This window comes from Talpa europaea (assembly GCF_964194135.1).
Source record: "Talpa europaea genome assembly, chromosome: 11".
Classification (NCBI taxonomy): domain Eukaryota; kingdom Metazoa; phylum Chordata; class Mammalia; order Eulipotyphla; family Talpidae; genus Talpa; species Talpa europaea.
In genome coordinates this window covers 59,476,541-59,612,654 of record NC_140078.1, presented here as the reverse complement: position 1 = coordinate 59,612,654, position 136,114 = coordinate 59,476,541, and the positions used below count along the sequence as shown (strand labels likewise).

The 136,114-nt window shown below is 40.1% G+C and overlaps 2 protein-coding genes across 3 annotated transcripts; one reads left to right on the top strand and one right to left on the bottom strand.

Annotated features, from left to right (window-relative positions):
- Positions 1 to 27,554: 27,554 nt before the first annotated feature.
- On the top strand, positions 27,555 to 113,023 carry ATXN7 (ataxin 7; the record flags this gene model as incomplete). The annotated part of the gene is given in 13 exon segments (XM_084247899.1): positions 27,555 to 27,849; positions 28,070 to 28,138; positions 68,784 to 68,888; positions 95,455 to 95,707; positions 97,698 to 97,957; positions 98,417 to 98,499; positions 102,585 to 102,850; positions 104,243 to 104,441; positions 104,792 to 104,913; positions 109,130 to 110,126; positions 110,903 to 110,967; positions 112,913 to 112,965; positions 112,968 to 113,023. Coding segments are annotated over 13 exon segments (2,823 nt in total).
- Positions 113,024 to 123,952: 10,929 nt separating this feature from the next.
- Positions 123,953 to 133,148, bottom strand: PSMD6 (proteasome 26S subunit, non-ATPase 6). 2 transcript variants are annotated; one of them, XM_084247673.1, is made up of 8 exons: positions 132,478 to 133,148; positions 131,129 to 131,334; positions 128,311 to 128,456; positions 127,838 to 128,057; positions 127,627 to 127,735; positions 125,498 to 125,666; positions 124,573 to 124,650; positions 123,953 to 124,198 (listed from the first exon to the last, which is right to left on the bottom strand). In XM_084247673.1, exons 1-8 carry the CDS (start codon positions 132,620 to 132,622, stop codon positions 124,102 to 124,104), a joined length of 1,170 nt encoding a protein of 389 aa, XP_084103799.1. In that variant the 5' UTR covers positions 132,623 to 133,148; the 3' UTR covers positions 123,953 to 124,101. The 2 variants fall into 2 exon arrangements, with proteins under 2 accessions (XP_084103799.1, XP_084103800.1); XM_084247674.1 differs by having other exon boundaries at positions 132,595 to 133,148.
- Positions 133,149 to 136,114: the final 2,966 nt, after the last annotated feature.

Sequence of the window (136,114 nt, the reverse complement as noted above, 5' to 3'; positions counted from 1 at the left end):
TACCCGATCCGCCGATCAGGAATCCCAAAATGACACTCTCAGAGTTGGCCGCCAGCCAGGAGCGGTAAAGCCAGGAGGCGAGCGATCGCGAGCCAGAGAGAGCAAGGCCCACGTGTTTGGTTTTTATATCCAACCTGGCTGCCCAACTCCACCCTCAGGTCCCAGCCACCCTCCCCTTGGTGGTGATGGGATTTGTCTTCCCCAATGTCCTGATGGCTTTAGTCTGGAGTGGGGGTGGAGTCCACAAAGCCTGTATGAGATTATCTCAGGACATCCTTTCCCCCTAACAATTTGACCTCTTGGTTCCTCAGAGTCTTTGCTCTTCAGATTCCCTTTGCCTGGAGTGCCAGCTGCCATCCTCTCCTCTGAACACCTCTGCCTTTGGAACCCAGTTTAAATGTATGTCTTCACAGGAGCTTTTCCTGCTCTTCCAGTGATCTTGTTACAGGGCAGGGAAGGGGGCAGCTACAATCTTATGACTTGCTCTAAGGCACCCTACTCTTTTTCATGCTCCTTTCCATTCATTTGTGTAACTGTTTAGTGATCATCTTCCCTACCAGAATGAAAACACCATGAGAAAAGGGCGCTGTTTGTTTCACAGCTGTGTTCTTAGTGCAAGCATTTTTGTTCAATAAAGAATTGTAGAAGAAAGGAAAAGAATTGGTTCCAAGCCCAGACCCCTACACCAGTTCTGTGAGCTTTGGTATTTCACTACGTGGAGCCTGAATTTCTTATAAATACAGTGGGGGTAATGGCGATAATGGACACTAAGCATGTACCAGACATTGTAGTTCACATATGTTATGTCCTTGCTTCATCCTTAGCATTGGTGAAATGACTTGCTTGAGGTCTCACAGTTTGTAAAAAGAAAATAGGGATTAAATCCTGGTGTGCTTAATTCTAAAACTCCCTTGATTGTGTCCTGGAGGTAAATCCTGCAGGGATGAAAGCCTGTGGTACAGATTGATATAGATACCTGTGCTGGGAATGATGACATTCACTAACAAGCAGATTAGAGATCTCTTAAACCAGTTTTAGGGAGTCCATGTGGCATTCACTCCAAGTAGATTCAGGACTCTAAATTGAGTCCTGAAAAAGCTGAATCAGAAGCAGCAGTGACACAAATGTCCTGAGGCAATAACTCAGGCCATTAAAGCCTGGGCCAGGAGTTGCTACTTTCAGTTAAACTCTGTGTGGAGACCTTGATGGGTTCTAATTATTGAAAGTATTTTGGAAACAGGAAGTTACAATTTGTAATCCCTTTTGGGTGTGTCCAAAGCCCTTCTCCCACATTGCATCTCTATAGGAAAGGATGCATTTTAACTGATACTTTCCTTACACTATAGCACCCAACACGACAGTGTTTGAAAGAGTCAGCAGTGTCAGGTAAGGAATTAATTTTTATATTCAGTTGTGTGGCATAACCCTGTTATTGTTTGGTATTGTTGTTCCATAAGGGTAAATTGCTTAGCCCAGATGGGTGACAAAGCTTACTTCGCTTCTTTAGCCTTGTTATAGGGCAGCCCCGATATTGAACACAAAGCCTGTATGGAATTAGCTTTAGGACATCCTTTTCCCCCTAATAGCCTCAGTTTCTAATTTGGAAATTAGGAATTAAAATAACTACCTCATAAACTTGTTTTGCAATATCCACACAGTGTCTGGCACAAAATATGCTTTTAGGTAATGTTACCTATTTTTGTTAATATATCCTCTCCATTCTCTCCCCTCTTGAATGAATGTCTTATTTATTTATCAAAAAGTAGTTGGGACATGGGAACTGGCTTTTATTTTAAAAGATCATGATTTTAAGGTTTGTGAAGATGGTAAGCTTGGCCAGGAAAAAATAGGCTATGTAACTAACACCTTGGTGGGCAGTCCTAGTGTTTCCTAGACAAGTTTATGGTGAAATGAATATTTATAGAACCCATTGTGCGCGATTTTCCATGAATTCTCTGTCTTTGCATTTTCTGAGTAGTAGGTTCCATTATATCTGTTTTACAGATAAGGAAGTTATAATCTTTTCTTTCTAAGATGTTATCAAATAACTGTAGAACTAGATATTAAACTATGTGCTTATCCAAAACATTTTGTGCCTTTAGTATAGCAAAGGCTTGACTTACCTTCCATCAGCCACAGCAACTCTGCTGGGAGGGAAAAAATGGGAATAGTGCTCTTATTTTCTGATCTATTGTATTAATTGGAAGCACCAGACATAGTGTCCTGCCTAGTGAATATTAAAAGCTCAAGAAGTATTTATTGAATATAGTGTAATCAGATTGAGTAAGGAAAAAGATGACAGAAAAAAGCAGTATTAGGTGCAGGCCCAGTTTTTTTCCTATGAAAAAAAAAAGTCTGAATTCACTAAAGATTAGTAAAGCTTGTTTGCATGGAACAAGTGTTGGAATCTGAGGTGAAGAATTTTTCTGTGTGTGTTGCATGGGAATAGTAACTCTGGTCTGTGTTAGTGCGTTTTCTACAAAAATCTGTTTGCTTCCCACTAGGTGACTCCACTGCTCAGGAGATCTGGCTCTATTTGTTGGGCTGGTTTAGTGTCAAAGAAAACTGTGTAACCTTAAAATAGACAAATCATAAACAAGAAGCTGTAGTTGCTGCTATAAACTATCACTAATATATTTTATTTATTTATTTATTTTTTAAAAAAAGATTTATTTATTTATTTATACAAGCACTGGGTACAGTCAGAAGCTCGGGAGGGTGAGAGAATTCACCAGAGCCAGAGTGGGGAGCAGAGCAGGCAGAAGGACCCAAGTACACTGCTGAGGGGAGCAGCAGGTGGCAGGAGAGGTCTGTGTGCCATGTGGGACCCTCCATGTGGGACCCTCCTCCAGTGGCCAGGGAGCAGCCGGGGATCGAACCAGCACTGCAGAGGCTATGGGCAGCTTCGCAACCCAGTGCTCAACCACTGCGCCACCAGGGAGGCCCTAATATATTTTAAAGCCAGATCTGATTGGTATTTGTGTTTTCCTTTGGCTCAGGTAACTAAGAGTTGACATAAAGGGAGTAACTTAATGGTGTCAGGGGGTGAGGGGAAAGGGCAGAGAAAGGAGCCCTTATTGCAAGCATGTTGCATTTAATTCCTCTCCCTCTTCCAACAACAGAAAAAAACAAACAAACAAACTTCATTCTCTTTTTTCTGGAAGAACTTCAGCATAATAAGATATTTAGTGGTGGCCTCCCCGGTGGTGCAGCTGTTGAGCGCTTGGTTGCGAAGCTGCCCGCAGCCTCTGCAGCGCCAGTTCGATCCCCGGCTGCTCCCTGGCCACCGGAGGAGGGTCCCACATGGCACCGGAGGAGGGTCCCACATGGCACGCAGATCTCTCCTGCCGCCCGCTGCTCCCCTCAGCAGTGTACTTTGGTCCTTCTGCCTGCTCTGCTCCCTGCTCTGGCTCTGGTGAATTCTCTCACCCACCCGCGCTTCTTACTGTACCCAGTGCTTGTATAAATGAATAAATAAATAAATAAATCTTAAAAAAAAAGATATTTAGTGGCCATATCAAACCTGAAAGATGGGCATTTAGATGATAGTTAGATTACCGTAGCATTCTCTTCATGATTTAGCATGTTATAGTTACCATGCCACAGAGTGAAGATAATGAAGGAGAAGATTATATTGATTTACTATAGAAGTAGTTGTTAGAAAAGAAAGGAGGCCAAGAGTATCAGACCGAAGCGGCTTTATTGAAAATCTGTATAGTGACAAGAGTCTCGCCCCCAAATGGGAGTGCTGGTCTTTATAGGGTTAGGTTGCTGCCAGTTTTTTGGCTCACGAGGGCTGTGGGGTCTCGGCACCAGTAGTTATGTCCCTTTTTTTTTTTTTTTTTATTAGTATCAAACATTAAAACAGTATTAGACCAAGTGCCCAGATCTTGGTTTCTAATACCAATGTATTCTCTAATAAAAGTAACCAGACATAACTTAATTCTATGGCTGGGGCAGGGATGCAAAAAAGTGCTTCACGCACACACTATAGTGATAGGGATTGTCACAGAGACACAGCTAAAATAGCTCCCAATGGTCAATGCAGGACAATTTCAGCAACTTAATAATATAGTATTAGATTAAACTCAAGATATGAAATAAATATAAATATACAATGTACACAGGGTAAGATAAATACTAATATAATTAGATATTTATAAAAATATATAATGTAAATATAATAATGTAAAACAAATATCCATAAGTCTATACCCGTATGGTTGAATAGGTAAGCAAATGGGAAAGAATAGACCAATCTGCCAAGTGGAATTCCAAATGATTTATGTCAGTAATCTCCTGAAAGAAGGCAAAATAACTACCTCTACCATAAATGTAGGCTGTGCATAGTGACTTCCAAAGAGTACAGCATAGAAAGGATAAAAAAATAGTAACTCTGGTGGAGAAACCTGACAAACACAACTTCAGCCAGATGCTCAAGTTAACACAGTGATAAATCTACCCTTGATAAGATAAGAGTGGCTCTTCACTTCAGTGGTCTCCATCCCCAAGTTTCATAATCCCATTATAATCACAAGAAATACACAAATGACCAACAGGGAAGGCTTTTATAGTATACTCAAACTGTTGTCAAGGTCACCAAAAAAGGAGTCTTGGGAAACTTTCACGGTGTAAAAGATTAAGAAGACATGAGATCCAAACACAATGGGATATCCTGGATGGGGTCCTGGATCAGAAAAAAGACATAGGGCAAAAACTAGGGAAATCTGAGTAAAATGTGGACTTCACATTTTAATATACTAATATACTGTATATTAGTTCATTTGTTGTGATAGATACCAGTATATTAGTTCATTTGTTGTGACAAATACAGCATACTAATGTAAAGAAGTTCATGGGCAGGGGAAACTGAGGGTAAAATATGTGGGAACTCTATAGTCTTCACAGCTTCTCTGTCAACTTAAACTCATTCTAAAATTTAAAGTTTGTTTAAAAAAAAAAAAAAGACTGGTAAGGGCAGGAATCTATAGTTCAAGTTTAATTTTTATTGAGATGGGAGCCTGAAGTAAATAAAACGGTTCTTGGTGTTCTGTTTTATTGTGTAAAGTGGTCTGACTCTTTCCCTGTTGTTGACTTAGAAAGCCATGACTGTTTGCAAAATCAGAAAATGCAGTATTTCTAAAATGTTCTCCTGTGGAATTTCCTCACTGGCATGGCTTTTCCCTTCTTTGCTTCTGCCCAGTAGCAATCCCTTGAGTGGCATTTGCTGTCCTAGTTAATCAGAGGGTAGAAGAAATGAAAAACTCTCCTCTTAACCCCCTCCTACGAAGTTTCAATGGGCACTGGAAATGTAGGTCAAATTGCATCACCTTAGAAAGGAGCGAACAGGAAGGTATTTATGAAGTGCTGCCAACCTCTCTTTAGATTCCGAGTCATGATGAGCCAGTGTTGAACCAGCTTAGGTGTGAGATACAGCAAATCAGGGAGTCATGTTTTTGATGTAGTCCCAGGATGTTACATTTTAATCAATGATAGGAAAGATCTCAGTCTGAAAACCTAGTGAAAATTATTTATACTGGTTTTGTTTGATTTGCATTTACTTCCCAGCTTCTGGAATTCCCTCATTTATTAATTTATAACAAGGCTGTTTTTTAAACATTTATTTATTTAGTAGAGGAAATGGGGTGTAGGCCAGAGGTGCGGGAGGTCAGAATATTCACCAGAGACAGAATGGGGAGCAGAATAGGTGGATTTTACTGAAATACACTGCTAAGGGGAGCTGCAGGTGAGACAGGAAAGGACTGCTGTGCCATATGTGGGTTATTTTCCTGGCCAGTGATCAAACTCAGGCTAGAGTGGTGATAGCGCTGAGACTTAACCCCTAGGCCACCAGGGAGGTCCCCTCTTTCTGTCCCATTCATCATTGGTGTGTGGCAGTAGTTAATATAACTTAGCCAGATAGTTTGAGTTATTGCTGTGTATTAATTTTTAAAAATCTCTTGTTGGATAATCACATAAGCCTAGTAATGAATTTCATGAGTTACATATAATCATATGTTCAGTTGAATCTTGAGCATTAGAATCACAAAAATGTTTTTATCTTTAAATTGCCTGTATTTAAAGCAAAATCTTATAGATTTTAAGATATAAGAAGTCTTTAAATGCATGTTATTTTTTATATATCATGTGCCATCTTGTCTTTGTAAGACATCCAACTATTGACTGCTAAAGTGGTTCATGTTACTGACTTTGTCTTGAACAATGAGCATTCCGACAGCAAAACCACCTCTACAAGCTCCATTTCCACTCTCTCTCAGCTTCTATTAAGATAATCCATAGGCCCATTTGTATACAAAATGGGAAGCTAGATGATAAAATATATTTGCATAGCCTTGGCTAGAATTTAATCTTTCAACAAGTAGGTTGAAAAAAATACCCTGTGAAATATATTTATAATCCAATGTACTTTAGCTATTTTTTAACTTTGTATTTTGAAATACCTACAGATTCACAGGAAGTTGTGAAGGTACAATGAGAGGTCCTGATTACACTTCACTCAGTTTCTTCCATTGGCCTACATCTTACCTAACAATAGTACATCATCAAAACCAGAAAATTGGATTGTTATAGAGTGTGTATGTGTTCTATGTCATTTTATCTTATGTGTAGATTCATGTAATGACTGCCATAATCAAGACACACTGCAAAAATCTTCCCTTTGCTGTTCCTTTATCCTGACATCCTAATTCCTGACAACCACTATTTTCAAACTGCAATTTTGTCATTTTGGGAATGTTACATGTATGTGTGATCTTTTGAGATTGACTTTTTTCACTCAGCAGTTTCAAAAGAATTTTATTTTCAAAAGAATATTTGTTTAACATTTTAAAAGAATATTTGTTTTTAAAACAAGTTGTTAACCAGAGTTTGATTCACTAATTTTCAAACACACATATTTTTTTTTTAATCTTGAGTGTTCTATACTCTGTGTTGCTATATTTCAACAGCAGCTGCAGTCCTATGTACCCAACATACTAGCTGATGGTAACATTAAGTTCATTACCTACTGTTAAGGACGATACCTTGAAGTTACAGGGAAAGTTACGCCAGGGAAAGCCCACCCCATCAACAAAGTAGATATTACAATTGACATACTGAGCAAGATTAAGATGTCCAAATTTATAATTTAATGATGCCAGATAAGATAACTGACCCAGATTCATGTTCCATTTCATCTTTAAAAGAAATCTTCAAAGCATATTTTTAAAAACAAAATTTAAATGATCCACAATTAAAATATTTAAACTAGTTAGCTAATGTAAAGATCATGTAACAGAATGATTGTATGTGATTAGTGTGAATTGTCACCATATGAAAGCCAGTATCTGCATCATGTTAGTAGGAGTCTTTGAATGTCTTGGGTAGGAAAATGTGGACTGGGAACAAGCAGCATCTGAAGAAAAGTAGTTCTCTAAGAAAATATAAAAGTTATTACAGTTGCTATAGGAGCACACATTAATGTGTGACTGCAATTAATGATACCAAGGCTCTTGGGAATCCTGTGTGGCCAGACCTGAGCCAATAGAAGGCGAGCCCCAAGGCACACTGCCGCAGCTCACCAGCAGTGAAGCTGAAGGGTATGAAGCCCTGGCTCTGACTTGCCCAGAATTCCTGTTCCCGAAGGTTATGTCAGGACAGGTTTTTATGAATGACTTAATCTTAAAACTGACAATTGATCTTTATTGGTCTCTGACCCCTAACATTTTAGATGGTCTTCCTCCCAGATAGGAAAATATTCTTTGTAATTAAAATCAGCTTCTACTTACTGGCCTACCATTTTTCTTCTGATCATCTTTGATGATCTTCAAGCACCATATGATTTACTTAAAGTTACTATTGGGATGGGGAAGAAGGAAAATAATCATTTATTGATCAGCAAATATATGGCAAGCACTGTACTAAAGTGTTCATGTACATTTATACATGTAATTACAATATTGAAAAATTACTTTCCTGATACACATGAAGTGATACATCTGAAATAAACAAACATTAGATTAAGTAGCTCTTCAGAGCAAATAAGTCAATTTTCTTGGTCAGGTGTACTTGAGGGCTATTGCCCAAAACACAATATATATATTTTATATACATATACAGTAAATTTATATGATGATTTCAATAATATACAAACTTGTATAGTTGTGAGACCATGTGTGAAGTGATATGGACTAGAGGGTTTTGAGACTTACCCCCTTGTCTTAGCAACTTTCTGTTCAGATAAGGAAAACAAATTATAATTCTAAAAAAATCAGCTAACTACAGGAGTGAAAACTGTTTAACCTATCAACCTATCAATGCAGTTTGTATAGTAAGGCAATCCATAATTAATTATCAAGTCTTTCAGATTGTGAATGCTATAGATGTTCAGAGGAATATTATTTTTTTTAAAGATTTATTTATACAAGAACCGGGGTACAGGCCAGAGATGCGGGGGGTGAGAGGATTCACCAGAGACAGAGTGGGGAGCAGAACAGGCAGATTGATGAAATACACTGCTGAGGGGAGCAGTGGGCAAGACAGGAGAGGTCTACTGAGTTATGTGGGTAGCTCCCTGGCCAGGGATCAAACTGCTGTAGTGGCTGCAGACAGCTTCATAGGTTGTGTCTTAACCACTGGCGCCACCAGGGAGTCCCTTCAGAGAAATATTATTTATCTCGGGTCTTTGGTTTTTGTCACCTGTAAAATGCAGATAAATGAGTAAAAGAAGTATTTCCTTTTACTTATTACACCGTCAATAAATTATGGCTGAACTGTCGATGAAAATTGTGATGATAGTGACAACAATAATACTATATTAGGGTAGGCTAGCTGCTGTAGCTTACCCAAATACCCAATATCTTAGCACAGTATGTATTTACTTCTCACTCAAGGCACAACTCAGTATTGGTTGGCAAGCAGTCTCTTGCTTCACCTAGTCGTTCAAGGGGTGACATTTCCTAGCTTTCACCAACCTCTAGGTGCTTGGAGCCCTTTCCACTTGGCCAATATGAAAGACTGAGAATCAAGTCAAGGAGGTTTGTATGGATTAAGCTTACACATGGCAATCAATATAGCTGCTCATATTTTAGGATTCAATCATGTAGCTACACCTTCCTGTAATGAACATTGGGAAATTTAGCCTAATTCTGTGCTCAGGAAGAACAGGTAAGCTATAGCCTATCACAAATAATAGTGTCTATCACAAATAATATCTTGAAAGGCTTAATAAAAGAGAGGAAATTTTTCCCTGGATCTTTTAGAGAAGAAAGTGAAAATTATAGTAGGCTGCCTAGTCTGTCTTCTTCAGGTGGCATTATTTGAAGAGGAAGAGTAAAGGGGGAAAAAAAAAAACCTAAAAGCACTTATCAAAATTATACAATTATTCACTGGTTGCTGCCTTTACTGTGAATGATTTATTTAGTAGTGCCCCTGGGCATGCCATACTTTTGGCCTACATTTGCACACTTTTAAATACTCTTCATAGGTTTGTGGAGAAGATGAAGCAGGACACTACATATAAGTACATAGCATGGGATATGGCCCAGAGTAAGCAGCAAAAGTTTCTTTTTTCTTATTGGTAGTGTTAGTAATTATGATTCAGATCTAACTTTCTAGCTATTCATTTATTGAACATCTTTTCTAAAGGACCATTAGATTAGCAAAGAATGATTTGATTTTGCATATTTATATGAATTTTAGAATTCTATAAACTCAGGCCAGTAATATAGATCATTGTTCCCCTGGTAGAATATTAGGGGAGAAACATTCCATTTTCCCCAGGCTTCCCTCCTCCCAGTCAACTCTATATTGACGTGCTATTTCCACATTAAGAGGAGTATAGGAGTGCTCTCCATCTGTCCTCCTTCCCCTTTCCTCAGTGTTGGGGTCAGTAGGTGAGTTTGACAGGGATGAGTAAGAGTAAATGCTGGAATAGCTACTAAATGTTTAGGCCTAATTGTAAGTCCTTAGTAAGGCAAGGACATCCTACACCAGCCACACATTAACTCTGAGTGAGTAGATAGATGTCAAATCTGTGGTTCTATTTAATCCAGTTGTATTTAGCAGACATTTATTCATACTTACAATGTTGGACCGGTTTTGAAGGCTGAATGTCAATTAGAAGGTAGAAAGAAAGGAGTTCAAGGTGGCAGGAACAGTGGGTGTGGGAGAACAGCAATAGGGATTGCTGTGGTGTGACCAGTCAGTTCTACCCCTTACTTGCAGAAAACTGAGAAACCCTCAGTTTTCACTGAATGAAATGAATATAGTAAAAGTTGCTGCATCATAGATCTGGGAGAATTAAGTGAGGTAATGCATGGAAAGAGCTCATGTGTTAATTAATACTGGCCACATAGTAAGTGGTTAGTAATTGTCAGCTGCTACCACTATTATTGTTTTTATCTTGTGCTTTTGTAAATCAATCGCAAGAAGTCTATTGACTTGACAGAGTCAAATTGGAGAAACTACTGGGAATTTTACTATATTTTGTTTCTTTCTTAATCTAATGTGAAACAGTATACAGTAGTCACAAAGGTCCCTCAGCTAAAAAGAAAGGGAGGCCAGTGAACCTTAGTGAAATCTGGGAGAAACAGCTTGAGGGGGGAGAGCCATACCACCATTTTGAAATGTCAAAAGGAGTGAAGGATGGCTTTGGAGAGAGAGGACCTGAATGTGTACAAATATGTAGAAGCTGTCAGAAATGGAAGCTTTTTAAAGAATGTTAAGACTTCATGTGATGAATTCCATGGAAAGTTGGGAAACCCTAGTCCAACTACAAGGATGAAAATGTATCCCTAAAGCATAGACCAGAGTTGTTGTAGCCTTTCCTGATAAGTGATCTCATCTCCCTCCTTGCTGGTTACATTTTCAGACTCTCATTTGGTGGTCAATGGAGTGATCCTGAACTGAGAGCAGTCCCACAGCTCCGTAGGTGCAAAAACTCCAGTTGACCTTTGACGAGGGGATACCCAGCAGCACAGTTAGAAAGACAGGTTGTGTCAAGTATAGAGTTTCATTCTTAAATTTACTTTGCCAGGGAGAAAGCCTGTCAGGGTGAAAGCAAGGTGGAAGTCAAGCAGAAGAGTGTAAAGTGGGGACCACATATTATTTCTGGAGTATATGCCTACATATGACTTATGCTTTTAGATTTTTCGATTGGTTTTTTGTTTTTGTTTTTGTTTTTCATTTAAGAGAAGAGACATAGGAAAACAACACAGGCTTGGGGTCCCAAGCATGGCTTCTACAGGAGATAGACCTACGAGGAAATAAGTGACGCAGCCAGCCGGTGGGTGCTTTGAAAGTATGTGTCCAATGACAAGAGACAGCTATGGCACAGCATCAGCTAGTTTTCCCCATGTAACAGTGTGCACTTCTCTTTGTTTAAGGTTAGTGAGTGGGTGTTTCTGAACCCCTGGGCATTCTGCAGGGTTTTGTATTCTAACAAATTTTGGTAATATCTGCCTCCTTTTAAAATACCAGTGTTTTTACTGTCTTGAATAAGATTATTTTTGTTGTAGGTATCAGAAATCAATTCAAGAAACTTTAAGCTCAGAAAAGGGGGAACCTTTAACCTTTATCCTATAGCTCCAGCTAGTCTTAATACTGTAGGGAAGGAAGAACTTTGGGCCTCTTTGAGATATACCTGGGCAAGAAAAGCCCTAGAACCCCCAGGAAGAAACTGTTTCCTTTCCCTCTCCTCTGGGGCTACCTGGCCTCTTGGGTCGAATTAATTCTGAGCAGAACAGTTTGTTCTGTCCTTGTTGACTGTTTTGTTCCTAGCCTGAGAGCACTTGGGGGCAGCTTGCAGCCTAGACCAAAGTAGACCCTTCCATCCCAGTTTCTATTTCCAAGGAGAACAAATCAAATATCTTAGTTTTGGTCATATATTCAGCTTTAGTCAAAACAGGAGAGGAGTTTGGAGTCCCTTAGTACAAATATGACCTGGCATGGGGTTGAGAATTACATAGTGCTTATGAGCACTTATAAGAAATGGGCTTTGTAGCTCCAAAAAGAAAGGTATCTTCTACAATCCCCCCTCCCCCTCCCCCACTGCCACCCCACCAAAAAAGAGTAAGTAAATTAAATTTATGCTTTTGGGACTTTGAAGAATTTTCAAATAACGTCTCTTCTTGTTGTTTCTTTTTCCCCTCTCATCTTCAGCTGGCTGTCATTTAAAAGAAATCTTTAAAAATCATATTTTTTGAATGCTTATTATATAGTAGGTGGGAAATGAATAAAAGCTATCAAGTTTTATGTTTCTATTCTTAGAAAATATTCTCCTGTCTAGCCTTTGAATGATTTTCTTCTTGCAAAATAAAATTAAGTTGCTGTTTAGACAGTTTGGTGTAACTAGAAAGGAAACTAAAGAACACCAAAGGCCTTTCTATTCAGTTCCAATTTCAAGCCATTTTTTGCTGGGTTATCTTTAGCAAATTACGACCTCTCTCAGTCTGTTTTCTCACTGGTAATAAAGCTCCTTTGAAGCCAGAAGTGTTATTGTGAAGATCAAAATGAGAGACTTTCTACAAACATGATCGTTTTTTTTCCCACTTAAGAGATTTCTGACCCCTTATCTAAGCAGAGAAGTTACTATCTTTAAATACTTATTTTTAGTAACTACCACTACCATTTTTCTATAGGAATGGGGTTTCCCTTAAAAAAAGCACGTGGAGTAGTTAATGAAGAATTCTTTTAAAGGGAAACATTGTCTTAGGGTCTCCCCTAAGATTTCATGGTACCTAAAATCTGATGACTTCCTTGGATACTATGGAGATAGAGCTGGAGCATCCTGATGGAAAAACTGAAAAATAGCTTGACCTAGTGAAATACAATAAGATCAAGCATTGACTCTAATCTGATGCTGGTGTTGTTTTGCCTCCACCTCCAGTCTGCTGTGAAGGAATCCCCACCAGTGACGTGAATGATTATCTTATCTCTAAGAGAACATCTTTATTGGCTATCTCTATCCTAATAATTTGTTGGTTCCTTTGAGTGATTGTGCATAGTTGTAAAATGTTTAGAATATAAAGAAATTAATTTTGGCTTAGGACAGACATGGTAAGCAAGATAATAGCTTTTATTGGAAACAAGGCAGAGTGGGAACACTAAATGGAAATGAGAGAGAAATATTTAAAAGGGCACTGGGAAGGAGTTAGAAATCTGCACAAGAAATATCTGGCTTTTAAAGATTGTAGGAATGATTACTTTATAGAATGATTACATTACTGAATAACATTGTGCGTGTAAATAAAAATAGAACTAAAAAGGGGGAGGGTAAAGATAGAATTCAGAAATAATTTAAAAGCCAGTAAAAATCATTGTGAATTAATGTTCAAAACCTAGGATGAATTTCAACCACTCACTTTCAGAGTTACTTTTTAGTATCTTGAACCATAGAAATATTTGGCTTGCCATCTTAGAGTATATGAAAATAAAGAAAGTTGAGTGAAGTAATACTACCACTTCCTGGCCTTGCTGAGGATTATATATGGAGAGACATGTGTTATTAGTGAATTTTTCATATAAAATCAGCCTCTCTTGTGCTATATACATGTATAGAATGTGTTCCATAGCTATGTCATTGTCCATACTTGCTGTTTTTTTTCTTTTGCTGCAATGTCAGTCTTAAAAATCAGCTCAGTTTCTAACTCTGGTTTGTTAATCTCTGGGCCCTTGACTACTTAACCCATTGACTGCTTCTCCCCAAATTAATTCAAATGGTAGCCGCATTCTATTTGAAATATATATGTACAAATGCATATGTACAAAACTATGAAATGGGAGGCATAATTTCCTTCACTTTTAGGAAAATGGTTTAATGGAGTTTTTTTTGTCTTTTGTTTGTAGTTGTTGTGTAAATTGCTTTTTTAAACTGCTAAATGATAAAGGATAGAGTAAGCTCTCCAAATAATTCATTCTCTGTGTGTGTGTATGTGTGTTGTGTGTATGTTCAATTCTGTGTTTCTGACAGGTTTCATAGGGGTAGGCTTTTTGAATGGCAATTTAAAAAATTAAGTGAAAAATCATTAGTGGCAAATTACACACAGTGATCTTAAGCCCTAGGAGACTGACACTTTGTGCATAGTGAACAGTCATTTGTTCTTAGTTTATTGAAAATATAGCCAATTCAGTACATTTCAAAAAAACAGTTGCATTTATGGTAAAATTGATAAAAGTATCGCAGATTTCAACACTTTGACATTTCAAAGCACATATAATAATTTTGGAACATATGGCAAATAGTAAGATTGTAAGTTTTCTTTTAGCTTTATCCATTGTTTCAGAAACCTTTGCCCTTTTTCCTTTTGTAGATCTGAACAAAATTAAGAAGAGATTCCATAATCACAGCAGATGAAGATTCACTGGTAAAACAATCAAGATTTTTGGCTTACCCTCCAAAGAAAAGGTAACTGGTTGTTCCTAAATGCTGAATAAATGCAGCCCTTCTGATTATATTAGAATTTGAGTTTTATCAAAGGATGATAGTTTCAAAATTTAAGGTATCAGAGTAAGAGCTCAAATTTTACATATAACCTTAAATATGATCTTACTAATATCAAATGCCAGTAAATTTAAGAGTACAATATTATTAGTTTTTTGTCAAAACAAAAACTGCTAACTAACCACTGCTTCCCACCCCAAATTTATTAAAGCTACAGGAAGACTTAGGAGATAGAAACACCTCACAGTCACAGCCCCGATCCATATCCACCTTTTCCTTGGAAGTTTTCCAAAGATGTTCTCTTGTGTTTCTTTCCTGTTCTGCTTTCCCCAGCACCTGTTTTCTTCTTCACATAAGCAATGTAGACCCAGTTGCTCAGGGCAGGGAAGTTCCTAAAGCAAATTGTAAAACAGGCAGGAGTTCTTCAGGCACATTCTGAGGGCACAGTGCCTCTGCCCAGCCTGCCAGAGCTCTCTGTGCTCATGAGCAGTCTCAGATTGTTACAGAAATAGCAGCCACCATTAGTTGAATTTCTCACTACGTGTTCGCCATTGTGCATTTACTATTCGAGGAGGGGGGTGGTTAAGTTTCACCTAATTTGCAAAAGAGGAAAATTGAGGAATGTTGATTTGAAAGAAAAAAAGATCCATCCTTCCAGCTACTTCTGAAAGCAGTGAGGGAGCTTAAAATTAAGTTACTGTTTTAAGATAGGTCCTTGAAGGCTAAAACTAAACAGTATGCAAACAAGAAAGAGTAAAGGAATATCAGCCTCTAAAAATGGTCATCGTACTGCAGCAACAAACACGATACCTGAGACAGGTAGCAGTCTGTGAAGATAACATTTTGACTGTTAACAAAGGGAAATGGGAGCTTCAGGACAGATGTGGCTATTCTGGTTAGGTGTTTGGAGACGGGACTGGGCAACTATAAAATCTCTACCTTCAAAATAGGGCCTTATATTTGCTGACCTGAAGCCAAAAGGTCAGCATTGCAGAGGTTTCTTTCAGTGATCATCAAAACCATCCATAGTGAAATGTCTGGAAAGTGCCAGAGAAGAGAGAAACAGGGCTTTCCTAGATGGTGGAGTCACATTAATACACAGTGGCGGGATCTGGGGGGAAGGTAGAGCAGAAACATATTTGACAGAAATGTCAGAGGCGTTCTCTAGTCCATAACATTATTGAACATCTGCTATGTGCACTGGGATTATCCTTGGGGAGGAAAAGAGAAGAATAGGTGATTTTCAAACACTGCACTTACGACTTATGCGCATTTGAATGCTATTCTGGTGAAAAATATTTTGAAAGTCAGAATGCTATTCTGGAAGTCAGTGACAAGAGGCAGAGGAAGAAGTTTCACAAACTGAAGTCTGCAGAGACCAGACAGGTAGGAGAATGAAGTAGAAATGGTGGAACTTTGAGAAACTGGGACATATGTGACCAAGCTAGAAGGGTAATCCCTTGTCACTGCTAGCTGATTGTAGACCCAGTATCAATGCAACATATGTTTATTGTATGCCCACCTACATGCTAGGCTCTCTTCTGGATACTGGAGATTAACTAGTAAATCAAAGGAACAAAAGACCTGCCAATGTAAAACCTAACCTTTTAATGGAAAGGAACAGATAGCAGTAAGTGTAGTAAATAAATATATTATTATACATTATATTAGATGATGTTAGTGGGTAGAAAGAACAGGATAAGGAGAATCAGAAGTGCTGATTAATGAGTGGTGTTCTATTTTTAAATAAGGTGGTCAGGGTGGGACTTTTTGAGAAGTAAGATCTGAGCATTAAGAGTGAAAGAGTGGAACACTGAGCTCCATCTCATCAGGGGATGGAGTGAACCCAGGACCCTAAATGGTTGTCCAAACAACAGAAAGGAGGAGTCCAGAGCTGAGTGAGCAAGCAGGAGAGTGGTAGGCTAGCCTCATAGGACATCCAGCAGGCCTTGGCTTTTACTCTGAAAGAAGTAAGAGGCCACTGGAAGTTTCTGAGTAGAGGGGTGACTTGGTCTGACTTTTTTTTTTTAAGGTTGTAGTGCAGTGTAGAGCTTGGGTGCAGGCCAGAGATGCGGGGGGTGAGAGGACTCACCAGAGACAGAGCGGGGAGCAGAACAGGCAGATGTACTGAAATACACTGCTGAGAGGGGGAGCAGCGGGTGAGACACAGCAGGCAAGATAGAGAGGTTTGCTGCGCCAGGTGGGTCACTTCCTTGGCCAGCCTGGGAATCAAACTTGTGCTGCAGTGGCTGTGGATAGCTTCATAGTGCTGCATCTTAACCCCTTGCGCCACCAGGGAGACCCCTGAATTTTTTTTAAAAGATTCACTATTTATGCATACAAGAGGTGGGGTACAGGCCAGAGGTGTGGGGGGAGGGTGAGAGGATTCACCAAAGACAGAGGGGGGGGAATAGAACAGGCAGACTGAGGAAATACACTGCTGAGGGGAGCAGCGGGCGAGACAGGAGAGGTCTGCTGCGCCATGTGGGTTGCTTCCTGATCGGCCAAGGATCGAACTCGTGCTGCAAAGGCTGCAGACAGCCTCATAGGTTGTGTGCCTCATAGGTTGTGTGCCTCATAGGTTGTGTCCCAGGGAGCCTCTCCACCCCTGACTTCTTTTTAAGTAAAACTATTTTCACCACTATATTGAGATAGTTGGTAGGGAGCAAGGGTGAAACAGTGAGCTCAGTTAAACTGTGCTGTTGTAATAATGCAGCATGAGATGATGATGTTGACAGATACCCAAATTTTTAACGGAAATGAGATCTTTAATGATTTTTCTGGAGTTTTTTAATGTTAGCAACTAATTTACAAAAAACACTTTGAGTCAACTTAAACAGGGATTAGGTTGGGATTCTGCCTTGTGCTGGCAGTTACCTCGAATATAGAAGTAGTGAAGGAACTCAAAAGGAAAGTAAGGACTTTGGGCAGGCCAAGTTGCGGAGGTAAGAAATGATCTGAAACTCAAATGAAGGCCGGACTTCAAGTAGTACATGATGCTGAAGAAAGATAAAAGATAATAATGGCGTGGGCCTTCCCTGGTGGTGCAGGTGGGTGAGCACAGCGCTGTAAAGCTGTCCGCAGCCTCTGCAGCATGGATTTGACCCCAGCCGGCCGGTGAGAATCCCACATGGCGTGGCAGACCTCTCCTGTCGCGCCCCCTGCTCCCCTCAGCAGTGTATTTCATCACTCTGCCTGTTCTATTCCCCGCTCTGTCTCTGGTGAATCCTCTCACCCTCCCATGCATCTGGCCTGTGCTTGTATAAATAAATAAATAAATCTTTGGTGGGGGAAAAAAAGATAATGACGTGTAATAGTTCACATTGGCCAAAAGGTGGCAGCAACCCAGATGTCCATAAACTATACTAAACTGTGGTGTAGCCACACAATTATTCATCCATAAAGGGGAATAAATTACTGACATGCTCCAACATTGATGAATCTCTTAAAGAAGCCATATAGGAAAAGCCACACATTGTATCTTATCAATTATATAAATTAGCCAAACGAGACAATTTTGTAGAGACAGAAAGAGTTGGGGGGAGGGATGGGAGATGACTGAGTAGATACTGGGTTTCTTCTGGGGTGATAGAAATATACTGGGAAAAAAAAAAAAAAAAAAAAAAAAAAAAGAAATATACTGGAGCCAAATAGTGGTGATGGTGACATCACAATGTGAATGGACTAGCTGCCACTAAATTGTACTTTTTAAAGTGATAATTTTATGTGAATTTTAGCTCAATTTAAATAACTAGAATGAAATATTATTTGGAGAATATGTATTTCATGGGTTACTTAGGTAGAGTGCTGTTTTATAAGAAGTAGTGATGGGTGATAAAGCTAGGAAAAGAATTATTTGACCAGACAGTGAAAGGTCTTGACTGCCATGCCTAAGAGTTTAGAATCTATTCTGTTAGTAGATAAAAAATATAGCACGTCATACTGCATGATGAAGGACACTGAAGTGAAGAAGTGTGGTGCTTTGGGAATTCCCGCTAAAGGCTGAGTTTCAAAGCAACAAAATGGCCTCTGATTTTATCAGTTTGGAAAATTGCTACTCGTCTGACAAAACTTTGTTATATTCTCAAGAAGATGTCAAACAAAATGTATTGAGTTTCTTCTCCTTAAAAAAAAAAAATACTATTAATTCCTGTTTATAAGGTTTGTTGCCTAAAAATATTTAGTTAACTGGGCCTCCCCGGTGGCGCAGCGGTTGAGCACTGGATTGCGAAGCTGCTCGCGGCCTCTGTGGCGCCGGTTCGATCCCCGGCTGCTCCCCGGCCACCAGAGGAGGGTCCCGCATGGCGCGCAGACCTCTCCTGCCGCCCGCTGCTCCCCTCAGCAGTGTACTTCGGTCCTTCTGCCTGTTCTGCTCCCCGCTCTGGCTCTGGTGAATTCTCTCACCCTCCCGCGCTTCTGACTGTACCCAGTGCATGTATAAACAAAACAAACAAACAAATAAATAAATAAATAAAACATGCCTCTATTTAAAAAAAAAAAAAATATTTAGTTAACTATGTGAGGTGATGGATGTGTCAGCCTACCTTATTGTGGTGATCATTTCACAATATATGTATGTATCTAATCATGTTCTACATTTTAAACTGATACAATGTTATATGTCAATTATATCTCAGTAAAGCCGGAAAAAATTTAAACATTATATAAATATGTATGTCAGTAAAAAGCCCCTTTAATTACAGTCTTTCACTCACTGCTCCCCGTGAATGCAGAATTATCTAGACCATTTCCTATGCACAGACTCTCATCATCATTATTACTTTGCACAAAAATAGGCACATATTATGCATAGTATTTGGCATATTGCTTTTAAAAATTTATGTCATGACTGTCTTTTTACTTCTTTCTTTTAGACTGCTACATTATATGCGATATTTTCATTTGTAAAAATAGAAAAGTTGAAATGCTAATGCCATTTATTTCTATTACAAATTGGATTAGGTATCATGAAATATAAAAGTAACTACTACTTAATGAACTCTTACTATTGCCACATGCTGTTCTTAGCATATTATTTCATTGACCCTCCTAACAGTTCATTGGCTCCTCATAAAAACCCAATGAGCCAGAGACTGTTAGGATCCTTCTTTTACAGAGAAACTAAAGCAGAGACAGAAAGTTTCCCATTAAGGTTCAGAATTAGGTGGTTCATGGCCAGCTTTAGCTCCAACTGAAGTTTGTCATGAGGAACCCTGTGGACAGCTGGTATAAGATCACAAGGATTTTTCAAGAGAAGCTAAGAATTTTGTATGAAAATTGTCCAACATTTAATGTTAGCTGTTTTTATTTAAAAACAATAACTTTATTGAGATATAATGGAAACACTATAATTTTATCCATTTAAAGTGTATAATTTGGTAGTTTTGTTGTATAATCATCACCTTTATTTAGGTGCCAAACATTTTCATCACTCCTAAAGGAGACCCCATTTCCATGAAACAATCACTCCATATACTTCCCTCTCCCCAGTCCCTAGAAGACCCTCATCAATTTTTTGTCTCTATAAATGTGTCTATATGGACATTTCACGTAAAATTGTATCTTGTAATACGTGGCATTTTGTGTCTGGCTTCTTTTACTTAGCATGTTTCTGAGGTACATTCATGTAGCATGTTTATATATTTATATCTATATATCAGTACTTTACTCCTTTTAATGACTGAATAACAGTCCACTGTATAGAGAGACCACATTTTATTTACCCATTTGCCAGTTGATGGACACTTAGGTTGCTTCCACCTGGCTATTAAAAATAATGTTGTTGTGAACGTTGGTGCATAAGCATCTGTTTGAGTTCCTGCCTTCAAAACTTTAGAATACCTACCTAGAAGTGAAATTACTGGATCATACTATAATTATGTGTTAAACCTTTGAAGGAACTGCCAAACTGTTTTCCACAGAGGTCACACCAATTTTATATTCCCACCGGCAATGAATAAGAATCCCAATTTCATTACACCCTTGCCAATACGTGTCATTTTCCGTTTTTGTTTGTTTTTACTTAATAGCCACCTGGTTAGTATGTTTTGATTTATGTGTCTCTAATAACAAATGATGGGAGCACCTTTGCATTTGCTTCTTGGTCATTTGTATTATCATCCTTGGAGAAATGTCTATTGAGATCCTTTGCATTTTAAAATTTGAGTTATTTACCTTTTTTTAAAGTAAGAGTTCTTTGTATTCATGTCCTTTATCAGATATGATTTGCAATTTCTTTTCCTCCATTCTATAGGTTGCTTTTCACTTTTTTGAAGGACTTTGGAGCACAAAACTTGAATAATTTTGATGAAGTCCAGTTTATCTATTTGATTCTGATATGTAAGAAATACCTCACTAACCACCCACTTGTGATTGCTGCTCTGCTACCACTGCCCCCAGAAACCATTTGGAAAAATCCTTATATTCTGGAAAACAGCAAAGGTAGATTCCTTACCAACAGCAATTTCGTTTCAGTTCGCCTTTTCAACTCCTGACTTTCCTTCATTTAGAGCAGGTCGGTGTGGAGGAGGTTGCCATAGAAAGTGGAGAAGGGGATCAATGTCTTCAGGGTCCTGTAGATTTTATGTTGATAAGAGTATTTTGGAGCTGGAAGGGGAATACAGGCCTTTGTGGAACAGTCTGTTCTTCCAGGAAACAGTAAGAACAAACCCAAACGGGCTATGAATCAGGGTGCACACAAGATTGTAGAAGTCCCAGTGGTTTGTTGGATCTGTGACTTTGCATAGAGCTGGTACTTTGTTAAGGAAAGGGAAAAAATGTGTTGTTCCTTCTCCCTTGTACTAACACACCTGCACTGTAGTCCTAGTGTTCAGCCCTTTAGCATGTTACTAACCAGTGTGGAAACATGGCTATCACACATCTTACAGTTTGTGTGTTCCTAGTTCCAAATGATACACTTATATTGGGAAGGCAAACAGTTGATCCCTGGAAGACTTAAGCAAATAAGTCTCATTGTCATATTGATTTTTTCATATATACTCTTAACTCCAATCCATGAAATCCTGTGATTTAAGGATGGAGTTGAGTTTGCATGTGATGGATCAAGAAAGACTTTGTTGAAGAATCAAATTTTCAGAGGGACCTGATTGAATGGTAGGATTTCAGCTAATAGAGGGAAAATACTACAAATGGAATGGCCTGTGTGAACAGACTTGGTTTCTGGGCGAGGGGAGGGAGAATATGTTTGAAGCTATGACTTGCTCATTTTGGCTGAGCTGTGGTGTACTTGCAGGAGGAAATGCTGTAGAAGTGCTGGGGCTGCTGTTGGCACCAGCTACAGAGGACCTGAAGTGATAGGAGAGAAGTTTTTATTGATTTTATTGGTTAGGAGGGACCCCCTAGAAGTGTTAGAGCAAGGACTGACATAATTAAAGCCATGATTTATTCGGCAAGATTGATTTGGTAGTATAACATGGATAGATTAGAATTGGGGCTTATGTGACAGGCATAGTGCTAATAATAATAGCTGATACACGTAGGGCACTTTTGCACTATTAACTTTCTTAATATTCCTCATAAAGTAGATACTCCTGTTTTACTTATTTCATAGATGAGGAAACAGGAAGAGTGAGGCTAAGTGATTTCCCTATAGTTACAAAAGTAGTAAGTAAGTAGTAGTAGAACTGGGATTCAACCTGGGCAGATTGACTCTAGAACCTATGCTCTTAACTACTGGGTCCATAAAATATTGATGCTTACAGTCACTTCAGTGAAAGCTGTTATCAGTACAAAAGTGACACTGGGAATTATTTTTATCGGTGTATTTAATGCACTAGAGTGTTAGCTCTATAGTCACCCTCTTTTTATAGCTGAATGTTGGTCTAATGTTTCTATTTATTTTCTATAATTTAAACTTTTCTATTTTTTAAAACAACTTAACCTAAAAGTTTTAAATCTAGATTTAAAATCCGTTTTGTCGGCAAAAAAAAAAAATAAATAAATAAATAAAATCACTTTTGTCAGAGATCATTTAAAACTGGAGATCATTTATTAACCCTCTGGAGACATTTCGGGAATATTCAGTTTAAAGTTAGAATTTATTACCTTTTTGTGTATATTTTTACATTTTTCTTTATTTTTAAACACTTTGCTATTACTGATGAATGTGTTGCAACAATTTGTGTATAGCTGCACATATATGATTAGGACAATAACCCAAAAGTTAGCAAGTAATACAGCTCATAGAATGAGTATATATGCAGGTTAAATCTTTAAAAATTTCCTATCTCTTAAGTCTCCACTTTTGTAACTATCTTTATTATCCTGTTTTGCAGTCGATTGACAGCTGTTTCAGCCACTGAGCTAGAGGAATTCAATTTCCTCCTTCCGCGTGTTCTCTCCCTGTTGGAATATTGATGTATTCACAACAGGCTCCAAGGTAGTTCCATAAAGGGAGTATAGTTAAGGAGAGACTTGCCAGCACCCCATATGCAGAAGAGAACTCTAGATCTATATAAAGAAAAAAGGGGAAAACGTGTGACCAGAGAGGGAGAGAAGATGAGAACAAAGGCTCAGGCAGTCTGAGGAGGAGAAACCAGAGTCTACACACTCCCAGTTCAGTGGATCTAAGATTTCTATTACTCAAATGCTTGCACTCTTTGGGTGTTGATAATGAAGCATCTCTTTTACCCACTCCAAATTTGCACAGATAATACGTGGTCATTGTTGGTTTTCAAGTTGATTACAAGTCTGCATTGGACCAGTGTTTTTCCCAAATAAAAAGCTGGTTTTGTGAGGTCTTTCATCTTAGTAAAGCTTTAGATCGTTTCAACCTTTTATATTTGTTTTAAAGATCTCATTGGCTGTATTAAACAGTTCATGAATTGGGCAAAAGCTATGTTACATTAAGCCTGATAACTGGATTTAAAATCCGGAAACATCAACTTTGCTTTCTTTTTTTTTTTTACATTTAGTGATGCTTTTGCTCTTTGAACAAAGCATTTTGCAAGTGAATCTGCTGTGCAAAGAATCCTTTTTGTAAAGAGAGACCTTGTTACCCTTGGCACCTACTGGGAACATCCCTAAATTTGGATAGTGAAGTAAGGCTATATTTTAAATACATCCCTGAAAGGGATGAAATGCTCAGAATTTGGCAGCATTTCACTTCTAATGGCCTACTTCTTAAGCCACATACAAGCTAATTGGTGGTAATGGCTTTATCCATAGGAACATTTTTTAATGAATTTAATTTACCCCCTACTTCCTACTCTTCTTATATCTTCATGATAAACACTGTTTGTTCATTCTGGTACCTACCAGAGTGCCTAATATATGGTAAGGAACTGTTTGATAATCTGAGTCCTCATCACTCAAACCTTATGTAAAATGTGTAATTGATCTCTGCAGACAGATACTGAAGAGGCTCATAGCTATTAGACATCATCAAAAGCACACTGACAAGAGGACTGATTGGTAGCCTGTAATGTGTACTACTATATTAAAACAATTATTAAATGAACATAATGTTGGTCATTTTCTTTTTGGAGTTTTTTGGGTATCAAGGAGGAGTATTAAATAAGAGGTTGGGTTTTAAACTATGGCTTTGTAGTAAAATCAAGTAATTGTATTTCTGTTATACTTTTGCTTCTAGACAGTGCCCTTTGTATAAGAAGCACATTTAAAATGTTGCCCAAATTTAAGTATCGAAGCACTGCACTTTCTAAGCTAGCAGTTTTGACTCTTGTGGATGACTTATTCGAATTATTAGGAAATCCCAACCAACTGTGGATATCAGAAGCTGCCAGTTCTAGAAGGTGTTAGGACTTTCTTATGGGTAAAGAGAGTGTGGTAAACTGTGTTAGCTGCAGTAGAAGAGCATTAGTGAGTAGATGCCAGAAATTGCCTATTATTCTCTTGGTCCCCATATCCTTGGTAATAAATTCTGAAGATAAAAATGGCTTTAATTGCTCATTTGACATAGATACTTTATTAATGGTGTTTATTTTAAGCTTTGTGCCTAGTGATTTCCATGAATCTTTTCAAGTTATCCTCAGAAGAAGCCTGACTTTATCTGCTTTATGGATTAGGAAACTGAGGTACAGATAAGTCAGGTAACTTTCTTTAGATTGCACAACTAGTCAGTGGGACAGCTACAGTATGAAGCCAGACAGAATTCATAGGCTCAGAGCCTTCCCTCATTTTCCTTGTTTGTAACTTATAAATAATACAATTTGTACCTTACACAATAAATAAATTAGTTGAAATAATGAAATAAGGTACTTGGGGCAAGGCTTGGCACCTAGTAAGTACTCAATAATTGATCGTTGCTATTAGTAATAACTTCTCTTAATAGCTAGCGTTAATACTTAGAGGATACTTACTGTTTTTCACTTTAAGCCGCATTGTGTTTTCTTCATTAAACCAGTCAAATAAAGGTACCTGGCAGGCTTAGGGACAAAAGTTGAAGTATAAATTGCTGAGCATATTGACTCCCATTGGCGAGAAGTCATATTTATGAATCTTGAAGTTTTTTCACATGTACAAAAGGGGGGAATCAAGCAGTGTTTTGAGGAAGTACTTCATATTGCATTCTTCCTCTCACATTCTTTCTTACCTCTGTGCAGGAATCAGAAGGGCTATACACAATAGGCAAACAAACTCCCTTTGGTATCTTTATAGTTGGGTGACCCTAAACTTTTCATTTTAGTGGCAGCTCCAAATGCCATTAAAATTCAAATATCCATTTATTTTTTTTTTAAAGATTTATTTATTTATGCATACAAGAACCAGGGTACAGGCCAGAGGTGTGGGAGGTGAGAGGATTCACCAGAAACAGAGCTGGGAACAGAACAGGCAGATAGAACAAAGCACACTGCTGAGGGGAGCAGCTTGTGGGTCAGGAAAGGTCTGCTGGGCCATGTGGGTAACTCCCTGGCCTGGGATCGAACTCGTGCTGCAGAAGCTGTGGACAGCTTCACAGCGCTGCCCTCAACCCCTTGCGCCAGCAGGGCAGCCTTGTCCATTTCTTTTAAATGTAGAATTATAAAATTCAGAGTAATTAATTCATAAATTATGTGCTTTAGGAAAACAAGTTATATGTTTTCATGGGATTTTATAGATTTGTCAGTGATTCAGGATGAATGAAAAATTGAAAGTCTGCATTGGGGATATTCAAGACTGAGGACCTGTGTTACAAATTAGGAACCTTGTTGTTATCAAAGCAGTTGTTTTATCCGTGTGTGTGTTGTTGTTGTTCTTTTTTTTTTATCCATAAGAATATCATTGCTACTCTTATGTAGTAAAACTTTATAATGACTTTTTTTTCTTTCCATCATTTCTACTATTTTCGGTTATTTTTACTGCTCCGATAAGAAAGGAAAGCCCTCATAATTTCACTTTTTGGTACTTATGTTTCTGTGCAATCCAGGAATAATTCTACACATTTATTTCTATTTTTTTAAAAAATAACAATAACAATATTGTTATTTCACTCTTTACAAATTTACTCTTTTTGAACATCTTTTTATGCCTGCAATTTGGACTTTGTTTCTGTCGCAGAGAAATTGGCCCCCTCTGTCACACCAGATATTCCAGATTAAAACAAATCGATAACCACTTCTCCCCCATCTAGAGAAATCACCAGTAAGCAAGCAGCTATGGCATACCTGTTACGGGAGAGCTGATATTACTGCCTTGTGAAACATGATCAGAATCCTTGTTTGTGTCTCATGCTTCAGATTTTACATCAGCTTCAAACAGTGAAAATGCGAACACTTAAAAGTTCTTGGTGTGGTCTGCTACTGTGTCAATTACTTCCCATGCTTTAATTCATTAAGTAATCTTTTATTTTACCATTTTGACCAGAACAGTTAAGCAAAAGCTTTTGCGGACGAGCCTATATTTTTGGGGGGAGGGGAGCTAAGTTTTGTGGGTCAGTGCTTAATTTAGTGAACAAAATGTGACAGAAAGCAATGCTTTCTAACACATTTTCTGGGAATGCTGCACATTGCCCTAAGCCCTGGGTTATCGCCCTGCCCGAGAAAAGACTATAACCATAAAGAGGGGAAGACTAACAGTTCAACTTAAATGAATTCGATTTTTAAATGGCAAGACTGATTTTTATTGCTCGGGGTGAACGAATCACTTTCAGGAGAAATGGAAGGGGAAATGGAGAAATTTGGGTTACTGTCTTCAAAACATCTCTCCTCCACTCCATCTTATCCTCACGTCTCCTATTTATTGAACAAGTTCAAGTCCTCTGGGAGCGCTCTGACTTTTCAGTCGTGGGCACGGGGCGAACCCTGAGCTTCGGACTGACACCCGGGCCGCATTTCCTCGGCTGCCAGGGATTTCTACTAGCTGGGCGTCCGCTCAGTGGCTTCTACCCATTCATGCTTTTGACAGCTGCGCGGCCTCCAGAGAGCAAGGTGCTCCCTTCATCAGCCCCTGGCCCCGTCCGGACCCCAGCGCGGAGTGCCCGGCCGCGACCGCCGTCGGTGGTGCTTCGGGCGGGCGGGCAGGCCGGCGGCCCGGCTCCTCCATAGGTGGCTGCGTTTCCGACTTCGCTCTGGCTCCACTCCGGGGGCTTGACGTGCAAACTTCGCCCGAGCGAGCTGAGAGGGAGGGACCGGCGAGGGGGAGGAGGCGGCGGGAGGCGCCTCCGCTTAAGGGAGCCGGCCCGGCGCCGCGGCTGGGACGGACGCGCGGACGGAAGGAAGGAGCGGGGCCGCCGGGCCCGGCCTGGGGATGCGAGCGGCGTCAGGGTGGGCAGCCCGCGAACCGGGGGTGCGTCTCGGGCCTCCCCGCCGCGGCCCGCGGCGGCGGGGCGCGCGGCCGGGCCGGGGGCATCTCCGGGCGCCGCCTGCGCGCCGGGTCTCGGGGGCGAGGCGCGCGGGGGCCGCGGCGGCGGGCTCCCTCCCCCGGGCGCCTCCGGAGTCGAAAGCGAAAGCGAGCCCGCCGCGGACTTTGCGCCCCGCGCGGGGGGCGGCCGGGAGGAGGCGGGCTGGGGAGGGGGCTGGGCGGCCGGGGGCGCTGTCAACGCGCCCCACCCGGGCCGCGGGCCGCGCACGCCGCCGGAACTCCCCGGCGCCTCCTTAAAAGCGGCCCCCGCGCGACTCTTTTCCCCCTTTTTTGTTACATTGTAGGAGCGGAAAGAATGTCGGAGCGGGCCGCGGATGACGTCAGGGGGGAGCCGCGCCGAGCGGCGGCGGCGGCGGGCGGAGCAGCGGCCGCGGCCGCCCGGCAGCAGCAGCAACAGCAGCCTCCGCAGCCCCAGCGGCCGGCGCCGCGGCGCCTCCGGCCCGAGGACGGCGGCCCCGGCGCCGCTTCCACCTCGGCCGCCGCCGCAATGGCGACCGTCGGGGAGCGCAGGCCCCTGCCCAGTCCCGAAGCGATGCTGGGACAGTCGTGGAATCTGTGGGTCGAGGCTTCCAAACTTCCTGGAAAGGACGGTGAGTGTCCACGCCCTCCGCTTCCCCACGCCCCCCGCGCCCCCCGCCCCCCGCCGCTTCCCCTCCCCCTCCCGCGACCCGCCCCCTCGGGGGTCAGAGATGCTATCGCTTGGCTGGGGAGCACAGGGGTGCCCGCACCTACTCCGTGCGTGCGCGAGCTTGCGTCACGCTCCCGGCCACTGACCTGCCTCTCCCCTCCTCGTGTGTGTGTGTCTCCTAGGGACGGAATTGGACGAAAGTTTCAAGGAGTTTGGGAAAAACCGCGAAGTCATGGGACTCTGTCGTGAAGGTGAGTCCAGTCCCCCCCCCCCCCCCATGAAGTTTCTGCAAGACCCAGGGAAGTTTCCCTGCCACCTTCACAGGATGCAGAAACTTTAGCACACCATATCCACTGCTCTCTCATCCCCTCACACCTTCCAGAGAGGATGCTGCCTGAGGAGGAGGAAGGGCAATGATCTGGCATTTGGAAACCCTAGCTTTCTGGGGCTTTCCGCAATTGGGAGAAGCCGGGAACCCTTCAGTGGAGGCCCGGTGTGGTGAGGTGTGAGTGACATTGCTCAGTGATGAGCCCTGGGCACCTGCAGAGAGTTTATCCCTCTTAGGGAGAAACTTGAGTTGAGGAAGGATGATTTTGAAAGCATATTCACAAATGCTTTAGGGGGCTCTGCCAAGGAAACCTAACCACCAGAAATTATTTGCTGGCCATCAGAATGAATTTTGAACCTTTATAAAAATGACACTTAACATTTTTCTAAGATATAAACTACAAAGTTGATGATGTTACAAAAGGGTCATCACAGATGAGGAGCCAGTCAGATTTATGCTCAGATATATATATATATATATATATATATATATATATATATATATATATATATATATAGAGTGAACTGCCAAGATTGGGAGGGGTAGTGGGAGGGAGAGAAAGGCCAGAATTTTATATGGTGAAACAAATCTTTAGTGCCTTTAATGAAATCAGCGTCTAATTATTGGTCAGTTTTTCATAAAACTATGTGGTAGAAGGACACTCTAGGGAAATTCTGTTGCTTAAGGTGTGCTTCCAAATAAAAGTGAGATCAGGTATCTAGAAACTGTCAGACTTTTCCTTCAGATTTTCAGTCATCAGCCTTTGTTATCTGATACTTTCCAGGCCTGGGCACACCATGGTCAGAAAGAACTGCTGGAGTCCAGTAACCTTTAGGATCAGTTCAACTTATTCTTTCAGTGGTAACAAGGATAAGACCTGGAGTGAGGTTTTGGTATCCAGAATGTTTAATTTATGCTCCTCTGTTCAGTTTTATTTCTCAGGTGTAGCTGTTTATGTTGGCATAGTTATTGTCCAGGGCCCAAGCTTAAGTAGAACTTTGGTGAATGAAACATTTTAAAATCTAGAGTTGGCCCATAGTTGATCTTTCTTCACATTTAGTTCTTGTTTCTAGTGCCTGTCTTTTTTTTTTTTTTTTTTTTTTTTTAACATTTGCTATTTTGGTTCTTTGAATTGACCACTTGTTGGCCTTTTAACACTGGGAGGAAGAGTAATACCAGTGGCAACTTTATGAGAGCTTCCAATTGGAACCGATTAGAGCAAATTTGTTGATTTTGAAAATGAGAATTGCTGTTAGAGAGCAAAAGAAAGAGAGGGAAAAGCACAGGACTTGCTGGCGATGTTGCAATAGGAAAAATCAGTTGTTAGTCCGGTTTTAGTGTTGAGTTGGCAGCCCGCCTGGGCTTAAAAAATTAAAATCACTAGGTGGTAACTCTCATAGGAAGCATTTGGAGTAGAGCTTTAGAGGACCTGACCTGCTCTTGTTCTTAGTTTTCTTTCTCTGGGTGTAGATATATTTCCCATAAAGGGTTTCTAAATCTGTGTGAAGCAGGGAGCTACTTATTGGTAATTCCCCTATAGAGGGGATAGAAAGTTTATTAGGGTTTTACGAGGCAACATGGTTTGAAATTTAGTGACCCGGACACAGTTGCTAATGTATTTTTTATTTTCTGCTGGGATATATTCATCAGCATGTCTTACCATGAAGATCTGAGACCTCTTAACTATGTCCTTTTGGCACAAAGGAGCCATAGACTTGGTTATGTGTACATCTGACGTAACAAATTATTAGTGATTATTAGAAGTACCATTTTTCAAAAACTGCTTTTAGCCATTTAGAAGTTACTGAAGCTACCAGGATGGCTGAAACTCTGCCTGTCTGTTTGGAGTAGTGACTGAAGTATTTAATTCAGTCTGTTCTTGATTCATTTTTAATTTAGAATTTTCTGGGATCATTTAAACATCTAAACATGAGAACTTGCAACACTCATGAAGTGGACCTTTATGTTTTCTAGCAAACTGCTTGTAATGGGATGCTTAAGGAAAGAAAATGAAAATAAATTATTAAACACTTGTCTGTTGCCCTTGATTAAGGTTATCTCCTATCAAGAAAAGGTATTTTGGAGCTAAAATTCATACTAAGTGAGGGTAAATTGAGAAGAAACATGGAGGTGAATTGATGAGATGAAGTACTAAAATCAGAAGCTCCCCATATCTGAAGATGTCTAGTGATATGAACCCGTCTTCTTGCATTCTCCAGTTCATGATTGTGGAGCTGGGTTAGAAACCTGCGTGTGAGAGAAGGTTGCTTAACTTTGCATTAGTTATTTTACCTCTTGGAAGTTAGTTTTCCCTCTGTGAAAGTACGTGTTTACTAGTAGTTTACAAGTAAAACTTTTTCCCAAGGTGTTACAGCGGTTGAAGTTAAATTAGATAACAAATGGTAAATGATTCAGTACATACTGGTTTCTTTCAACCTTTTCAACTGTTAATAATCTGAGACCTGATTTCCTAATTTTCTATTTATGAGGTCAAGGGTTTTTGACCCTTGAGTGGGCCTTAGGGCATCATAGTTCCCCTGAAATTTTATGCACACGATATAAAGGTTCACTTTTTTAGGGCAAGTATCCACATCTTTTCTTGGATGCTACAGACTCCTTCACACAGCTCCACTTCCAAAAATTCAGAACTGCTGTACTAAGGTCTTTCTTTTTTATCTTTTCTAATTTTCCTCCTGTAGCTTATTTTGGTTATTTGCCTACTGGCAAACTTCCTAAGGGTTGGTTAATGCTGGGAGAATGTTTGGAACTATTAATTTAATATGGAAGTAAAACTATTTGTGGTTTTGTTACTATATCATCCATCTTCTTCCCATTGTTACAGTTAGGTCAATATTAGGATAAAATTTTGTTTATCAAGGTCAGCCTATTTTTTTGTCTGCCCCCTCATGTTTGTATTACCTCGTTTTATTACTAATAGTTGTAATACTAGTGGAGAGTAGAGTTGACTTTGATAGAGAATGATTAATACATTTTGACTTCAGTGACTATACTGAGAAGATAAATTACCTTTCCTATTTTTTTGTCTGCCCCCTCATGTTTGTATTACCTCGTTTTATTACTAATAGTTGTAATACTAGTGGAGAGTAGAGTTGACTTTGATAGAGAATGATTAATACATTTTGACTTCAGTGACTATACTGAGAAGATAAATTACCTTTTCCCCCACAGGTGATTTGTGAAATTCTAGAGTTAACAAAATTATGCGTAGATGACATTAAATGGTGTGAATAATTAAGGTTTCCATATTAGTACCTGAATCTATAGGGAAGTTTTAAATATTCTGTTGTCACAGCAAATCAAAAAATATTTTTATGTCATTGTGGTAGTCAATGGTGGACTTGGACAACTGACCTTTTCTTTGGGAAGCTATCCCTAACTAAAGCTATCCCTAAACTTTTCTTTCCTCTAAGCACTCTACCTGTCATCAGTTGAAAATATGTATCAGGGCCTCCCTGGTGGCGCAAGGGGTTAAGACCCAACCTATGGGGCTGTCTGCAGCCACTGTAGCACGGGTTCGATCCCTGGCCGGCTAGCTACCCACGTGGCATAGCAGACTTCTCCTGGCTCCCCCACTGCTCCCCTCAGCAGTGGATTTCAATCTGCCTGTTCTGCTCCCCACTCTATCTCTGGTGAATCCTCTCACCCCCCATACCTCTGGCCTATACCTCAGTTCTTATGTGCATAAATAAATAAATCTTTGGGGTAAAAAAGAAAATATGTATTATGGGATGGTAGCTTCCAGAGGACAGGATCTTTATGGAGAGAGCTTCAACTCCTGCTGAGTACCACTTGTGCTCTGTAAATATCTGCACCCAAAATGAATGAGCCAGGCAGGCTATTGGGAAGATAGAACTGAATCATTCAAGGATGAAGGGTTCAAATGACCAATTTTCCGTTGTGTTGTGACTCTTTATAAAAGATACCTATTCTGTAGGGAGGTGTCTTTTCTGGCTCTAGTGGAGGCTGTCTTTCAGCACTTCCCTACTGCTCTGCCCTGAGTTTAGCACTCCATTTACACTTTTCAGAAAGGGTGCAGACAGGACACCACCTCTTTTATCTCTGATATTTAGGCAAGGGAATAGAATGGCAGCCCAGGGTGATAGCCACACTCGATGACAGGTGACTTCCCTGTCGTTTTAAAGACATAATTAAAATTAGGGTGAATTGGAAAAGAGGTTGTTTGACACCTACAGGCAGCTAGGTTAACCAAACCCCAAACAACTGATTGAGGAGATGGGAGCATCAGTTATTACAGAATGACTCAATGTAGCAATGTAAAACCTTTTTCTTGGAGGAAAAGTTGTTCATAGGTAAGTGAAAACAAACAGGAGCTTGTTTGAAGTATTGTTAAAGTAACCACATTGTAAGCATAAAACTCCCTCAAGGAGACATTTCTGTTTCGGTAGGGTTTCCCTTATATTCCCCGCGCGCCCACACCCCCCCCCCCAACCCTTTCTTATGAACAATTTGAAAATATGCAAAAGTAAAGAAACTATTTTTGCATAGTTGAAATGAAAACTCAAATGATGATGATTATTTCATAATGTGAAAAGTAAGTGAAATTCAAATGTTGGTGTCCTTAGGTAAAGTTTCACTAGAACATGGTCACAGGTATTCATTTGCTAATTGTCTTTGGCTGCTTCAGTCCATATAACCAATAACAGAGTTATGCCTGTACCAGACACCTTCCCAAGGCCAAAATATTTACTGTCTGGTTCATTGCAGAAAAATTTTACTCACTCCTTTTCAAATGGGTTCCTTGATTAGGAAAGGGAAAACTCATCCTACAGAATGGGATTCTAGTATTCTCTGAACTCTTTGTTTTGAGGAGGAGAATCTCCAAAATATTACAATCCACTATTCTTTTTTTTTTTTTTTTTAAAGATTTATTTATTTATTTATTTATAGAAGCACTGGATAAAGTCAGAAGCACGGGAGGGTGAGAGAATTCACCAGAGCCAGAGTGGGGAGCAGAGCAGGCAGAAGGACCGAAGTACACTGCTGAGGGGAGCAGTGGGAGGCAGGAGAGGTCTGCGCGCCATGTGGGACCCTCCTCCGGTGGCCGGGGAGCAGCCGGGGATCGAACCGGCGCTGCAGAGGCTGCAGGCAGCTTCGCAACCCAGCGCTCAACTGCTGTGCCACCAGGGAGGCCCTCCACTATTCTTTTTTTTTAAAGATTTATTTATTTATGCATACAAGAGCTGGAGTACAGGCCAGAGATGCAGGGAGGGGGGGTGTGTGTGAGGATTCACCAGAGACAGAGTGGGGAACAGAACAGGCAGACTGACTGAAATACACTGCTGAAGGGAGCAGCAGGTGAGACAGGAGAGGTCTGCCTCGCCATGTGGGTTGCTCCCTGGCGGGCTGGGGATAGAACTCATGCTGGAGAGCCTGCGGATTGCTTTATAGTGTGGTGCTTAACCACTTGCGCCACCAGGGAGGCCCCAATCCATTATTCTTACATCAAGAGTGTCTCAATACTAAAGAACTGTGTTGGCCTTAAAGAAATGTATGCAGGAATATAGGTAACATTCTGTGTGAGAAGGCTCCGGTCCGTGTGTACTTTTTAATTAATGCCACTTTTCTAGGATATATACCTATGTCAGGGCAATTTAAGTACAGAGCATCAACAGACTGTTAACTGTCCCAGCTTCCTAGAGCTTTGGACTTTGAGGATAGTGCATGCCTCTATTGAAACATTGTGTGGTATGTAAATAATCTGGAGAAAGAATCTAAAACTTTTATGAGATTTTCAGAATGTCTGCCTTTGAGCTGGTTTAGAGAAGCTGAAACACTGCTGGAGCTATTATGGATTATAAGGTAGATTCACCAGGAAACAAATCTGCATTTTGATTGATGAAAAGAGGCTCCTTAGATCCCATATCTTTGATTTTATAGTTACTGAAAAGAGCAGCACCTGGCACACTCCATGCTGAACTCCTCCACCCTCCACCCAAGGCTTTGCAGTTAAGGGAAACCATGGAGTATTATCTACAGTAGGATGGGGTTCCTAAGTTATTCCCATTTATCAATACTTTTGATTGACTCTTGTGAACTCTAATCTCAGGAGGCAAGGTTAAGAAATTTGTGCATCATTGCTGAGTATGACCCTCAGTTATGTTTGGTCTCATTTCTTTCTTCCTTAGGAGTACATCCTACTCTGCATGGCCACATCTTACAATGTTCCTCTATATGTGTGAGCAGCTCCAGTAAATTTACCTTAGATAATCTTTTTTTTTTTTAAGATTTATTTATTTATACAAGAACCAGGGTACACAGAGACAGAGCAGGGAGCAGAACAGGCAGACTGACAAAATACACTGCTGAGGGGAGCAGCGGGTGAGACAGGAGAGGTCTGCTTGCCATGTGGGTTGCTCAGAGGCCGGTGGGGATCGAACCTGCGCTGCAGAGGCTGCGGACAGCTTCACAGTGCGGCGCTCAACCACCTGCGCCACCAGGGAGGCCCACTTTAGGTATTCTTTAGAGCGATCCTATGATCTAGGTGTTTACCGTTATCCCCCATTTCATAGATGAGAAAAGTGAGCCTTGGAGAAAGGAGATAGCATGCCAGAATCACAAAGTATGTAAGAGGCTTTGTAACCCAGATCTGCCTAACTCCATAGCCCATGTGTTTAACCCTCATTTGTGTCAAGTTCCATCCAGAGTGTGCACTCACTTTTTATGAACCTGAGCAGGTTGCTGTGACCTTTGTCATATACTGACTTTTATTCCCCATCCCCTACCCCCAGATTTTTTTAAGCAAGATGTTATACTTCTCCTTGCTGTGCTTTACTGCAGTCTATATGATGTCTTTAGCAGTTCTTTTATAAAATCTTTTCTTTGAGGGGGAAGGGAAGTATGTGTGGTTTGAATTTGAAGTAATTGCCTTTAAAAAAGATTAAATGAAAGCTAAGGTGTAGGAGATAGCAAACATAGTCATCTGGGATTTGTGCCATTAAAAAAAAATCTTTTAAAAAAGGAGAAGTGAAATTTCACTATTTAAATAGCATTTCAGTGCAAGATTGCTTTTAATCACATTGATATTCAAAGTTTATGGCAGTATTTCTAATAAATGTGCCCCTCTGATTATTAAAGTATTTTTTGATTGAAGTTCTAAGGAGGAAAAAAAGCCTGTTAGTAGACTTAACAGTTGGAGTTACTATACTTTTGAGAGAAAGGCAGAGGATTACATTTATATTCATCTTGTACAGCAGGGATTATTATAAATGAGCAAAAGAAGAATGATTTTTGCATTTCAGGCACTCATAACATGAAACTAGATTTAAGTGTTCTTGTTCTTCTTTGTAATAAAGACCTTAATAACATGAAATGATTTTTCTCTTATATGTAGTTTATGGCAAGTAAAAAATAATAGTTCATTATCAATTAGATTTACAATTTTAAAACAGAAACTATCCCCCTCCCACATTATGTGAGGCTTTCCACTATCCTGAATTCCAGTAATACTGTAGGGAAAAAAAAATGCATTTAATCAGTGTCCCAGGCCTTTATATTTCAAACTGGAAAGTTTCTGAAGTAAGCAGCAGGCCAAACATAGAATTGCTTGAATTTTGTAATATTTGTAAGTAGACATACCTTACAACATTCTTATTGTTGTAAAAGTATGAGGGCCATTGTTTTGAGGTAAAGCATAATCCTTTAAATTTGAGGAAAGTTTAGATTTAGAAAGGACTAGTTGTATTGACCTCGCTTTTCTCATTTGTGGACTTTATGGACATCGTGTTTTGACGTTTGAGAACTATTGCTTTATTTATTTATTTTTTTTAAAGATTTATTTACTTATTTATACAAGCACTGGGTACAGTCAGAAGCGCGGGAGGGTGAGAGAATTCACCAGAGCCGGGAGCAGAGCAGACAGAAGGACCGAGGTACACTGCTGAGGGGAGCAGCGGGCGGCAGGAGAGGTCTGCACGCCATGTGGGACTCTCCTCCGGTAGCCGGGGAGCAGCTGGGGATCGAACCGGCGCTGCAGAGGCAGCGGGCAGCTTCGCAACCCAGCGCTCAACCGCTGAGCCACTGGGGAGGCCGGAGAACTATTGCTTTAAATCAGCTTGTCACAGTGTCTTCCATGTGACCCTGCTTCCGTGTGCTATTAACATGGGCTGTGTGAATAAGTGGGTGCATGTCATGGGTTTGCAAAAGAACTTTTCGCAGAGGCAGGACTCAGCCTTCATTTCTGGAATTAAAAACGAATTTGGGCTCGTATCTTAGCTCTAGTAGCAAGTAACTTACGGAAAATTATGTAGCTTGGCTAAGTCTCAGTTGAATTATCTGTAAAATGGGAATAGTGGTGGTACCTCATACTGGTTTGGAGGATGAAATAGTATAATGCGGGTTTGGTGCTTGATGGGGTGTCTAGCAGAGTTACTATTCACTGTTAGTTGCTAATTTTATTATGTTTATCAGTAGCGGAAGTGCAGTCTTGTGAGCATGTCTCTCATCAGGTGGGTAGCCCAGACTCTTAGAAGAGCAAGGGGAAGTGAAATGCCAGTTTTCCTTGGCAGACAGTATATAGGCAGTGAGAGGAAACTCCAGCATGCTCAGGATAAGTGTGTGTAGCAAACAAACCTGAGTTTCACACTTTCTTGGACTCTTAATAAAAATGAGAAGTGGGAGTTGACATTTCTTATTTCCTCCTGTAGTCATCTTTTGACTTGCAGAGAGAAGCCTGGTGTGGCTGTTTACTTTCTCCGGGTTGCGCCTCTTCTGGAAGGCTATAGTTTGTGTTTCTCTAGGTAGCATCTTGTGATGTTTTACAAACTTATTTTTTTAGGCAAGACAGGTAAATTACAGCCAGCAGAATGAAGTCATCTGCCCTAAGTTGGGAAATGGATCAGAGAGAGACCATTTACTTGATTTTATGTATGTGTGGTGTTGATATGGGGTTTTCTGCTCAATGAGGGAATTTAGAAAATTGCCTTTTCAATTCTTGGAAATTTCTATTGTAACTTGATGTAGTTCTCCATTTAGGTTACATTCTTCTCTTTGGAAACTGCATAGATAGATGTTATAGAAGTTATATACACTATTGTAAATATTTTGCTGCAAATGGGAGTATGGAATACAAAAGACATCGTTCTCTATATAATCTAACTCTTGGCCACTTTAATATCTTAAGTTACAAAATTTGGACTTTGGGCAATTTATACTCAAAGACTCCTGTGTAACTACTTTGAGCATTTATTTATAGGCAGGACTCAAACTTGCCAAACTGGCTATTTCACTTTTTGATAAGTTCCAGACTTCCAAAATAGCCAGCCTAAGATAATTTCTCAGTGTGAATCCTGCCCTGAGAATCCTTTGGCTGTTTTAGCTATTCAGTTACCCTTTATCCACAAACACTTGATAGATACTTTTTTTTTTTTTTTTTTTTTTTTTGGTGCTTCTTGCTGGGATGGAGTACAGGGGCATTATTGCAAGCAAGATAAGGAGACTTAGCCCTTACCTAAAAGTCAGGCAATTGGTCGGCAGAGATTTATGGAGCTACCCACTAAGTGCCAGGTTCTCTGGTAGGTATTAAGGATACGATAGAGTGACACCCCTCTCCCCCTCCTGCCTTTCTAGTAAAGCAAGAAGCATTAAATATTGCAAATATTTTTCAAGGATGTTGAGTGCTGTAAAGTCAAGAAAGTAGTAGGGAGTGGAGGGGGTATTCTAGCTAACATGATTAAGGACATATCTTAGAATTTTGCATTTGACCTAAGATCTGAATGGTGAGAAAGAAGTAACTACTGGGTCACTGGGAGGAGAGAAAAGAGTGTTCCAAGCAAAAGGGAAAAAAGCAAGTATGTAGATCCTGAGACAGGGATGGAGAAGAGTGGAGGGAAATGAGACTCAGGAAGGTCAGATCACAGAGCTCATGGTCAGGAATCTGGGTTTATCCTAAGTCCACTGGGGGGAGTGGGGATATCTTAGGCAGAAGAGTGGCCTGATACAATTTGTGTTATATAAAAATCACTGGTTGTTGGATAATGACTCGACTGGGGAGAAGGTATTAGGTAATAGATGATATATGCTTAGATCCTACTGATGGCAGTGGTGATCCTGATAAGGAAGTTTTAGAGACGGCATTGCCAACATTTAGTAGCAAATTTAAGGTGGATGAGAAAGTAAAGATTGGAATTTGAGGGTTGAGCCACCAAGTGGTGACTTTGATGAGCTGAAGAATGGTAGAGAATGTGGAAATTCAGGGCCTAGAACTGTGTTTTGGCCACTCTGTTAGATGTACTTACTGGACATTCACGTGTAGCTGTGAACATAGCCTCGAGCTTAGTGGAACATCCTTGGTGAATCTACATCATTAATGTACAGAGGCATGGAAAGCTGTGGTTGAGTTCTTCTAAGTTCCAAATGTCCATAAAGAATAAAAGAGGACCAGGTGCTGAACTCTCATTAAGGGGCATGGTAGGTGAGGAGGAATCTGTTGTGAGACTGGAGAGAAACCAGGTGGATATGGTGATGTAGAATTTGAGAGGAGAAAAAGACTTTAAGTGAGGTGACTGTGTCAGATGCTGCTATGAAGCAGAGTAAAACCTGGCCATGGAATTGATCTCTGGCCTTGGCAGTGTAGAGTTCATTAATGACCCTAATGAGGACAGTTAGAAAGGTAGATGTCTGTTTAGAGTAGGCTATAAGAATCAAAGTTAAAGCAGGGTGCTCGTGCTGGACAGGTCCTTAAAGGGTTTTTACTTCTAAAGAGAATGGATAAATGAAGCAATAGCAAGATGAGGGCTAGGATAAAGGGAATAAAGATAGGATTTGTTTTATTTTGAATTTTTATTTAGTTATTTTATTTATGATAAAATACAAAGGATCGGGATTGAGGGATAATTGATCACATGTGAAAAAATGGGTCATCACACGGACAATATCTTGAGTTGGAAAAAGGAGATGGAGTCAAAGCTTAAATGAATGGGTCAGTTTTGGATACCATCAGAGACTTAATGTAATCAAAGGAAAAGTAGGTGAATTCGGTTGTGGGTGGGGACATGGTATTGTGGGAAGGTAAGGTCATTAGTTCTTTCCTGTCATTTCTGTGAAGAAGGAATTTGAGAGTGGGTAAATGGAATAATTTTGCCTTTTTTCTCCAAGTATCTAGAGAGGGGGAATAGTTAAATGGACAATTATGCATCCTGTAGAAGCTTCAGGGTATACTTAGAAGAAAGCCCAAATTTCCTAGAAAGGCCTGGGAGGTCTGAGATGTTGACAGTGTGATCTCAGAAAATCAGCAATTACGACAACTTGAGGTGAAGCCATCAGAGCTAAAGAAGTTAGGAAGGCTCCATGGAGGAGGCAGAGAGGAAAATTGGAGCCTTGGTTAAGCCTTGAAGGATGGGCTAATGAATCTGGTGTGGCAACACCTTCCAAAATGGAGTCATCTTGAGAGTGTCAGAGAGCTTGGAACATCCAGCTGTGGGAAGTGAGAAGTAGAGGGCAGGAAATGGAACTGGGTAGAGCAGGAGGAGTTATTCCTGAAAGAGGTTTGCGCTTTGTCCAGAAAGTGGGCTTTGAAATATCACCATGGTAGCAATGTGGAAAATGAATCGATGCTGGGTGGCGAAAGTAGAATTAGAGGTCATGTATGTAGCCTAACTCCTTAATGTGCTAGTTAAGTGAGGTTTTAAATCTAAGGTACATGTTTTTCCCTGGAAAAGCCTTTTAACAGATTCTGTTTGTTTGCATTCATTTATTGAGCACCTATTTTGTACAAGCTGCTATTCTAACTTTGAGAAAAATAACACCAAAACATTTTAGAACTCTCATAGTGCTTCTGTTTTAGTGAGTGACAGGCAATAACAACAAAAGTAAACTCTGTGTATGTGTATGTTAATGTTTCTGAACAAAGATATACTATGGTGGGGTACAATTTGAAATAGAGTAGGAAGGAGTTTCCTGCATTAATAAGCCTTGTAGAGTATGAGGACATGTACCATGTTGATGTGGTTGATGAACCTTTGGGTAGAAGAAACAGCTGATATGAAGGCTCTGGCAGGAGAGGATCCTGGGGTGTTCAGAGAACTCCAAGGGGCCAGGATGGCTGGAGACATGTGAGTAGTAGAAGGAGTGTAGTGGAAGTCAAGTGAGAAGCCAAGGTGTTGAGAGTGAGTTGGGGAGGTACATCACATAAGACCTCGTAGCTTATTGAAAATCCAAATATTTTGCTGTGACCCATAGACCCAGGGCTGGTCTCTACCAGACTGTCTGAACTTGTCACCTTCCATTTTCCACTTTGCCTGCTCTGCTTCAGGGATATTTGTAGTTCTTCTCCCACACTTGGCTCTTTCCCACTTCTAAACCCTTGCATACCTGTTCCCCCCTCTGGGCTCTTGCTCCTCTTTCTGCCCCTATCCCTTCCTTAGGTTAGGAGTCACCTTCTTAAAGGAGTCCTCCACATAATGATGTATCACTTTGTAGCTCTTATCAGTTAACTGTTCAGTGGTATCTGGTGTCAATATAAAGTAAGTTATCTTGCTAAAATGTGGCAGTTTAAATTTGGGGTTTAAATGCCAGATAGAAGAAATTACCTAAATGTGTAAAATTGGCCTGGAGAGGGACAGCGGTATAGACCACCCACTAATAATATTCTTTGACATCTTGTTGGGGGAGGCGTGGTAGTGTTCAGTGCAATAACACTTCATTCCCTCTTGGCTTTAATAGTTTGATAGCACTTGTGTTCTAGCACCGTCTTTTTGGTTGAGTAACAATATGCCATGAAGAATGAAATGGTTTTGGTTTTGGAATAACTGTTTGTGTATGAACAAATGACAATATGCCTCAATCCCCTTGGCTGGAGCTTTTTTCCCCAGTGTAAACGTGATGCTTTTTTTCCAACCTCTGAGTTGAAGAGGGAATGTATTTTCTCTCTTCCCTTTTTCCTGTCTCTTTAGTGCCTGCCTTATTCTGTCTACTCTGCTGAGCTGTAGTGAAGACAGGCTCAGACTTTACTACAGATTTTATGTACTATAATTTCTGTTCTTTAGCTAATATCTGGTAGTGAGTAATAACAGTAATAAGAATAGCACTCATTATTTGAGTATTTCTATGTGTCACTGTACTGAGTTTTACTTAACTGCTTTATTTAATTACTTAAGTGAAGGATTGCTTCACTTAATCCTTACAATAGTATTGCAAAGCAAGGCCTTAATATTACCCCCCATTTTAAAGATGAGACAACTGAGGCTCAGGGAGGTTGATTTGTCCCATACCACACAGTTTGTAAGTGGCAAAGATGGGGTTTCTGGTCTGATTCACCCCAAAGCCAGACTGTTTTCCTGATTTGTCATTTCAGCAGTGGTTAATTTCTGCTTGTTGTGTTGCCATTTGTGGGATACTTGGAACAGACTTTAATTCATTGGTAAATGAATAAAGTATCAATGTATACACTCCAGGGAACAGTTAAATCTAGGAAATTGCTTGGTTGGCATTTTAGGGAATGGCAGTAGTGAAGTTCTGGTGGGAAGAGTGGGCAGCTGGATTGTCTGAGAACTTTGAATTTAAAACTGTCAGTGTACATTTGTGTAAGGTATGTTTTAGGCCATGCAGGAATTCACTGAAGATCCATGGGTGTGTATAATTCGTAGAAGGCCTGATGGAGAGAGGGTTAACTCTTGAAAACAAATCCAAGTAGTTTGTTAGATGAAACTGGTAAAAACAATTTAGAAATTCTTAAACATAACAGCGAACTGGCATATATACCTAACCTCTTATGAAAAGAATCTTCAGCTGGGAAGATACATAGACACAGATAATACAACTTTTTATAATAATGTACAAAGGTTCTTATATCCAAAGGTTATCCAGGAATCTTTCTTTTGAAAATTCAAATAACTAATTTTTACTGTCTCTTGCACCAAGTCATGTTCTTGTTGATATTAGATAGCAAATTGATTGATTTAACCTCTCATTCTTTTCTCCCCCTTCTCTGTTTGTCTTTGTGGTAGTATATTTCCCAAGAGGGAAATGGATTGCAGCAGCAAAGGTTTTCATCAAGTATTTTTCTTTGCCTTCATTCTCTTGCATCATGGTGGGCTTGCCTACATGTGATGGAACTGCACAAAGCAAATGGAGTTTGCTTGAAGGCCGGCCTGCCTTTCCTGGCCACAAGCCGGTCCTGCCTTTGATTCTGCATACAGTGGGTTTGCACTCCCTATCATCAGTGAAGTGCCTGACAAGCAGTGGAAAGATGATTGAGAGGCTCCCCCATCTGTGCACAGGAACTGGGAATTACCTCTCAATAGCCATTGGCAGGAATCTAGGGTTTTGAAATGGTTATGACTAAATTGGACTTAATTTGTATTTTTTTCCCCAGGAAAAGTAGGTCCTAATGTATATCTTAATGGTTTTCAAATAGTACTGATTATTTTGAGAGGTCAGACTTCAATGCCTGATTTCAGTAAAATTTAGCTGTCCCTGTTCAGAGACAGCTTTTCCTTCCACTTTAAAAGATAACAAGTTTTTATTTTTATTCCCAAATCTCCAGGAAATTTTAAGTGCTGTCAGCTTTATGAAAAGGTAATTGGGGAGTGAGTAGGGAATATGTCTTGCAAGCCATTGGTTTGGTTGGCATCAACACTCAGGTTCTTATTTGCCTGATGAAAATACCACGTAATAAGATCCCCGAGTGTGCAGGCCCTCCACGACTATCCCTGGAAGGCCGGGCCGTAATTACGTCTGTATCTGGGCACCGTCAAATGAACAGAGGAGCCAGAATGGAGGAACAGCTACCTGATCTTTCTCATCTCCCACCCTTTAAAATTTGGTGAGAGTCCTAACGTAGTCCTGTTGCTTAAGGATTTTGATAGCAGATTTCCAGACGCTGACCAGAGGGCGCTCTCAATGGAGACAGAGTAAGAGCTTGTGTGTTGATTTTGTTAAATATGGTTATTAATGTAGCATGGGCTAGTGGAATAATGTTTTTTGAAAAACCTGCTAAGGAATTAAAGTGAAACACACAGAGGTCTAGAAGTGGCCCTTAAAGCTGGAATCAATGGAATGTGTAGCGTGAAAGTTCTAACTGCTTGTTTCTACTCCTCATCTTCATGTATTATTTGTAAGCACCTCCCAAAAAAGTGGAAGGCAAAGCATGACATTTAATAACCCAGAATTGTAATTTACTTCTGAGAAAGATTTTATGAGCTATCACTGTGTATGCTCAGGTGTAAGATCAGTTCTTCCCATGTGTCTGGCCTTAACTAGGAGCCCCTGAAGACCTGAGGGTGCTCATGGACTTTCTCTTGCTGCAGAGAACAAGCCAAATGCCCCTGGCCTGTGTGCCCCTGGGGAGTTGGTACAGTGTCCCCTTTTCCTTGTAGCCTTTGCCTTCTCTTCAGAAGGAAGGTATACCATTGCTATCTCTATTCCTTTAGGTTTCAGTGCTCATGTCTGCTTTTCTTCTGGTTTTAGTGATCTCCTTTTGTTATGCTCACACCCTCTTTAAATTGCCTGGCTTCCCTCCTTTCTAACTTTTACTTCAGAAAAGAGTTGACATTAAATTCTGTTCTCTTTTAATGTGTCCCATCTCGTGCATGACATGATGGCAGAGGTAAACTATAACTGACAAACCTGTGTCAAAGGAAAGTCTTATGTGTGGTAGTGAAAGTAGGCGCATGCAGAAATGTCACATACACTTTGAAATCAGGGTTTTTCAAGTGGGATTATTTGAGTCATGGGAGGTCCTTGATTCTCTTATATATGCAAATCTTGTCTGTTTTGGCTTAACTGATTTTCTAGGAAGAGGGAATATACTTTTCAACAGATGCTTAAAGACCTTGACCCAGCAGTGTTCAGCACCACCAATGAAGTTACTAGTCTTTTTATAAGATTACTGGTAGTCTTAATATTATGTTATTTGTACTAATAGTTAAAGCATTTTTTAGTTTAGGTTCCCATATTCAAAAGAAAAAAATTAAATGTCCTATTTAGTATTTCTGTGGTTTTTGTTTTAATTACTAGTAATTAGTTTTAATTAATTACTTTCACAGCAATATTGTTTTCTGTAATTTTCATTAGAAACATATATGGTAGGTTCTTGAATAACATCATTTTGTTACTTACATTGATGTTAAAAAAAAAAAACGATTCCCAGCTAGGGCAACTGCATATATTTCCCAGGTCTGTGTGGGTTTTCTCTTGACACTCAGGTGTCCTCCCACATCCCAGGGATATGCACGTGAGGTTCATTGACATGTCTCAGTTGTCTCTGACTAGGTGAGTGTGGGGCTGTGAGTACCATGAATGGGTGTGTCCTGTCCAAGGTTGATGGCATCTTGTGCCCTGATCTGGGAAAGGATCTGGCTGTCTGTGCCCTTAAACTGTAGTAAGTCATGTTGGAGAGTGAATGAATGAATGAATGAATGAATGAATGCAAATGATTGGTTAATTCTAGATGTATTCTGGGTCTTTATTTAGTAGTTCGGTAATTTTTTTTGTCATCCAAAATATACTATAAGAACTTACCACCTGTGTACATTAGTGAATCTGTGATAAAGATGGTTTCATTATGCATCTTTTCATTTAAAGGTGCTGTTTCCAAGAACATTACCAAGAAATGTTAAGTAAGCATTTACTCTACAGTATTCTGGCTGCATTAAAGATTAAGAGTCACACATAAGTGGGCTACCTGAGAACATTTTTTTGTCATTGTGTTATCTCGTGGACCTGCACCATTTTAGACATACAGGCAGATAAAAAGTTCAGTTCTACCTGAAGTTTAAGGGCAAATGAGATGCAGACTTAAGGATATGCGGTGGCAGCCAGAGTGAGCTTTCTGAGACACGCATCTAATAGTGTTTAATATTGTTAAGACTACTTGTTCTTGCTTAACTGACTGCTGATTCCAGTTGCCTTTAGGGTAAAACTAAAACTACTTAATGTTGCTGATGGAAAAAGTTCTCTTTTCCCAAAGTCTTCTCAGTCTCTCAACTCCATAGCAATTCTACCCTCCAGGTTGTGAGCTGTTCCTGTGCTGGGATACTGCACCTTTTCCCAGTTTCCCTATTCCCTTCTTTCCCCTAACATCCTTCCCTAAAGGAAAGAAAATTAACTCCCCCCATCTCTTAGATCTAAGCTTCGGCATTAATTCTTACCACAGCTTTTCTGGGCCTCTGGTCCAGCTCTATATCTGCAGCTTACTTTTTGTGTTCCACCATAAGGAAGTCTTCCATGTCGTTGCCTACAACTCTGCCTATGTTTTTTGCTTGTCTTTTATCTGCTAAATAGTATTTTGTATTGTGTCTATACAGTGGTTGTTTAAACTCAGCCTCTCTGAGTGGTCAGGCTATTGGCAGTTTTGCTGCTCTGAAGTACTTTTACAAGCTTCTTTGCACCAGTGAAATTTTTATTTGTTTGCTTGTTTCTTCATAAGTAAGCAGATAGTTCAGGGCACATTTAAATAGTTAATGCCACAGTACCCTCCAAAAATAATTTTTTCAAGTGTCAGAGGTCCATCCAAGTGACAGAGAAGTATGTGATGACTGGGTGCACAATTCTTCCCTCCTGAAGTCTGTCTTCTTAGGATCTTGCAGTATCCTACTTTTTTACTTTGTCTTCCTAACTCCCCAAGTTTTGGGCTATTGAAATTGCAGTCTTCTGTCCTATAGAAACTTAGTACCCTGTGATTTTAAAATGTAGTCAGACTTTCGATGTGTTGTTAAAGGAGGAATTAATTGCAGGCTTTGTGGTTATGATAATTTCCTTCAGCTGAGAATCCCAAAATACCTGGATATTTGCTCTTTTTATTTTTTAAATGATTTTCTTCTTTTTTTTTTAAATTTAACTTTTTTTTAAGTTTATTTATACAAGAACTGGGGTATAGGCCAGATGCACGGGAGGGCGAGAGGATTCACCAGAGACAGAGCAGGGAAAAAGAACAGGTAGACTGAAGAAATACACTGCTGAGGGGAGCAGCGGGCAAGACAGGAGAGGTCTACCACACATGTGGGACCCTCGCTAGCTGGCCAGGATCAAACCCTCTGCGGAGGCCGCGCGGACAGTTTCACAGCACTGTGTTCAACCACCTGTGCCACCAGGGGAGACCCTGGATATTTGCTCTTTAATCCATACAAAATCAGGGGTTTAATTTTTGCCCTCTTATTATTGACTTTCTTCATCTGTCCTGTATACCATGGCTCCCACATTCTCGAACAAAGGCCAAAGCTGTTATCTACTCTCAAAAAGTATATGGTGAGTTAACTGTGTCATGGCAGGATTTGGGTTGAAAAAGAAACTTGTTAAGTGACTGTAGTCACAGCTACAGTTCTTTTTTTGGTTTGTTTTTTTAAAAAGAGGAAATATAATTTCCCTGTGACTATGGTAATCTTCCTCATCCTCTCTCTTGATGAAATGATCATCTTTACTGGCTACTGAAGTAAACCTGTACAAGGTAGTTGTTAGATAGCCTTGTAGGAGAGGTGTAATGGATTTTGCTGAAGGGGAAATAAAGTTGAGGCCACTAAGGGTAGGGAGTGGCTATCTGGTGTTTTTTTTTTTTTAATGTTAGTTTATATAGTATTTATTTTAAGATAGGACCCTTGGTTTTCAAAATATTAAGGCAACTGAAAGTTGGGTGCTTGATTATTCACACATTTTATACTTGGGAAGCTACTGATGTTTATCCTTGTAGTCAGAATCATTAGTTGCCCTAACTCCTTTGCAGAAATGGCTGGCGCTGTGTTTGTACCAAGAGGCCAAAGACTTAATTTCTCCAGGAACTAGAGAAGTCTGAAAATCTCTCCTATATCCCATCCTTTCATATTTACCTGCCAATTGAAAGCCTTCCACAACCTTTTCATTCCTGCCTGCTCAGAGACTATGATTGAGTCTGGACTCATTGCTTTACGGTGTGCTGAAATTTGACCACATCTGGGAAGAAAATTCACAGAAAGGAAGAATTGTCTGTATTTTTGGGTTCTTAGGGAAAGGTTTTTGCATATACTTATGGGAACCACTGTTTGAACAATGGATGGAGAAATCAGAAATCAGTCATCCTGTTTATTCTTCTTGTTCCAGAGGTCAAGATGGGATGGAGGAATAATGGGCAAGAGGTGGCCTTTGTGAAAGGCAGAAAGGGAATACTTCTGGATGGAAGCTGAGGAAAGAGGGTGAAATGAGGAGTGTTCTGTCCTGGTGACTCAGATTTTTAAGTACATCCTCTCTGGGTTCCTGTAATCACACCCAGAGTTTTTAAGATGTTAAGAACTTGTTTCACAGCCGCATAGCACTGCATATGCATATAATCCCAGCTCCATGCCTTCCCTACTGACCTTGGGCAGGTTATTTCACATCTCTTAGCCTCACTTTCCTCACAAGTGGGTGTGGATTAGAATAGTGTTTCCCCCATAGGTTTTTGAGGGTTCTTTAATTAATGTAGGGTTTCTTAACCTCAGTGTCATTGACATTTGGGGCAAGGTAATTCTTTGTTGTGGGAGAATATAGACTGCTTAGCAGCATTTGTAACCTCTGCCACTGGGTAGCACCAGTGATTCACCACTCCCTCCTGTTGTGCCAATGAAAAATATCTCCCAGCACAGCCACTGTCCCTTGGGGGCAAAATTGTCCCTGGGTAGGGGCATAATTTTATTGTATATAAAGTCACTCAGTGCCTGCATATAGAACCTTTCTTCAGTGTTTAATGCATGCTAGCTGCTTGATAAATGTATACGTAAATGAATGACGTTAGAGTTGCTGTTGTTATGATGTTGAAAGAATGCTAGTTCATTCTTTAAAAATCACATTATGCGCCGCACTGTGAAGCTGTCCGCAGCCTCTGCAGTGCAGGTTCGATCCCTGCTGGCCTCAGAGCAACCCACATAGCGAGCAGACCTCTCCTGTCTCGCACGCTGCTCCCCTCAGCAGTGTATTTCGGTCCTTCTGCCTGTTCTGTTCCCCACTCTGTCTCCGGTGAATCATTTCACCCTCCCACACATCTGGCCTGTACCCCGGTTCTTGTGTAAATAAAATAAATCTTTTTAAAAAAAATCACATTATGGAGGAGACCCCTTGCTGAGATTCTTGTGGCATGGCAATAATCAAGTGTAGCACTCCCTTCCCATTCTTCTTTTCATTGATAGCGCACAACAGCACCCACAAGGTGTCTTTGTAGCTGTTACCATATACCTAGATTCCAAGATGCCTGTTGTTCTCTTGTTTCAGTATTTTTTAAATCAAAATAAAATATAAAGTGGGAAGTCACATGACTTTATTCTTCCCCAAAGGCTGATATTAACATATACTTAATGGCAATTTTGAAATTAAGGAATATGGTATTTCTGTGTCTATCTGGCTTTGCAGTGAGAAGCTCTTTATGCAAAGAGTGCCTCACTCTGCCTCTCCCCCAAATATTTCATATAACCAATGTCTCAAGCATACACTCGCAGACATTTGAATAGCCTGCATCTTCCAGTGTTCTGTGAGCACTTACAGGGCCCTGACATGAGTCTTTGGGCTTCCATACTGCTGGGAAACTGTAGAATTTCACATCTTTTTTTTTTTTTTTTTAATTTTTTATTTATTTATACAAGAACCAGGGTACATCAGAGGCGTGGGAGGGTGAGAGAATTCACCAGAGACAGAGCAGGGAGCAGAACAGGCAGACAGACTGAAGACACTGCTGAGGGGCGCAGCGGGCAAGACAGAAGAGGTCTGCTGCACCATGTGGGAATCTCCCTGGCCGGCCAAGAATTGAACCCGTGCTGCAGAGGCTGCGGACAGCTTCACAGCACAGTGCTCAACCCGCTGCGCCACTGGGGATGCCCTAGAATTTCACATCTCATCAGTACCAACGTTTTTGTTCAGTAGTCCCCATTTTGCCCTTTGTACAGTGTGTTTGAATGGTTATTTGGCTGTGTTAAGATGAGTATATAGTATGAACTAATGTTCTGACACTGTTGATAAGAAATATGTGCCTCCAGTTTTTATAAAAGGGTTGCATCATAAATGCTTGTAACTTATACTGATTGTACCAAATAATGGTACAAAAGAGAAAAATGGTGTGGCTCATTCACCAGTTATTCACTGAGTGTTGCCCTGAAATGTGCTTGAATGGGAGGTATGAATCAACTAAGAATTACGTTCCATGAGAGAGCAATCTTTCGCTTACTGTTGTTATTTCTAGCATTTTAAAGATTGCTTCAAACATAGTAAGCACACAAATAATCGTGGAATATTAATTGCTTTTTCCTTATTTGGTCTCACTTCCTACAGATGTCTCAAAGTGTAAGAATCTCATTGTCCTGTGATTCTGTTGTTTAATTACACAGATTTTTTTTTCATACAGTAAAGCCTCTAAACAACACAGCTGCTTCATCTGGTAGAAACAGACATATATTTTAACATCTGCGACACAACTGGCTGTGCAGGACTTACTGGTTGGACTCCATGTGGTGTCTGAGAACTTTTTAAGGATTTCAGCTGAGGTTAGACACCAATCAGCTGAATCCTGTCTTAAAGTGGAACGCCACTGTCAGAGTCAAGATAGAGGAGAATCCTTAGTCGTGCAGAGAACTGTGACATCAGTTGTATGTGAGGTGGCTTAAGCTGATCAAAGGATTGTTTTGTTTACCTCTGAAATGGTAAAAATATATGCTGGACTGAATTTCAAAGATGATACCTAATTAGAAAGTTTGCTTTTTGTGGTGCCAAGCACAGGCACCCAGCAATTGCCTGTTTGATTTTCTCACATACAGTTTTGTGTAGGGAAGTAGGAAACTGCCTGTGGTAGGTGCTAGGTAAATATTTGTTGATAGATTAACCTCAGATTCTTTCATAATGAAAGAGATGGGGCTCTGTCTTAGGACAGAATTGGGTTTTTCTCTATCCAGTCTACTCAGCCCAGATTTTATGCTACTAACAGAATGGTCAGTTTTCCAGTCTGCTCCTTTCCTTCCTGGTTGAATATTCATGCTGTAATAAAGATCGGAAATATTATCATTTTCTAGTGAACATAATCTTGTTTAAGGTATTTGATCCATTTAAAGAAAGACAACAGGCCTCATGATAAGAAATCCCAAAACAAGAGTGAAAATGTCCATGCTTTAGCCTAGTATAATTATTTTTGCTGTTCAGTTGCATAGGCAGGCTGCCAGGAGATAGGGGTACAAATTAATTAACCAACTGTTTGCAGAGATATGGCCAGGTCATTACTGATAACTATAGGCATAAATAAGGCAGTGTGTGGGTTGTTTTTCAGAACCAAGGGAGGACACAAATATGTTAAATAAAATAAAACAGACCAAAGGCTTAAGGGAGGGGTAGGGGAAGAATAATTTCTGTTCCTGTGTCAATTCTGTAAGAGCTGAATCTTTTTTCTTATTAATCTTTCCTAGAGATGACATGTAGTAAATACTTGGTAAATACGTGTTGGAGGAAGGAAGGAAGCTGTGACTAGTGCCATATTATTGCATGCTGGTTAGGGACTAGAACCTAGAGTCAACTAGATTTAACCTTTAACCCTGGCCCCACCTCTTGTCACTCTTATGATCCTGCGCCAGTTACTTAATCTTTCCATGCCTGTTTCTTCATCTGTAAACTTTGGCTAATAATAGTACCTATACCCGCAGGATTGTTGTGAGGATTACATAATTTGAAACATATACTTAGCATACTGGATAGCCTTGTAAGTGCTCAATAAATGTTTGACACAGTGGATGTTGTTGTTGTATTGTATTTAAACCTTTTCTTGACCTGTTACTTTAGAAACGCTCAGAAACACCAGGGGAGAAATGGGTGTTCAACTTGCGGTATCACTGAGCTGTGGCTATGCAGGTGTTATCTGCCAACCACATCTGTTTGCATATGGTTGTGGTAATTGAGCTTTGAGTACCTTATTCAGGTATGTTGACCAGTTTCTCCTAGAAGGATAAGGAATGAAACTGCAGAGTCTGAAGAAGTAAAACTGAGATAAGAGAATGCACAAAACTTTCTTGAAAGTATCACCTATTACATCTTCCAGTGATTGAAACAAAAGTGAGCAAATGAGCTGACAGTCAAAACAAAGGAGGAATACTTAAATGTTTCCCAGTGGTGGTAATCTGCACTTAATCTGTGTAAACAGGAAAAAGAGCTTTGCAACATTGAGATTAGGAGTAGAAGTAATTAACCAGTGATCAACGCCCCCTCCCCCCAGTTTTCCCTTACAAATCTCTCTCCCTAAGACCAACCTGAGAAAGCAGCTGTACAAGTAACTCTTGTGTATGAATTGAGACCAAACATTAGAAATGATTATAAAACTCAAGTACACAATTCTCAGAAGTTGGCATTAAGAACAAAAGAACAATTAGCACTTCAGGGACCTAGTCAACTATTCCCTGCTGTCTTCTAGCTCTGACCAAATGCTATCAACTGGAAGGCATTGGAGTATGTGTGGAATGAGTGAAGGTGTGAACAAATTGGACTGATTTGAGTTGTTTTCATAGGCATCGATGAGAATGTTAAATTGACATGTGATTGAGTACACCAGAATCTTTTTTTTTAAAGATTCATTCATTCATTCATTCATTCATTCATTCATTCATTCATTCATTCGTTTATGCAAGCACTGGTACAGTCAGAAGCGCGGGAGGGTGAGAGAATTCACCAGAACCAGAGCGGAGAGTAGAACAGGCAGACTGACGAAGTACACTGCTGAGGGGAGCAGCGGGTGGCAGGAGAGGTCTGCGCGCCATGTGGGACCCTTGCCTGGCGGCCGGGATCAAACCGGTGCTGCAGAGGCTGCGGGCAGCTTTGCAACCCAGCGCTCAACCACTGCGCCACCGGGGAGGCCCCACCAGAATCTTTTTAGACACAGGGAAGCTTTATCTTTATTTTTATAGTAACTTCTTCATAAATCAAGCTTATTTTGGAGAAAGCTTTAATTCACTTGTGTGTGTAAACAATGAGTAGTTCCAGATATTTGTATGTGGTTCTGAAACCATATTTTTAATTCATGTATGACTTTGAGTTATAGTGACACTAGATATATATGCCTTGCTTTCCACCCCACTCCCCATCTCCATTTGAAGAAATGATGTTTTGGACTTGGCTTATAAAGTGTTCCTGTAAAATTAGGAGTCCTCAGTATGATGACTTATTTGATATCTTCTTGGAACTTTCAGAGGCACCTAGATTTCACATGTTCCAAATGTTTGTTCCTCCCACTTACACTTGGCATTCTTCCAGGAATCCTTCTCAGAGACTGGTACCACCCATCTATCCTGTTCTGCAGGACAGGAAATTTGGCATCATTCTCTGAACCACCAGTGTATCCAGGTCATTACCAAGTCATGTCAACAATTTCTTCTGAATACCTCTGAATCCTTTCATCTTGCTCCCCCAAATCCAGGCTCCCCTGTCTCTGACCTGCCCTGTGACAAACAGCTCCTGACTGGCCTCACTCTACTTTTGAACCACAAACCTCCCTTCTCCACACTTCAGTTGAAAATAATAACAATCTGTTAATATTATCCTTCATTAAGGGACTTTCAGTAAGCACTTCTAAATGGGGGTAGTAAGGACCTTCAAAAATTGGCTTTTCGTAAAAGTAATGAGGACAAGATTTGTTAAAATGAACATTTTCAGAATGGCTGAATCTCTAAATACAGCAAGTTGTGTGGTGTTTCAATTCTCTCTATTTCATCCTCTTCCTTACTCCCACCCCTAACTCCACAGTGACTTTGAAAAACAACAGCTTCATAACTATGCTACCTGTGAAAACCAGAAGCCTAGCAGTCACCAAAGGGATCAGAACGGGTTTGGAGGTCCCCCAGAAAATTGTGGGTGTTGAAACTCTCTCATAATTCCCTAAAAAATTTCAAAGTAATAATAACAATAAGAAGCAGCAATCATTGAACATGGCAATTGTATCAGTTGAGCTATAAAGAGACTGACCAAAAAGCTGAATAGGAAACACTGGGGAATGAGCTGTCAATTGGGGTTTTAAAGAGCTCCAACATTTTCTTGAAATTCACAGAAATCACATACGTATGTAAGGCTATATAATGCTAAGAAATAAACCTGAGAATGTCCTAATCTCTCACCTCTGACTAACCTTGAGGCTCTCTGCAAGCAGGTATTGAAGACTAAGGAAGAATTATAAACTTCTTGCTCTAGAGCATTTGCAACATCCCTAGCCATATACGCAGCCCCTTAACACAGCCTGGGAGTTTCACTGATTCAAGTTATTTAAGAAGATGTCCAATAATTAGCTAACCAGGCAGAGACTTAACCACACATAACAGAATACAAACTTTACACAAGTAGACAAAATAAAACAAGGGCAAGTGGGTCTGATTTCCGGAATTGCCACATTATATTATTTGCATTGTCCAGTTTTCAGAACAGCAAAATACAAGTAAAGAAAGTCCTAATCTCTCACCTCTGACTAACCTTGAGGCTCTATGCAGGAATTGGAGACTAAGGAAAAATTATAAACTCCTTGCTGTAGAGCATTTACAGTAAATATGGCCCACATGGCGTGGTAAAAATATGAAATGGAACCATATTAAAGCAAAATTTTTCTATACTGTTTAAGTTAGTTAGAATCAAACTAGATTGTTTGAATTTAAGATGTTGACATAGTCCCCCAGGACAACCACAAAGGAAGTAACTAAGGGGGAGATAAAGTAGAATTGATAGAATTTAAAAAAAGATATACTAGACTATAACAATATCACAAAAGGAGGATGTAATAGATTAGAAAAACAAAAAGACTTAACACATATAGAAAACAAATAGCGAAATCACAGGCATAAATCCTACCTTATTATTAGTTACATTCAATGTAAATTAACAGTAGTCAGCAAGTAGAAAATGGCAGAATGAATTTTTTTATAAAAGCATGATCCTACCAAATGTTACCACCAAAGAGAGGCTCTCCAGATTTAAAGTCAGAAATATGTTGAAACTAAAAGATGGAAAAAATAAACATGTAAATAGTAGTCAAAAGAGCTAGACAGATTATATAACATCAGACAAAACAGACTTTAAAAAACGTCATTAAAGACAGAAGACATTTTATAGCTGTGAATTAAGAAGAAATAATTGCAAAGATATATGCAGTCTAACAGCAGAACCTTACCTTAAAATACATTAAGCAAGAAACTGACTCTGAAAGGAGAAAAAGACAATGCCACATTAAAAGTAACTCACTTTCAATAATGGCTATAACAGCTAGAGGATCAGCAAGAAAGTAGATGATATGAAAAATATAAAACAACTAAACATAACCACCAACAGCAGAATACCTCTGAAATGCATTGACATTTTCTTACGGATCATATATTGGACTATAATAAAAAAAGACCTCAATAAATGTAAAAGGACTGAAGTTATAAAAATACAAAGAACATTCTCTGACTACAGTGGAGTAAAATTAAAAATTAACAGCAGAAGGAAATTTGGGAAATTCACAAACAAATTAACATAATCCTGAAAAAGCAGTGGTCAGAGAAGAAATTACAAGTGAAATTAGAAAACACGTTGAGAATAATGAAAATGAAATACAATTTACACACCACAGTTAAAGTAGTGGTTAAGGGAAAATTTACAGTTTTAAACAGCTAATTAAAAGTAAAATTGATCTCAAATCACTAACCTAATCTTCTACCTTAAGAAATTAGAAAAAGGGGCCTCCCTGATGGCCCAAGGGGTTAAGATGCAGCACTATGAAACTCTCCATAGCCACTGCACCAAGATCCCCCCGCCCCCTCCTGGTTGGCCAGGGAGCAACCCAGATGGCACAGCAGACCTCTGCTATTTCTCTGCTGCTCCCCTCAATGGTGTATTTCAGTCAGTCTGCCTGTTTTGTTCCCCACTCTGTCCCTGGTGAGGCCTTTCATTCCCTTCATCTCTGGCCTGTACCCCAGTTCTTGTATGTATAAATAAATAAATCTTTAAAAAAAAAGAAATTATAAAAAGAAGAGCAAACTAAACCCAAAGCAAGCATGAGAACAAAACTAATAAAGGTTAGCGTAGAAATAGATAAACCTAGAATACAGGAAGACAATAGAAAAAAATCAACAAAACCAAAAGTTGATACTTTGATTTTGAAAAAAAAAATAGACAATTCTTTATCTAGAGTTTTAATTTTCATTGCTATGACTCATATTACTAAAATCAGTTAAATAGGTGACATCATTACTAATCTTAAGAAACAAAGGATTAAAAGGCAATACTGTGAACCAATTTGTTAATTATCCTAGATGTTATGGACAGATTTCTACCAAATATGACTCAAGAAGAATTTAAAAAAATCCAAACAGATCAAGTATAAGAATGAATTAATACCTTTAAAATTTCTCACAAAGAAATTTTAGGCCAGGGTTAGATGACCTCATGATATATTTTGATACCAAATCTGCAAAGAATTGGCACCCATTATAATCAAACTTATCTTAAAAAAGGGAAAATGGGGCCTCCCCTGGTGGTGTAGGTGGTTGAACGCTGCACTGTGAAGCAGTCCGCAGCCTCTCCAGCGCAGGTACGATCCTGGCCAGTTGGCGAGGGTCCCACATGGTGCGGCAGACCTCTCCTGTCTCACCCGCTGCTCCCCTCAGCAGTGTATTTCATCAGTCTGCCTGTTCTATTCCCCGCTCTGTCTCTGGTGAATCCTATCACCCTCCTGCACATCTGGCCTGTACCCCGGTTCTTGTATATATAAATAAATCAATCTTTTTTAAAAAAAAAAGGAAAATGAAGGAACACTTGTTAATTTATTCTATGAAGCCATTACTCTGATACCCAAACCAAAGACATCATAAGAACTGAAAAGTACTGACTGATATACTCATTATACATTATGAAATATGTATTAAATTCTACAGTGTACAGTATGCTCAATATACATTTGGTGGATAGATGGATTGGGAAAAGTCTGAGATATTATGATATGAATAATTTCTCTAATATTGCAACATTAGTCAAGCTTCAGTCCAGGTTATACTTTAATTTCAGCACTTCTCAAACACATGGGAATCTTAGTTACAGTGCAGATTTTGATTGAGAATATCTGGGTTGGAGTCTGAAATTCTGTAATTCTAACTAGATTCTCAGTGATATGTTACTGATCCATGATCATACTTCATGAAGTATTTTATTTTACAGATTTATTTATGCATAGAAGAGCTGGGGTATAGGCCAGAGGTGTGTGTGGGGGAGGAGAGAGGGAGGTGAAAGGATTCACCAGATACAGTGGTGGGGAGCAGAACAGGCAGATGTAGTGAAATACACTGCTGAGGGGAGCAGTGGGCACCACAGAAGAGGTTTGCTGTGCCATGTGGGATAGCTCCCTGGCTGGGGCTCTAACTCTGTGATGCAGTGGCTGCCAGTAGCTTTATAATGCTGAGATTTAACCCCTTGTACCACCAGGGAGTCCCCAGTAAGTCTGTATTTTGAAGATGAACATAGAGTGGGATATATAGAAGAGTATTCTCTCTGTGACTTGAGGAATCCGTATCAAACTCAATTATCTTTTAAAAGTTCTGAATCTTCTGGAGCATGTTTTAGTTAAGATATTTAAAGATTTTACAAATAAAAACTAATTATATCTTACAGCATTCCCTTAAGGTACTTGCAAATGATACAAATAGCAGTTTGTTATATTCACTACAGCTACACAGTTGGTGAATAATCAACTATACCATAAAGCAAGTAATATGCTTAACATAGTGTACCAACTGAAGGCTGGCCATCATAATTTCAGTTTTTACATGTTCATTACTAGTATATGGAAGTTTTATTTTTGTATATTGATCACGTGCGTAGGCTGAACATTTGTGTCCCCAACCCCCAAATTCTCATGTCAAAACCTAATCCCCAATGATATGATTTTAGGAGGTGAGACTTTTGGGTTGCCGTTAAAACATGAGGTGGAGTCCTCATGAATGGGATTAGTGCTCTTATGAAGGAGGTTGCAGAGAACTCCCTTTCCCCTTCTGCCATGTGAAGACATAGCGAAGGAATGAATATGAAAAAGGGAGCAGCTCTCAGCAAATTTGCTGGTACCTTAATCTCAAATTTCCAAGCTTCCAGAACTGTGAGAAGTAAATGTTTATTATGTATATGTCACCCAATCTATAGCAGTCTGAACAGATTAAGGCAATCTTGTATCCTGTTAGCTTGATAAACTGGTAAATTCTAGGAAGTTTTTGTCATTCCTTGTGATTTTCTATGTAGTTAATCAGTCATCTGTAAATAGGGACAGTTTTATTTCTTCTTTTCCAAAGTGTGAATCTTTTGTTTCCCTTTTTTGGCATATTTCCAGCTAGAACCTCTAGTACTCTGTTGAATATGATGAGTGGATATCCTTGCTTTGTTCCTGATCTTAGGAGGAGGAAAACATTCAGTCGTCATTATGTATGGTATGTTAGTTCTAGGCATTTGGTAAATGTTCTATATCAGGTTAAGGGGGTTCCCTTTATTCCTAGTTTTTTTTTAAGGTTTATTTATTTATGATTACAGGAACTGGGGTACAGGCCAGAGGTGTGGGAGGTGAGAGGATCCACTAGAGACAGAGCAGGGAACAGAACAGAATAAGCAGACCAAAGTACACTGCTGAGGGGAGCAGCGGGCGAGGCAGGAGAGGCCTGCTGCTCCATGTGGGTAGCTCCCTGGCTGGGGATTGAACTTGCACCGCTGCGAACCTGCGGACAGGTTCACAGCCCTGCACTCAACCCCTTGTGCCACCAGGGAGGCCCTGGTGTTTTTTTTTCTATTGTGAATTTTCTATTGTGAATGGTTATTGCATTTCTTCAAATATTTTTTCTGTATCTGTTGTTACAATTATACATTTTTTTTCTTCCTCAGCCTGTTAATATAGTGGATTACTTTGGTTATGAATTATTTGAAGTATCTTGCTTAGTTTCCAAGTGTATGGAAATTTTTTGTCTTTCTGATACTGAATTCTGGTTTATTCCACTGTGACCAGAAAACATACTTAGTATGATTCAATTCTTTTAAACTTGTCAAGGTGTTGTTTTTGTTTTGTTTTGTTTTGTTTTTAATGCCCCAGGATATGGTCTATGTAAGATGTATCACTTAAAAACATAAAGTTAGGGTAGTAGGCCATGCCACTCGATAGTCATGCTTTTCTTATTTGTATGAGAACTACGGGTCTTCTGGGTACAAGACACTTGGAGGATGCGGTGATGAGGTATTGCTGTATTGAGTGCCTTTTTTTTTTTAAAGATTTATTTATTTATACAAGCACTGGGGTACAGGCCAGATGCATGGGAGGGTGAAAGGAGTCACTAGAGACAGAGCGGGGAACAGAACAGGCAGACTGACTGAAATATACACTGTTGAGGGGAGCAGTGGGCGAGGCAGGAGAAGTCTACCTCGCCATGTGGGATTCTCGCTGGCCGGCTGGGATCGAACCCGCACTGCAGAGGCTGCGGACAGCTTCACAGTGTGGAGCTCAACCACCTGCGCCACCAGGGAGGCCCTGTATTGAGTGCCTTTTGAACAGAATAAGGAGTGGTATTCTGAACAGTCATGAGATTATAGTAATCCCATGAAAATAGTAATGAAAATAAGCGCTACTTTTCCTGAGCCCATATACAGACATAGAGCTGAGACAGACATAGAGCTGAGTATTTTACATAAAGTATCTCATTCAATCCAACAATCTATTGAGATTGCTATCATTGTTTTCACCATTTTTCAAAGTGTAGAAACTGTCTAGAGGTTAACTTTGTTTGAGGTTACAATACCAATTAAGTGGTAGACTCTTAATGTAGTCTATAACCTACCATAGACTACAAGTTTAATTGAAAGGTAGTGGTGCAGGTAAGCTTCAGTGAGGATTGGAGAGATAGCACTTCTAGATTTAGAATTCATGGCATTACAACTTGGTTTCTGACTTGAGAGGTCAGAATTTACTGATACCATTTTAAGTACCTTAAGGCATATACAGAATAACCTGTCATGTGCGCTGTCATGTTGGTCACCACCTTTGTAGCCCTACCTTTTCTAACCCAGGCCCTAGGATTTTGATATTTGCCTTCTCGATTTTATCCCAGGTGCCGTATCTCAGTTTCATAATAAGTGATGACAATAATGATACTTGTGACTTTTGTAATTCCCTGTGGGAGGGTTACTTTAGCAGTGCCATATGTAGTTAGTTAGTGATTAATAAGGATTAGATAAAACTGTTTATGTCTGTCTAACCCTTTAGTCCTCTGAGGTTTTTGCTGGTTACATATTCTTGAAACATCTCATTTTTATTTCTTTTTAAGATTTATTTATTTACACAAGAACCAGGGTACAGGCCAGATGTATGGGAGGGTGAGAAGATTCACCAGAGACAGAGCGGGGAACAGAACAGGCAAACTGACTGAAATACACTGCTGAGGGGAGCAGTGGGAGAGCCAGGAGAGGTCTGCTACACCATGTGGGATACTCGCCAGCCGGCCCAGATCGAACCTGTGCTGCAGAGGCTGCAGACAGCTTCACAGTGCGGTGCTCAACCACTTGCGCCACCAAGGAGGCCCTCATTTTTCTTTCTTTTAAATCCAATTTTTATTGACTGCTCTATTTCAGACAGGACCCCAAATCACATATATTTTTGCAGAGTATTTATTAGCCTGTTTTGTCTTGGTTGGTTCTATCATTTAACATCCTGTGTTCAAATGAAAGTTCCATTTCTTTTAATTATTAAAGCATAGGGTATTACTTTAGGAGGTGTGTGTGTTTGTGGACAGTGGAAATAAAATTCTTTTTTATTCTTTTCACTTTAAGATTTTTTTTTTTAAACTCAATGAATGAGTTCTTTTTTTTTCTTCTTCTTTTTTTGAGATTTATTTATACAAGAACCAGGGTACAGGCCAGAGGCGTGGGAGGGTGAGCGGATTTGCCAGAGACAGAGCGGAGAGCAAAATAGGCAGGAAGACACTGCTGAGGGGAGCAGTGGGTGAGACAGGAGAGGTCTGTCGTGCCATGTGGGGCTCTCCCTGGCTAGCCGGGAATCGAACCCGCACTGCAGAGGCTGCAGACAGCCCCACAGCGCTGTGCTCAAACTGCTGCACCACCCGGGAGGCCCCTTTAATACATTGTTATAAGAGGTGGTGACTATAGACTAGCAGAGATTAGAAGCAATGACCTATGTACCACTGACAGTAAAAATAAAAATGATTAAAATCATAATAGTAAGACAGACTTACCTCATTCTCTGTGCCCAACAGTTCTAAAAGTTTTATATATAATGACTTGTTTCATCTTCATAACTACTCACTAAGGTAGTTACTGTTACCTTCCCTATAGATGAGGATACTTGAAGCAGAAGAACTTGCCCAAGTGATGTTGTTGAGATTTGAACTCAGGCAATCTGATCTGGAGACCTTTCTCAAATTATTTTGTTGAGAACCTCCTGTACCAGGCACTGTGCTGTGCCGATATAATCCCTGTCATTACAGAGCTTACATCTTTGTAAAGTGAGGGACGTAGCCAAACACAAATAACTAATGTATGGAGTAGAAGCTGAGGTCTGGAGCCAGATGGGTAACATATAGAGGAAAAAAATTAACTAAGGCCGTGAAATGAGAAAGTGATTAGTTTGTTGGCATAATTGCCAAGGAGATTAAAATTCTGGAGTTGAAAGTTCAAGGAAAATGCTGTGTCTTGAGGTTGCAGACATAGGCAGGACCTTCAAAGCATTGGTTTTCATTTTTACTACTAGGGGTTTAATCACACCAGGTGACATTTATGATTTAAAAACATCATTCACTACTGGGTGATCAGAAGGGGGGTTGTTGGAAGAGCCGGAGAGGAGCACAGCCATTGTTTAGCTCAAAGACCAAATAAAGGACAAATGATAGAAAAGATAGTAAAAATGACTAGCACACAGTACTTACCGTCTACCTGTTATAACCATTTTACATATATCTATTAGTCTTCCCAACAATTTTGCATAGTATGTACTATTATTTACCCCCTTATCAATGAGGAAACTGAGAAAAGGCTAGTAAGTGTCAGGGCTGGGGCTTGAATGCAGTCAGTCTGGCACCACAGGCTGTGCCGTAACATCTAGGTCTTCCTTCTATGTCTTCTTCCATCCGTGCATCCACATTAGCTGCAGTGAGGAAGGAAGAAACTGCTGACCTATTTTTGGCTTCCTCCTTCTGCCTCATCCCCATAGCCACAGTCACATCCATGGTTTCCTGAACTCTTTGCGGGTTTCTCTGGAGCATGTTCAGTTTGGTTTCTTCCATCTTCATCACACAGGCACCTCCTATCTAACTCCTACTTTTGCATCAGCCCTTGGCCGTCCCCCACTCCACACATACACCCTTCACCTAAATCACTCCACACTCGTGCAAGAGTAATCTTTTGTGTTATGTGGTTTCCTTGCTTAAAATCTTGGGTTCTCCCTTACTTGCAGGGTAGTGCTTAAGTTCCGACATATAGGCCCTGTATTTATGTAGGGAGATCAGCTTTTCTCTGTCCCCTTGTGCATTCATTGTTGCAGGGAGTGGTCAACTATACCATCATGAGACTACTTGGAAATTAAGCTAATGTTATAAATCAGTCCATTCCTATAAAGTGTATATGTCAAGGTCCTGTGAGTTTAATTAGTGAGAACTGGGACCCTTGCAGCAGACATTTCTAGTGTTAAACACTAATATTTTGTGTTTTTATGTCTCTTGCTAACATTTATTGACAATTTACTATGTGCTTAGAACTGAGTGCCCTCCATGGATTAGTTCATTTAATCCTCAGAATAACACTATGAAATATAGTCCCATTAACTATCTTATAGATGAGGAAAGTGAAGTTCAAAAGGTTAAATAATTTAACTGTGTTCACATAGTAAGAGGAAGAGGAGAGACTTAGATCCAAGTCATCTGACTCCAGCACCACTCTTAGCTACTATACTGCACACACTAGCAAAATAGAGTTTGCCAGTGTGCATATTTGTGACTCAGATTTTAAAATATGAAATTGCATAAGAAATTTTAAATATAAGAATAGTGACATGTTAAAGGGAAACCCATTCACCCTTGAATATTTCTCACTGAAAGAGATACTCAGTTCTAGGGCATGACTATGTCATTAAATGATATAAAGGCACAATCATAAACTTGATCTAATCTAGTTATTTATTATCCATCAAATTTGTGCCTCCTACCAGTCAAATTAGACACTGTTAGGCACTGTCACAAGAGCAGAAAACAAGACAGATGTGGCAGCTAATCAAGTGTGGGGAAATAAGGCTCTCACAGCTAGCTGTAGTAACATACATGCAGTGGTGCTTTGTGGCAAGGCTAAGTCAATGCTCTGAGAGCATTTAACAGGGCCCTGCTTAGCCAGTCCCCAAGGAATGACATTGAACCTGAGACTCAATAAAGTAAAGCAGTAAGCCAGGTAAAGATCTGGAGGAAGTGAGTCTAGGCAGAGGGAAGGAGCAAGCCCCAGGGTATTGTGACAGGAGAGAGCATGGTGTGATCCAGGAACAAAACAAAGGCCAGAGGGACCATATCCATCAAGAGAACCAGCAGTGGGAGAAGCAGATCCAGGTTGGTCAGGGCTTCATGGGCCTTGATAGGGCTTTTGTTTTTTATCCAAAGAGCAGATGGATACTATGAAGAGTCTGAAATGCCAGTTACTATTTCACAAACACACGCAAGAGACTTCTGTCACACAGGGCCATCAAAGTGTCCACTATCCATTACATTTCATAAATCAAAAATCAGTGAGTGAGGGATTATAACGGAGGTACAAATGGTATTAATAAGGGCACAGCTGAGAAGGCATTGCTGTCAGTTATTGTTGAATGGTAGGAATTTCAGTAGAAGGGAAAAGCATTCCATACTGCAGCAAATGTGCTGGCCAAAAGGTAGGACTGTAGGAGGACAAGACAGGTTCTGAACAGTTTGATTCAGGCTGGAGAGATGGGAGGAATCAGAATGCTAGGGACCTTCCTTGCAGAGAGGTAGGTTCGGGGTCCAAGTCTCACTTTGGAGTCAGCAGAGATCTTAGGGAGAACGGCAGAAGTATTGTTTTGCTGATTATTGACTTTGGAGAACAGAGAGGAGGAGACTGAAGAGCAGAGAAACTCTGGCTCTGTTTGGAGATATATTCAGATATATGGAGGCCCTACGCCCTGATTGCAATAGAAGTAGCATGGAATAGGCCAGTACTGACCATATGTCTGGGGGGAGGTTGGGAATTACCTGGTCTTATGAACCCAACAGACCTGCATTCAAAGATTGCTACTTGTTAGCTTGTGAGATCTCGTTGTCTATATACTTTGGTTTTCTGAGCAATATAGTAGGGGTTTGTGACTCCTGTTTCACAAGCTATAGGGGAAGGATATTGAGTGATACTTCCTAGGGCCAGGTAACCTAAGGCTTTACATCTGTTAACTTTCTACCCTGTGAAGTACCTGGTGAATTAGGTAGAATGATCATCACCTTTTGACAAATTAAGAGACTGAAGTTCAGAAAGGTGACAGAACTTGCCCAAAGTCACATTGGATTCAGTGTGATAGAGTGTGTCCCACACTGTTAGCTGCTCTGCTTAAAATACCCGTGATAAAGAATAACAGATTGAGCAGGAGAGGGAGCAGTCCTTTGAAGAGATGACAGCTGAGCAGACACCTGATGTGTAGACTGTACCAAACATCTTGCAAAGAGCAAATGATCCCGAATGAGAAAGCTTTTAGGTTTCTGAAGGGAGAAAATGGGGATCAGTGTGCCTGGAACAGAATAAGCAAAAATGAGAGGAGCAGAGAATAAGGGAATAGAGAGTGAGACCATGGTAGACAAACATATGGTAGAATCTTGGAGGCTGTGACAAGGGCAGGGATTTTATTCCAAGAGGGAAATCACTGGAGAATTGTAAACAAATGTGCTTGAAAGACTCACTCTGGCATCTGTACAGAAGGAATTGTAGACACCTGTGAGACTTTTCCATAGTCCATTGGAAAGGTGCTGGTGACAGATGAATAGTGATGGCAGAGAAAATGGAGACAAGTGGACAGAGGTTTTAGAGCAGAACTGACCAGACCCACTGGTGGCCTGGTGTCAGGAGGGAAAGAGGAGTCAAAGATGACACCTGTGGTTTTTAGTTTGATTAGGGGATGTATAGTCCCTTTTATCCAGAAGAGGGGACAGGGCAGAATGGAGAGTGAGGTTCTTTTGGAACTTCCTGTTCCATGTGAGACCTCTATTAGACCTCTAGATGGCAATGACTAAGTAGATAGCTGGATGTGTGAGCCCAGACGGAGCTCACGAAGTAGAAATTTGAGAGTCATTGGCTTATAGAAATTTGGGAGTGTGGGAAAAATGAGGCACACAGGGTATTGCAAAAATGAAATGTTTTGCTACAACATTCAGGTTTTGCTGGTGGTGATCTCAGTACTCAAATAAGGCATAGTAGCACCAATGTACCGGCATATATACTGCCCTGTTCAGGGTTTGAATTTGGACAGAGGACCTTCATTCTGCATGTGACTGAAGGTTTTGCACCCATGTGTTCATGTCCCCATCTGCATAAATCCAATCATTCCTTAGTATGCTGACTTGGGGTCTCCAAAGTAAATGATGGCCTAGATGTGGGTGCTGGGCCACTCGCTAATTGAAAGTTCAGAATGACTCTGATTCCTGAAAGAGATTTAGCACTTATGTACAGTAAAATCCGTTCTTTCAAATTAGTTCAAAGTCTATGGGATCAAGTACAGGTTTGAAACTTTATTTTTTAAGTTATATATTTTAGAAGTGTATTTGATAAACATTTTTTTTTTTAACTCAGCAAGAATTCATTTTGTCAGTTCAATTATTTAATTGCATTGCAAGTCAAGCTTTTCCCTACTTGCACTTAGGCAGGTTTCATATGGTAATTTGGAGATGAACTAATTGTGAACTTAATGCTTCAAAAATATTCAGAAACATACATATTCTCACAAAAAAGTTATTTCATTATCCCTGTTGCCATAACATTCTACACTCTGTTCTTGTTGCTAAGCCTCTGGAATGTCCCAGTGCAGAAAAGGGATACAGAATTCCCTTATTTTTTTCCCTGAAGAAGATATTTTATATAATTTATTTTGTATTCTCTAGCTTACTTCCAAATTGAGATACTCGAAAGAATTTAGAAAGCTAAAGCTGCTTTAAATTTTCACAGTAGATCTCGATTTTCATAGGGTTGCACAAACTGTATTCAAGTGTACAGTGTTTCTTTCTACATGATTCTCTGTGTGTGCATGCACATAGGTGTGTACAACATGTGTGATGTGCTAATGAGCAATTAATAACTGATCTCAACAAATAGTGCAAATCTCAGTGAGTCTTGGTTGTGCTTTCGCCCTGGAAGTTCACATCTCCATCAGTAAAAGGATTATATTGTAGACCAATCCTATATAATGTGTTTCACATGGGGCTGGGCCCAAAGTAGGCTCTTCAGTGTATGTTAGTTGTTTATCAGTTATGGTTATCTCATTAATTGCAAACTACCTTAGGTTATTGAGAAATTTGAAAGTTTTCAAATTGATACTAGGAAATATCAATTCCTGGCCCCTTCCAGAATGACACCTATCCTCTCAGCTTTATTGTTAATGTTTTTTAAGTCTCACAAAAGGATCAAAGTAACGATTCTTTGGTAGATACCTAGGAGAGGAATTGGACTATATGGTGGCCTATTTTTAATAATTTGAGAAACTTTCATGCTGTTTCCATAGGGGCTGGCCCAGTCGACATTCTCACTGGCAGTGTGTGAGGGCTACTTTTTCTCCACAACCTTGACAACACCAGTTTCTGGTTTTTCTGATATGGGCCATTCTCACAGGTGTGAGATAGTGTCATTGTGATTTTGATTTGCATCTCCCTGATGATAGTAATGATGAGCATTTCTGTATATCCTCTGTGGAGACGTTTCTATTTAGTGCTTCTTTATTTTGATTGGGTTGTTTTCTTTTTGTTGAGTTGTGTGAGTTCTTTATAGATCTTGGATAACAGCCCCTTGTTAAATGTATGGTGTCCAAATGTTTTCTCCCCTTCAGTAGGATGTCTTTATGTTTTAGTGATAGTTTCTTTCACCACGCAGAACAATTTTCTACATAAATACCATTGTGGCATATTGAATTCTTATTACTTGAGAGGATTGGTATGATTTTTCATATTTTACATAGCATTATTTTTAAGGGCTTAGAGGGCAGTCCCCAGAAGTATCTGATACCTGGCTAAATAAACAGTGTTGCTTAATACTGAATGCTATGGGGAAAACACACAAACCAGTATATTGCATAGGCCTAAATCTGAAATGAAACCACTTAATTTTAATAATTTTTTTTTTAATAGAGGCATGTTTTTATTTATTTATTTAGTTTTTTTGTTTTGTTTTGTTTATACATGCACTGGGTACAGTCAGAAGCACGGGAGGGTGAGAGAATTCACCCGAGCCAGAGCGGGGAGCAGAGCAGGCAGAAGGACCGAAGTACACTGCTGAGGGGAGCAGCGGGCGGCAGGAGAGGTCTGCGCGCCATGTGGGACCCTCCTCCGGTGGCCGGGGAGCAGCCGGGGATTGAACCAGCGCCGCAGAGGCCCCGGGCAGCTTCGCAACCCAGCGCTCAACCGCTGCGCCACCGGGGAGGCCCAATTTTAATAATGTTTTAACTACTCAGTTAATAAAACTGAGTTTATTTTATAATGAAACTGTTGGTTTTATACTTGAAACATTTCATACTTTTCAGCTGTATAGTAAACTGAAAATTAAGCCATTTCTATGATTCAGATTTTCTTCTTAATTATTCACTGGAGGCATTTAGCCCAGGGGTATATATAACTTCAGGTAAACTACTTTATATTTTCATTCTTTTAGATGAAATACCATGTCAAGAAATGGTAGCTATGGAAAATGGCTTATTATTTGTTGAGCATTACTTGACTGTAACCTTTCCCCTTCTCCCACATATACTATTTTTAACTCAGTGTGGGCATGCTTTCAAGGAAAATAGCACATTGTTTGGCTCTTTCTTTTCGTTAAATTATTAAGCTTAGTCACAGTAGTCAGGACTCTACTAGAAGCTTCTTACGTTATCTAATCTGTTCATCCAGTCAAAGATGTTCAGCCCTGACAATGCAACTTTTTGGAGTTAGAATCTGGAAGGAATTTTAGAAATCATTGTTCTGCTGTCTTCAAGAGGAACTAAATCTAAGACATTGCTATTCTTTAGAATCAAATCCCAGCTCTCAGACACCTCTCAGAGTCATTTTCCTTGAGTGGAGATATAATAATATCTATCTGGGTGGCTGTGAGGAGAGAATGAGAGATAGCACATAGAAACTGCTGCACCCCAGAATCATGTTGGTCCCTGGTGTATTTCAGATTCATAGTAGCTATCTGAAATTCAATGAAATGGAAACTGTAAGATAATCTGTGTTATAGCTGTGTGTAGATATCAGATCAGTAATTTGATATTGTAGAGATTATCATAACTTTACATCTCCTTAGGACATTTCTTTTGCCTTTAAAACCACTAAAATCATCCAAGCTGGAGAAAATGTGAAATTAAATCTCATAGGAAAGAAAGTAACTTTTTGGACACCCCCCTCCACACACACACACCACCACTGTTCCTCTTTTAAACTTGATTTTTTAGTGATTAAAATATTTGTGTAATTGAAATGCTCTAATTATTCATTTATTGTAGATACTCTAGTGTAAACAGCAGTAAACACTTAAAGTCACCAATTTTGAAATACTAAAAGATTTAGATTCTGAACCTAAAAAGATCTAGGATTTAAACTGTTGACTCTTTTCCCTGGATTATTGCTAATTGTTCATGGTTAAAATTTTTTAGTTAACCATGTATTACCAGGTATTAACTTATTTTTCCAGTTTTCTGTATGTACAGATTGCTTAGTTTCATATTTGTGTTCAGTTACTACTATGACAAAAAGCAACTGCCGTGTATATTGTCTTATTCTAGTAACGGAACTCAGATTAATATGCGCAATGCTGTATTTGTACTAAAGTTCCAGCTCTGTCCATTAGTCATCGGTATATAAGCAAAAGGACTAGAGATTGTTGTAACCTAAAAAGAGTATAAATATAATTTTCTTTGTATCACATGAATGAAACCAGCAGTTTTACTCTTTAGAGAAACCTCTGCTTTCTTTAATAAGTGTTACATAGAATTTAGAGATCAGGTGGCTGGACTAGAATGCATAGTTAAATAAAACCATTAGATGGTACAGTTTAGTGAATTGCTAAGCATTTTATATGGCTGCAGATTCTTCCCATCACCCTTGGTGGAGTGGAGTTCATCTGAAGTTGCTTTCTTGTGTGACTTGTATTCATTGTTTGCATTTTAATAGAGTTGTCTGTTTCACCTCGTACTAATGATTTTTGATGCATTGTATTTTAACCCTTTGTAAAGGTATTTCTGTAAGCTTCATTTGATTTCTCTCAAGAGTCTCGGTATGCCACATCAGTTCCTTTTAAAGTGGGGTAATATTTTTTCCTGTGTACTTTATAGGACAGTTCCTTTAGAAAGTACCACCACCTCAGATTTCATATTCATCAGAACTAAATGAGTGAGTGATGTCTCTCTTTTTTTGTTGCAGACATGCCAATATTTGGTCTCTGTCCAGCCCACGATGATTTCTACCTGGTGGTGTGTAACGACTGTAATCAGGTTGTCAAACCGCAGGCATTTCAATCACATTATGGTAAGTGCTTAACCATTTAAAAATGCTTATTAGATGATTATAAGGAGGTAAAAGGCAAGGCACGATTAAACTGAAGGCCAGTGTCAGCATGGGTAGGATATAATACCCCATCCCTCTGTCAGGAAGTAGGCTTTCTCATTCACTAAATGGATTAATGCCTATCAGATGCTAGGTGTTTTCTGAAGTTTATTGAAAATGGTGGGCATTTTCTTATTTTGCTTAAAGTTAGATGAGGAAAATGAGTTTTATAAAATCTTTTGAAATATTGTATCAATATAATAGAAGGTTTATTTTCTTTTAAGTTCATGGTTGTGGATGTTAAAATTACACATACACACAATATGGAGATGTGTTTTTTTAAATGTGATTTTGAAAATTCTGAATGTGTCTTAATGTTCTAATTTGTAAATATGATGATGCTATGACATCTTCCCCAACACAATGTACCTGTACTTAGAACGAGGCATTGTCACTGTAGGAGTTTCACAAATCCCTGAGCCATTATTGTGCTTTCTGAAGCTTCAAGCCTATTATCTGTTTAATTATAAAGAGTCCAAATGAGGTTGTTTTGCATTGTCAGATGCCACTTAAAGTATTTAAAATAAGAGTCTAGGCCCTTTCTGGTGGCACAGGGGTTAACGTCTCCACACTATCAAGCTATCACCAGGGAACTGGCCCACATGGCACAGCAGACCTCTCCTGTCTCACCTGCTCCCCTCAGCAGTATATTTCAGTTGATTTGCCTGTTCTGCTTCCCACTATGTCTGTGGTGAATCCTCTTACCACCTCCACCCACCACATCTCTGGCCTACACCCCAGTTTTTGTATGCATAAATAAATAAATCTTTAAAAAAATGAAGTAAGAGTCTAATCATAGAACTTGGGTTATACCTAGTTTGGTGCAGTTAGAAGTATTTGAGTGCACAGCCTGTCAGTCTCTGGGGTGTAATAATGATTCCTACCTCTATGGAGTTTATGGTCTAGCTGGAGAGAGGGGCAAAACTAACTAGACATATTTTAAAAATATTTGCAAATTGTTTCCTCATAGTCCTCACTATAAATGCAAGCATGAGATGGAGAATAACATGGAGTCCTTTTGTAGATAGAGTAGTGAAGCAAGAACAGGGGAAGTGACCTGGGAGACCTGATTGCTAAGTTGTAGAAGGAGTCACCATTGCAGTATTGTAGAATAAGAGCATGTCATACAAAGGGAAGAGCTGGTACACAGCTTTAAAGAAGGCCAGTATGAATGGAGGGTAGTTAATGAAAGGGCGCAGAGACTAGATAGTTCTGGCCTTTACCTTAATCGTGCATAGCCATGTACATGCCAGAGTAAGAAGCGTGTAACACAATCCACTTCACTGGTTGATTTGCTGAGACTAGATTGTGGGAGACTAGTTCAGAGGCATGAGATGATATTAGACTAAGGCTGGTCAGTAGAGCTGGGGAAGCCCACCTTTGTGATAAATTTTAAAGCTAGAACCTGTGGGCTTGCTGTCAGAAGGTCAGTTGTTTTTTGAGAGTCACACCATCATAATCACCATCCCATCATTTCCCGCAAGAAATATCTCTTTCATGTAATCATAAAAAGTTTTTTTGAGTTTCTACTTCTGGGTGAGCTCTTGGGTAGGCATTAGAGTGAATGCAGGAATGACTAAGATACTGTCTCCCTGCTTCAAAGTCTTAGTGACTAGTATTGGAAAATAGCTTTAGCCAATTTCCAAGTATTTTAGACTTATGGATTTTGAAACTAGACTAGACTGGATTTAAATTTATACTGGGAAGAACCATGGGTTAGTTCTTTGCCTTGAGTAAGTTTTCCAATTTCAGTCCTTTGTTATAATATGGGGTTGGTGATAGCAACCTTATGGGTTCCCAGTGAGGATTAAATGAAGCAACATGGGTAAAGACCTTCATCTAGTGCCTTGCAGATAATAGATATGAGATAAAGCTACAGTGATAGGTATAGGAAGGTATGTGTCTATAGTTGCAAAACAGTCCAAGTTAGGAGTAAGGAGGAACCCAGATTGCTTCTTGATGAGTAATTCAGAGAAGGCTTCTTAGAGAAACGATTAGACAGCCTGAATATTCATGTTAGTCTATTATGAAGAGTGAAATGGATTATTCTTCCTGTGTGTAAAATTTTTCAGATGTATGATACAGTGTGGAATATGCTTTTTTAAAGTCACCTATAAGCCCCTAAAATGGGAAATATTTTGATGGGGATAGACAGGGCTGCCATGTGCAGCTGCATGGTTTGTGCACTGGACAGCCATATTTGCTGGCCCCAGGTTGGCAATAGGAGTGACATGAGCAAGGCCAGAAGCAGGAAATTCCAGACTGTCTGGAATGTACTACATAATGTCCATTGGCCAGAGCTTGGTATGCCTGCATATAGATGAGCCTTGTGCAAAGTAAGGTTAGTACTGCCTCAGAGAACTTCGGTCCCTGAGGTACATCCCAGGATATATGCTCCTGCCCTTGCTGTGTCAGTGGGAACCTGCATCAAAGTGGTGTGACGAGGTGGTTCTCTAGAGGGCTGATGGGCAGAATGGATTGAAAGGGAATGAGAACAAAAATAGGGATATGAAAATAGCTGCTGTTTGGGTTAAGGCCCAATTATTGCTTCTTCCAGGACTTTCTTGGGCAGAAAGGCCACTCCCTCATGGATTCTGTCTTCCAGAAGTGTTTCACTCAGTTTCAGCACACTTTATAGAGATGATTTTATCTTCCTCTGTCTCTTAGAATGCCAGTATATTGGTGGGAGGCAGGCAGTCTCTTAAAATCTTATTCTACCCTTTTCTCTACCAGTACCTAGCACACATAATGTGTTCTAATAAGATACTTGTTGAATGACAACGGGAGAGTGGTAACTCCAAACTCGTAATGAGAAGTTGTGAATACAGGATTCACATACTGAGATTGCCTCTGTGTCTAAGTAGGAGATACGACTAAAGAAGCCACTGACTGGGGAGGCTGTGGTCCCTCTAGTGGCTAGGGAAATATTAAAACTCTAAGACAGAAGAGAGTTCTGACATAAAGAGGAGGGCTAAGTGCTGAGGAGGGATTCAGCTGGGAAATGTGGAAGGAGTTCCCTCTTTGAGGCAGCAGCCAAGAAGACTGATAGAATAAACAGGAGCTTTATAGAGGAATGGGTGTGTGGTGTTGGCAACTGGATGAAGTGGAAGAAGGCATTGCGTGAGGCCCTGGAGTAACCATTCTTAGTGCTGCCAGTGTTTATTCTGCCTTTGGGGACAGGTGTTGTAACAGGAAAAAAGTATTTTGGTATCATTTTTGATGTCCCCATAATTTCAGAAGACCAATTCTTACATGCTCCTTTTCCACAGTTTAGAACAACAAAAAGAGATCTTTCAAATTCAGAGTTTTTCTCAGGGGCCATCTAAGTCTGTTATTACCATGTTAGGAAGAACCCACACCTGCCATGGGAGAAGTTGTATTATGTTTTGATAAAGTTGCTGAAAATGTGTGAGCTGTCTTCAGTGAGTTGCTGGTATTCAACGGTGACTTTTATGAACAAATGAGCAATTGATGCAAGATCCAACAGGCAGTTCCTTTAAAACCATTGCTGCCAGGACAGGGAAGGCCCTTACAGTGGCAACAAAGCTTGTAATTCTGTTAATGTTGGTGTTAAAATGTAGGGTCTCCTTATCCAGGATTCGGTATCTTCAGTTCAGTTCCCACAGTCAACTTGGTTCTGAAAATATTACATACAATAAGATATTTTGAGAGCGAGAAACCATGTTCACATAATGTTCATTACAGTGTATTGTTATACTTGTTTTATTGTGTTGTTGTTACTCTTACTGTGTCTAATTATACATTAAATTTTACTAATATGTTTCTATAGGAAATGTAGGAATACTTTTTGCCTGTAAGAAAAAACATCGTATATATAGGGTTCTGTACTTGTCACCATTTCAGGCATCCACCAGGGGTCTTGGAACATATCCCCCACAAATAAGGGCTAACTACTGTATTATTCTGAACTGGTGAGCAGCTTAATATCCAGAGTAATAAGAGACCATGTACTTTTTTGTTAGCAAAGTTAATGACGAACCAGGATTTCCATTTGAGCTGTCACAGAGTGACTGTAGTATCATTTGGGCACTTCTGGTTTTTCATTGAATGATTGCTTTCATAGTATAGAATTTTTTTGTGTGTGTGGAAACTGCATAGTAATGCCATGCTTTCTTGATGATGTTTTGATGTTTCAGATTGGCTCATATTTTCCTCAGTTACTCAGTTTTGTGGAGTTTTTTTTCAGTACTTTTTTTTAAGATTTATTTATTTTTGTACAAGAACTGGGGTACATGCCAGAGGCGAGGGAGGGTGAGAGGATTCACCAGAGACAGAGCAGGGAGCAGAACCGGCAGACAGACCAAAATACACTGCTGAGGGGACCAGCGGGGGAGACAGGAGACATCTGCTCCGCCATGTGGGTATCTCCCTGGCTGGCTGGGAATCGAACGTGCGCTGCAGAGGCTGCGGACAGCTTCACAGCGCTGCACTCAACCCACTGCGCCACCGGGGAGGCCAGTTACTCAGTATTTTTAAGAGGAATGTTTCAGATTGTAAATTATTTTCAGATTGTAAAATATCAGTGGATCCCTCTAAAATCAGTGGATCAGAAACCGGCTGTATACTTGAATCTCATTCCGATTGGGCCATCCAACCTGTTGAATGTACATCTCCTGGGTTAGGATTCAGGGGGCTGTATTCTAAACATCTCTCTAGGCTGATTCTGATTCTCAGACTACCTAGGATGGCTATGATCACAGACGGTCCATCCTTTCTATCAGGACTATATTCCCAGTGACTGGTATAGTGAGCGCAAAGATCAGCACTCAGAGCTTTGTTGAGTCTAGCAAAGATAGCATGATAGATGGCCCCCCTTTTTTTTTCTTCACTTTGTATATTTTGTGCTGGAAAAGTCACATTATGGCCTCTCAAAGTGTGGAGAGTAAAAAAGGGTTCCTTAAATCCAGAGGCACATTTCTTTTGAGGTTGTTTACCAAGTTGTGAATCTCAGTTGGTCAGTTAGCATAAATGTCTGGTCTTGAATAACATAGTGTGTAGTACTATTTATGTACATTTACTGTGAATCTCACAGGTAGAATTAGCTGCTGACTTGTGGGGTGCATTTGGGTACTATGTTGAAAGAACTGTGTGCTTGCATTGCTCTGTGCTCTGCTGCATCTCTTTGAGTTTGCTTATGAAGAATGACTTAATTTCTCTGAAACTGTGTTAGGCACACATGGAATGATTCTACCTATGTGAAATAATTGAGTGATATTAGTTCAGCTTAGACAGGTGCCACATTTAGAGTCTATATAAGTTAATTAAAACTCTGTTTAAATGTTAGTTTTGACTCAAATTATTTAGGTGACCCTCTTGTTCACCCTTGACTCAGCCTTGAGTTCCTCCCCGAGGGAGGCCTCAGTAGTCACCTGTGCTTCTGCCACCTTTTCCCAATTTTAATCCATCTTTGTAATTTACACACTTACTCCACTTTACAATTTTTCTTTGAATCAACCCACTTTTACTGAAATAAATCCTTTACAAAGTAAGCCTTTCTAGAATCATCAACATGTGTGATTTACCACAGGTAACAAGAGTAAAAATAAATATATGTTAAGAGATTATTAAATTCTGTGTTGATGCCCTTGCTAGTGCTGACTTTGAACTGACGCCTGCTTCCTTTTAAAAAGGAGACTAGTATGTTTTGAGCAAGTGTTACCCATGTAGAAATGTTATGGTATTAGAGGAACTAAAAGAGATTTGGAAGGGAGTAAGATTTCACTTAAATTTAATGTTATTAATGTTGGAGAGTGATACCTGCTCCATATTGTGGGAGACACCAGGTCAAGCAACTATATTTGATTTCCACAGTTGTTTATGGAGCTCTCTACTAACACCCTAGTCCTAGGAAATACTATACAGAGGAAGTAGAATTCTAGAATCACATATTGATCAGCAAAAGGATCAGAGAGGAAAAATACCCTTTACCATTTATCCAATGATATTCTGTATAGAGCTATAGTCACTGTGAGTGTAACGTGGTTCTGGACCTCACTGTGAAACATCTGCCCCTCTCAGACCTCTTCTGATCAACAGAGGTGTCATAAATGACTTTTTATAACTTTGTGAAAGTAGCTTTGACAGAAACTCAGCTGCCATCTTACAACTTTCGTGCTTGCAGATATGAGTCCTGTAAAATTAACCTCCACATACATTGTTTGGATTTACTGATCCTTTTAAGTGCACTGAGGTAGCTTGGGTTCTTTTCAATGTTAGTGTAAATTATAATTTCCAAAATGTCATTTTCATCCGAGGATGAGTAAATGGAAATTTACTCATTCTTTTTTGAGCTAATTAATTGCTTTCAAAGAACCTTAGTGTAAAAGCAAAACGAGTCTCACTTTGTGAATCAGTGGGATGGTTCTGGCAAAAAACAGATTGCCTATATTAACAGTACTTCAGTAGATGTGGACAGTGCCACAAATAACTAAGTCAATCTACATCACAAAGCAGAAGTTTGGCTATTTAATAAATATCCCTCCCTCTTTTGCCATTTGGTTGACTTAACAGCTTTAGATATTTTGAATGAGTTTATTTTATTTGGTTATTAAGTAAGTTTGTTTTTTGAATAAAGAAAAATGTTCTTTTTTTTTTCCTCTCCAGTGTGCTAACTAAATAATTAAATTTGGCCCAGACATTTTTTGTAATGTGTTTTGTTTTTTCTACTTGGAAACATTCATTCATAGTTAATCTTTTTAGGATTGACATTAATTTAAAAGTCCACAGAGTAATGATAATTTTTAATGGTATTTGATTCACACAGCATTTTTGTGTGTGTTATCTCATTTCCTGTTCTTAAGGACCCACAGAGGGATGATTTTATTCCCACTTTACAGATCAGACTCCTGAATTACATTTTTCTCAAGGATAAAATGTACCTGGCCAGGTTTTCCTTATTACTTGCTTGTAATAAGGATGTTTAGAGTTAAAAGAAAATCTGAGAAAGATAATACCAATTCCACATCTCACAAAACTATCAATAGTGACAAGATGTCCTAGCTCAGGTAGAATTTGAAGTTTGATGAGAGTAGCTGGGACAGCTTTGTAAACCCATTCCCTCAGAAAAGAACAGTTAGTAATTTGAAGCTGTAATGATGGTAGATACTTGGTTTAACATGGTCACTGAAATTTCTCTTTAGCTTATTCTTTATTTAACCCTAAGTTATATTAACTATCCAAAACCAAATTCCCCTTTTTGTTCCAGTTTCATAACATTTTGTAGCTTCTTTAGAGAATTAGTTGGGATATATTTATTTTTGTATTCAGTATAAAGATTGAAGCTGGTCGCAGAGCCAAAAGTATTACCTCCTTTGTATCCAAGACAAATTCCAGGGGTTGAGCCAGGGCAGGAAACTAACTAGAGGAACACATCAAAATGTGAATTATGTCAGTGAAGGAAATTCCAGGCTGACCATTTGACCTAAATCTCTTGTCACTGAGTAGCATAATGTTAAACAAATATAGTGAATTAATTTTTTGTTGCCATGGCAGAATAGTGCTAATTAAAATATTCGGATAACTTAAGTAACATCAGATAAAGGACCACTTTGTCTCTAGCTAACACAATTTTATCTTTTTTTCCTTAGTTATATAAAAACAGGTATCCTTAAAGTGGTCTTATTGATGTCATTTATAGCACCAACATTTTAATTTCTGGTAATAAAAATGTACTGATTTTTCCTCTTACTGAGTGCCTTATTATTGTCTATACTTTTGGGGATGCTTAAAAAAAGTTAACTGGCAAAGATGCATTTATTCATGCATTTAACAAATATTTATTGAGTACTGACTGTACTTTAGGCATTGATTTCCACTGAACTAGAAAAGCAATAATTTTATTTCATAGGGTTTATGTGCTGGCTAGGTAAGGTGGAATAAGAAAGACAAAATAAAGTAAGATGAGATTTTTCAAGTAGTGATAAATGCTAGGGGTAATGTGAAAGAGAATGACTGGGGTAAGACATTTTAGATAAGGCTAGTGAACAAAAGCCGCTCTGAGTTATTTGAGCTCAAGGATGAAAAAGAGCCAACCATTTGAAGAGCTGGAGAGTCAGGCAGTGAAAATAGGAAGTGCAAGTATCCCAAGAAAGGCTAGCGAGGAGGTGGGAATAGTGTACAAAGAGAGTGGGGAACTTGGGACCAGATGATGCTGTGCCCTGCAAGCCATGAAAGGCACCAGGATTGGATTGCCAGGAATTGCCATGTCACTGGAGGATTTTTGAGCATGGAAGTGTCTTGATTTGGTTTATGTTTGCTCTGTGGAACATAGGGGGCAAGAGTAGGAGCAGGGGGATGTGTTAGAGGACTGTTTTGCACTACTCCAGGTGAGAGCTGGATCAGGAGAGGAAGCTTAGGTGAAGGTTATGGTCGCAGAGGCTGAGCAGTGTGCATGGAATTGGAATTTGTGCAGCTTACAAATAGAAAGCCAGCCTGGCCTGCCCATGGACTGGGGATGAGCAATATGGGAAAAAGAAGGGATGAGGAATGACTCATGGGGGTTTTGGCTCAAGCAGCTGCATGACTTTGCCTAATTTATGGATCATGGGATTGTTCTTTCAGTATGTGCATGGGCTTTTATTTTTTAATGAGGTGTACTGACCTGACTGAAACGTCATGATGTATTCAATTTTTAGATACTTTCCGAAGATTCTTTGGGTAAAAAATAATTATCTCAGTATTTGAATTATTTATTTTTTTTTTAGTTTTTGTGGTTGTGGTTTTATTTGTTTGTTTGTTTAAGTGGAATAGTTGTCTAGTTACACAAGTCAGGAATTAAAAGAGCCTGTGTACACTTCCTGGGACCAACTCACTGATTAAAAAACACAAGGACATGTATCTTTATTTTTCCCATTAGTAATATAGTAATATACACTATAAAAGAAAAAACTAACCAACAGGAGGGCAGATATACAATCAGAATGAATAAAGCTCTCCATCTAGCTTTTCATGGGTACAATTTGAAAGTTTCAAGACTGGACAAAGTAACATGTGGCTGTGTGCTTCTTATTCCATCACACACATAAACAACTAGATATGTTGTAAATTTGCTTTTAAGCAGCATTTTATCTTATTTTTCCATATTAATGTGTATTACTCTATTTTTTTTAAATAAGTCTCCGCCATTTTATTAAAGTATTTAAGAGAATTTATCCACTCCCTTATTGATGGAAATTTAGATATCCGGCGGTTCACTATTATGTGCAGTACTGTAAAGCTCATCCTTCTCTGGGAATGTCTGTCAGTATTTCAGCATATTGATTCTCCACATGGAGGTTGGACAGAACGACCCTCCAGATTAGTACTACTGTGATTTAATGGACAACTTCAGCAGTTCTGATTTATGTTTCTAGAATAAAACTGAAAATGTGAGTCTCTAGAAGCATCAATAAATAGATAAATGTAAATTGTTAATCATTCACACTGCTACTCTTGACTTGTGTGCTACATATAGAAATCATTCAGATTGTAAAGGAGGCTTTTTAGGATAGAAATCATTATTTTCCTAATAATTATTTTGCAGTGCTGAAGCTACTTACACCTGCTATTTCAACTTTGTTCAAGTTGTGGTCTTACATATGACCAGAAGAGGGAGTTTTTATTGCTTCCTTGAGCTGTAGCACCTGCCACCTGGCTAAACTAATCCCTCCTGTGCATGTGCTGGTCCAAGCCCATGAAACGAACTGGTTTGAGACAAGGGTGTAATGACCAAATTTAGCTATTTCCTGCCTCATTGCACATTGTGTATATAGAAATCCCAGTTTTAAGGCTGCTCCACCTTTTGTTTTTAAGAAAACCATTCTCAGATTCAACTTCAAAGTAATTTTATACTTTTGTTCTGGTATTTTTAAGAGGGAAGAGGTGGGAATTGGGGGGGAGGGGAGAGAAAGAGAAGAAAGAAATTATCTCATTTTAAGATAAGTTGAAATGCAAGCAATAAGTCCCTAATCTGACATGATAGATAGAGTAGTCCTCTAGGGTCAAAATAAACTCTGGGGTGAAATTCATTTCATTGCCTCTTACACTTGAGATTCTATAAAAATTACTAGGATTCCGAATACTGAAGATTTGTAGTGAGTTATAGAAAGCTAAGGTGTTATTTCACTAAAGTGGCTGGTAGGCCTTTTTCAGTGTGACTCTTACAGTACTCCATTGTGCTAGACTCTCTGCTTGGCCAGACAAATGAAATGGATGCCATAATCAAGATGTACTTATTTGATGTAGTATCAGAATTAACATGCTATTTAAAATTTTTTTTTGAAAGATTTATTTATTTATTTATACAAGCACTGGGTACTGTCAGAAGCGCGGGAGGGTGAGAGAATTCACCAGAGCCAGAGCAGGGAACAGAACAGGCAGACTGACGAAATACACTGCTGAGGGGAGCAGCGGGCGCTGCAGGAGAGGTCTGCGTGCCATGTGGGACCCTCGCCAGCGGCCAGGGATCGAACCAGTGCTGCAGAGGCTGCGGGCAGCTTCACAGCCCAGTGCTCAACCGCTGCACCACTGGCAGGCCCTACGGTGCATTTTTTTATAACAAAAAATTCTAAACTAGTTTCTTAGGATATTTTTATTTACACTTGAATGCATTAAATATGTACACTCATCTTTTTTTACATAAATATACAAATCTAATTATCCCAACATGGGTGTTTTTCAGTTCAGCCTACTTTTTATTATTTAATTGCATCCTCATCTTCTCCAAATATAACTCTTGTCTACTCTATACACCATCTAGGTGTATATTCTTAGCACATAACTTAGTATCCACCCTTTTATATTTTTTTCTCATCAATGTAACCATATAAGCACATAAAATCACATATTTTATTAATAGGGCCTTTGGCACTGATTTAAAAAAAAATAGATTCTATTCACACTTTGGCTTCTTTTCTACTCATCAAGACCACATGGAAATCTATCCAGAGCCCAGGATATCACTACTTCCCTCTTTAGTGATTGCTTTCTGTTCTAAGGCACAACTGCTGTGAGGGCTGCCTTCCTCAGCCAGGCCCTCTGTCTGTGAACCTTTACTTTGTTTCCTCTTTCCTACCTCTGAACAGAGATTGCCACCCTGCTCTATGCATCCTTAACTGTTGGTGGTTTTGTGTCTATAGGATAGAATCTCAGGAAGTTGTTCCTGGGTCAGAAAGGATATTTCTTTGCATTATTAACAGCTGCTGCTAGATTGTTTTGCCAAAAGTTTGTAATGCCTTATATCTCTATTAGCCTTCTATGAGAGTGTTTCCACTAGGAGTAGGTATTTATTTTTCTAAACTTACTTTTTTTCTAAAGTCTCCTACATGGTTTTACACAGACACATGTGATTTATTGTAATTTGACTTTGAAGTAAATTTCTCAAGTACAAACTTTTGTACTAGTGTAACATAAGTTTGAGTAATACTTAATGATAGGAGGCAAAGACGTCTTTCAAAATGAGTGATGATTTTTAAAAATTATTGATTTAAACATTACAGGCAGTTTTCCTGGCATTCATGAGAAACTTCTTTTTTATTCAGTGTAGAATGTACCTTAAGAAAAAACATAGTTCTGTTAGGCTGAGATTCATCACTGCAAAATATATAGTCTCTTAGAGGATAACAATTTTTGGTAAGATTAATTGTAAGGTCACTGGAAAAAAAATGTTAGTTTTATTTCTGATCTCAGTTAGAATCCCTGCATTTGGTGTGATTGGTCATCTTTTAACAGCGTTCACTGTGTCTGACAAATAATGACTGGACTGAGGTCATGCAATAGCTAACACAAAGGCTGTGTAAATCAGGCCATGAGTTCATACCTTATTTTCCTGCCTTTGAACAACTGGAACAGCTAAAAAGGGTGTAGGGTAGGTAAAAAGGTATCAGGCTTTTTTGCCTTCCCGCCATTAGGATAGATGAGGGAATCCTGTGGTCCTGAATGCATGCCTGATGGCGGGTACCTCAAGTGGGTACACCTGGGCTGAGAGACTGGACTTTTAAAGGCGGCATCACAGGGATGCCAGCAGCAGAAGAAGCCGAGAGAGCAGCAGAAGCTGAGAGAGAAGCAGAGAAGGCCGGAGAGCCCAAAGTGAAGACCTGCTGGGGGCTGGCAGTCCTGCCAGCCTACTGGCCCCCCAGCGCCCCTTACTGCAGTGTACCTGGTAATCCCAATAAAAACCTGCAAAACCACTGAGGACTCTGACTCCTCCTTTACCCAGTCTGCATGGGATCAGAAAACCTGCACCGTGTCCATTCCTGACTCTACAAAGGGACACACTCATGAAATGTGACAGAGCCCTGAAGAGCTGTTTACCAGAAGATCAGATGAAGCCTGCCAGAGGAAGGCTGCTGCATGGTATTAACAACCCCCCAGGTGAATGATCCCCATTTAAACTACATCTCCCACCTCTCCTAATCTGGTGTGAGTACCTAGTAAGCGCTGGATAATAACATAGCAACATTTCTTCGTGAAGCTAATCTGATTCTGGATAGCAGGCTTCAGGCCCACAACTGAATGAATTGCTTGGTATTTCCAAGTTTGAAAATACTTTCTCCCCCTTTCAAGTGCTCCTTGGCAGCAGGTAAGGAATGTTAAAGCTCCTGTAAGTGCCAATTAAGGCCAATTATAACTCGCCCAGCCTGCTGAGACAGTGAAGTTAGTGGAGACTTCTTGTGTTCCTGTAAACTGGAGAACTGACAGGCACACAGTATTTCCCAACTGCCAGCAGCTTGTTTGTTGCCCTACCGAACACCAAATGACCCCTCTGCTGGCTTCTCAGGATTCGATTTAGGAAATACCAAGCTTTGTTGGGGACCTCACTAAATTCTGTCATAGTAATTACTATTTTTCTCCTACTCTTCCTTACCACATGTTGTCCGCCACCTTATTTCTCATTGCTTCCAATCATAATAACAAGCATTTAAGATGTGCTAGACACTATATTACCTCTTTTATTCCTTACCACGGACCTGTAGGAGGAAGTGGTTATTGCTTCCCAGGAGAGGGTCCCTCTTACCCCCACCAAGGAGGAACAGAATTTTGTTGCCCAAGTAGAAGTGCCGAGTCTGTAAGCTGACCTATGTGACCAAGACCTCACTGCCTCACCTACCTGCTGCTGGTTTGCTTTGAGCAAGCAGGCTAATTCATGGAAGAATTTGTGTGAGTTCAGGACCCCTTTTTGTACCTCAGAGTAAAATTGATGAGTGCACACCATCCATGCCACAACCCATACCTAGAATTTTTGATACCTCAAGCATAGGTATTACTTTAGTAAACTGTATTTTAGTCTCATTTTTTTAATAAAAAAGAAATGTGACTTTGTGCTATATCAGTGTTAATTTTCTTTGGATATTAGGACATGGTTTGAAGAAAATAATAATGTATTTTCCCAGGGCATTAAGGTGTATGTATCTGTTTAAAAGTTTAATCTGAACTTTATGGCCAGTTTTCATTTGTATATAATCTATTGATCGTTATTTATTTTCCTGGCTTATATTACCTTTCATGCCTCCTTTATTTTTATTTATTTATTTATTTATTTATTTTAAGATTTATTTATTTATACAAGCACTTGGTACAGTCAGAAGCGCCGGAGGGTGAGAGAATTCACCAGAGCCAGAGGGGAGAGCAGAGCAGGCAGAGTGACGAAATACACTGCTGAGGGAAGCAGCGGGTGGCAGGAGAGGTCTGCGCGCCATGTGGGACCCTCGCCCGGTGGCCAGGGATCCAACAGGCGCTGCAGAGGCTGTGGGCAGCTTTGCAACCCAGCGCTCAACCACTGCACCACCAGGGATGCCCATTTCATGCCTTCTTTGATGCAAGTTTTAAAGTAAATTTAAATTGTTTCTTATGTATAAAATTGATTGTATATGTGGGTTTGTAAATTTGTAGGAACACTTGCTGAAATTCAAATGATTTTACCACCCCCTTATACTGTCACCCACAAAAAGAAACAGTAGAAAGGCAAGCATTTGTATTGGGACACCAGAAAGATGCCAATATCTGATCTGACAGGTGCAGTGATGTGAAACTGAGGCATAGTCTAAAAAAGGCTCTCTTATCCCAGATCTATTCTGCTTGATGACATTAAGGAGACTCCTCAGCCACCCTTCGGGAAGGTGGGTGGGTGCAGTTAATAATGCTAAGACCTGTTGCAATCAGGTAGTACAGCAATGGATTTTTTTCCTTGTAGCTTAAGAAAACTTTCAGTGAATTATTTTTCTGAATTAACTTTTCAAAGTTTTGGGGAAAATATCCTCATCCTGTGATTCTAAGACCTGCTGATGTCTCTTTTCTTCCAGTATCTTATATGTTTATACCACTGTGTATTTGCATTAAATCTGAGGAGGGGGAGTACATTTCAGAAAAGCTCTCTGGATCTTAATATTGCTGACATGGTTGGATCTGAACATTTGCTGTGAAAATAAAGCAGCGTGGCTACTATTCTTTTGTTTTAGAGTAAATTTAGAATTTGTTTCTGGTCTAGTAAAAGTCATTTCCTATGCCTCATATGTCTCTCAGGCTTTCCAGGCCAAATCTTTTACACACATGTAATTCATGACATTTTGCCAAATATTCTGTAGGGGTTGAAGGTACTACGTAGAGGAATTTCCCTGTTTGACATTTCCAAACGTTCGTTCTAAACTACCAGACATCTGAATCTATTTATGTGTGTAGCCTTTATTATCATAAAACTTAGATCAATTGATGGTTTTTTTCCATGCTTATTTTGATAGTAAGATTTGGCAGTTGATAGGAAGGGAAGTAGTTATAAGGGAGTATAATAGGGCTGAAATAGAAAGAGTCAAACCAGGAAGACACGAGTCACTTAGGAAGAGAAATTTTTTAATTGAAAGTATAAATGATGCCAGCTTTAGTCAGGCATCCAAGGACTGAACACCAAATTCTGTATATCAAGTGTATATCTTTCTGAAATTACACAATTTAAAAAATATGCACAGAAAATGGGTTAAGATTTTTGTTTCTAGATTTAGGGAGAGAAAGTATGCTTAAGTACAACAAACTTTAGTTTTTTAAAGTGTAGCTCATGGTGAAGCGAATTATAGAGAAAAGCTGTTGATATTTATGGAAATGCATAAGTTTAAACCTTCTACATCTAGGAAGACAAAAAATGTAGATTGTATACTGGATCCTTTAAATCTTGTAACATACCTGTTTGTAGCAGTGTCATTTTAAAGGTATTCAGAAAAATCAGGATGTAATTTGCATTTTAGCAGGTTAAATTTATAAGTTCCATGTTCTTCAGTTTTGGCAAGTTGCCTTTTAAATAGAAAGATTAATTTACACCAGCCAGGACGCCTTGTATGACCATATTAGATGAAATTAGACTCCACCCCTTGTTTTCTGTTGATCTGCCAGGACCTTTATAATTCAAGTGCTTTTTACAGTAGTAGCAAATGTTACATAAGACCAAACATGGAGCATATTTGGAGTTGGTGGGCAGAAGCAAATCATGATGTAAGCCTGCAGTAGCAAGTGTGCAATGAAGCACAACCAAATTATGTGAATGGAAGGTAACAAGAAGCCTCTCCAGAACGGCCCTTCCTCCGCACCAGGGCTGAAAGCTCCACTGGGTAAGTTTTCCGAGGCAGTTTTCAGAGGCTGGACTTGGCTTTGGGCCCAGGAAGAGCTTGCGGAAGGTGGGTTAGGTCTTTGCTGACATTACATAGAACCAAGCAGATTGGGGAAGAATTCATGCCGGCCTCTTTCCTTCTGGTGTCTGTCCTGCCCTGCCAGCAGGCCCACAGCCGTAGGCTGCTGAAGTGGCGGAGCGAGTCAACTCTGCAGAGTGGATCAAAGTGGGTAATCGCAACAAGGGATTAGTTGCTGTAAGCTGTCCACGGAGCCATTCTGAAATGTCATTTGAGTGATCTGGCCAAAGTTCAAATGCAGTCAGGAGTCAAGTTTGCTATTAACTCCAACAAAATGCTGAGGTTTGCACCAAATCGTTCTTGTTTCTCAAAACTGGAAAGCATTGGTTACATTGCTCTCTAAAAATGGAGGAACGTTGTAACATGCTTTAACTGTTTGTTTTTTATCTCACTTGTGGTAAGTGAGGTTTCATGACAAGCAGTTCACAGTGTTTCCTGTAGAATGTGTTTGAAAGCTGTTTTGTCAGATACCTCAAATCCACAGAAAGTTTCCAACAGAACACTGTGTCAGGAGGAAGAACAATTTCAGAATACAAACAGTAAACCTGGGAAGTCATTCAGGAGCTTAGCTTAAATTTGAGTATATAAAAATTCAATTATGGACCTGAATGCTAGGAAAGATCCTTCTCCCTCCCCAGCAACCCCTCGCCTCTGTCCTCAAACAGGAAGTGAGGTGATAGTTGAGTGCTTTAATTTTCATGGATTCATGCCATCTGTAATGATGAACTTGACTTGATGGTTTTAATTGAGGTTGAAATTTAGCTGACTGAAGAACTTTAAATATCAACAGATCATAAAACTTTAATCAAATTGTTAGTTCCCTAAAATGGACTTTTCTAAAAATTCTTATCTCTAAAATGTCAGGCAGTTTTTGTTTTGCTGTTTTTGGTTTTATTTTTTGATTATTGCTTTTGGTGTTTACTAGATAACAGGCCCAGCTTGTAGGTGGGGGAGATAGTGTTTTTCTTCAGAAGAAATAAACACGTGCTGTAAATTCATTGAAAACTTTGGCATTGCTAAGTAATGAATCACCCACTCTTGATTAACAGAAAGCTTAATGAAGGAAGCTTCTGGGGCTGTACTTCAAGTTGGAAGTTTATGTTACTCCACGTTCATGGTCCTTTCTTCTTTCCCAGCCAAATAAAATAGTAAATAAAAATAAAGTAAAAAGGATACGGAACTAGTGGATTGTGACTTAACGATGGATGCAGCACTTTGCAGCAGATGGTGCTGTCATTCCACTGCACCTTGGACTTGCTACTCCTTTTTGGGGGTAAGACAGTGTTCCCTGTGGGAACTCTTGCCTAGAAGTTTGAATTTTACAAAACAAAATGAAAACAAGAGAACTCCATTAATTTGAGTTTTACTATGTTCTTTTAATTCTTTATCATAGTGCAATGTGTGTGTGTCCGTAAAAATTGGATGGGAGTAGGAGTAGTAGAGGCATGGTTGTTTGTTTTTTTTAAATTCTCTTTGTGCATTTTGATGCTAGCATTGTGTACTTTCTTTAGGGAAAAACTGTGACCCAAATCCAAAATGTGACTGCAGGATGCGAGTGTAAGGACTGAGTATGCTGATGCTTAAGCTACATATGGTATAACAAATTTGAAGACTAAACTTGTTACGATAAACCACCGAATTTATAGAATACTACCCACCCACCCCAACCCCCCAACTGATAAAGGATTAAATCAGAAGCAGCTGGAGGTTACTGAGTTTTGGTTTGGGCTTTTTTTCCCCCTTCCCTCATGACTATACTTGAAGAACACAAACATTTCAAGTGAATGATGGGTGGGAGAGAGACGGGAGCAAATTCTGGGGAAATGCTGTGCATCATTCCAATAGTGAGATCATGTTTGTTTCAAGCAGGATGACTGTCAGTATCATTTGGGTAACACTGTGCTTTCTGAGGACAGCCGAGAGAGGTCCTTATGACTGTTAGCAAAGCAGAAGTGTCAGCCAGCATGTCATTCATTGCATGATACTCCATCATCAGAAGTGGTGATAACAAGATTACAGTGGTGACATAGTTTGGCAGCTGTATTTTGCTCAAGGCAGCAGCAGTCTTCCTCAAAGGTACTTTCACTAAAAAGCATGAATATGTGTGCATCTGCTTGAGGTCATGATAAACGTCCGCTCAAAGTCTGCACCTTAAACAGGACTGCATGAGTATAGGAAGGACCCCCCCCCCCTTTAGGCAGTGAACTGGTCACTCATTCAGTTTTCCTTAAAACAAATTGTCTTATAACAATGATTATGAAGAAATGATATACTCACAACTGAAGTGATCAGCAGTTCAGTATTCCCTCATTTTCTCTCTCATCTCATCTTCTTTAATAAAGTATTTGAATTTAAAAAAAAAACATTCTTTCAGTGTCTACAAAGAGCTACAAGTTTAAGATGGCAGGGGATGGGTACCCCAGATACTCAGTTAATTTTTCATATTTCTCACATACTTGAAAGCTAAGTCCAGAAAGAACAGTCCCCATGGGAAGAATTCCTGGCAAGAGGATTGTTTGAGGTTGCCATATTTTTGCTCCCTTCTTAGCAACATTATTGACAATCCATTCACGCCTGTCCCTTCCCCCACTGGAGTCCTTCTCCCTTGTAATCTGCCCTTTGTGATCTGTTCTCTTTCATGCAGCCAGCGTGAATGGGGATGCTGCAGTGTGCGCCCTGCCCAGAGACATGGAATTGCCAAGAGACCCAGAATACTTTAGTGGGGCTTTTATTTCCGTCATAAAGCACTGGCTTGAAGAGCTTGATAATTTGATTATAGACCTTTGGTGAAAAGTTGTTTCAAGTGGCCCAAGTGCTGTAAATGACTCTCTTTTCTGTGCTTTCCCCTTACGTTTTAATTTAAAAGCACCTCTGCTTTAGGGGGAGGAGAAATGCATTTGGCAGAAGTCTCAGTTGAAGACTAATTTGTTAGGGCAGCCAGTGTTGAAATCATCCTTTTCAGTTAAATCCCTCTAGTGGAAATGATGCCCAGTGCTTTGTGGTAAAGACTTTTTTCCTCACTGCTTTTCAATGCCATTTGTAACCCACCTAAGCGTGCTCCCAGGCTGCCTCCCAGCTCCAAATTTGGCTAATTGTCCTGTCGGCACTGTGTGTCAAAGGCCAGCTCTGGATTCCCCAATTGGAGATTTGAATGTTCCAGGAACAGCCCTCCTCCCTCCCTTCCCCCGCCCCCAATTTAGCACTAGACTTACCCAGGTCTCTCCTGAGAAGTGAAAACAATTGCCTGGGGACCCTAAAGAAATTGGATCAAAGAAATAGCAGTTTTAGTATTAAAGAGAATATGTGTTTGCTGGTCAGACATGAAATGCTTCTAGCAAAGAATGAGAACATTTATAAGGAAAAGTTGACACCATAGTGAGAAGATATCATTAAATGCCTTATGTTCATATTTAGTCCATGGTATAATTTTAAATTGTATGCAAGTTTTTTTTTTAATACATATTAGGGGAAAAAATAGATGACTACTATATCAAATCCCAAAGTCATGCAGCTATTGCTTAGGATGATGGTAAATTAGGTTTGCCTGATCAGCCACTGAATTTTTAAAATATGCTCAGTAAGTAGTAATCTTCATAATAAGCAGCAACAGTGAAAAACCCAGACTGTGATTCCATTTTGAATGTCAAACATTTAGGGAAAAAATTGATATGCAGCAAACTAGATGTGTAAGCAAGAAGTTTGAGATTTTTATGTATGTATGTATGTATGTATGTATTGATTTATGGTCTTCTGCAGGCCCTGATGTGGGATGTTTCTTAGAGTCTTACAATCTTTGGGAAAGAGCTGATGCCAATTGACACGACAGTTAGTGTTAGGTGGCCTGAAAGTAAAGCATGACAGTTAGTTTGGGTTGATTGGGAGCTATATAATAGCACATAGCAGTTATTTTTCAACATGGTTATAAAAATAAACACTCTAATTCTATGATGAGACACTTAATGAATTACACAGATTTCTAAACTGAGTTTTTATTATTCTAATTGTTACTTGCTCTGCCTGGCCAGAAGATCTGTACATGTTTACCTTTGTTTTACATTTTATAGCCATTTGCAAGCTTGATTCTTTAAACTTCTTGCTTTAAATGGGAGTATTTAAGAATATAAATCGGGGCTGTCAGAGATCCCACAAAAGCTTACATTTCTTCAAATGTGGATCAGTATTTCTCAAAAGGCCTTTCTGTACAGGATACATACTCTTTTCATTCAAACGTGTGAGTTTCATTTAGAGAAAAATTTGTGGACTTTAACAATCATTATTTTGATCATCTCTGAAATTTCCAACCTTGAATCTGCAAGCTGAATTTGAGGCTTGTCTTCACTTGATTTCATTTTACCTGCAGTTTTTTCTAAGTGACTCAGTTCTGTCAGGAAAATGACCCAACTTTTTATTTATCAATTAACTTTAGCTTCATGAGCATCCTTTTGGGTTTGGGTGAATTCAGTTTTAAATGACTCTAAAGGTTGTTCCTGTGAACTCTTATCTGAGAAGAGTTTAGTATCTTCCAGAACTAACACGCATAAACTAAATATACAGACTTAAAGTGTACCACACTGGAGAAGTTCACTTAGATTAATGTGGGTTTGGTTTGTTCTTAAGTGATTTCTGCCTGCCTTGATAATCACTATACCTTTCTTACATAAGTCTGAAACTGACATCATCTAGTAACATGTAATAGGTAACTGGCATTGAACTGATAGCTGTCATCTATCTTACTCTGTTGAGTTCCCAGTATCTGATTCTGGGTCAGCCATGTAAGGCAGGCTTGGCAGATGACATGGTTTTCAAGGTGGATGGAGTCACTCAGCTACTCAGTACCAGAGTAAGGCTTTGAACCCACATGTCTCTGACCAAACTTCTTCCCCTTTCAGTTGATCTAATTTTTTTTTTTTTTTGTAACTTTGGAGTATATTCAGACTGGTTTATTAACATCAACACTGTACCTGAGCCATGAGCCTCTGGTGGGTATGCAGTTGTGACCAGCCAGAGTGACTAGGAGCATGCATAGAACTGCTGGTTGGTGGAGGCCAACCTCCTTATCCTATGGAGTAGGTTTTTGCTGCTTTTCCTCATGGTTCTTTATAAAATATACTCATCTGGGAACTTTGTAGGCTGATTCATTTTAGCCAAGAATTCTTTTTAGCCGGAAAGAGAGCCTTTACTGGCACTTTCTAATAAAATTCATTCTTCAAACCATCTTTGATGTTTTAAGACCCCCTAAGAGTTGTGTGTTCTCTCTCTCTCTCTCTCCCATCACGAACATGCACATGTGTGCATACTACACTGACTACATCCCCTAGCTAATCTTTAGAATGGCATCATTCCAAAATGAAAAGATGAAATTCACAACAAGCTGGGTTTCCCTTAAGCAGATTCTAGATCCCCATACAAATTTACCAAAACTGTGTCTTCACGTTATTGTATCCAGCCTTTTACATTAATAATTGTTCTGCCCTTGTGGGACACTTAGAAAGATGGGGTTCTCACTGATAAATGCCCTATCCCTCACTCTCATCCTTCCCTTCTTGTCTGCTTTTGGACCCTATATTATGGCTTGCTAATTACACAGGTGGATTGTAGTGTGGTCTAGCTTGGTTGCTGGAGTCAGCTTTCCTGGAATTGGATCCCAACTGTGCCTCTTAACTAGCGGGGTCATGTTGAGCAACTGAATTGAGTCCTTTAAAGCCTTGGCTTCCTCACCTGGAAAGTGGAAATCATAATAGCATCTACTTGGTAGGGAGATCATTAGAACTGAATGAGATAATCCCTGTAAATTCCAACGCAGAGTGCCTAACACATGGTTTCTGCTCAATAAACAGTAGCAACTATTGTTGTTGAAGGTGAGGAGTCTCATCAGCCCTGTGTTTAGATTATAAAAGATTAGTAAAGAGCTTAATAACACACAAAAAAAAGACCCTGAGTAAAAATAGTTTTGTGGGGTTTTCTTAGTAGTGGTAGCCACTATTGCCTGGTCTTAATTGAGAATGGGACAAATTGATAGTATGCCCATTAATGATAACATGCCTTGTTGTATTTTGACAAGTGTGAAATTTCTGCTTTTTAAAAATGTATTTGATAATCAAATAAACCCTATTTATTAATAAAAATTAACTAGTTTGCAAAAATTTTTCAAAAATATGCCTGTAACAACAGGGATGATCACGTCCAAAAAAGTTCGACATACGTCCTTTTCAAACATGAATGCTTTGACTGCTTTTAAGGTTTGTATCCTAACTTTGACACTTATGTATTATAAATTCTTTTTGTTATTTTCAAAGCTGTATGTGTGTGTGTGATCTAAAAAGATTTAATTCCTTGATTTGAATCCTCCTTTGGTTTGTATCTGGGTGTTTCACTTATGTACATATGATATACATATGTCAGCATGAATTCCAAATTCCTCATTATTCTGTCCCATTGTTCTTCCCTAATAACCTCCCTCGCCTTCAGTGGAGTCACATGTTCATGCCACAGGGGAAAGAAAAGTCTGTGCATCCTTCAAGCTCTTTGTCAAAAGCACTGGTACTGGTGTTCTTTCCTCCTCCTCTCTCTCTTCCCCTCTCTCCCTCTTTTCCTCCCTTTCTCTCCTGTCTCTCTCTCTTCCTCCTCAGCCTCTGCCACCTCTCTACCTCTGCCTCTTTCTCTACCTCTGCCTATCTCCACACTGTCTCTCCAGTTCACACACATACTTCACTCATGTCTGTCTTTCTCTGTGTCTGCTTTTTCTTGCCCTGTCTCTGTATTTGTTTCTCTGTTGGTCTGTTATCTCTCCCTCTTGCTGAAGCCATTCAGAATGAGCACCATCCTCATTCAGGAACAGAGTGTGCTTTCCCTGGCCTGGTGCCATCCCTTGGAGAGAGAAGTGCTTTGAAAACCCCACTTGGACTCCTCACCAAACCACACTGCAGTTAAGCTTAGCATCTGCCCACCAGTTTGCCCACTTAATGTAAGGTCTCTATCCAAAACTTGCCCGTTTTTCTTTTGATCTAGGAACACATGCTTTTTTTTTTTTTTTTTAAAGTTGGATGCCCAGTTAAAAATCTTATGAAAAATAAGGGCTTGTTGTGAAAGAATGAGAGTTTAACTCAACTATAATTTGCTTTTTCCTTTTAGCTTTCTTGTGAAGAGAAAGCCAGATGCTGCCCTTTCCAGAGAATAAGTTACCAGACTATGATATAAAAGAACAATTTCATTCAGCTTCATAACAAGGACTTGAACTGGCATTTTTTAGCCAGAATCTCAGTTACACACATGCACACACACACACATACATTCTGTTTCAAATTTAATGAATGAAAAAATGTTACATGCTAGATTGTAATTCTTAGTTTTAAATAACCTTTATTGTTGAAGTAGAAAATATGATTTTTTAAAAATGTTATCTTTATATGAGCTTATTTAAATGTTAGGAAGCTATGAATCTCAATTTTCTAGTGAAAAATCCCTTATCAAGAGTTATAGACAAAAAAGAGGCATTAACTAAAGAATACAGGAAGAGCAGACTATGCTGGGAATAGAAAATTAAAAGAACAGGATTGAAGTTACAGCTAGTTCTGCTATAACACAAGATGCATTCCTGAAAAATTACTGCACTATGCAAAATTGCATAATAAAAACCACATGAGACTCATTGGAAACATGGGATTTGGGCCCAACACTCAAAACTCAAAAAACTTGTCACAGCAAATGTGGATAGTGTGGCTCCTAACACCTGGTGTGAGCTGAAGAGCTCAGTAGATGTTTGGAAGAGGGAGCTGGAGGTGTTATGTGCATTCCCATGCGGCTCAGTTTAGCCGGATGTAGTTTTCTGTGTTCACCTCGTGCTTCTTGCAGTGCTTCTTTACTTCTTGCAAAAGTAAATGCAAATTTCATTATACTGAAATGGTTCCTTAATATGTCTTTGGCTTTGGAATAGGTTTACATTCTCAAGACAAGTATTATAGCATAACTGACTATATTGAAAATTTTATTTACATCATTTGATAGCAACAGAAAATATATCACATTTTCTCTGAGATACTCTCTTGAGAATTCTGATACCCTGGAAATAGTAAAAGGAAATGTGAAAATTCTAGTTGGGGTTTCTCCTCCTCTTTGTACCACAGTCATGCTATTTGTACTGCAGTATGCTGCCACCGGGGGTACACAGATGACTTTTGTGGATTAACATGGATGAATATTTTAAATAGAATGTATATCTGAAAAAAATACATACATATATATATATATATATATATAAATAAGCTTACCAAGCCTATTAGTTCATGGTACTGTTGTTTTAGAAAAATAGTTATCAGCTGAGAACTGGTTCATATTGGGTCATTTGAAAATGGGTTGGGGGGTAATTTGAGTTTGTTCCTGGCAAAGGAGCACTACTAGTGATAAGAGGTGGGGGACCAGGAATTCTAACCATTGTGAAATCCTCTGTAAGAATTGTCCTGTCTGGGCCTCCCTGGTGGCTCAAGGGGTTAAGACGCAACCTATGAAGCTGTCTGCAGCCACTGCAGCACAAGTTCAATCCCCGGCCAGGGAGCTACCCACATGGCACAGCAGACCTCTCCTGTTTCACCCGCTGCTCCCCTCAGCAGTGTATTTCAGTAGATCTGCCTGTTCTGTTCCCCACTCTGTCTCTGGTGAATCCTCTCGCCACCCCCCCCCCCACACCTCTGGCCTGTACCCCAGCTCTTGTATGCATAAATAAATAAATCTTTAAAAAGAAAAAAAAAATTGTCCTGTCTAAAATACCAGTGATGCCCCTAGGAGTGACCAATTAATATTAAACTATGGGGGAGGGAACAGTAGAGATCATAACTTAAATAAAAATGTTGGGTAAAAGTAGTATTTTATGTGGCTTTAGTAAGAATGATGGAAATAGTTTGCAATTGATGGAAATTTGGAAAACACTAGTTGACTAGTGAGTTTAATTAACAAGTCCTGATTAGGAGTGTCATGTGCCAGGCAGTGTTCTGGGCTCTACTCAGCTGTGGCTAATAGTTCTTGAGGCATTAATCTATTGTAAGGCAGGCTCTCAACCTTGACTGCACAGTGGAATCACACAGGGGAGCTTGTAAAAGTTTGGGTGCCCAGACCACATACCAGCCAGTTGGTGAGGATGGGACTTAGACATCAGTAATTTTTAAGCTTGTAAGCTATAGGTTATGCCAGAGAAAGAGAGTAGCCAGAGTTGAGAACCACTGGTGTAGGGCCATTTGAAATTCATTCCTATCCACAAGAAAAGCTGTACCAACCATGCAAATACTAGTTGAATGCCCACTTTGCTTTCAGAAAGAAATGACCAAGACAAGACACAGGGAAGACCTGCCATCCAAGACAGGCAGCAGAAGTATAAACACATTTTTCAATCTAGGCTGCCAAGTGCTTGATGGAAGTATATGTAGAATGTTTTGGAATCACGGAGGAGAAAAAAATTGAAGAAAAAGAAAAACCTCAGATGCCAAATTTGGAAAATTATTAAGCTTAAGTTAATTTAGTTTTCCTCCCTTAAACACAACTTCCGTGTCAGAAAGAAAAAAAAAGCAATAGGCACTTACAAATCACTATTAATGTGGTCTCCTAACTTGTTTGTGGACTTAGTGTGATCAATGTGGAAAATTTAAATTTTATCTACAGATAGCATAGTGATTTTATCCTGGCGTAAAGTAGCTTCTTAAGTATCTGATAGCATTTATTGAATTAATTAATGTCCTTCAGGAATAAGTCATTGCAACTTTACAGAGAGATTTGGAAATAAACAGAGAGAACTTGGCAAATTAACCATTTTAGTGATGCTTCTTATTGTTGATTCCAGTGTGCTTAATTTTTTAAGTACTCCTACTGCTTCCATGCTATAAGTAAACATTGGGCCATATATATTGCAGCTAAGTAAATGTGTCATTTTAAATAAGTTTAATTGAAGGCAGCCAGTAAGGTACAATAAGGCACTTAACTAGATAAAATTACCAAATAATTTACTGGCTTCTAGTGGTAACAGAACATCAGATCTAGATTTATTTAGTATGCATTGCCTTACTCTGAGAAAACCTGATTCTCCAGTGGGTAGATTTATTTTCAGTTAAACCTGTGTAGTCTGTACTTAACTATGAATTACTTCCTGGTTTAAAAAACAGGCGTAGCTATTTGTGGTATTTTTGTCTTGCGCCTTTGGCATCTTAGTGGTGTGAACCGGAGCTGTGCCATCTGTAGTCAAGTGAGATTATTTTAAAAAAGGGAGTGAAATGATTCACTGGAAAATTTCAGCACAGATTCTAAGGAATGATAAGATAACCTCAGAAACATTTTTATTTGGTGTCATATGCTGGTGGGTAGTGACAGGGAAAAAAAGTGAAGGTACAATTTGTTTCTTAACATTTTGCTATTTTGAAAATTGGAGAGGTATTATGCTAGAAAGGAAGAATTTCATGTGGTGTCAATTAGCAGAACTCTGCAGATGAATGAATAATTTTTCTCTCTCTGACTACAAGTTGGAGCCAGTGAGGTTCTTTCTAACCATGTAAAACCCAATATTCGCAGGTCTAGAAAGGCTGTTTCATTTCCCCATGGCTACGTATGATGAACCTCTTTATGTTGAGACGTTTTCTAAGCAGAAGGACCAGTTCCTAGAATCCTGAATAAGACTGTGGGGCCTAAATAAGCCATTGCTGAACGCTGCTAAGTTTAATATATTTTCACCGAGTGATGCGTATTTTTCAATCCAAATGTGATCATTTCAGGGGACTCATCTAGGCTCCTTAGGAGACTTGCCCTAAACACAGTGTCTTACCTTTCTTTCTTTTCCTTTGCAGAAAGAAGACATAGCTCATCCAGCAAGCCTTCACTGGTCGTTCCTCCCACGTCAGTATTTTCCTTCTTCCCTTCTCTGTCCAAAAGCAAAGGAGGCAGTGGCAGTGGAAGCAGCCGTTCTTCCAGTGGAGGGGTTCTAAGTGCATCCTCATTAAGTTCCAAGTTGTTGAAATCGCCCAAAGAGAAACTGCAGCTCAGGGGGAACAACAGGCCAATGCATCACATTCATCAAAATAGAGTCTCCCATAGTAGAATGTGAGTATGGCCAAGAGGGGTCTTAAAGCTTGCCTGCTGAGAGGGGAACTGTGTACTCCAGCCATCTGAGAGTATCTGTGAATAATGTGAAAGAAAGTCACTTGGAAAATTCAAATATGTTGTTGTTTCTGTTTCCCTATCTTGGGAGATTTTACAGAATAGCAATAAGGTTAATAATGCTTATTAATAAATAATGATAATTTACTGCATATTGAAACTTAGCTCAACATGTCATTTAATTATCTTAATTCCAGATAAGGAGAAGGAACTGTAATAAATTTAAGGAATTTTAGCCTGGAGGCTTTAAAGTCAAATAGGCATGAGTTCAAAATCCACCTCTCTCACTTCCTAGCTGTGTGACCTTGGACATGGCACTGTTTCTCTCAGAGTCTAAAAACAGCAGTCATTGTGCAGAGTTATTGGGAGTAGCAGAGTTCACATATTAGAGTGAAGCAACTGGCATGGCGTCTGACCCACAGGAGACAGGAAATGAATGGATGCTGGTGCTTCTGCTGCTGCTGTTGATTATACTAAGAATAAAAAGATGAAAAGCTTCCCAAATGCTATTCTAAGGTTTTTAGGGGCCTGCAAAGGAAATAGGGAAGCACGGTTTCCTTCCCCCAATCTTGGGTTCACATCACAGCAGTGATAAAGAAAGAGTGGAAGAAGTTCACACTCACCACGCAAGACTTTGGCAAGTTTCCAACAGATTGGTAGGTTGGCACTCACCTGGTGGTCACCTGAGGGAGCAACTGTACACTCCCATAGAAACACATCTTGCCGTTTCCTGGCATCCCTCAGCTTAGTGGCTGGTGGTTTTCCCCTGGCCTTCTTCCCCTTTAGAGGGTATGTCACACATCTCACTCCCAAGGTCTGATAACCTGATTAATCTCAGGGCAGCATCCAGCACCTGCTACTGCTCAAGGACCTTGCCAGTTGGGAGAGACCATGGCATCTTGCAGTGTCTCTGCTGCTGTCAGGATGTTCCAGGTACAGCTGTTTGGAGCTGTTTGTCCTGGTTGCTAAGCCCCCAGCCTCTGCTCATCTGTCAGAAGTGCAAGTACAGCAAGTTTGGCTTTATTTCCTGGAGCTGTTTGAAAGCCAAATAAAATGCCAGTGCAGTGTGCAAGTCACTTGCCAGCTTAACAGCTGTCAGAGTACTGACTCCACTGAACCAAGTTCATAAAACCTCATCAATCCAAATCTTTATGTGGATTTGGGCTTAAGAAGGACGACCAAGCCAACTGTTAGCTTTGTACCAACATGTGCTACCCAATTGATAGCGTTAGTAAGATTTCAGAAGTAATTATTTTGTTATTATTGGCACAGGTCTTCAGTACTCTCCAGCTGTGTGCCAGGTGCTTATATTCCAAGATCCTATCACAGAAACCTTTTTTAGGGAATGGCGAATTACCACATCAGTGGCGCATCATACAGTAAATAAACATTGGTCTTCCTCATTGACAGAAAGAGAGCCTCTCCTTGGAGATTTATTGCGAGGCCCATTTGAGTTCTTCTAAGTCCCCAGTGACATTTCTTGGAAGTTTTCTCTAATTCCAAGTGTTCTTTATCTCTGCTCTCTAAGTTTACTTTGTTTTGAGTGATTCTTTCTTTAAAATGACAGTTCTCAAAAGATATTCTCTAAAGGTCTCCTGCAATTAGTCTTTGGCCAATATAGGCCTTTTAATAGCTTGCTTTTTGCAGAAATTGTATTGAGTATCATGTCTAGATCTCCCACATTCTCACTTGTAAGACTGCTTTGGAATGATGAAAGACCAAGTAAATTTGTGTTCTACTGGAGCATTTTGCTGGACAGAAGGACTTATAAACTAAGTCTTACTGACTTTTCTTGATTATCTTAACAGATATTCATAAGGTGTCTTTGGGAGCCTAGTTCTGTGTGGGTAGGCCAGGACTCTGCCCTTATCCCCATTCACTTGGGGATGTTGGGGCACTCAGTTGCTGGTGTTCTTGCTTTCCCCTACAACAGCATGACACCTTCTGTCAAAGTGGAAAAGATTCATCCGAAGATGGATGGCACACTACTGAAATCTACGGTGGGGCCAACCTGTCCTGCTACTGTGAGTTCCTCAGTCAAGCCTGGCCTTAACTGCCCCTCAATACCAAAGCCAACCTTGCCTTCACCTGGACAGATTCTGAATGGCAAAGGGCTTCCTGCACCACCCACTCTGGAAAAGAAACCTGAAGATAATTCCAATAACAGGAAATTTTTAAATAAGAGATTATCAGGTAACTTTGCGTTTTCTGTCCTACTGTTTCTCTATAGGTTGGGTGTTCACGGAAGAGCAAATGAACTGTTCTCTGAAGTCCTCTTTTACTGATCTATCTCAGCTTTAGGTGGAAGTTCCTTAAACAGTATGCTTGTCCTTCTCACTCTTGGTTTTAAAGAGCAGGTGTGTGTATAAGTAATGTAAATATATCATCTAGTGGTATATTTCTGAATGGAGTAATGCACAAATAATGACTTAAATCGTCTCTTTGCTGTCATCTAATGACAGTAGTTTCTCACTTAGTGGTATTGCTGCTGCTTTGCAGAGCTCACATTTTTTATATTTTATACTGATTGATAATCTGGTAGATTTTATCCAAGTTATTATTGGTCTTGAGTGTTTTCCCATTTTCTTATTTACCAAAAAAAATGAAGAAGGGTTTGGTGAGCCCAATGTAATGTCTGTGTGCTTTTGACAGAAAGAGAGTTTGATCCTGACATACACTGTGGGGTCATCGATCTCGATACCAAGAAGCCCTGTACTCGGTCTTTGACATGCAAGGTAGGTGGCCTCTGGGACAGAGCTAAAGGCACTGGGGGATGCACAGGAACTGGACTGCATTGCATTGCTCCCAGAGTCTAGCCCAGAGGAGATCTGATGACCTGTGGATGGTTCTGAATTTTGTAAATGAGGGAATAACTTGGTTTTGTGAAGAAAACTTCAAGTTCAGAATGTGTGACATCTTTTACTACAAACTGCAATCTTAAGTGAGTTTTTGTTTTCAGTGGGCAGCATTGTATCTAGGGGAATACAAAGACTTGCTACTTCTTAAAATAAAATTAATATGAGAGTCTACCCTTGACTGTGGTTTAAATTGTACTCACTTAGAACAAGCAGAAATTTCTGTGTGTGTGTTTGTAAATATTCTTAAAATGTGTGTATGATCTGTGGTTCTTAAATTTAAAGAACTATTTTTTAAAAATTTTGAGACTTTGAGAAGAGAGCTTTATTTTTCTAGTTTTTAAAAAATACTAGTAATATAAAATCTAACTTCTATGTAAGCTAACAAATGGAATGATTGTTCTTTCTGTCCTGAAGACTACCTTAAAAAAAAAAAAAATGCCAGTATATCCTAATAGGAAGGTAGTATACATGCTGTAAAATTAGCATCGTTTTTGTGGGGAGTGGCTTTCTGGCAACATTGCTCTCCTACATAGTTGAGCACCTATGTTTATGTGCAGTTCTCTATAGAGCATTCCCAACTGCCCTTCAGAAGGGCTTCAGAAGTTTTAAGAATTACTGAAGTATGTAATTCAAAAACTGTTGTTTGGGAGGAGGGGTTAAAAATTACAGAAGTTAATGTTATGTTCTGAAAATTGGTAAAAATTATATTATTTTAAATTTTACAACAGATTGCATTTGAATAAAAGATATCTGGTCCCAGTGCACTTCCTAAACAGTGGAGGAATGTTATAATCTTCAGAAATGAGAGCTGTTATTGATAAGTGGCTCTTATTTTAATTTAAATTTCTAATTTAAGTGTGATGTGTATATTTTCTTACAAAAGTGGTTCTGAATCTTTGGGAAAGGGTTGATGAAGAGTAACTTTAAATATTTATTTTTTAAAGCACTGTTATGTTTTTTAAATCACTGTTATACACCTATGCACATATATTCTGAATTTTGCATTCTAACTTGGGTTGATTGACATCCCCACCTGAGCCCATCCTTGAATATATATTAAGTCAAAACTCCTATCTCTGAGCACATTGCTTTTGTTTAATATAAATTGGAGATGTAGTAGTGTGTTGTTACTGTTTTCAGTTAGCCATTTGAGTTCTGTAGAATTGTGTCTTTTTCAGCTGCCCAAAGGAACGCATGAAAGAGTTTGTCCGCCTTATTCCACAGTCTGATCATAGCTTCCATCCTCTCTGTTTTGCTACTTAGCTCTCCGTATTATAGCACCTCTGGTCAATGAAAGATGCTTTCTTTATTTAAGTTACTGTCTTTAAATCATCTGTGAGGCATGCTGACATACCAAACCCTTATTAAACGCAGAATCAAGAGAGTTTGACAAGCCTTTTTTGAATTGGCTTATGTGAATCTTGCATTTTTAATCCATCTTCCTTTCCAAATTCTATGTGCTCTCCATGTGTTCTGTTATGGGTGTCATTGCTGTCTATAGCACAGTATCAAGCCTGCCATGCGCTAATATATATCCTCAGCCCTCACTTATCATGAGTTTAGCATAGGGCTGGCAGAATACGTGGCATCTGAGCAGGCCTGCCTTTTCACACCTGTAACTCTTGCTGTGTCAGTGCTGTTCTCTTCCTCTGCCTCAATCCTGGCCTGAATCTATTGAACTGAGGAGGGCTAAGCATACTTGAGTGGCCCTGCTGAATGTCCCGCACATTTCAACCCTGGTCTTTGCTGTCTTAGACTTAGACACTATCTACATATTCACTGTCAGGGGATCTGCTGCTGCCCACTGCCGTCACTACTTCCCTGCTGTGTCCCTGTCACCTGCTGTCTCATTCTTCTATCTCATCTGTCCAGCAGTATGGAATGGTCAGTTTAACTTGACTTTATCTTCTGCTGGGTCTATCCTGTTTCGTGATCTCTGCACCTTCCATGCATATAGATTTTGCCTGGTAGCCTTATCCAGTCCGTTACTAGAAATTTTTATTGCAGACATCTGTGAGCATTGGCCTCATTCTAGGTCCCTGGGGATACAGACTTGAACAAAATTGAGGCATGTTCTCTACTCTTGGGAACATAAAGCTTAATCTGATAATCACTCAAGTAAGTATACAGTTACCACCGAGGAGTAATAAGTAGGGAGACTTGTATTAGGAAGCTCTCACTAGGGAGATTGGACCAAGGTTCACTCCTTTGCCATAGGAGTGCCAGGCTGACATGCAGGCAGAGTGGGGTGGGAGAAAAGAGCAAACATCATGTGTGACGACTCTGTGACAGGGCAGAACAAATCCTTGGGGGTCTAAAAGGCAGACAGAAAGTTGAACAGAAGTAGATACTTGAAACCAAAGGATCAGGAGCAGGAAACACAGGTGTTGGAGTGTTCAAGACCCCAGAAGCTGGTTACACTGTCAGTCTTTATCCTAGGAGCCTTATGCAACCCCAGAAACATTCCGATGGGAGTAAACAGTAATTGAAATGTTCTTCAGAGCTCAGTGAGAATCCTATTTACTCTTTAAAATGAACTGCGGGGTGGGCAGGGTGGGGGAGTCTGAACCATGTGTTGCTCACAGGTGCTATACTAGGTGCTGGTATAGCACTGAACGAAAAAAGTTCCTTGTCTTCATTTAGGTGGATTTCTGTGGATATGTTGCATATTCAAGTAAATTAAATGAAATATTTTTCAAAAACAGACATATTCATTTCATAGTCTGTTGGATATGTCTATAGAAGAAGTAGGTTATGTTATTGAATTTCGACAGTGTTAGAAGCTTAATTTACCCTTAAACAGTAGTAAACAAGTAAACCTATAGAGCAAATCATTTGTATAATAGTAAGGCTACAAACACATACAAAGTGTTGTTTGCAGTGTTTTGTAACATGAAAGAGTGAAGGAAGCATAGCTGAAGTTACTTACATTTGGGATATTTGAATTGAGGCCACTGTAGTTTGTCTCCTTGCAGTTTTTACAGACTGAGAACCCAACAGTATCGAATGGTCAGGTTAACTTGACTTTATCTTCTGCTGGGACTATTATTAGCCCCAACTGAGCCTTAAAAGAAAATCACACCAGTATTCCCCATCAAAATGCATTTGGAGCTTAGATGTTTTCTTATAAGGTGTACTTCAAACACTGGTTTATATTAATTACACTTTTAAGAAAGGCTTTGGCCTAATTTGACTCTCCTTTTTCTTGGTGTGTCCATTTCTCAATTCTGAAATTAGGCATTGTTTTAGGATTCAAAATTGCTGTCTGTCCTGTTTTCTTAAATTCCATAGTGAGTGTCTTTATAGGAATTCACTCTGCTTTCTGCCTCTTCCTTTTCTCAGCCTTCTTTCAGCCTTACATTCTTTACTTATCTCAAGTCTTTCTGAGTCACCAAAGTAGTCTCTGTCTCCAGGATGCTCTGAGCCATTTTCTCTCTTTAATGGCATTTTCATTGGAATAGAGAGAAGCAACTGTGTTTAATATTTACTCTTGACTGTTACTGAAAGAAGACTCTCTGATACATATTTTATGGAATAATTGTTTTCCTTTTTAGCATTCGGAACTTTAACTGACTCAAAGGAGGGTTTTTTCCTAATGACCTGTTAGAATCCTAATAAACAAATTGTTACTATGGCACATTATCTGAGTGCCTGTCAGCTGTGTGTTTCTACTCTTTGCTGCTCAATTACATATTGGGTGTCTCAGTGAACACACTTCTTTCTGCTAGTAGAAGTAATATTGCCAAAACCTCGTACATTTGGAGCTGGAATATGTGCTTCTATTCTAGCTGAAGAGAAAAGATTTTACCCTTAAGATTTTAGCTTATCAAATGCTGAACAGCCTCTGACTATGCTAATGGTCCAGATTGCGCCTTCACTGGGAATGGTGTTTTGGATATATTCAGAAAAGTCCTTTTCTGAATTCTCAGCTTCTGTATTTTTTTTGTTTGTTTTGTCTGTAGACACATTCCTTAGCCCAGCGGAGGGCTGTCCAGGGTAGAAGAAAACGATTTGATGTGTTATTAGCCGAGCACAAAAACAAAACCAGGGAAAAGGAATCGATTCGCCATCTGGACTCTCAGCAACCAACACAGCTTCTCAGGGACTCGCATCCCGCCCCTCCTAGAACTTCACAGGAGCCACACCAAAACTCTCATGGAGTGATTCCTTCTGAATCAAAGCCTTTCGTAGCTAGTAAACCTAAACCTCACACCCCCAGTCTTCCAAGGTAAGCCAAATCCCCCAACTCCTTCTCCCTCCTCCAGGGAACAAAACCCCAGTGCAGTTGTAATGTGCAGGAACATCTATCATGTTTACTACGGAGGTGGTTGTTAAATAGTGGTTTTTTAACTCTAAAAAGTGTTGAGTTCTTCAGTAAGTTTCATCCAGAGCTCTTCTTGGCCAAAAGGAAGCATCAGAATAAAGCTAGATATACATTCTCTATCCTTATTCAACATTAGGTCTCTCGACCTTATTGAGCAGGGTTGCAACCTGGGTCCTGAGAACATTTCCCGTGGCTTTGGCTGCAATTTCCCATACATTTGTCTCACATTTTGCAAAATATAGCTGTGGGAACCATTGCTTGGGATAGATACTCAGCTCAAGTTTTTACAGCATCCGTTTATCAACATATTTTTCATTCATTCATTTGGGACTTAGACATATGCATATCGTAGGTATCTGGGCAGTATCATAAGCAATGGTGTTTTACCCTACACTGTGCTGGTGTACTGAATATGTGTATGTTTGTGCTTGTATATTTAACAAAGTGAAAGTAAAGGACTTTGCACCCAATTTTCAGAGGAAAAGGAAGAGATGAGCCTAGTTAATGAGGGCCTTCAGTTTTGGCCATTGGCAACAAGTGTTTCTGCTTAGGAATGTGCCCCCCTTGATTGCTGTGGGTGAATGTTTCACCTTCCCAAGCCCAGTCCCTGAATTGGTAGCATGAGGGGCAAAAGTATCTCCCTCAGGGAAACCCAAAAGTGTGCTTGAGCCTGTCTCCACATGACCATTGTGGTCTCAGAGCCACACGGTAGAGGACAGGTCAGAGGTGGCTTCTCAGTGTGGCCAGGTCCCAGCGTCGAGTGCTTGAGCAAGTCCTTTCTTTTGCTATCTTCTCACTGAAGATTTTCTGTCTGCACAACTAAGCTTAATTTTAAAACCTGAGGCCTTTATTTATGTAGGGAAAAATAAATTATGAAAGGCTCTAGATTATCCATATAATGTGGTAATGTTACCTCATTCTTTTATCAACTCCTGTCCCTCCTAGGTTCTTTGAGAGCACTTGTCAGTTACTTCATTTATTGCCTTAGTAACCCCAAACAAGATGAAATTTGAAGAAGAATCAAAGAATCCCCATAAATTCCATGCATTTTTTCCCCTTAGGAGGACCTGACCCAGCTGAGCAGCTGTAGAAAAGAGAACTAGTTACATGTTAACCTTTGGTTAGATTTGGCCCTTGACATCATGTAGTGCAGGAGAGAGGTTCCTTTCCCTGGTGCTAGTGGTGGACCTCAGACCTCTTCCAAGTGGTTTTGGATACATTGTTGTAATCTCAGTTAAAAGGCGGCTGATTCCTAGAGATGTGATCTGATCAGTGCTGCACTTTCTGCTCACCAAGGCCTCCAGGCTGCCCTGCTCAGCAAGGTGGGAGTGCCCCCATTGACCCTCCTCCAGTCCATGAATCTCCACACCCTCCCCTGCCTGCCACTGAGCCAGCTTCTCGGTTATCCAGTGAGGAGGGAGAAGGCGATGACAAAGAAGAGTCTGTTGAAAAACTGGACTGTCATTATTCAGGTCATCATCCTCAGCCAGCATCTGTAAGTTCCACATTTACCCCCATGTTGACCTTCCCAGTAGCAGGGACAGGGCACTACAGAGAGGCGTGCCAGAGACTTTGGCCAGCCTGTCTGTGTGGGATGTGGTCAAGGTACAAGAGCACATGGAGCACCCCAGAAGTGGCATGTATCTGTCGGGGATGTCTCATGCTTTATCCTCTATCTTCCATGAAACTCAGGGCTAGGCATTGTCACTCTCATGCTTCACAGCCAACAATACTCAGAGAAGGCTCTGTCTTCATGGTTAGCTCCTCTCCTGGAGGAAAGAGAACACTCCCTGGGCATGTGCTGTCAGAGTCAACAAGCACACAAGATCGTGTTCTGTCTTTCAGTTTTGCACATTCGGGAGCCGGCAAATTGGAAGAGGCTATTACGTGTTTGACACCAGGTGGAACCGGCTTCGCTGCGCCCTCAACCTCATGGTGGAGAAGCATCTGAATGCGCAGCTGTGGAAGTGAGTGCCTGTTCTGCCATCTTTGGGGTGGGAGAGAGAATAGACTTTCCTCAGTGTTGCATTCTCTGTACTTCTGATGAGACTGATTTAATGAAGATAAGCTTATCTAAACTGCAAGCATGGCCTTTGACTAGCTCTGCAGATCTCTCGTCATTCATTCATTCATTCACCAACTCTTTGTCTTGTTCTGAGTGGTGGGGTTGCAGGCAGAGGAACTTCCACATGTTCGGAGTCCATACTCTAATTGGTAGAGAAACACAAAAACCAATACACAGAAAACAAATAGAGATTATAGCTTGTCATAAGGAAGATAATAGAAACAAAAATTACTGACCATTTGCTGAGAGCTGGCTCTGTGCCAGAAAACTTATTAAGTGTATTTAATATGCAGTGCTCTGTGTCAGGTGACCTTGATTAGCCCCGTTTTATAGATTGTGTAACTTAGAAACAAGGTTACACACAGCAAGTCCATGGTAAGGCCAGAATTTGGACCCACAGGCAATTTGGTTCAAGGGAAAGAACTGAGATGGGAAACTCAGCAGGCCAGAGGGCTGCATCTCTGAAGGAGTGCCCATGGAACAGAGAGAGAGGGATGAGAAAGAGCGGTGATGGGGATAGGGCAAGGGAGAGTTCCAGGCAGAAGAAACCAAGTGTGTGCAGGTCAGCAAAGAATGTGGTTTGTTTGAAATAGTAGAAATGGGATCATGGTACAAGACAAGATGGAGAGACGAGCAGGGACCAGATGCCACTGAAATTGATCCTGCGTGCAGTGGGGAGCTGAGAACAGGGTAGAGAAGCTTGTGCTCTGATTTACAATTTAAGATAAAACACAATCACTGTGTGTGGCATTGTGTATGCTAATGTTTTCCAAACAAGACTTTAAGAAGAAGAGCAGTTACAGGGCCTAAAAGGTTTACCTCAGTCTTTTCTGAAGTAAAATAGTTTTCATTCCTGAAAGACTTCTTGGAGCCTTTAATGGGGTGCTGTCTACTGTAACTCAGCAGGTTGTGTATAATGTGGAACATCTTCCAAGCTCTTTTGACCTGGGAGCATTTCTTAAGACAAATAAGTTCTTAAATTCTTGGGGAGCTAATGTTTGGTGGAACTAGTGTTTGGAAACTGTAGCTTTACTAAAGGGGACTCTTTGGTTATTCAGATCGTCCCAATTTGGGCATCATTGAGTGAACTCTGCCTCCTTGCTTTGGTTTCTTAATAAAGTCAGAGTTTCTATTTCACATTTATAGCTGGTATTGCTAGGTAAGAGACTCCTCGTCTTTGAAGAACATTACCTTTGCCAGAGACAGACGACTGACTTAGGCCAGTGGTTTGTCAAGATATTGGGGGTGGGGGGACCCCTCCACATCATATCAGAACTTGACAAGATACATGAAATCTCAGCTTGCTCTTTCTCCAGACTACCTGATAAAACTTGAGGAGTTCAGTGTGCTCACTAAACTCTGAGTTTAGTGAACTCCTGGAAGTTTGGAAGGGTTCTTGGAATACTTTATCCCCATTATATTGATACATGTCTTGTGGCCAATAATTGGATGAAGGTAATTTCAATTCCTAGGGGCTTGGGTAGATAGGTTTTCTTCTTTGTACTGTGAACTTTTGTAAAAGTAGGATCTTGAATGTGTTTTCACTGTCTTGCTCATTCTTCCTCTCTCTTTTTTCTGTATGAAACTCACTGTCTTATCACTCACTCACTTCCATTGAGGAGGAAACTATTTCTTTCCATTAACATGACCTTTACATTGAAAGCAGTCCATACAGGCAAGAAAGACATGTTGTTCCATGATGCGCTGGTGCAGACTAGGACAAACAGAAGTTCGGAGAGAAGAGCCAGGCCAGGTGTTTGAGGAAACAATCCCAATAGGAATGTAGCCAGTGGACTCAAACAACCTTTTCAGGCATCCATCTCCTGAGATTTGTTGGCAGTGGCTTGGCACTTCTTAACAGAGAAGAACTAGTCTCAGGTGGCATCTTTGAGGCACTTGAGGAAACTTGCAGAAGTGGTCCAGGTCCCAGACTGTTGGCTCAATAGAAAGTCCTCCCTTACAGGACGAGCACCAGTTTGGGACTGTTAGCCCCCTTGGCTGTTGTTGATTGTGGTTAATTGGAGGGTAAGTGGAGGTGGGATCTAGGTTATAGCAATGAAATGTGTCATCTCCAGTGTGTGGAATCTCTGATTGCTTATGAAATGAGACCAGTCCTTCCTCTGGATCTTGGCTTTGACCCGAAAGGCCATCTCCAAGCTCCTATTGTTCCTGTGAACCTCTTGACCACTGTTTTTTGGGGGCCACTATTCCACTGGAATGGGCATAAAAGGGTTTTGGGGTTTTTGTGTTCGATGCTGGTGTTTTTTGATTTTTACATTGGTAATAAATTCACTTGGCTAAACAACCAAAATAAATACAAAGAGGTATCCAGTAAAGTTTTAATCCTCCTGCTCCCCCCACTCCTGTTTCCCAACCCATCTCCACAGACACAATCGTTATTATTAGTTGCTTGTGTATTTTTAGAGTTCATTTATGCATACAAGGTCAATATGACTGTATATTCTTATTTTGTCTCTTCTTTACACAAAAGGTAGTGGGTGACTTAAAAGAACATTATAAGGAGCTTTGTGTAGAGAAATCCACATCCTCTCCTCACTGAAAGCCCAAATTTTCCTTTTGTGAGGATTTGGTTCCAGCTGCCTGGGCTTTAGGCTCTGACTTCCTAAGCCACCTAGTGGTTATGAGTAGCCACCACACCCAATGAACAGGAATTCCTAAACCAAGAGAGCAGGGCTTCGCAGAGGTTCTAGTGCTCTTCACTGGTCTGTAGATCTTTGTTGAGATACAGATTCTGCTGCAGTAGGTCTAGGTCCCTGAAACTCGGCATTTCTTTACAATCCTCTCAGGTAATGTTGGTGTTTGTCCTCCATGTGGAGTGTGGGGATAAAGCCCAGCTTATCTAGCTTGCCTTCTTTATGGAGTCTCCTGGAGAAATCTAGAAACCTCTGATGTCTGGACCCCCACCCCAGGGATTCTGCTGTAGTCTGGGTGTAGCTTTGGTTGTTATGGGCAACCAAAGTCAAGAAATACTGACCTAGGACCAGAGCTACACTGCTAAGTGAGGGTTTTAAAGCCAGTGCAAACACTTGCAATAAATAATTCATTTTATTAATAACTTCTTAAAAAGCATCTTCTTAAAAAGCATCTGGAAAGTAGTTTGGCAGCAATCTAGGCCAGCTGTCTTACTTGAAAGATGAGTAAGTGGAGCCTGGCTTGGTGGGGTGACTGGGTCAGTCAGAGCTGCTCTATACAGTCAGGAGGGGACCAATCTTGGCAACAGCCTTCCAGTCAGGCCATTTGCTATTTTGCCCCAATGTTAATTCTTCCCTAGAGATTTTTGAAAATTTTGGTACTGTCACACTTCAAAATCAGAGCTAAAAATAATAAGGATATTCCTGGCTTGATTATTTGAGTGGCACCCTTTTCCCAAGATAGACACCTTACCCCCAGACATTAGTAACAGAACACATTGTTACATGCTGTGACTAGAAGTCCCCCAAGATTGGGAGCTTTGGTCCCTTGTACAGTTGTTAAAGCTGATCGTTAGGACCTGGCAGTTATTCTTAATTAACTGTTCCCTTTTTCCCCCATCCAGTCGTGAATTTTCTCAAAAATACCTTCTGTAGGCACTGGGGCTACAATGGTAAATAAGGTGTGGGCTGCTCTATCTACAAAGAAGTCAGACAGCTGCTTTTTCTGACAAATAATCATAAATTAAAACTCCCCTGAGTCATCAAGTCTGGGGAGAACTGGGCAGGTCAGGACCATAAGGACAGATTTTCTAAGAAAGTGGGGATGAACTGAATCTAAATGATGAGCAAAAGTCAGGATAAGAGTGTTGTGGGTAGATATATTCAGGGTCTTACATCATGGCATAGTCTAACAACTTAAGGAAACTCAGTGACCAAAGCAGGTGTTGGAGGGGTGGTGATGGAGGAAGCTGACGCAGTGGCATTGGGTGAGGCAGTCATATCCTGAGAGCCCCAGGAATGCCCAAAGGATTTGAAGGTGTTAAAAATTTGAAGGTGAAAGTGACAAGATTGGCTTTGGGTTTCAGAGGGCTGTCAGGGGTGCGGTTTTCAGTGCCAGAGGAGAAGGGGTATCCATCTGAAAGTTTCCATGAATGGCTACCCTCACTACTCTTTCATTTTTGGCAGGAAAATCCCACCAGTGCCCAGCACCACATCACCAGTCTCCACCCGTGTTCCTCACCGGACAAACTCTGTGCCGACATCACAATGTGGGGTCAGCTATATGGCAGCAGCCACTGTGTCTGCACCCCCAGTACTGCTCTCATCCACCTGTATCTCCCCAAATAACAAATCGGTACCAGCGCATGGAACCACATTAAATGCACAGCCTGCCGTGTGTGGGGCAATGGATCCTGTGTGCAGTATGCAATCCAGACAAGTGTCCTCTTCATCCTCATCCCCTTCCACGCCCTCTGGCCTTTCCTCAGTGCCCTCCTCCCCTATGTCCAGAAAACCTCAGAAATTGAAATCCAGCAAGTCTTTAAGGCCCAAGGAGTCTTCTGGTAGCAGCACTAACTGTCACAACGCCAGTAGCAGTACCAGTGGCGGCTCAGGAAAGAAACGCAAAAACAATTCCCCTCAGTTAATTCACTCTTCTTCCTCATCCTCATCCTCCTCTTCTTCTTCTCATTCCATGGAGTCTTTTAGGAAAAACTGTGTGGCTCATTCTGGGCCCCACTACACCTCAACGGTAACATCTTCCCACGGCATCGGCCTCAACTGTGTGGCAACAAAAACGAACTCGGTGAGTGTCCGGCACGACCAGTCAGGGAGGGGCCCCCCCGGCGGGAGTCCTGCTGAATCCATCAAGAGGATGAGTGTGATGATGAACAGCAGTGATTCCACACTTTCTCTTGGCCCGTTTATTCACCAGTCCAACGAACTGCCTGTCAACTCCCATGGCAGTTTTTCATATACACACACTCCTCTAGACAAACTCATAGGAAAGAAAAGGAAGTGCTCGCCCGGTTCAAGCAGCGTTAACAACAACAGCAGCAGCAGCAGCAGCAGCAGCAAACCCACCAAGGTTGCCAAATTGCCAGCCATGAATAACGTCCACGTGAAACACTCGGGTACCAGCCCCGGGGCACAAGGACTGACGAATAGTACCCTCCTCCATCAGGTAGGAAATGGACTGTGAGCCCAGTGGGGATGCCCATTTCCCCTCCCTTGAGAACCTTTACCAGCTCAGATTGTGGAATGGGGTGGGTGGTTTGCTTCATGGTATCTTTTAAAAGAAGGAAGGGCTTGAGGCTGTGGAAGGTGAAGCAGGCTATTTTCTGATGACTGGGAAGACACTCCTGGTTAAGGAAGCCGTGGAAGTCCATTTTAGCAGATAGGGCTGTGGGAGGCCTCCTCAGAGCAAAATGCTCCTATAGCCTAGAAGTGGAGGCCCCAGGGGCAGTGTGCTCCCTGTGTTGCCGACCAGGAAGGAAGCAGGCAGTGTTTCCTGGAGAGACTCTAGTTTGTTCCTCTGAAGAAAGCTGGGCTGAAATCAAAATTCATCTCAAACTGTGATGATGTAAATTTTATAAAGAAAACTTTTAATACTTTGCCCAGCGAAGAATTTCCAATTTTCTGGTTAAATCTCTCTCTGGTTAAGTTTCTTACCCTTGTTTTTCAGGGAGTCAGGAAAAGAGCAGTGAGTTTGGATATAGCAGAAGACTAAAATCTCTTTAGTTAACAGATTAAAAAGAATAAATGTGGGTCCATCAGTAGAGAGTGGCTGAGTGGCTTCGGAGTCACCTTAACCTGGCCTTTCGCACTGCAGCTTTGTCTTTTCCCAGCTCTTTCTCCTGTCGCTGTTTTCTCCTGATTTCTCCTATACACTGCCGTTTCTTCCCAGCTTCCTTTGTTCTTATTTCAATGCCTCTCTCACCTTCTTATTTCATTTGCCAGGATATCTCCTCACCTTGTTTACTAACAGAAGTGTCAGTGGCACCACCCCAGAGCCCTGCTTTAATGTGGACTTTTTTATGGTTTTTTGTTCCTCCTTTGAACAGCTCAGGTGTCAGGTTAGGGCTTTTTCAGAAAATACTGAGAAGTTTCTTCCTATGATTTCAATTCCCTCTAATATCTGTGTGCACTAATGACAAGTGCCAGCAGTATAGGGGAAATAACTATCCATGAGTTTAAATATCAGCTGCTTCAATTCTTCTGTGAGTGCCATCTCCGTATGGGCTGTCTGTGTGTTATTTGGCTATTTAAGCAGAGGGTTCCTGGACAAGTGAAAATTGTGCTTTTACTTCCTGATTTGTAGTTATTCGTTAAGGTTTATGATGAGCATAAAGATGCAGTGCAAGCACAGAAGTGCAATTCCAATCCCTTAAAACTCCCTCCTGAGTATAGTTTCCTGATGCAATGAGCCCCAAAGGACAGTACACCATCCTGGTGTGATGCCCACACCCATTTATTTGCTATCTTGGAGACCTGAGTGTCCACAGGAACAGAAAGGAGAGGAGGATCTAGGAGGTGGGGGTTTGGGGTACAGGGGTGGTACTGTGTGAAACAGTGACTGGAAAACTTCTGTGAGAAGAGACTGCTCCTAGCAACTTGTTACCAGTTTCAAAGAGAAACCACAGATGGACTTGGATGAGAACTATGGACTTTTTTTTAAAGATTTATTTTTTACTTATTTATGCATACAAAAACTGGGATGTAGGCCGGAGGTGGGGGTGTGGGGGGAATGAGAGGATGCACCAGAGACAGAGTGAGGAGCAGAACAGGCCGATCTACTGAAATATACTGCTGAGGGGAACAGCGGGCGAGACAAGAGAGGTCTGCTCCGCCATGTGGGTTAGCTCCCTGGCTGGGATTGAACTCATGCCAAAGTGGCTGGTGATAGCTTGATAGTGCTGTGAATGTAACCCCTGCGCCACCAGGGAGGCCCTATGGACTTGTTTTTTAAACTATGTAGTTTCGTGTTTTCTTTTTTAAACTGGGGTAGCTCACACATGTGTTGGCTAAATTGGACTTACAAACTATCAGTTTGCCACCTCTGATTGTCACCATCTGTAGGGCAATACATCCACTATGACAAACAGCTTTGGGTTCTTTTCCTTAAATTAATTTCAACTTTGAGAAAGGTTTTCTCTGTGTAGTGGAATACTTTTTATTATGCTACACAAACCCTAGCAGACCCATGGCTAGAGATCAGAGACTTAGTGAACTCCCCAAAAAAGTGTTGCATATTTTTGTGTTTATGAACATTTATCTGCAAGAGGGTCCTACAGCTTTCATCTGAATCAAAGGGATTCCTAACTCCAAAAATGCTTTTAAGATTGCTCTGCTTAGAAAAGATTCAACTCACTGTTCCTGGTGGGGCTGACTTTAAAATACAGATAACTGAGCTGGCAGGATCCTCCTAAACAGGAGAAATACAGGGGTACCTGCTGAGCAGCACTCCCCCTCCCCCCGCCCCAGTTCTGTTCAAGGCCTCTGCCACCAAGAACTTAAAAATAGCTCACTGTGGGACAGTGAAGTCCAGAGTTCTTTCTCCCTGGCATGGGCACTGTATTGGGTGTGAGTTTTCACACCTGTGTGTGTTAGCCCACTTGACCTTTTTCAGTTCTCATTTGACAACCTGGAATTACCTACCCTCAAGGAAACAAAATCAGCAAATAAAACAAAAAAGTAATTTGAGCTATTTTCCTAAGTTGGAAAATTTAGCCTGCCCCTCTTTTAGACAGTTCACTAGAACTTAGTCTTTTGGAATGATTGTGGCTGAGAGCAGTGAAGGTTTTTTAAAGCTAAGGTCATGTTCTGTAGCTGACTGCTTCTGGCATCATCCAGTCAGTGGAGACTTTAGTGGCATGTGGCCTTTGTAATATTCTTGTTTAGAATCAGGGCAGTGCTGTGTATAACCACTTACTTACCTTGTCATTATTTCCCCACCCCCTCTTTTTTGAAAGCCAAAGGCACGTCCCTGACAGCTGAAAAAAACATGGGGAGGAATAATCTGGACACTTTGGCGACAAGTTACACCTCCACTCAGCAATCTGGACTCCACGATGCCTTTGAGTCTGTTTTCCCAACCTCCTGTGGGCCTCAAGGGTAGAAATCTGCCGGGCTGTTGTTTAACAAGGATTTCCCTGAAGCTATGTCTGTAGCAGTGAGTACTTGTAAAGGACACTGGATCAAGTTCAGCCACCGAATTGCTTTTATCAGTGTTAAAGTGGTCTGGACTGCTTGCTACCAATCTGTGAGAAGCTTTGGTTTTGTTTTTTAACTTGCAGTATATCATGGAGCCACTCTGAGTAGATTGGCTGGGTGAAAGAATGTTTTGGCAGGAAAATTACTTTAGACTTTGTTCCTACTCTCCCTGCCCCAATTCTTTTTTATGCTGTCTTCTGTAGGTCTCTAGGCACCTTAACTGAAAACATCTTCCAGATGAGAGACAGAGCTGTCCACTGAGCAAGCCTCCGGAGAAGGGGATCTGATGTTAGGTTTTTATAGGGATGTTGTACAAATGGAATAGGGATGTTAGGGGCATGACACCATGACAAAATAGCCTGTATTTTTGCCCAGCCTTTTGCAAATAACTTGGGAAAGTTTTCAGACGTCTCTAACTTACAAACTGATTTAGAGCCACTAATGCCCAGAGAGCAAGCATGCACCATTTTAGAGGTTTACTTTTCATGGTACAAAAACAGTTCCTTAAAAAAGGAAAATTCATATGCAAACTAATTTTGATATAGGAAAGCCAAATTTTGTTGGGGAGAGGAGCAGGTGGAAAAAGTCACTATGGGGAAAATTTTCTCCAAAATTTCCAAAGAGATGGAATTTTTTAATCCTTTAATTTTGTATGTTAAACAGATTTGGTAGATTGGGTTAGTTGACCTGCCTAGTCTCCCTCGTCAAACAATTGCCTTTGTAAAGTGAAATTATTAGGAGGCAGCAGAAGTAGCACTCACAAAGTCATTAATATTCACATGTTTCCACTCTGCACTAACCCACAACCTCCTATTTGGATTGTCCTGGGACAAAGTATAAATTTCTGCTTTGATCACACCCCATATTATGTGTGTGTCTGGACCCCCATCGTGCCACTACAGATGTTTATTTGAATGCCCTTGGGTGTAGGGAGCAGGTATCCAGGGAGGGGAGTTGGTGAAGTGTACAGGTACTTATGCAGAGACATGTGATGTGTATCTTGTATTTCCCCAACACCACCTTTGCTTGTTGTTAATGACAGCCACCTTCCTGAGAGAACGTTGGAACACCCTCTGGGATATTTTTCTAAACCCCCTACCCCAAAAAAGAACAAAAAATGCTAATACATTATTGCTTGAGGTTTCATCGGGGGATGAGCTGGGGCTTTTTCACAGGTGATTCCACCACCACAGCTCCTGAAATGAGAGCCAGGCACTTTTGCTGAGATCAACACACAGAGTTGCTAAACACAGGGTAAATTTCCTAAAGCTCTAATCCTTGCTCTGGGCTGGGCTGGGCTGGGCAGAGCCAGCCAGTCAGTGCATCCTTCCCCCCAGCCCCAATCCTTGGGTTACAAACTTCATTTTCAGGGAATTTCAAGTCAACAACAGGTAGAATGAATAAATACTTGGTGACCAGCCTAATAATGTGAATTGCTACAGAATTATTATGTAAGAAAACAAAAAAAATTATGCAGATACTTTAGCTATAAATTGATGTAAAATATTGATTTTTTTTTTTTTTTAAGGAAAGGGGGAGAACATTATCTTTTTCACTTATTATGCAATCAATGAGCAAATGTTTTTAAAATGGTAAGGAGAGAGCATGGATGGGCCAGTTTGGTGCATTTAGAAGAAATCAGTCTGGTTGTTCCATCCCAATGGAAGGAGAGAAAGGAGGTAAGAGGAATCAGAATATACTTAATTGATTCCTTGGTGACAAGTGCAATGGGGTATGGGTAGAATTTATTTTCAGAGCCAAGGGGACTGGATGGTTATAAATAAAATTGCTTTTAGCGATGGAATTTATAGACAGATCATGTTGTTCCAAAAGATGTGAATAGGATCCATGATAGTAAGTTGATTCAGAATAATGTAGATATTTAGATTAGCAAGTGTTGATCATTTGATTTCTTAGAATGAGGTTTTAATTGAATTTCATTATGTCTCCCGGTAGTACGCAGAACATCGGGATTAGGAATTTAGCCATTTTGGATTCTGCCTGCCACAAACAGACCTATTCTAAACAGTGCTATTAAATTTTAGACTGTTGTTCAAATATTTTATTTTCTCCTACAACTACTTTTTAGTACTGATGAACAATTAAGACCATTTAAAACATGGGAGTACAAGTATTTTTTTGAATTAAATTAACTTGCAAAACCAAATTTGCAGTGGTTGGGTTGTTTCTAGACAGACTTTGGTATCAATTTAAAACCAAGATAATTTTTATATACTTTCCAATAGAATTTCATGACAACTCCTACAGTTTTCTTAACCTACAAAAAAGAAAAAGTGCTGCAATGAACAAAGAATTATACAAAACCTACTTTTGTATCTTTATTTTGGAATTTCTTGTTCTATTATAAATATGGAAGTATCCCTATTTCAGAAGACATATTTTGTTAAAAATGAATTGTACATATTTAAATATGTATTTTTGCACAGGTCTTTTTTTCTGATATCCTGTTTTGGTACAATTGAGATCATCTAGTATTTATTTATTAATTAATAAAAGTAAAAACCTTTTTATAATTTGAAGTGGTTCACTGCCAAGCCAATAGTTCTAGAACCTGCCTCCTTTACAGTTTAAGGGATGCCTCTGTTCTGTGAAAGTCTTTTTGTCCCTTTTAATGTCTCGGGAGTGGATTCATACAGATGAAGTGGGCATTGCTTCTCCCTAGTTGCCTGATTTCCCCATAGACTACAAATATCTAAGTGACACACTGCTTTTTTTTTGTTAGTGTTTTACGTGTGAGTGTGTGTGCGTGCACGTATTTCTGTGTGTGTGAGTGCGCGTGTGTGTGTACCTTGAGCACATGTGTGTTATTAGTATGTGATGTGATTTAAAACTAATGGGAAAAAAAAAAAAAACTGAAAGTGCCTGAACCTAGTTTTAAGCATAGACAGACTCTCTTTAAAATGACTTGAATGTTCAGTTGAACTTTTGGAGTTTGCTTTTTCCACCTAAATATTATTTCAAAAATTTTAGAGAAGGCGTTGAAAACCACCAATGCTGGTAATTTTACAAGGTATTTTAAAATTAAGACATTTTGGTTCACAATGACTCAACTGGTGATGGATTATCCATTGGCACCAAGGGTTCAAATCTCTGTCAGCCAGCAGCTTACACAATGTGTCCGTTTTGTTATTCACTCATGAACTATACAGAGTTTAAAATAGAATATTTGAAATATTTTGTATTCCAAAAATATAATGCAAGTACCTCTGAGGATATTGGAAAAATGTATAATTTGGAAAATGTAATTTATAAAGGCAGCTGTCTTCCTACAAGAGTTCTGTTGCCAAGGAATTTCTTAATATCTCTCATGTCCTGCAGGGGAGGGGGACTGGGCTTTGAAAAATGATTGTTAAAAGTTTCATTGTTTAGCAGAAAATAATCATTTTTACATTTTGTGCAAAACATTTTACATTTTCAGATCATTTAAATGAGCACTACATACTGTCAGTGTGAATGTAGGGCCTTGAAAGCATTTTGCTGTTGTTTTGTTTTTGAGCTTGGTTATAAAAGCAATCTCCTGTGTTAAAATGTGTGAATAGTTTGATAATTTGTACACATAATCAAGAGCATCTCAGCTGGACTTGTGTGTTGGCTGCTGTATAGAACATGAACAAATGTCAAGGGATAGAAAATTACTTTGGATATTTAAAAGAGAAGAAATATATAGTCTATTTGTTTTGTAACAAGTTTCTGTAAATAAAATAATTTATACTATTTATAAGAAAAAGTTGTGCTTTGCTTTATGAGAAATTAGTTTGTTGAACAAACATGTTGCTAAATGGGCAATAAAATTAGGACTTCTCAATAAATAAGGTTGGCTGCATGAAATATTTCACACGTTTCTGCCTCGTGATACTAAACCCTTTTCAATCTGGTTGGACTTTTGTTTTTGCCATCAGAAATCCTGGTGAAACTTCCTTTAGCTTCCTTTCTTTACAAGTTAAGTACTCCTTTAAGGGTTGAGGATGTTTCCACTCTTGGGCACAGAGCTTTGCTTTGGAAAACGTATTCACTGTGTCAGCAGTGGGCACTGCCACATTCTTGTCCTGCAGGTTTGTGAAGGAAACAAAGGGGAGTTAATAGATTAAGAAACACATCCCCAGTAGGACTTGCTTATATGTAAATTTGATGGCATGGAGTCAATTTTGGTCAGAGGTAAGTTTTTTGTTTTTTGTTTTTTGTTTTTTTTTGGTTTTGTTTTTTTTTTTTTTCTAATCCAGAGCTGGTCTGATCTCTTCCTTCCTTTAAATACCTCCCTTTACGAGTGCATTTTAGTAGTAGTCAGAGTACAACATACTCTTATCTCTAGAAATCTGGCTAGTTTTGCCATTTACAAATAAATCATTCTAACAAATTGCAAAGTGTTTTTTGTTGCCTAAAATAAAAAGGGAAACAGCTGCTTTGTATATTTGTATATCAGAAATAATGTTCATATCTTATGCAAAGGCATTGGGCTGATTTTAACCCCCAAAACCCCATAGACAACTCACTCCTTTCTTATGTCAACTCCACTCAAATGCATTTCTAAGAAGCATCCTACTGCATTTCTAAGAAGTTATCTAACTCCATTCACCTTGAGCTTCCTCCTCCAGAAGTTCACTGACTAAATTAAATCTCTTGCTCTTTTTACTTCCCTTCCCTTCCAGGTAGCCTGGCCTTGGATAGCGGAACTATCCCAGGTCGAGGGTGTGTGGCAGTTTGGAATTGGCATGTGGAAATCCAATGGTAGAGAGGTAGAGTAAGGTCATTCTAGGCAGAGGGAGGAAACTGGGAAACCACAGGTGTCAAAAGGGACTGGAGAATAATTCTGGGTGACACTTGCTGGAAGGGAGGGGCTCTTGGGGTAGACAAACTGGCACCAGAGTGTCAAGGAAGGACCTTAAGTGTCATGGGACCTTCATTTTCAGAACAGTGTGCAGAGGTATATCATGGTCCATTCCCGCACGGCACAGGGCAACTGCCTAAAGTAAAAGCCGCCCAAATCTTTACTGGAGATGGAAGAACATCAAAGGTGCATTTAAATCTCTTTCCTTTATTCTTGTGTTTTCACTCTTTGGCCTCCAACTTGTCTTCAATATACTCCCAAGTCCTAATCAAAAACTGGTCTTTAATCAAGCCTAAGGTCCTCTCCCTTGATCCATGTTCTACTGTTAGGGGGAAAGGATGCGCTGTAACACTACTCTTTCAGACTCTACTGTCTAGTAAGAAACTTGCTCCTGTTGCTTATGGGCATTAAACTAGTATTTTACCTTGTAAATGTACAGTTCTTGGTGCCTGTTGTTCTCATTTTCCAGGATCTAAGCCCATATACCAAAGCTAGCACTAACAGGGTATCTCTTAGCAGATAGGGGAATGTGAGACAACCAGCCCTCCCCCCCCAAAAAAAAAGTGTCAGGGTAAGGGAAAAATCTAAAACTTATTTTTTTAAAAAATCCTCAATCACATAGGACCCTCCCAAGAACTATGGGGGATGGAATGGACAGATGAGAACCTTGGGATAAAATAAGGTGCTGAATAATCCAGGTAAGAGCTATTAAATTTCTAAAGTAAGACTGTGACCCTGCTGATAAAGAGGGGACCAATTCCAGAGACCTTTGATGTTAGAACCAAAAAATTTTAGGTTCTAATTATGGTTAGCACTAAGGGGAAAGGGAGTCTAAGATAGTAAATTTCTAGTTTGACTAAACTAGTTGATGAAATTTAAGTGAAACTTGATGTAGTAATGGAGAATACACAATGATGAATTTGAGTTGCTGGAGCAGAGTTCAAGTATGGCACCCAGTTGGCTGTATGTACATTCTGGATGGAGCTTAGGAGGAAAGGTTGTGCTGTAGAGGTGGAGGGTTGTATTTCACTTTGAGATAGTAAATGTAGCCGTTAGAGTTCATGAGGAAAAACACCTTTCCGAGGAAAAAGTAGGTAGCTGTGTAATTAACTATAATGTTTATGTTAAAGCTTTTCTAGCGGAGTGCCCAATATGCCAAATATTTAGTATGTTACCTTTCTCACAAAACTCATACAGTAGAGTAGTATGTTGTTCTCAGTCATACTGTTGTGGAAAGGTAAGTGTATTGCCCAACGTCCAACACTGACAGGTGGCATTTTCAGGCTATGGATTCATTCAATCCTGTCAATTCAGTGATTTTTTTTTTTTTTTTTTCTGGCAGATCCCAAGAATCATATAGATCTGACAGACAGGCAGTATCTCACCTTATGTTCCATTTGCAGGATTTTACAAACCTAAACCCTCCTCCTTGTCCCAGAAAGAGAAGAAAGCCCAAGACAAAACCCTGCACAGAAGTATTTTGAAGAGAGAGAACTGACACTACAGAGTAAAAGGTCAGATGAGGGTAGGCAGAGGATGAGAGGGAGATGGCTTGGTTAGGTGTTTTGATAGTTGACTACTTGGTAGTTATCAACCTTACCAACTGCTTAATTTTTTTTTTTTCTCCTGCTGCTTTTTCCAGGCTAATGGGAACAGTAGGTGTTGGTAGCGTAGCAAAGGTGGAACTTGTGCAGGGAGATTGGCAAAGAGTATGAGTGAGGGTGTAGCTAAGTGATTCAAGGCGGACTAGATTGAGCTTCCAAGGAAAAGAACGAGGAACTACCATTTATTTACCATCTATAGAGCAACTATCAAGATGTTTTATTTGCAGTCACTTGTGACATTTGTGATTCTTTCCATGATGAGACAAGTTATTTGTTCAAGCACAGAGGAACGTTCATGTTCAGTATGGCAGAGGGGCTAACATGCAAGGAAATCCAGGCATCAAAGTTGCTGGTGCACAGCACTTTCAGGAATAGGTCAGTGAAGGGAAGAATAGGACCATAGGGTTGGAGTGGAATATCAGGTTTAGTATCAAAAGCAGAGCTGTTCAGTGGTCCTTGTGATTCACAGGTCCTGAGTGAGAACATGGCAGCAGACAGAAGTGACATGGAGGAAAAGAACACTGGAGTTGAGACTAAGAAACTGACGTTCTAGGGTACCATTGACCCGGTTGTCCATTTCAAAGTTTCAGGGTTGATAGGAAGATGGAGCTAACTAGTCCAGCGTGAACCAAAATGAATAACATAAAGGTCTGAGGGCAGTGAGCACAGTGAGCTGATGGTATTGCTAGGGGGTGAGCAGCTTCAGGGGGAAGGCATTTTGAGTGAGGGTGGAAACAAGGAGAGCCAGGAACTAGGAAACAGTAAATTCGTCTTGGCCCCAGAGTCCTGAGGTGTGCATGCATGAGGAGTATGTAATGGAGGGTTTCAGGAAAAGCAGACTCAAAACCTCAAGAAGCAAGTGGAGAGTTTGAGTTTCATCAGCAGTGATACTGCACTAATTGCAGACACTTGGAAAAGTAGGTCTCTGGTCACCTCTAACACTGAGGGTTGGCGAAGTTGTCAGGGCGCCACCTACTGGCAGTCTTGATTTAACTAGTTACTACCCCAAGGCAATTTCAGGATTAAGATGTATATATACCAATTGAATTGAAGGCTAGTCATGGGTAAGTTGTCCCTTTCGCCATTAGATTTCTGAAAGACAAAAGTTAGATCTCTCTCTTGTTGACTAAGGTTACAATAGACTGGCCCAATCTGCTAGATTCTCTATATCCTTTGGAGGATACACAAAAACAATGCAAACCTGGATTCCATGGCTTTGAAATCAAACCCATTGGTTTCTTAGAGCTTTTCATGTTTTCCAAATAGGGATTTAACTTCATTCCCCCACTGCCATGGTGATTTGTTACTAATACAAGTTTGCACAGCATTAGTAAGGTATCAGCCACCTCCCCCTTTTAAAAATAATCATGAGGATAGTATTTCAAGTATCAGCTATTATTGCTCTTAAAAAAAAAAAAATAGGTTGAAAACAGTACCAAGGATTGAGAATTATAGTCAATCTATTAACTTATCGATATTAATGCGTGGTCAGGTTACTAAGGGCTAAACGCATTCAATCATAAAATCGTAAGTGTACTGTAGTGCATGTGCTAGGTGGCATTCTTTTAAGCTTTTTGCATCAGGTGAAAGGTAGGTCCAGACATTTAATAACAAAAATGGTTCTCAGTCGGTTTTTCCATGACCAAGACTACTAACTAGTAAATTAAAAACTGATCAACAGATAATATTTTCTAATACCGGAAATCAACTATGGTTACTTAACAGCTTTTTAAATATTTACTGTTGACTCCTACTAGAGTCAATTTGGATTTATGGATACACAATTTTATTGATAAATTAAAATTGCTTTAAAAAGTAATCACAAGAGTTCATTCTGGTGATTCCATGTTGTGCTAGGATAGTGTATTGAGACAAGGGTTTAAAAAAAATGGCATCAGGTTTCCACCTTCAGTGAAAGCATTCACCAATATTGAAAAGGAATTAAGTACTTTAGCTCTATGTCATTTAGCAAATAAATATCATATGACGATAATCTAATGAAGGTGTACTTCATGATTAAAAACAGAAAATTAAGACTTAAATGCAAGCTATATAAATGGAAGCTTCCAGAAGTACCATGAAAGGTTAAGAATTCTTTGGCTGGGTTCTCCTAGTTGATTAACACAGTAGGATGACCATCAGCCCCGCATGCAAATGGGTAGTGCAGAGGCAATGGCAGGGACCCAGGAGTGTAATGTAAGGTACCAGGGTGGACTGAATGACCTGGGGGTGTTGGAAAATACACACTGGCCCTTTAGCTGACTGGAAATGTGAGACCCAAAGTTAACCTAACCTGTCAGTTTTTCCAGAGAAGCTAGATGGTCAGTTTTGATTGTCTTTCAAATTTGAAAGCATGAACTTTTTTTTTTTTTAAACCTGAAAAACACCTTAAGGAGTTCAGGTCAGTTTCAGCCTGTAGGTGACCACTTTGTAACAGCATCAGGAAGCCTGCCTTCCTTGTATCCTGACTTGCTTTGATTTTCTAAAATTTCCTTGATCAGGTTTTAAATACTCTACACAAAAAGCAAAGAACCAAGGTTTGAAGTTAGCCTTCTATGTACTCACTTAATGAGACCAAATACAAAAAAGATTCCAAAATTTGTCTATAGAACTTGACATATTAGATGATCCAATTCAGTCATCTTATGCAACAGTAGCCTTCTATTAATACTTATATTAATGAAGTAGAAAATACATTTTACTGTACTGTTTTAGTTTGTAGTGATTTCTTTCACATGAATGAACTCAAAATAGGGCTGATTTTTACCACACTTCAAGTATGGTATATGAAGGAAATAACTCCCAACCTCAGGTGGTTAGTATGGGGGAAGCTGGGACCAGAATTTAATTTTCGTGGCTGGAATATCCAATGCTATTTCCCCCATACCACATGGCCTCATTCAAAGAGATCTGCTGGCTTCCAATTTTATATTCACCTCCAAACTGATACTTTGAAGCTTAAAAGTGTTCCACTGGAATGTGTATTTACATAGAACTCTTGAACAGTATGTAACAAAGGCTGATTTTGTGTTTAAAAATTACCTATGAGTATGGAGACTATTGACCAAATGTTAACAGTAACTATCACTGCAAAGTAGAATTTCAAGAACCTGACATTCAAATCCTATTTTCCCTCCAAGTATAAATGCAACAATTCTACTAATTTTTAAATGGATATAGGAACACAGTAAAAGTTCCCAACTCTATGTTGGGATTTAACAGATTGCACTGATTTTCAGAATAATGGATTTTGTTAAGGGTACTTACTTACATTCACAATTTCAAGAAATTATGGTGATCACTGTTAATAAGCATTTTTAGAAATCTGTATGTCTCAAATGCTTTTCACATACCTAGCATTTATAATAAGCCTGTAAATTCCTTAACTCATAGCCTCATCCTCTTCCTAATCTTTAAACAAATTCAGCTGCCTCTATAGTCCATGCCACCACTATTTGGTGTTGCCTGCAACTTAGTGCTATAATGACACATAAATCGGGCTATTCCTTCACTGGAAATTTCAAGTGACATTCCATCTCTTACTCTAAATATTTCCACGGGTCTCTTCATCCTATTTAAATGTCACCTCACCAGAGAACCTTTCATACCCTTTTTCTTCTCTTTCAGTTTTGTATTTCCTCGTGGCACTTATCCTCATATCACTCCCCAAGTTCACTATTGGGAGAAAAAACTTTCTTTTCCTTACTTATCACCATGGTTGTTTTTTTTCTTTTGCAGGGGGGAGGGAAGGAATACCCTTTGCCAATATCTATGTACATTTTTTTATATCTGTGTGTAGTAACTTAGTCTTGACAGTTCTGAAAGGCAGGAGTTTGTCAGCCTCCTAAAAAGGAATAACTTCCATTTATCTTCATTCTTTTCTGTACTTATGGAGACACTGCTTAATTATGGGCTACTATAGTATGTTCTAAAATTCAGTAGGCCTAAAAGTAAGAGATTATGAGTTTATATTATTCCTATTTTACTCTGAGTCAGAATTTGAGCCAGAGATGTTCAAATGACTCTTCATTAATGAACAATGTTTTGATACTATATTAACATTACTGAACCCCAACCTTAGTGGTATGAGAAAAAAGTAAACTGAGGGCCTCCCCCGGTGGCTCAGGCGGTTGAGCACAGTGCTGTGAAGCTGTCCGCAGTTTCTGTAGCGCCGGTTCGAGCACGGCCGGCCGGCAAGGGTCCCACAAGGCGCGGCAGACCTCTCCTGTCTCGGCTGCTGCTCCCTGCAGCAGTGTATTTCGTCAGTCTGCCTGTTCTGTTTCCCACTCTGTCTCTGGTGACTCCTCTCACCCTCCCACGGATCTGGCCCGTACCCCAGTTCTTGTATAAATAAATAAATCTTTAAAAAAAAAAAAAAAAAGAGAAAAGTAAACTGAAAGAAACAATGCAGTATTTTATACAGTTGAATTGAATACAATGAAGCTATAAAAATCCCAAATAATTATCTCTGAGGGAAATCTTTTGTTTACATGGTTTTACATATTAATTACTCTTGAAAGTTTCTGAACTCTGTTTAGTAGCAGATCTCCTTTCTTGATAGTTTCTTGGTACTGCCAGTTCTTGCTATCAGGTCTGAAAATTCAAGGAGGAAAAAGTGAATTATCAGTCACATTACTTCATAAACAACAGCTGACCTACTTTTAAAAAGAAGATATTGAGGGGGCCTCCCTGGTGGCAAAGGGGTTAAGTGTCAGCACTATGAAGCAAGCCTATAGATCCCCATTCAAGGGGCACAGCAGACCTTTCCTATAGCGCCCACTGCTCCCCTCAGCAGTGTATTTCAGTCAGTCTGCCTGTTTTGCACCCCACTCTGTCTCTGGTGAATCCTCTCACCCCCCCCACACCCTTGGCCTGTACTCCAGTTCTTTTATGCATAAAGAAACCTTAAAAAAAAAAAAAGGTACTGAGGAATCCTACTTTGAGAAGTATTACAAACATAAGAGTACCTGTTGGTTTCCACTATTTCATTCACTTTATCTATTTTGCAGTGTAGTCTCCCAGCAGCAATAAATCTAGAGAGTTCCCTAATTGGGGGGGGGGGGGGAGGAGAGAAAAAACCGCTTTTAGCACAGAGAATTTCTGCATTAAATACATGACTCAGTTGTCTTTCAAGATAAACTTCAGTTTGCCTCAAGCCTGAGCTATTGAATATGCAGTAGTTGAAGAGGTCTTCTCTGGTGTATTGCAAGATCATCCCCAAAGATTATCATCTACCAAAATAAATATGATTTTAAGTTCATACTTAAATGGGGGGAGGGGAGCAACGGACCCTACTAAGTTTGCAGTAAATCTCAGTATTTTCAAATCCTTCAGAGCATGGAGGAGAAAAAGCTTTCAAATTATTTTTAAGACAGACTTATATGCCACAACTTACTTGCCATCTCTCCCACAGAAATAAAATGAAAGTTCATAAAAACAGATACCCAAAATAATGCTAACTATAAAATAATTGTTTAGTAAATATTTAATGAATCATTGATTCATTAAAGAGCTAAAAGCCCTAAATGTAGCCACCAATATAACCAGAATTACAGAAGCAACCTAAAAATTGGAAGGCATTATCAGAGGACTACTACCTCTGATGTAAAATAAAAGTAAGAGCCACTTACTGTGTAAGCAATATGGCCCACAAAGAAGGAATAGAATACTACTTTGGTAATAGCTGGTCTAATAACCTTTCAGAAAATTAGGGAAACTGACTCAACCTCTCTACAACTTAGTTTCCCTATCAATAAAGCAAAAATGATAGATGTAACTATTCTGTAATAGAGAAAAACTTAGATTTTTTAATAATCGAGAAAAGCAATGCAAACAGGAAAAGTACAAGCTCACACATTAAAAGAACTTAAAAAAACAATAAGTTAAACTTACTGATCAATGAATTCCACACCAACACCAAAAGCTTCTGCCATATAGCCGAGGGTTAATGACCTGTATGATTCCAGAAGCTGGCTATATGCATGAATTCTCATTTCTCTTACATAGTATCGATAATGAGGTGCAAAAAGCCAGTCCTTTTTCATTTCCTGTTCCACAATAGCTGCAATGTATAAGATGACAAATTACAACACTGTCTCTTAGAGACAGGACATATTTATCACATGTTAAGAAAAAGATTAATGTAACATACAAAAGTAATGTAACGTACAAAAGTAATTAATACGTAATTCACATAAGAAGAAATTATTTAGCTGAAAACTGATATACCACTGCTCCTAAAAGTGAGATGACTTTAAAGTGAAAGATTGTTGCTGTGACAGAAATTAAATTGTCAAAGAACAGAAAAAGATTAATAAGATACCCAAAGAACAACAAGTTCTGTGACTATTAAAAACAGTGACATAGAGTGACTAGGAGGTGTTCCACTGGATTAGGGCAGACACACCTCTGTGAGGCCTAGCAGAGGAGTCATAGTGCAATACAAATGATATAAAGATCCCAAAGCAGAAGAGTTTGGCTAAGTCCAAGAATAAGAAGAAAGACATATTAGAATGTAGCAGGAAGACAGTGACATTGATACAGAAGGTGAGTGAAAGACTCAAGAATATATTTATGCTTCTGTTTTGGCAAAATAGAAATCCCTAGAGGAGAAGTTTTGTTGTTTTTCCCTTTGGAAAGGATTTGGGGGGAGATGCGAATTGAGGGATAACATTCAAGCATAAAACTTTGGGAATATTCAAGTAGATTCACCTATCAGATTTCAAAGAGATCAAGGAGACTTTTAGGCATGGGTCTGGTGCTTAATGGAAGGTCTAGGGCTGAAGACAGGAACTAGGAGTCACTGCTGACAGAATGAAAATAGAGAAAATAGGCCATGACCAAATCTGGACAGTCAGTCATTAAGAAGTCTACCAGGATGAGGCAAGTATGTCAGGACAAATTATCAGGGAATGATGTATTATCAGGGAACGAGCAAAGCTGTGGGGAGAAGCAAAGGTGGTCAACATCAATGCATATAAAGATGTATAAAGAACACATAATTTAGCAATTACAGATTACAGCCTCAACAAGAAATAATGATCATTTTCATTAATAAAAAAAATGCATAAATACCAAATCATGTTGTGTCCCTTAAATTTATACAATTTATGTGTCAATTTTATCTCAATATAATTGGAAAAGAATATGGCAAGGAAAACCTATGGAACAGGATGGGAATTAAAATGTTTGCTGGTTGGGATGGATCACATCCGCAAGCCCAACATAAAATATTCTCTTTCATCTTTTATGTGACATTTAAAAGACAGACAAAATAAAAGCCATCATTGGCCGGGGGTGGGGTGGGGGGCATGTTTTAAAACATCAGACCTGGGTTGATTTGACGCACATAATTTCTTTTATTATTTAATTTGTACTCACAGGAAAAAAATACCCAATGTTCAGGAAGGAGTGGGGACAAGAGGAAAAACAAAAATTTGTGTAGATAGAATCATTGTAAAATAGCTTTGGAGGAACACTACAAGTATTTCCAACTGATTATTTTCTTAACCTTCAGCCCCTGAAAATGATTTGCAAGTCAGCACAAAGATTTAGTTATCAGATAAAGAAGCCATTGCTGAATTCAAGGCTTAATCTCAACGGGAGACTCAGAATCCCCTTATATCACTCCCCATAAAAGTCAATTCATATAACTATTTGTTTATTTCATCCCCTATATGACTCTAAATCAGCCAAGTTTCTCCACCAAAGAGTCAGGTACTAAGTCATCTTTCAGCCTTTGAGAGTCACATAGTTCACCATCACATATTTTCCTTTGCTCTTATTTTTTTCTTTTCAAAAATGTAAATATAATCTTACTTCCTGGACCACATAAAAATAGTTCATAGTTTGCACCTCTCCCCTTCTAAACAAAAATAGGCAAATGATTGGTCATCCTAATGAAAGACCTGTAGCTATCAACACCTTGTATTTTCCATATATGTGAAAAATCACTTTAGGTTTTATGCATAAAGTATCAGAAATAAGATAAAGGCAATCAAAATAAGCAAGTCTTTCCTTACCTAATGACTGGAAGAAAACTGAGTAACGACATTCATAGAGTGAAAACAGATACTGTCGAACTGCTGGAAGACTATGCAACACTTCAAGAATCTCTGCTCCTTTAATAACCTAGGAATTTTTAAAAATATAAGCTTTAGTGATTTTTGTGTATTTAAGTTAGACAAGATGGGGTAATCTTAAAACATGAGTATTAAAGATTCAGTGCATTACCTTTTCCCTGAGATCTGGTCTTTCTAAGGCAATCATGCTAACATAGACAGTATAAGTCACGAAAGTTTTATAATCCATCAGTTCATAGGATGTAAATGTAGAAACAGTGTCAAGGAAGAGTTCAGCTGCCTGTTTGAAATCACGAATAGCCACACAATAAAGACCTTGATACACTTTTAGGCGATTTCTCCTGTCCCAGTCTCCTCCTTCCTCTATTAAACTAAAAACAAACACAACAGTGAAATCATAATCTGGAGATAGACAATTCCACTTTTTACTAGTTTTGTGTTATCTTCAATCAGAAAGAAAATAACTTGAACCAAAAAGAAATACTTAAAATATTTTACTGAGCACATCAATTATTTGACCAAATATACTAGTTGTAAACAAAAGAAAATAAGCTGTTTATTTACATCAATTTTATTCGTACGCTCTTTTAGATGGAATATATCCCCATTGCTAAAAAAAAGTACCTTTTGGCCTTTTCTGTGTTTCGTGTGATGAGATCATTATCCATATAAAATAAGCCAATCCTAAGAAGATAGAACACAATATCCAGCCGGTGACCCAAGGCCACAGTTTTGTCATACGTCTTGCGAAAGGCTGTCAGAGCACCCTCCTGTCAAGAGAACCAAGGCAACGGCTAAGAACAGGTTAAAGTTTTCAAAAGTTATCAGCTATCTGGGATTGCCTTAATAAGAAGTAGGGGAATAGGTAGTAGAGTTTTAAAACAAGATTGCCATGTATTGATATTTGCTGAAGGTGGATGATAACCGCAAGGAGGTTTATTAGACTATCGTCTCTGTATAACGTACACAGATAGGACTAAGTGTATACTTTCATTGTAGAAAATATGAGAAAAGCTGTTTTCACTTTTGTTGCAGTATTCTTTGTTCCATTTGTTCAATATTTTTCCCCTTTAAAAAATAACTACTTTAATATAGTTTTGCTCTAAATTAACTGTCCTATCACATAAAGTGTAATGAACATTTTAGTCAATGACAATTAGAATACAAGTATTTAAATATACACTGTACTCAAAGCATTGTGGAAATGTTTTGATTTAGCTGTTACATTCATTCAACAACAATGAATGAAATCCTCTATATTTGGTACTTTTTGGTGTGTGTCTAACTTTCACTTTATGTAGTTATGCTTCATAAACTTTATAAAAGGAACTGGGAAGACAATATGAGCACTCAGATTTTGGTTTCTAAAAGCTGGAAGAAACCAAGGATCCTCAGAGAAATCGCTGATTTCAGGTATGGAGTGAAAAAACAAAACAGGTGAGCCTGTGATATCCAGAAGCTGCGTGAGAAAGTAAGACCAATGAGATCATGTCAAAAGGACAAGAAGCTGTCTTGAAGGAGCTTCTACTAGCAAATACAACAGGTAAGCTAAAGAAAAGTGATTATAATCAATAGTAACACAGTGAATAATAAAAATCCATTAGGTATTTAGTAATATTAAATATTGAAAGAGTAAACTGAACCTAAAAAAGGGTGTTTTTAGAAGAGTGCTATTTAATAAACATTAATATGAGAACATCACCAATTTACAACTCCCTGGTGTTTATTCAAGGCATGTCCTTGCTGAAATTCACTGGGTCCTGACCGCCTAAGTTTCAGTTTCTTACTTATATGTAATAAGGTCTCCTCTTTACAACCAAGATACACATACAACCTGGGAAAAAACACAAACTAGGAGTAATTTTTAAACTGTTCTATATTTTCCAAATTTTCACAATGGCCATATCTTAAATTTATAATCAAAAACTTCTTGTTTTAAATTTGAATTAAATAGCTCCTGTCATTTAACATTTAAGCAATTTGTACTAGGTACTAGTATAAGCTCCTTGCCCAGATCTTTAATCCTCATTAAATAGGAACTGTCCTCACCTCCATTTTACAGATAAAGAAACTGAGGGTCCAGTAAATCATAATTATTGAAGCTAGAAATAGAACCCAAAAATCTAATCCAAGAGCCCATAGAACTTGATTTCTTTATATTAACACTATATCAGCCATTATGTAAATATATTGAGTTCTGATTAAATGTCTTAAATAGATTCTTGGAAAGTCTGACTTGAAGCAAAAGGACAAATAACAAAACCAGGTCCTCAGGTAACATACTTTAGGTTCAATGGGAGACAGGATTTTTTTTTCCCCTGCCAACAGAACAAAACATTATTTGGGGCCCTGCCATACTTTCAGGGTACAATCCCTATAGTTAAAGTCATTCAAAGCTCATCTTTTTAACTACTATTACACAACTACTATATTAAAAATTTTTAAAGATCTAATACTGGAGGGTGTTCCTCTCATGTACTAACAGTGTAATATAAATTTGGCTGGCTACTACTTTAAAATAAAAACTGTTCACTGTCCCAGCAATTTCACTTCATAGAATATACCCTAGAGAAACATTAGAATATATATAATACAAGCACTTCTTTTACAGAAGCAGTCTGTAATGGCAACAACTGCTGAAAAAACATACATGTCCACCAAGACCTGAATAGCTAGATAAGCTACAGCAGCCCTGCAACAGATTATTAGCCAACAGTTGGCCAAAATAATCAAGATTATGTACACTAACATGGAAGGATCTTTCAGTGTTAAGTGAAAAGGTAAAGAGGATAACACCATAATCCATTTATTAAAAAAATTTAAACAATACCACCTAATTTCTACAGGTACATATATGTGCCTGTAATACACAGTGAAAGACTTAAAAAGTTTACATTTGAGGAGGTACTGAAGAAAGAAAACATGAAATAGAAGTTCAGCATTATGTTTTTGTTTCTTGTAAAGAAACTACTATTTGTGTAAACGGTAATTTTTAAAATGCACCAGAACCAATGCTCACTCACCAAGGTAAGTGAGAAAAGAAGGCTACTAATAGTAGTTAAAAAGATCATCCCAATTTTGTAAAAATAAAACAAACAAAAAGCTCTACCCTGGGCACTCATATTTGTGTTCCCACAGGGACAAAGTATACATCTGGCTGCTGTTTAAGGATAGATGATAAAAAGGGAGCTAACGAGAAGACTGCTAACTTTTTATTCATTTTTGCACTGATTCACAAGGTCAGGTAAGCATGTTACCGTTGTACTTTGTTAAAAAAAAAAGGGGGGGGCTAGCTAATTTTTTAACTGAAACATTATTAAACTGAAATAGTGCCCTTTGAAACTACACAGACCCTTCAAATCAAGAGGTCCCCGGTTCATATCTGGCGCCCCCCTCCAAACAAAGCAAATAAACTACACAGACCCGGAACACCTCCACTCACCTTGTCACCAATACGGCAGAGGTACTCAGCCTTTGCCATCATCGCATCCCGGATTTCACTCTCACCCAGATTCTTCTCGGCATCTTCCAGCTCCTCGTCTAAACGCTTCAACTCTTCTTCGTTTGCCTTCTTCATTTTATTGAGCAGGTCCATGTCCATCTGCCAGTCAAGGGACTTGCACAAGGCTTCGTAATAAGGAGCCATGTCTGAAAGCCAAGAAGGATGTGACTTAGGAGCAAGGCCACCTCATGTAAGGTAAAGTCAGCGTAGCCACCTCTTCCCCACACATACACTGTGAAGTCACCCACCACCAGGAAATAATGGCACAGGGCCTGGGAAAGGGCTTCTCAAGACAAAAATTTGCTGCTGGGTTTTGCACCATTTGACAGGGCTGTGGCGCACAATCTCTGGATTATCTCCTGACGATTTCTGTTCCAAAGTCTCCAAACAAGGGTAAGCAAGTTTACACACTCGCACTCACACAGGGACGTGCAAGTGTGCCCTGTCGGATTGTTAGGGGAAAATGATGTCCTGAGCTAATCCCATACAGGCTTTGTGGACTCCACCCCCACTCCAGACGAAAGCCATCAAGACATTGGGAAAGACAAATCCCGTTACCACCAAAGGGAAGGTGGCTGGGACCTGAGGATGGAGTTAAGCAGCCAGGTTGGGTATAAAAACCAAACACGTGGGCCTTGGAGGGGCTCGCTGTAGCTCGCCTCCTGGCTTCATGGCTCCTGGCTCGCGGCCAGCTCTCAGAGTGCCATTGGGGATTCCTGATGGGCGGATCGGTAGGAGTCACTTAAAACTTTGTCTCCCACCTTTTCTCCCTGAGCTGTACATTTCCTCATTTCCCCTTCCCTTGTAAATAAACCTTTATTAACCTTTCGCGTGTGCCTGCAGTAGAGCATTGATAAGTCCTTTTAAGCACGAGGGTGAGGACCCACAGTCAGGCACCCCGTTTTGTATCAGGGCTGCCCTATAACAGGAAGGCACTCGCCGCCGGGAAGGCCGGAAAGCACCGTCTCCAAATTTCTCCAAAGGTAAAGCTTAACACTGTACAGCAACACCCCAGGCACCAGCCTCGAATGACCGCTCCCTACCTGGCATGGAGCTCAATACCTCAGCTCTCCCCGCAAGCTGAGTTTCTCCCCAAACTGCTCTAATCGGGGTAGGGCCAAGAGCTGCAGGGCACCCACCCTCCTCACCCCTGCGACAAAAGGCGGGTTCTGAAGGGCGGAGAGCCCAGGCCTAGCCTCCGAGGCTGGGTCAAGGGGCGCCCCGGGGTCTGGAGCCGAGCCGGGCTCATCCCAGGCCTAGGCCGCTGACTCGGCGCCCCGCGGGCTCACTGTTATCGCGGACGGCCGCCATCAGCTCGTCGCGCACGGCCGCGTCCCCGCGGTGCTCCGGCAGGCTGAGCAGGAAGCGCAGCTGCGCGATGCGCAGGTCGGGGTTCTTGGGCAGACCCTCCTCCTCCAGGTTCTCCAGCGGCATCGCGGCGGCGGCTCGGAAGTTGAAGGAAGACGGTCGCTCGGCAGGCCCGCGGCGGCGGCGACGGCGGCGGAAGCGGGAGGAGGCGGCGAGTGCGCCCTGCGCCGCCCGCGCGGCTTCCGGCTCCGACTCCGCCTGCAGCGCCCCCTGCGGACGCGCCCCGGGAACGCCTCCCGCGGCCAGAGGGCGGGCGGGCGGGCGCCGGGGTGTGGCTGCTCCTCCCCGCCACCTGGTGCAGCCCTCGTGGATGGGGCTCAAAACCAAAGTTAGGCTTAACGAAGCTCTTCCTTCCTTCCTTTTCAGCTAGTTTACTTTTTATTGCCTTTGTAGTGGTTCGATCTGGGGATCTTTTGGAAAGTTGAAAGTGCAAGAGTAACAGCAGTAAAAATATAAAACAAGCACAATTTTTTTAAAAAGCGTTTCTTTTTTTACTTTTTTTTTTTTTAAAGATTTTTTTATTTATTTATAGAAGAACTGGGATACAGGCCAGATGCGCGGGAGGGTGACAGGATTCACTAGGGACCAAGTGGGGAGCAGAACAGGCAGAGTGACAAAGTACACTGCCGAGGGAAGCAGCGGGCGGCAGGAGAGGTCTGCTGAGCCTTGTGGGACTCTCGCAGGCAGCGGGGGATCCAACCTGCGCTGCAGAGGCTGCCGGCAGCTTCACAGTGAGGCGCTCAGCCGCCTGCGCTACCAGGGGAGGCCCACAAGCACAATTTACTGAGTTCTTATTCTTTGCCTGACCCTTACTGTAGGGACATGAAGGGACACGGAGCAGGTTTTCTATGTCCCAGCAGACTGGGTAAAGGAGGAGTCAGAGTCCTCAGTGGTTTTGCAGGTTTTTTTGGGATTACCAGGCATATGGCAGGCAGGGGTGCTGGGGGGCCGGGAGGCTGGCAGTCGGCCCAGGCCCCAGCAAATCCTCACTCTATCAGGGCTCTCTGGCCTTCTCTCTGTTTATCTTTTTCTTCTCTCGGCTTCTGCTGGCGTCCCCGTAACGCCGCCCTTAAAAGCCCAGTCTTAGCCCATCTGCCTATGTCCTCACCCTACTCCAGGTGCCCGCCATCAGGCATGCACTCAGGACCACAGGGTTCTGTCATCTATCCTAATGGCGAGAGGGCAGAAAAGCCTGATATCTTTTACCTTACCCTACACTTACTTGTATGTGCATCACCTCATTAGTCTTCTGTAATATAGTGCCAGAAGTAATATTTTCTCCACTTTGTAAATAAGAAAACTGAGGCACAAAGCAGGTAGGGAATAGGATCGATCAAGGCCATGTAAAGCTGTGTAGCAGAGCCCAGATGAAAAATCGCTGTAGGTCTAAAACCCTTGCTCTTTCCTTTTTTCTAAGAAAATAGTTCAGAATTCCAGTCTCAATACAATTGATTATACAGCATTTTAATCCGCAATGATTAAATGAAATGGCCTGTATTTGCTGCTTCTTTTTGTTCATGCTTCTGCAGTCTTGGAACTGGAATTGGTAATGGTTATGGAACTGGAGCCCTGGGCTTGCACTGCAGGGTAACACTGGCATTTTCCCACTGCCGCCTAAGCAGGGGAAATGTTGGGGAACACTTGGCTGTTTTCCAGCCTGCGCCAGAAGTTGCTGCTTAAGGCAGCCACTCCCTCACAGCTGGGTTTTGAGTGCTGAGTCTGACTGGGAGTTCCACACTAGCTGCCCGAGCCCTACCGCTGGGCGGCACCCAGGCCACCCTGCAGCAGAAAGCTCGGGTCAGCTACACAGTGGTCTTATGCCAGTGGAACCTGAAGACCAGCCTGTGCTAGCCTTTTTATATTTGGTGCCTGGATTGTAGAATGTATCACTGAAGTGTGAGCTAAATGAACCCATCATGTTCATCAGCTCATTAGTTAATTATTCTGTGCCAGATGAGCTGATTGGTTCTAAAATGGTGCAATCAGTCACTTAGGATTTAAAATCCACCAACCAGGCATGTCTCCACCTGGAGGGAGACCCTGAAAGAGGATATAAGGCAGGGCAGGCGCCAGGTTAGGACCCTCAGACATGGAGACTTCAATTTTTGTTCCCAGCCTCTGGAGAAAAAAGAAAGACCCCAGGAGCTGAAGAGTGACCAGATGGCTGCACTTACCTCTAGCCCTGCCTCTGACACCACCTGAAAAGACCACCAAAGGCCCCGGGCCTGGTGTCTCAAAGAGCTGTTTGTTGTTGGTGGGGGCAAACAACTCCAAAAGAGCTATAATGCTGGTGTTTTCTAACACGGCCTCTGGTGATTGGATGAGCAGCACAACTAAACAGTGCTGCCTAGCACTGCTGACAGGTGACCAGCACTCTGTCTGGTCACTTTTGAGGGCTGCTAATGTGGTGTATTATCTGGCGTCCCCTCCTGGTGCTGCTGCCTCTGCTGCTGTCTGGCCCAGCATCAGGTGCTGTCCATCCCGACCTTCAGACTGTTGCTTTGGTCTGCTGCAGCGTCATCTCAGCAGTTCCACCTGTGAGCATCTCCAGCTGCAGTGAGTTGGATCCTGGCCTGCTGCTTGTCCGTGTGCCACGAGCTCACACCCTCATTGGCAGGACAGTCCCTCTTCAAAGAACAACCTTTTGTTTGGGGCTTCTGGACAGCGTTGGCACTGAGGTAAGATAGCTGGCCACTTGTGGCCTTAAGAACGCTTTGTTTCCCCTTTTTGTTAAACCCCATTGTTGTTCCCTGAGATCGAGCAGTCTTCCAACTGTGCACAGGCGTGATAACCCACAGTGACCTGTCCTCTATTGCGCTCTGTCCTTTGGCCTGCTGTAGCCCTGATTCAGTTACATAAAATTCCATTTAGTGGATTTACCATAATTTACTTTTACTCTTCCTTTCATTAGAGGTGACTTTAAGTTGTCCAGGAATTTTATTTTCCTAATGTAAAAACTGAGATGAACACCTTTTGGTGCAGAAGTCATTTCATACTTTGCTTTTTCCCCTTAGTGTAAATTCTTATACAGGATTAATAGGCAAAGGACTATTTTTGTGACTTTTGGATATTTAATGTTATATGGTTTTCCAAAAGAGTTGAACTGGTTTACACAGCCACTGCAACACAGTGGCTTCTCATTCTCACCAGTACTGAGTATTACTACATGTTTTTAATATCTGTTGTTTTTTAAAAAGATTTATTTATTTATTCATACAAGAGCTGGGGTACAGGCCGGGGTGGAGGTGGGGTAAGAGGATTCACCAGAGACAGAGTAGGGAACAGAACAGGCAGACTGACTGAAATACACTGCTGAGGGGAGCAGCGGCAAGACAGGAGAGGTCTGCTGCACCACGTGGGTTGCTCCCTGGCTGACTGGGGATCGAACTTGTGCTGCAGATAGCTTCATAGGTTGCGTCTGAAACCCTTGCGCCACCAGGGAGGCCCTTAGTATCTGTTTTGATAAAAATAAATATTTTGAAGGCCACTCAAATAATAGAGAAAATATAAAAATATAAGCAAAGAAAAAATTACTAGCACACACCACATTAAACTTTT

Bases quoted from the DNA above. Each gene is read 5' to 3' on its own strand.
- PSMD6 (XM_084247673.1), bottom strand. From the start codon at position 132,622: ATGCCGCTGGAGAACCTGGAGGAGGAGGGTCTGCCCAAGAACCCCGAC. The intron at 131,335-132,477 runs GTGAGCCCGCGG...CTTGGCTTTCAG, and splicing joins GGCGGCCGTCCGCGATAACA to ACATGGCTCCTTATTACGAA. The intron at 124,199-124,572 runs GTACTCTTATGT...TTGAATTTTCAG, and splicing joins GAAATAGTGGAAACCAACAG to ACCTGATAGCAAGAACTGGC.